The sequence below is a fragment of the Lathamus discolor genome, chromosome 5 (genome assembly GCF_037157495.1).
Source record: "Lathamus discolor isolate bLatDis1 chromosome 5, bLatDis1.hap1, whole genome shotgun sequence".
NCBI lineage: Eukaryota > Metazoa > Chordata > Aves > Psittaciformes > Psittacidae > Lathamus > Lathamus discolor.
In genome coordinates, this window is record NC_088888.1 from 48,902,199 (window position 1) to 49,024,094 (window position 121,896).

The following is a 121,896-nucleotide window of genomic DNA, read 5'->3' on the forward strand; positions in this document are numbered from 1 at the left end:
ATAAGAATTCACATGTTTCTGTGGAAGTCCCTGTAATCTGTACAGTTATCATCTTGCCAACTTCTTTCCATTTAATACCTGTTGTCCAAACACAGAGAACAACTCAAATCAGCAGTTTCGGCTTTTGCTTAGGGTGTACAGACCCCACCTGCATAGGAGAAATCTTGCCCTGGTTTGTGATGTAATACCCTCAATCCAACTGAAAATATCACCAGTTCACCATACCAAAGAGAACAGGCCTGAGCCTCTACCTGTTTCAGCGCCAGTACAACTAATGCCAATGCACTCCTTATACTCCCATGTGAATTCTGAATTGTCTTAACCAGGTCAGGCAACAATTGGTCCTCCGTGCCACAAGTCATCATGCCTGGGTCAGAAAGACTTCTCACACTCTTCAGCATAGGGTGGATTTTTCTGGTGGCTTTTATCATGGTCAATGCAGAGACTGTCTCCAGACTAGTGGGCATCTACATGTTTTGAACAGTGACTGTTGCTTTGTCTGCACATGAATCATCCTTACAGAAAAGCATTTCACCATTAACTTCTCTCACTGTAGCTTTCCAATAGATTTTAATACCTTGAAACATTACAGAAAAGTAACTCTGGTGCGTTGAGAAACAGACAGCCAAATGCTAAAGCAGACTCTTAATGCACCTGTCCTAGCAAGTTTTTAGTGGCAAATACTAACTCATGCTGGGAATAAAGAGATAACCATGGCAAGCAGTAGATGGCCCAATACCAAGCACAGATGTAAACACCACAGGCTGGATTTGCCCAGAGTGAGAGCCAGCTAGCCACAAGACCCAGCACAAAAGCACAAGTAGGGAAGAGCAAAAGGAGAAAAGGTTGAATAAGTGATATCACCATCCATTTTAGTTTCACATCTAGTGATGCTTGAGCTATCGATCTATCCTCTCCAAGTTTCAGTATGACAGTATTTTTATTTCCCATGCTTAAAGCCTAAAGGAGCTGTTAGAAACTCAGTAGGAATCAGGAGATGCAGTAACCCTAGCTGCAGTACTCAGCATCTCTGCAAGACAGCAGCTCCGGCATGTGGAGCTGTCGGTTCCAAAAGACACCTCCCTCATGATGCCGTGCTGGCTTCCAGCCCTGCCCGTGTGCCATCTTTGGCGTCTGTGCAGTTCTTAGAGACCTCGGCTGTACGCTGCTCCTAAAACGGGTATCAGTACCACAGAAATGGAGACTGGGAGTGCTGGGAACACTCAGTAGCCAGGCTCTGATTGAAGCTACCTCCAAGACAGGAACAACAGCAATATCCCTCTCAAGCCTGGGAAGGAGGGCTGACAGGCTCTACCACTGCAGGAGAAACAAAGAGATAGAGATTAAAGTGAATGCTCTCAAGATAAACGTCACTAACCCTACTGGGAAATGCCGGTACTCCACTTAAAATCTCACAAGCGTTCATATGGAATTACCCACTCTGGTGACTAGATTACTGCTTCAAAAGGCCTCTCCAAAATTATTTGAATTTCCACCAAAACTGTTTAAAGAAAGCTCATGCTCCACTTATGCTGTTGTAATTTAGACACCTTGGAGATTAGCTGGAGTATTTTAGCCTGACCTGGATGCAAGGTTTATCTCTATTTTTTTCCCCTCACATACACTGCAGGAAGAAAAGCAGAGAAAAATGGACATCTGCCAGTCATCACAGTACTTTAATACCAAAGGATGTCTCAATAAGCAAGGCTGTAAGCGAGGCTGACAAAAACTTACAAGTATTTCCAAGAACTAGAAATCGTTTTGTCACTACTTGTTAGATCACTGGGAGGAAGATATAGGATGAGTACAAAGCAAAGTAAAGCAATCAGTTCAAAAACTATGTTTCTTAATATAAGACCTAACAAATATCAAGCCTAACCCTTATTCATGTAAGCACTACACTTGAGCAAATGACTAACCACATGAACACAGAATCCTGTCGGAGCACCAATAACCATATTGATAGCAAATAACTGTCAAAAAAAATTGGTGTGCACTTGCTTGCATGAAAGGATAGAATTTACTGTATTCAGTAATATCACAGCCATGATCCAATTTGTAAAGACTTGCAGTACACAAATTACATTTGCTACAAAAGCATGTAATTGAATAGTTTTAAAAATCCTAAAACTAACGTGAAAGTCCTTTCGAACCCAATTTGCATTGATAGAGACAGTGAAATCCGCATTCAGCTGATTTCTGCAGTTAGAAGAACTCAACGGAATTATGAAGCAAAATGGTTTCCCTTCAGAAAATTAATAGGTATTAAATTTTGTACTCACTGCAACAGAACAGAAACTTAATTTTCCAGGTGGTCTCACTGATATCAACAGGACTCCCTCAAGCTAAGCAATAAGAAGGTGTCAATATTGAACATCACTAGAGTGCCAAACTGGAACTGGTTGCTATACACAGCAGGGAACATTTGATAGCAAATATTAATCCATGCCTAAATACTACAGCAATTTGTGCTCTAAAAATACATTTTTAAATAGTGCACTGAGAAATTTTTTGACCTTCTTTAACAATCCCACCCCCACGATAGCATCTTTTTCTTTTTAGTAAATCTTAATTGTTGGCCAGTCACAGTTTTCAACACATTAGTCACTGTTGCACTGACTGATTTTCTTCTTCATACACTTGTCCCACATTAGCATTTTCATCTGAAAGTAACCCGGTTTTACAAATCTGTGAAGATCAGGTGAGGAGCGTGCAAAAGCACTGCTGGCCATTTTTCTCTCAGCTAACTACAGATAAGTTGAGAGCCCAGCCAGCACAGCAGGCACTGCTCACACAACCCCTCAGCTGCCGCGCCAGGAATTCCACTCCTGGGAAACTGCACCCCAATGAGACCTGCAGCAACCACCTCCACTGGCTCCCCCCCAGTCTTTTTCTCCCCCAGAGACCCTCATGCCCAGGGATCCTGTACAAATCTGACCTCTGGCCACTCCACCTGACAACCTACCAACCCACCAGCTCTGCCATGTCTGCAGTTTAAGGGCTCACTTCTGCTGGAGGGAAAAAAGTATAGTCTTAAAACAGGGGGCAGTGCACTGTAGGACAGTGATTTAGAGAAAGCTATGCCATATTTTTTATATTTAACTTAGCTGGCTCTAATGAACCCCATGTTTAAGGGGAAAAGCACAGATAAGGGGAGCCAGCTCCTCTTTTTTGCTCATCTTACAGCACCAAAGCTGGAGTTACAAGGACAAGGGATGAAGCAAGATGCTAAGACAGCAACCATCAAGAAGAGGAAGAAGACTGGGGTTTCCTGGACACAATGAGGCCAAAAATGGAAATAAGGCAAAGAAAATGGATGGAAGAAAGAATTTTAGGGTCAGAAACAACTATACGTGGAAAACAGTGCAAGGAGTTTATACGATAAAGAAATAAAGCAGTTGTAGCCAACTGTTTAAAAGTGCCCAGCCTCAGCAAGGCAGAAGCAGAAAAGGAATTTGCCACTCAGAGCCCCTCAGATCTGAAGTAAGCCTTTTGGATTTTTCTCTTCTGCTGCTCAGAGTAAAGTATCACAAAATGTCTTGCCTTCTTACACTCACTTATGACTGCAGATGAAGATAACCTACTATTGCCACTGGGAATGCTGGCAGTCCACAACACTGGAGTCAGGGGCAAGTGCTCAATCCCATGGAGCTGCTGGTATAATTTTAGATGATGACAGGTCAGATTTTCCAGTTTGGTTACGGAAAGTAAACCAGAAAATCAGCTAGAAGACTGAAAATTTATTAGGAGCATCCTTCAGCCATTCTGAAGGCAGGGCTTCTAAGAAATGAGGCTGTCTGTGACACTGCATTTTAGTTTCCCTCTGCACTGTGATACTGTTAAACTAGTCCACACACCTCCCCCTCCATGACTTGTACCCTCATTCTTTGGTCAAGAAAGATTAATCTATCATACACAGAATTCCTGCTTGGTCTGATGGTAAGGTAGGAAACAAAGACACAGCTAGAGAACGCGAATCCTCCTTGTGAGCATCATCACAATAGCTCCAGTGCAAGACGGAGATAAGCTGCCACATCTGGTCACTGGTTATGCTCTCCACCTTCCCGATTCCCATGTGGGAGTCTAGGGACATTCAGCTGCAGTTTGAGCTCGGAACATGCGAAAATTAAAACACCTCCAAAAAACCAGCATAAGCAGACGCCCTCTTGGGGCAGGGGAGAAATCAGCTCACATCTCTCAATTATCATGCCAAAACCTGACAGACACCTGAAGGGAAAATTGTGCGGGGACTGAAACTAAACTTATCTAAATGTAAAAGGGAACATTTTCCCCCTGTAAACCTGTCCTGTAACAGCGGTTCCATATTACATGGCACCGCTAGTCAGAGCTGCGTGGAGAAGCCCAGAGGAAATGAAAAATTCTGTTTCATGACGGCAAATGGATGAGGGCAGAAACAATACCCGGACCACATAACGAACTGTGAAGACTTCAAAAAATTATCTGAACCACCATCCCTTCCCTGAGTGAAGCAGGGTCCTGATGGGACTGCATAATTAGCCTGTCTTACCGAAACCATGATGCAAAGCCAAGGTTTGAACAGACAGTCTTAATTTTGCAATTATTAAATCTGCTGCTTTCATCTCTGCGTACTTCTGTCTTGTCACACTCATGAAAGAAAACAGGCTATGTTATTATGATCATCTACCACTTTTCCAGGATAGAGTAGGAGAGCGGTAACATCAGACACATGCAAATTACTCTAGAACAACATATGGTGACGATGCAGGAGAGAAGAGTGAGCCCAGAGACGAGGGACCCACAGGACCTGTGATCCTGGGCAGCCTAAGTCACAGCATGCAGCTTAATAGTCCAAAAGCAGCAGTGAAGAACTTCCCTGTGCCCAGCACACTTAATCCACAACCCAGAGAGGCTCCCACGAATAGGACTGACTGTGTACAGCAGAACTCTATTAACCTCACAACTCACTGCAGCAGGCACCTCCTCCATAAACTGCTTGGTGAACAAGTAGCCAACCGTAAGTGCATAGACTCTTACCAACCTCTCGAGTCTAGTAATGGGATACTTGCCCCCAAGGCCCTGGCTTTACTACATAGCTTCATTTCAGATTCATCAGTTTTGAAGACTTGGGGGAATCCATTATCATTATCTAACCTTTTCCTTGCACACAAGAGTGAGACCCCCAGCTCTGCAGCACGACAGCAGCAGTTTCTCCTTTCATCTCCTGAACCGAAACTGTTGAAAGCTTTGGACTTATCAGTGAGAAAACAATTTACGAAACATCCAGCTCAGGATGATCTGATGGGCAGTAGTCGACATAAAATAAAGCTAGCAACCACATCCACTCCTCCAGCCTTTATGATTATCTAAATGAAAGATACGACTAGATGCAATGATCCTGTCACAGCAAAGATGGAAGTGTGCTGACCAGGCACTTCCAGCAAATGCTGAATCCAGTGTTGTACCTCTGTTGTGAGAGGAGCAGGGAAGGGAAGGGGGGAAAATCTGAGAAGAGCCGAGGATGTTTCTGACCACTGAAGTCATATGGAAGCAGAGAGGAAGGATGCATAAGGCACCTGGGGGACACAGCTTGACAGCTGAAGACCGAGCCTGTCCAGCTAGCAAGCTGGACTGCTACCAGTGTTCACTGGCATCACGTCCAACGGCATCTGTGCAACGAACACCAACGACCCCATTGTCCCCAGGGGAACAGTTGCACCATAAGCACACCTCTGCTTTCACTTGTGCATGAGCAAAAAAACCTAGAAACACTGTTTCTCCCCACCTCAAGAACTAAACAACAGCCAAGCGTCTGTGTGAGACACCACCTGCAAGTGGATGTCGCACATATTACATCACCAGACTGAAGTCGTAACAAAAATGCTCTAGAAATTCCCTAACTCTGGCTAGTTGGTTTGGTTTTTTTCCCCTTGTTCACTCACTTGGAGCAAATAGTGAAAAAATAAAAAAAACCCCAACAATCAACCAAAAAGGAAATTCTAAGCATTCTCCACGATTCTCTGGAGTAATACTCATATAAAAGCAGTCTGGCAAAGGCTTTGCGAGCTAAAGTGATTCGTAATTAATTGCTAATATTTCTAAGGAAAACGTTCCATTAAATAATACACGGGAATCAAGACATTTTGAAACCCAAAGCGAGATTCTTGGGACTACCTCTAGCCGACAGCAGCCACGCAAAACAACCGCCACAAAGTATAAAACCAGTTGTAGCCACCCTCCCACTTTTTCCAAAGCTCCGGGCGTAAAATGCTGAAGACCGACCTGAGAGGGGGAAAAAGTCAAGAGGAGGGACTCTGCACCTCGGTTTGTAAACCTAGCAGCTGACCGAAGATTTGGGGGAGGTGGTGGTGGGGTCGGTGGAGGCGCGGGCTGAGCAAAACAACTGCTATAAAATTCTCACCTACCTTTACCTTTACTTTTAGACCGAAATACCGTTTTGCAAGAATGCCTTCAAATATGGACAGCAATGCAAGCTTCTGCGAGAAAACACCTTACCGAAATTACTCCGAACCCACAACCAGCCCGCCGATCAAAGTCAGCATAAAATGGTTGGTAAAAAGTGAGTGCATCACCCTGCCGAGCCCAACCGCTGTAAAACGGCACAAACAGACCCAAGAATAGGGCTCCATTTTTAATCGTGCTGAAACACAGTCGGGATTTTGCCCCCGAGCACCGAGCTCGCCGAGGCGCTGCCGCGGATGCTCTCCGGCCCCCGGCAGCGCACCCTGGGCCGCTCCCCGCCTGCCCGCAGCTACGGAGGAGGCCCCCGCCCTGCGGCGGGTCAGCGGGCGGGGACGCCCCCGCGAGCAGCCCCCCGCCCCGCCGCGCACTCCGGGGACACCCCGGCGCCCGCAGCAGCGCCGCAGGGCCCCGGGCGGCGCCCGCCCGTCCCGTCCCACCCCCTTCGGCCCCGCCACGGCTTCCCCCTGCATATGCCCGCGCGTCCCCGCTCTCCGGGCGCCCCGCCGCCGACTGCGCCACGGCTGGCCCCGGGAAGCCGCGGGGCCCGGGCCGCCGCTCACCGCTCCTGACGTCTCCGGGCGCCGCGCCGCCCGCGGCCGCCGGGCCGCCCGCTCCGCCGCCCGCCCCGCTGCCGCCGCCCGCCGCCGCCGCTCCAGCTCCGCCGCCAGCCGCGGCACCGCTGCCTGCTGCCGCCGCGGCTCCGCCGCCCGCCGCCGCCCCGTTCTCCTGCTCGTCGCCGCTGCTGTTGGCGCGCTTGTTCTTCTTGCCCTTGCCGCCCTTCTGGTTCGGCATCGCGGGCCCGGCGGCCGCCGCCGCGGCGAGGGGGGCGGCGGCGGCTGCGGAAAGCGCCGCCGCCGCTACCTCCGGCTCATGGCGGGGCCGTCGCGGCCGCGCTGCGCCGCGCCGCGCCCGCGGTGGGCGGCAGGGCCCGGGGGGCCGGGACGGGGAGGGCGAAAGGCGGGTCCCGCTCGGCCGGCCGCCGCCGCCCCGATTCCTCCCCGAGCAGGCGCGGGCGCTGGCGGCAGCGGGAAGCGGAGCGCGCTGGGGAGGGCCGGGGCTGAGCCAGGCGGCGGCAGCGGGAGGGGCTTATCGGGAGGGGGAGAGCCCCGCTCCCGCCGGCACGGGGAAGGGGTCGCTGCCAGTGTCACGGGGCGGGAGGCGCAGCCCCCCCCCCCCCCCCGGGAGCCAGAGCTGGAACCGGGCTCCCCCGCGGGCGGGGCGGGTCGCGCCGGGAAGCGCTGCCGCGGGACGTAGCGCGGTGGGTTTGGAGCGCGGGCGAGCGGGACCCGCGGATGCCGCGGTGCCTGTGCGCGCTTCTCGCGGGGGTCCCGGTGCCGGCCCGAGCGGCTCGGCATCCCTGGCGGTGTGGATGTCCCAGGCGGGGAACAGTTGGGAAACGTCACCTGTCGGTGCGGGCATAAAAGGGTGGGAGGGTGTGTGTCAAAAAAAGTAGTCTCGTGTTTGGGGTCGGGTTAGGAAGCACAAAGCCTTACGGTATTGCAGCCCGGAGCGGAGAGTTTTCATCTCGGGTCGTTACTGGTAGGGGTAGCTCCGTGGGTGATGGGGAGCAGGGATGAACCTTTAGAATATATAGGAGTTAGATGGAGGCTGTCAAACTGGGCTGAAGCGGAGCTGGAAGCCACTCTGCCTCGAGGGAGGCGTTGTGGAAGGGCAGCAGCCTCAGCTTCTGCCGGGGTCCGGGCTCGGTGAGAGGCACTGCGGAACACCGATAACGAATACTCACAGGATTCCTGCACCCGTGGAGGCGAGATGCTGCCAACCAGCTGCTAAACTGGTGGTCGCATTGGTACCTACCAGTTTATCCAACTTGAGAATAGAAAGTACAACCTGTTACAAGAACAGTGCACCAGCTCCCAGACTGAGAAGCTACTCCAAGCCTGGCAACCTTTTCCTTGCACATAAATTAACTTTTTTTTCCTTATGGCCCAGACCCTGCAGATTAGATTTCCATGATTCCCTTACAGAAGAAGTACACAGGCGTGCAAGAATGCGCCTTCACAGAGCAGTTATAGTTAGTGGTCTGTGACTGATCCAGGCCGCAAGGATAAGTAGCTTGCATGGTTTGGGCTTTAGAGGTAAAGTCAAAGTGGATAGGTCAAAACCTATAATAAGTGAGGTCTGAGTGATGGGAAGGTGCCACATTTTGTGAGTTTCAATTTATCTGCAGTGGCTGGCCTGCAGATACTGATTTCCTGGAACAGTTCCCAGATTTCTTTGTATTAGAAGCTGAATGTACATCCTGGATCGTCTTGTACCCATAGCCAGGGCCTCGGTTTTCCAAGAAAATTAGCCACTGTATTTTCAAATGCTCTTGAAGCAACTGTTACAAGTTTTGAGTCACATGGCCTAGTTTCTGTGCCTGCAGGCATCAACATTTTAGATTTTAAGGCATTTTCTTGTGTTGGTGGAAACCCTCTGAAATGATGTGTTTTTCAGTATCTTGCATTCCTGTAGCTGAATGTCCTGCCTACCTTACTTCACAGCTTTGAAGCTTCTAAATTGCATTTCTGTCTAGAAACCAGAGGGAGAAAGTGTGGGCAATTTCTAAGGCCGCAAGTTTGGGCAAATCCTGGTCCCAGCCATCTCCCAGTCCACCAGCTGCAGAAGTTCAGTTTATTTTGGCAAAAGCAAATCTCGCCCCTAGTTCTTAAGGTTTACAAGACCAAAACGAATGGACCCCTTCCCTACCACACTTGCAGGCTCATAAACATGCTGCCTGCAGTAACAGGGGATCAAACCTTCAAGGAAATCTTTTCAAGTCTTCATGTGCCTGTAAAACAGTGAAAACCCCATGGGTGTGCAAGAGGGTCCTGATTCTCATGTCCAGAGCGTTGGACTAAATGGCTCAGTTTGAGACAAGCAAGCAGCTCCTTACTGTGAATTGGAGCAGCTGGAGGAGTAACTGCTTGAATGCTGTGGATGGGTACAAATGTGTAACATCTCAAGCTTCAGTTTTGCAAAATTTAAGCTTCCTGGCTTGCAAGGTGAAATCTTGGTGATGTCCGGGCAGCCTTTACGCTTTGCAAGGGTTGTACCATGTGTAGGTGAGACTTTCTCAGGGTGAAATCATAGAAGTACATGCAGAGATCAAGTGATTCATGACACTTTTGGTAGCCATGGAGATCTGCTGTAATGTTCTGGGGGTGAAGAGAAGCCTTCCACAAGTGTGGCGAGTACCCGCTGGCTCATGCAGAGGAGCTGTCTGCCTCTCAGGCTTTTCTTGTTCAGATCTACTTAAAAAGGTAGTGAAAAGCCCTCTATGGGTACAGAGCACCATAACTAAATGCATATCCAAATGAAAGGCCTCTTGTTAACAATGCTGAGGACAGATTTGTAGCTGTGTGGCAAAATGTCCTGAACCAAACACCTGTGTCAGTTAACAAAGAACAGAAGGGTTGTGAGTATCAGCAGGATGTCCTAGGTAATCACAGCAAGGTGGAATTTCCTCTCTGAAGTGGGATGATGCCACTAAGATGACTTGTAAAGACAAACTGGGCATCATTAAGGGTGTGTCTGTGGTCAGCACCAAAACACCTCTATGGCATCAGATCTGTTACGGCATCAGAAAGGGAGTAGCCTTTATCTAGGAGATTCAGGGATTCCCATGGCCTTGAGCTAGTCATGAACTAGTGATGTACCCTAGGACAAGTTTTTGGCAGAGCATCAAGTAGGAGCAGGCATGCTAGGCAGGAGAAGGCTCAAGGTACATATGAGTTTTGGACAGGGAAACTCATCGCAGCATGATGCTACCATGTATGCTGCTTAATTTCCTTTGCCTGGTTTGGCAGGGGAACTACACTGCCACAGCCTCCTGGTACATGCATTTTCCTATTTAGCCCTGCAGTTGTTTGCAGGGTAATAAGCAAACTGCAAAAATGCAGTTGATACATTGGAGGGGAGGAATGCCATCCAGAGGGACCTTGACGTGTCTGTAAGGTGGGCTGATGCCAACCTTATGAAGTTTAGCCACAACAAGCGCAAGGTCCTACACCTGGGTCGGAGCAATCTCAGGCACAGCTACAGGTTGGGCAAAGAAGAGATTCAGAGCAGCCCTGCAGAGAAGGACTTGGGGATGTTGGTCGATGAGAAAATGAACATGAGCCAGCAGCGTGTGCTCGCAGCCCAGAAAGCCAACCGTATCCTGGGCTGCATCAAAAGGAGCGTGACCAGCAGGTTGAAGGAGGTGATCCTGCCCCTCTACTCTGCTCTTGTGAGACCTCACCTGGAGTATTGTGTGCAGTTCTGGTGTCCTCAACATAAAAAGGACATGGAACTGCTGGAACAAGTCCAGAGGAGGGCCACGAGGATGATCAGGGGACTGGAGCACCTCCCGTATGAAGACAGGCTGAGGAAGTTGGGGCCGTTCAGCCTGGAGAAGAGAAGGCTGCATGGAGACCTCATAGCAGCCTTCCAGTATCGGAAGGGGGCCTATAGGGATACTGGGGAGGGACTCTTCATTAGGGACTGTAGTGACAGGACAAGGGGTAACGGGTTAAAACTTAAACAGGGGAAGTTTATATTGGATATAAGGAGGAAATTCTTTCCTGTTAGGGTGGTGAGGCACTGGAATGGGCTGCCCAGGGAAGCTGTGAGTGCTCCATCCCTGGCGGTGTTCAAGGCCAGGTTGGACAAAGCCTTGGGTGGGATAGTTTAGTGTGAGGTGTCCCTGCCCATGGCAGAGGGGTTGGAATTGAATGATCTTAAGGTCCTTTCCAACCCTAACTATTCTATGATTCTATGATTCCCCATCCCATGGGGCTTAGGTGGCTTTGCATTGGTATGGAGGTCCTTACTGCATATCATCAGCCAAGACTTGTCCTGGAGATGCATCTTTCTGATGAGTGCAGTTAGGCCACACCAACCAGTACTGCAGATTTTCTCTCCCCAGTCCAGTCCTTTGCAGAAGCCTTGTCAGAAATAAGCATCTCTTTCTGTATATAGTTCACAGGGCTGTTGTGACCATTTCACTCTGAAATAAGTTATTTTAAAAGCCAGGTCAAGTAGTTACATTAGTCACACAAATTTTGAAGAGCTTAACCGGATTTCTGTTCACACTTGGAACTTTTCCATTTATCATACGTTCTCAGGAGTTCCTTTATCGGAACAGATATTATTTCCTTTAATAATTAAACAAGGAATATGTTAGGACAGCAAGCCACCCTTCACAGCCATGTGGAATTCCCTCATTCTCATTTATACGTATTTTTTAATATTTTATTTCTTTCCCTATTCAAAGGGCTAGCCGCAGTCCCAGAAAGATGACCTTAGCTTGCTTGATTTGCAGACATTCACAGACTGTTAAATCTCACTGAATTTTGATTTAGAACATAAAAGACACCTTGAAACCCAGTTGTAGGAGTGTGAACACCATCACATTTGTCTACTTCAAAAGAGATGCATATAGAAAAGATCAAGAGACTTTGAGAAAATGTACTGTTTTCTACAGGAAAGGAAAATTCCCATAAGCAATATATTCTGGGTTTAAAAAATGAGCTTGAAAACATTAATAATAGAAAGTGGTCTTTCTCCTCCCATTCCCTGTTATTAAAGCCCCTAGCTGGGTGCCCAGGAACATCTGCACTGCAGCTCCACTCTCCTCAGTGGCTTTGGCTGAGACTCAGAAAGTGAGAGATGAAGAGACATTGGTCCTTCAGCCCACCCTCTAAGTAGTTTTGGTCCTACAAGTCACTTACAATTTTTCCTAAGTAGTGTTATATGAATCTTCCAATTCTTTAAAAGAATAAAGTCTGGGTTTCCCAAAGCATCTTTCTCTGTCCTTGTCTATGTGGAATAATGGCAAGCAGGCTGTTCTTGTCACAGCTGGTCAGTGAAGTTTGCCAGGGAAAAGTGGTTTAATCAGAAAATGTGAGCTTCTCAGCTCAGGAATCGTTTGTGGCAGCTGGCTGAAAGCAGGCCCTTGTGAAGCCCCAAGTATTTTTCAAGCCGTGTGAGCTTTAGTTCCAGAGGAGAGCATTTGAAGCTTTTGGAAGTACTGAGTGAAAATTGGTGGCATTTGTTACCTTCACTGCTGCTATCAGAAGTGGGTAGGTGATGAAGTTAATGGAAATTGTATCTAGTTCACATAGTTATTGCTGAGATGACAGGCAGTGCACAGATTTTCCAAGGGAATATCCTGCATCTCTGAAAAATACCCATTTTGTGGGAAGTTGCAAAACACAAAATTATCCACAACCTGGAAATTTTTCCAGTTCTCCATGAAGAAGAAAGAAGTCATTAGCATTTCTTCCAAGCATTTGTCAGCAGAAAAAGGAAACACAAGATGTAATCTGTGAGCTGTTACTCACTCTTTGAATAATGGATGCTATTCTTTGCAAAGGCCCCAAGCAATGATGGGCAAGTTTTCTCAGCATCTGTAGGAAGGTGGTATAGCAACAGTTTTTGAAAGAGAAGGGATGAATAAGTCTTCATATCGCTTTTGTGGTTTTTACTTTTGAAAAACTGGATTGAGTTTCCAAACATCCAGTGGGGAAGCATTTGCGATCCCTAGGATATGTCTCCTGCATTGAGGGGAGCGATAGGCAGGTGGCTGGTCTCCCACTGTTGCTAACCATGTGTAAATGTCTGGGGTTTGGGGCTTTATAATGAGGTCTCAGGAGATGGGTTCTGCTATTACTAATTGCTATTACTCATTTGAACAGGAAGATTGGTTTAGACATCTGTGGTAGGGAAATTGCAAAGCACTGCAGAGCTGTATGTGAGGTTAAGGAAAGTGGTGTTGTATGCAGTCCCTTGTGCTCAAGTGAGTTTGGGCACTGATGATCAAAGGTGAAGGCCCTGACTCCAGCAAAGCATTAGTGTGTTCACCTTGTGCTGAAACAAATTCCCATAGCCCCAGACCTTATTTCATGGTACTGGGACCAGGGTGGCTGCAGCTACAGGAACAGGGTTTCCCCAGCCTCCTGAGCACAGCCAGTGCAGTAGGCTTACCTGTCCGCTCCCAGTCACAAGGTAAATCCCTGCATGGTGGTAACTGTCAGTTATTCCATATTCCATGTCAGAAGACATTGCCGGTGTTTGTAAGGACTGCGTAAGCCCTCCACTGTAAGCATCAGGGCAGGCTGAGTTCAGCACTTGCTTTTCTCCCACCATCCTCACTCTTGAACAGATAGGCCTCATGTACAAGTCATGTCTCAGTTGCATTCAGCTAAAAATCAAAATCACCACTGCGTCCACAAAGAATAATGAGGATTAGAGTCTCGTCCAGTGTGCTGGGAGGCTCATTTGCATTCCCTGATCTGTCTATTCCCCATTTTTCCATTTCATGAAAGGACCACCACCCCCCCACACACACCCTCCCCCAATGTCTTTCTGTCCCTAAGACAAGAGAGCTAAAAAGCTTTTGTTGATGGAGGGGAGTAGAAGATCACGTACATCACATCTCCTTTATACATAATTCTTACACATCATACACTCCTGCCACAATTACCGTTTAATTTATGCCTTTCCAGCAAATACACCAGTCATCTCCGTGGTCGCCCTGTTTATCATCTCTGGCTGCGGGAGCCGGTACCGGCCAGGTGCAAGGACAATGGCTGGCTATTCATTTCTCTGCACCAGCTGTTCCCCTCAGCATGCACTGAGTCTGGGTCCTGCTGGTGACAAACCCTGTTATGTCTGCTGCTGCTGCGAGCTTCATTTTATTTTAAGAGCTAATCCAGACTGATCATTCTGAGAACGTGCCTAAGTATAGCGAGGGGTGAGTATATTTTACAGAAAGGCATATTCCGGGCTTCAAATCTGTCATAGAACATCTTATAGGTCTGTGTGAATTTCTTTCCCCAGACTCATGGGAGATGTGGACTGATACAAATAGATAATGCCAGGTAGTGAATCACTGCCCTGCTATTGGCATCTACCATATTCTGTGTTCCAGCATATGGGTCAAATTGTGGCTTAAACCAGCAGCGATACTAGTCATGAGTCCGGTGCCTGACAAAAAATGTGTGGATGCCAAAGAAGAGCCTGCAGTATGTGTCAGCCCTATGAAGACCCTGGAGCCAGCAGGGAGTCTGTCTCCTTGTGACCACAGGACTTGATCTGCCCCAGGCAGCTTAGAGGTCATAGGACAATGCTACTTCTGGCCTTTTTCATCAGGGACCTCTGAATGAAAGAAGAGGAGAAAAGAGGAAAGGAAATGAAAAGAGAGGAGAGTTAAGGAGTTCATAATGAATTGATAGGAAACAAAAGAAGATTTGCATACTAAATGTCACAAGGTTTCTGAAGGACTCAAGGTCCCAGTCATTTGCTTTCAGAGGCATGAAATCCATCGTTTCCCATTTTAAAAGCACATAAGACTATCTGGGATTTCAGGGAATTTCTGGTTCTGTTTTCAAGTTCTGCTGTTCACCACAACATTATCTGCAAGGTTTTGAAAAATTGCTTTGAACAAGAAAAAGGGGGAGCTATAATTTGCAGCTATGTGAAAATAATGCAAAAAACCAAAGAAAAATTAAACTCAAAAAATCTTTTCTTAGCCTTGATGATGTCAGTCACAGATCTCTTCCAAATACTTTTTTAAATTATTTTTTCAACTAATTGTTTTACTTCCAGACCTTTCACATTACTATGAAATGGAGACAAACCCTACTGTTTTACAGCCATGGCAGTTACATTTAACTTAAAACAATGGAGATTTTATTTCCCCTCTTTCTCAGCTCAGTCTATTATATTATCAGTCAAAATTCCCTATCAAGGAATGTACTTCTGCTTCTGAGATTTCTGCTCACTTCCCTCCAGCTGAGAGAAGGAATTTGCCAGTACTTTGACCTTTCTCTCTCTACTAATCTAACTTGAGTTACTAGATGCCAAAGGTAGCTTAGCTATTTCATATTTTTCCAGTTTTATCTGCTGATAGCCTGTCATTCTTTGTATAGACTAGGTTCTGCAGAACAGTACATTCTGTTCTTCCACATGCCAACAAAACAAGATAAATGGGGTGCTGTAAATACAGTAATAAAACCCCCAAATAAGTGAAACTGCAGGCTTTGAGAGAGGTCATTCGGAAACAGATTCAGTTCCAATAGACCTTGTACTAGTGAATCAAAATCGTCTACATAGCCAATTAAACTGACGGTTCATGCTGAGATACAGAGATGGGGACCACTGGCTATTTTTTGTGAATAATTTTCCTTTCAGGAGATCTGCTTTCTCTTCCCAGAAGTTCCACATCTTTATGGTGTGATGTTGAGCAAACCATCCTCTCTCTTTAGTTTAAAATCTCCCATTCAATAATAGAATAAGGACTATGATATGGCTGTCCTTTTCCTTGAAAGCCATGAATGAAATCAAGCCTTACACTGAAAAATGAAAAGCAGTATGCGTTTACAGAAGAGTCTCAGAATGCTACCCTGAAATTATACAAAAGTGCGTACATTGATCAAGGTGTGTTCTAGTCAGATAAAGCTGTCTGAAAAGGCTGTATTCCTAGTTCATGGACAATTAGCTTATTTATTTTTTCCCATTTTCAGTTTTGGCCCAAATCGTATCAAACTCAGAAGTTATTAATATTTCCCACAAATGGAAAGTTCCAAGAGGAAAAAAAGTAAATCAGAAATACCAAAGAATGATGGCTTCCAAAAGAAATCACATTCCTGAGTGAATCTTGCATTATAGACAATGAGTTGCTTCAGGCTGGGGGGTAAGGAGGAAAAGAAAATCAGTCTTGAATGATGCCAGAAGAGAAGTAGACACAGCTTGTGTATTTAAATTACTGTTCCTCTTCTTTTTGTGTTTTAACCCTAACACTTAACCAAAATTCATGGTTCTGTAGTCATTTTCTGTTAGGAAGAGTTGTGATAAGAGAGATGGGTGCTCCACTTGTTTACAAACACTGTACAAAACCTTGCTTCCTTGAACAAGGCAGAAACCAGCAAACTGGAGACATCTTCTCAGAAGAGGGTCCGACATGGCCAGCCGCCAGATCTCAGCGCAAAAAGTTCCCAGGATATATTCCCAGCACTGTCTTCTCTGTGCTTATTCTCACCATAACTTATGCTTGGCTTTACCTCCTCCTTCCTGGGTATGCAGGTCTCTCTGGGCTGCTTGCATGGAGGCACCATCTAGGCAGTGAGTGTTGCACCTTGAAGTCTCCCAAACCTCTGCTGCTAGCACAGTATGAAATTAATGGAGTCTGCCCCAGATAATTTCAGATAAAAGTTGAAAATAAAAGCTCTCAGGGCAATCTGAAAGCTCAAGGAGAAGGGAACACCGATGTACTTTCTTCACCATAACAAAACACCATTAATGTGAGGGCATTTGTTAGTCTGGGCCTGGCTGCTGCTTTGAACATTGAGACTGGTGATTTTCAGGAGCAGACTCCACTAGGTAACAATTCAGTACACTTCTGCCACAATAAATATTTGGGGAGATGTGGACAGGATGGGCATGGGTAAAGGTGATAAGGAACACAAAGGTGGTACATGGATGCCAACAGCATCTTCAGTTGGCACAGCCATTACTGCCACATTCAACCTCCAAGCTATTCCTGTCACAGGCTGAAAGGTCTCTTCTGCTGTAAGAAGTCTCTTTTTCAACTCCCAGAGGAAAAGTAAAATGTGTATCACAGACTCTCGCACCAGGAAACATCATGAAATCAGGGTAAATGATAATAAAAAAAATTGTACAGTAAAATTGTAGCATGCATGTCATTTCTAGCAGCAAAAAGTCTGCTACTGGTCAGGAAGGAGGATCTAGGAAGGAAATGACAGGTCTTTTTCATTCTCTAATTTGCCATCATTCCTTGATTTCTCCCAGTGAGGCTGTGGGCTCTGGGGTAGATCATTAAGGCTCCTTCCCTCTTTTCTGTAGTACAGACTTCTGCAGTACAGAAAAGAGAATCTGGCATTATAACCTGTAGGGCTGCCATGAGCTCTAGCAATTCTAGTGAATCCATAGAGAATTCATGGAGGATAGCCCCAGGCACATGATCAAAAGAGCAGAGAGAGTGAAGGTGGTTTCAGTCTTTGGAAACACTGAGAGTAGCTGAAGTTTCTTGGAAAAGCTGAGCCTTTTTTTCCTAAGCTCCCTCATCTCTAATGACAAGAGTACTTCTGCCAGCTATTGAGTTTAGATTTAGATCGCAGTGTTGTTCACTACTCTGCTACAAAAGTCAGATAGATTTAACATCCAGACCTGTAAATCCTTTGCAGTGAAAGAGGGAAAAAAAATGAAGTTACAGAATGAAGACGAGTTAATGGCAGTGTACACATGAATGGCCCATAGGGTTTTCTCATTAACTGCTGCACTGATTTATATTGTCATCACAATATTTTTGTATTATATTTCATTATATTTAAAGAATATTGTTACAATTAGATTGAAATTGTCTTCATGGGAGGCATTGCCCCCACTGAAGAATGAGCATGATATTCCTGGGCAACCTGTAATGCAATTTGCCACCTACAGCTGCCAGCTCATGTCCACTGGATCTTTATCACCACGCACAGGGCCAGCCTAGAATCTGGAGAATGGTTAACAAAGTGACTTCAAAACACCCATATCTGCACTGAGCCTTCAGGTAAAAGACAAACAACCACCATTGTGTGGGACTGAGGAAGGGAAAACCCAGGCACCTCCCTCCCTGGTTCAGGAGGAGTTGAAAGCAGCCGCTTCTGCTGGGGTTCATGGTCACACTGACGAGAGCAGCCTGAAGATGGCCTGCCTGGCAGGATGTGCGCATGCATTGCAACGAATCACACTCTGTGCATCAGACTGCAGAAACAAAGACCAATTAATCATCATTTCACCTTGCCAAGTAACTAAATGCTACTACCCTCGTCTTACATACAGGAAAAATGAGTCATCGGGTTGTCACAAAAAGAGCTGGGACAATGACAGGACCGACCAGGAAACAGGTATCCAGACTCTACAGTGCACTGGCTTTCATCATACTCAGGCAACAAAACTGATCTCCTGCAGAGTCAGACATCAGCTAGCTGCTCTGGAACAGGGCAAGGTAGCAGCCAATCTGTCCTGATATCCTGTGGGCTGTCTGGGGCAGCCAGACCTGGTTCTTTGCCAGGAGAACGTTGTGCTTCCTAACTTTTGGCTTCTTGTAACTTCTTCTTTGCTTGGTGAAAGAAACTTGGGGCTCAAGGAGCCCCAGGCAGTAGTTCTAGGGGCTTCTGGTCAGGTCCGTAGTAGCAAAACAGGAGGCACAAAAAATAACAGTGACAAGCTTTGAAGACCAACTAGTGTTTCATTTACATTTAATTTTCAACATTTCGTATGTGTGCATACAAACACAGGTGCTTTTCATTTAACAATAAAAAAAACAGCAGTCTGGACTTGCCTAAAACTTGGAGACATCACAGTAGATGCTTCACAGGTCCCATAGCTGATTCTGTCCTTTTCAAAGACATACCAATATAAACTACTTGCTCCTGTTGTTATAACTCAGTTCATCTTACTTATTCACTGCTTGTGGGCCCAGGAGACTGCCTGTCTTAAAATAAGCATGCAGGTATTGTTGCGCTTGCAGCTCTTTCCATGGTACAACAGAACAAAGAAAGAAAATACAACAAATAAATAATTAATTGAAAAAACCCCAACATCAAACTTAGCAGAGAAAACAAGATGCTTAGACAAACCTAGTTCTCGGGGGGAGCTGACAGTTGATTTACCGTACTAACACATCAGTAATTCTCTGTGCTACAAAAGAATTGTAAAAGGTTTTGCTCTTTGCACCAATATTACCCTTCCGTTACAGCCTTGAATGGGTATATATGTATTTTAATGTACTCATGTGGCAGTGATATGCTGACAGCAGAATTTAGTCCCAGTTTGATGGGATAAGTCAAACCACACAGATTTGGGCATTTATATTCAGGGTGGCTAATATTAAGGAGTAGGTCTCTGTGGACTTTACTAACTCAGTGGCAAAGCTGCTGATCCAAATTCACAAGACTAGTCTCATGGACATTATATTAGTATGCTGGGAGAAAAGAAGGGTTCAGAGGCTGAAGTCACTGGCCCAGCAGCAACAATTAGAGCTCACTATAGTTCTGAGGTTAGATATACCAGCAGGGACTCCAGCTGTACAGGGAAACAAAAGTGCAGTAGAGCAAAAGGAATACAATGAAGAGACAAGGATTTGAAGCTGTCTGGAGGAGTCCATCTCCAGACAGACCCAGCATGTGTGAAGGTGGTGTTTACATGCACAAGGGTAGAGGGGAAATATTGTGCTTGCAGCTAGTAAGGGAAGGGAATAAGCTCTGCCTTTTTCTTTCTGGAAAGTCAAAGGCTGTTCTGCATTTAAAAATAAAAGGAGAATTTACACACTGGACTGTTCCTACTCCACCTGTGCAAATGTCTTTGTATCCACTGGCAAACAAATCTGGAAGATCAGTCTGTGCCCAACTGACCCACCAAGACCCAGTGATCCAATCTCACGTGCTCTCACTCTATGTCCCCTCATTTTACCAGATCATAGAAATGAGGAGGAGAGAGAATCCAGCGGATTTACTCTAATCCCTGAATGCAGCTTTGGATCTGCTTTGTATGGTCTCAGAGCCACCCCCTTGTCTACATAAACAGTGACCTTGTTGAAAAGATGATTTTGTGCAGCCCATGGAGAAGAGAAAGGAGAGAAGAAAGGGTAATGAGAAACAGAGACAGTATATAGTGTAGGGAAGCAGAATATTATAGTGGCAGAGTTTGCATTTTATGAAAAAAAAAAAAAATCCCACCAGTTTTCTTGGGGTTTTTTTACTAGAACTTGCTGAAGTGAAGAGGCAGAGAGTAATTTTACAGATTCTGACATGTTTGGCTGACTTATACAGCAAAGAGCTTGGGAAATACCTTTCACATTCAAATGTACAGAATAATACATTTGTGGTTTGTATCAGCCTGGCTTTCTACATGCCTAGGATTTAAATGTAAATCTTTGCAAAGCATAAGGAGTTTTTAAGGGTGTTAATCACATAGCCCTTTTTACAGTGTGTGAAAGTGATTTGAAATCACCAGGGAGCATTAATACCTTGAGGGGAGAGTTCCAGTCTGGAAGACTGCAGTTTGCAGCACTGCAAAGACATATAAATCACTTCATCTAGGGTGGAATACGATGATTTGAAACCATCGGGTTTGGAAATGGAAAAAAGGCATGATCTCGAAAGATTCAAACAGCTTTGACTATACTGAGCCCAGTCCTGATTGAGACATATTCAACAAACATCAAAGTACAAGCTGCAAGATCAAATACTTCCTGCTGGAAAACTTCCAGTAAAACTTACGCTTTCTAGCTCTGTTAGAAACACTGGTTTCTAATGTACACCAGGTACCTAATGTACACCAGTTTGCATTGGGTGTAATCACTTGCTGTTGCGCAAACTGAGCACAAACACCTTTTCTGATCTATAATAATTGTACATAATTTTGCCATCTTTGTGAGGTGCAAAGCCACAGTGAACAAATGATTTCTACAAGCAGAAAGAAGTTGGAGAAGCAATTTTCTTGCTTCAGCAAGGGTGCCAAGCTATAATAAGCAGATGGAAAGATGAAGAACACCCACAGAATTGTGGAAGTTACATGAAATGGAAGTAGAAAAACAATGGAAGCACATTAGCTTCATTCCTATGATCAACATCAGCCAGGTAGTAGGAAAACATTATCATGTTTGCCATCTTGTCATCTAACCTTGCTCATAGGCAGTCTTGAGGACTGGAGGGAAAACACAGCTTGTATCCAGTTTATGTATTATTTATGCTGGACCTGTACTGCCTGAGACCTAGTATTGTGCTAATAGGAAATGTTGAGAAAGAAGAGCTCTGAAAAGGATTTAAGAACAAAGAGTTGTTGATTGGTGATGCTCAGTAAGATGTAATTAGTGACACTAACGGGATGTGTTTTAACACATCCTATAGGATGTGTTTTAAACATATAGGATGTGTAAAAGCCATTGTCTATCCACAGAGAAAAGAATAAACACATTTCTAAGTTTACCAAATTTCTAAGCTTGCCAAATTCATTCTTCTTCTGAAGTTTCCCTGCCTTTGGGAACTTGACTTAGTTCAGCAGTAAGGATGATATGAGAGAGCAAACTGGACTTGTATGTTCAGGTTGTGAGGAGTTACGTATTTAGCTTGATAAATATTTGCTATTGCAAAAGATATCTGACCTTTTTTGGAAGTTGCTACCTCTGCCTCGTAGCAAGCCTTTGCAAGTCTAGAGAGGAGTGGTGACAAGTGCTCTGCTGCCTTCCATGGAGCTCCATTCAAGCTTGGATGACAAACAGCTTGCTTTCTTCACGTTCCTGCGGTCCTTCTGCCATCTGTATTTGCGCTGCCAAGATCCTGACAATATAATTGAGCATGAGCCCTTCCGAAGGGGGAGGACAGAGTGCGCTACAGGAATAACTCGTACACAGATCCAGAGCAAGACCCTCCTTATCTATCTTCCTCACAGAGGACTTGTGTGTATACACACTTATCAGTATGGAGATAATGCTTATCAATATGTATATATGCTTGTACACACAGCCCTTATACAATATGCTCTAGATTGAGGTTAAAGACTCTAGAATTATAAATGGCACTTTCCATGCAGCTTTAATTTGGTTCCTTGTGTATGTGCAATGGAAGATAACCTTTACTTAAATGTTGATCTTCCCTACTTTTTTTTTTCTTTCCCATGGGGAGCTTGTCACATGGTGAGAACAGTGAAAAGAAAAAGAAGCAAGACTGGGTATTAATGAGGCTACTTGCTTCATTTGCTCCACCATGTAGGAAATGAAACTTCTGCAAAGAGCAAATGCAGAACACTGCAGGAGAGAGCATGTCTTTTGGAACAAAGCAAGTGAATATTACAAACTAAAGTAAAACTTGGTTGTGTCACTGCTGCTGCTAAAAACTTCCTGCTTGGCCGTAACCACATTTGCCTCAGTCTGCTTCACAGACTATGAATCAGCAGCTTAGGCACGACAGGGTGAAAAACAAGTGTGTGGGTCAGTATAACACGGGCTGACATTAGATTGCCTGGCAGCTTTGAAAATCAAAAAAGTCTGAGTCTTTGTAAGAATAGGAAGGCATAGAAACAGGACGTGACACCCAGCAGGATTAGGTACCTATTACTATCCTAACTCTATGTGAGATGATATAGTCCTTCCATAACAGAAAATTTGCATTTGGCAGATTTTTGCAGATTTCCACTCCAACTTGTGAAACACCCAAGCTTTCTGAAAGACCAGTACTCCACTTGAAAACAGCAACAGAAAGTACTTCCCCGATTCCTCTTCCCGTTAGCACTACTACAATAAATGCATTTTGAAGGTGAGCCAGGGGGTAGCTTAGCAGCTTGTTAGAAGGAGTAAACTGAAGGTTTGAAAGCATCTGTGTAGTGATCCTGACCAGGAGACCTGCTGTACAGACCCCTTGGCCATGGGGCAAACTCAGCTACCTCATTGTAAAAGAGGAGCCTGCAGGCAGCTCCTGCTTGGTGCCAGCAATTGCACCACCCGCCTGGCCTTGTCCTTATCTAGAAGTGCAGTGAGATGATCTCACGCAAACATCCTTTAGGAATAGAGTTGTTTTCTCATAAGGAAAATATTTAATAGCTTGAAGGACCAAAAAGTAGGAACCACTCCTTGGAGGGATCTTTTATGGGAAAATCCACCTGAGGCTTGTCTGATGTGGTGTGCCCAGTGCCTGATGGGACATAAGAATTCCTCATTGTGTTCCTCTCTTTATTCTATGTTATTAAAATGGTTATTTTATTAATCTATCTGTTGTTGGGCTGTTCTTACTGACATCCATAAAGACCCCTGCACCGTCCTTCTCTTTCTCCACCTCTTTCTCACCTCACCACCAGCCATGGCACAAAGCAGAGTCTTATATGGATGTCTTAAAAAACATTTTGCTGTATTTGTGGGAAACAAATGCTGATGTGAAAGAATTATTTGAAAACTACTTATTAAATATAAGTTCAGTTGATACTATCATTTGCTCCATTACATCAGTAAAGCAGGCGTTCCAGTCAGAAGCAGGTTAGCGGTGCATAACATGCATGGACAAATTCAAATAAATAATACTTACTCTGGAGACTTTCTGCCAAAAAGCTGAAAGGCTCTGGGCAGCCACAGGGATGGGCTCTGTGCTCAGATGCCTTTACAAGAGCTTTGTCCAGAATGTATGGACTAAGACCTCTCAAAAGGTTGTCTACCATTTGTTATGGTAAGATTGAGATATTTTGCAAGTATAACAAGTAGGATTATGCCGCCTGGGCTTTAGGGGATGGAAGAGATCAAGGAGAGATGTAACTCTGTTTAATTCTTTACCCTAGAGATACAAACTAAAAAAGAGACCTGTAAAATGCACTGCTGTTGTTACAGTGTATTGGGTTTGTGCCCCAAGGTTTTAGTAGCGAGGGTGGGGGGCACAGGGATGGTTTCTGTGAGAAGCTGCTAGAAGCTTCCCCTGTGTCTGATGGAGCTAATGCCGGCCGGCTACAAGGTGGACTCACTACCGGCCAAGCCTGAGCCCATCGGCAGCAGTGGTAGTGCCTCTGGGATAACGTTCAAAGAAGAGGAAAAAGCCCTGCAGCCAAAGAGAGGAGTAAGAATATGTGAGAGCAACAGCTCTGCAGGCAAGGTCAGTGAGGAAGGAGAGGAGCAGGCGCTCCAGGCACCAGAGCAGAGATTCGCCTGCAGCCCGTGGTGCAGACCGTGGTGAGGCAGGCTGCCCCCTGAACCCCGTGGAGGCCCATGGTGGAGCAGATACCCACCTTCAGCCCGTACTGGAGCAGTCTGTTCCTGAAGGACTGCACCCAATGGAAGGGACCCACCCTGGGGCAGAAGAATAGTGTGAGGAGTCCTCCCCCGAAGAGGAAGGAGTGTCAGAGACAGTGTGTGGTGAACTGACTGAAACCCCCATTTCCCATCCCACTGCGCTGCTGGCAGGGAGGATATAGAGAATGCAGAAGTTAAGCGAGGAAAGAAGGGAGGGGTGGGAGGGAAGGTGTTTTAAGATCTGGTTTTATTTCTCATTATCCTACTCTGATCTGATTGGTAATAAATTAAATTAATTTTCCCAAGTCGACTCTGTTCTGCCCATGGCAGTAACTTCTGAGCGATCTCTCCCTGACCTTATCCCAACCCACAGGCCTTTTCTTGTATTTTCTCTCCCTTGTCCAGCTGAGGAGGTGAGTGACAGAGGAGCTTTGCTGGGCACCTGGCAGACAAACAGAGTCAACCCACTACAAAGAGAGAGACAAACTCACACTTTACTTTCTCCAAGAGACAGTCACCCTTTCAGATAGCCACCCACAAAGCCACATCTCAGAGTGGTAGGAGGCCCACTCCTCACATTGTGGACTGCCAAGTGAGGAGGAGCTATATGGATGTTTCCCGGGTACAGGCAGCAGTGTCACCATAGCAGAGCCCCATCCTGCAACCATGGACAGCACTGGGCTGAACACCCAGCGAGACCTCAGGCTCACTCAGGAGCTTCAGCCTTGGCCTCTCCCCCAGGATTGCTGCCTTCCTAAGCTGGAGAACCAGGTCACCCAGAAGTCTTCACACCTGTACTACCCCAATGAGACACATCTCATGCCACGTGTATTTTTATAAAAAGGTAACGTTAGTGGGTTAAAATGCTAGTACAAACCTCTCTCGTAAGAGAAAAGTACCTAGAATCTGACTGTATGTCCAAGCTGTAGCCTTAGTATCATCTGGTCAATGGCATGGTATCATTGGCTACTAAACATTTACAGAAATAAAGGTCCTATGCAGAATCATTCTTAGAAATTTGATGCAAAAGAATTCTTTTCTCTTGTGGCCTCAGCTTAACCATAGAGTACCCTCAGATTTTATATTTAATAAAAACCTTGCCCTTGGGCTGCAGACAGTGGCTTGGAAATATGACCCATTCACAGCCAGAATAAAAGGAAGGCAAAGAAAAGCACTTCAAGCAGTCTTGACTTTCCAAAACCTCATCTTTGCATCAGCCTCTCGCTATTTTCACAGCGTGACTCACAAAATGCTGAGTGTGTGTGGGAGAGTAGAGTGGGAGTGAAGGGATGGCACTTCCATTTTAAAGATTATTATAAATAGATAAAATGCCAACTGTCTGCATTTTACCCTCAAGACATCACTAACTGGCCAAGATTATTGTTGTCATCTATAACTAATAATGCAAAGATTATTAGTTTTGTTTCCTAAATTTAAAGGAGAGTGTCATAAGACTTGACAGCAACACATTCAGCTTGCAAGCGCAGCTCGAGTCACGGTTTTTCTGGACTGTTTCAGTGGTGTTTCTGTTTTTGTTTAAAGGGGAGGTTATCAACACAGCGATTTAAAATGTGCCTGTATGATCACTAGCAGTTGCAATCAAACAAAAATCTGCAGTATCATTTACTTTGCACTGTTTATACCATTTACTTCCTCTTGCTTCTGCCAGCATGAACTGGTTTCGTTTTCCTGCACAAGTGCAGGGTGTGTTTCACCCCTGGCTGTCACCCACCACTACATCCTGCCAGCACTCGGGCGGCAGACCACAGAGTGGAAGGTTTGACTTTCACATCCAAAAGCAAAGCCTGCTGTCTTTGGCTGTCTAAAAAATGTAAGCGAAGCATGCTGGGTAAAAGCCTAAACTTGGTGATGACAGTGGCACTGGGGTATTGCCGTTTATTGCACCCTTCACTCTCTGGGCCACTGTTACACTTCTAAGACAAGATGAATCCAGTAATGTCAACAAAGCTGTCAAGATCTTTATGATGGTGCACATCTATGAATGGGCTTCCAAGCGTGCTTGGGAGCTCTTTCTTATCTGAGAGGGAACCAAGCTGATGTGTGCTTCAAACTTAGGGTTTCCTTCCAACTTGAGATATAACATGATTCTATAAAGTGCCAAATGTGTTTGTAGAGAGGAAAACAAATCCCACTACAGCAGTTCACCACTATCAAACCAGCCGGCTGGGCTCGCTTGAGTGTAATACAATACAAATGTAAGCACACAGGGTGGTATTGTTTTCCACAACACAAAGTAAGACACGAGTTAAGGAATCTTACTCTTGGCTCTGAGCAAACTGTTCATCCTCGGTGCTGCTAACACAGAAGCACAGACCAACTTCCCAAGGAGCCCGAGGCAGTTTTTTGCACAGTGATTTCATCTGCTAACATGGTTTTCAGCACGCCATGTTCCATGTAGGGCGTAAGCACACAGGGCCTAGGAGCAACTAGTGCCCACACGCTGCAGATGCTCCCACCCCCTTCAAGCCAGAACCATTTGCCAAGATAACAAAAGGTCTCTTAGTGAGGTCTTAAGAAGAAAATTAAGAGACATTTCTGCACAGGGCTGAGGACTAATCAGTGTCTATGCTTCCCAGCACAAAGCCTGGGGGAGTTCAGGCATCAGTGTGTACTGATCCCCTGTGGACATAAGTCTGAGATGAGCATTTTGGCGCTCAGTGCACACAAGGTGGCAATGCTTCTGGGCATATGGAGGCTTGCTTTTAGGTTCCCAGAAAAGCTTCGCAGTCAAACCTTAGATGCCTGTGGACTTTGAGCTGCCAGAGTACCTTGGAGATGTCACATACTTGAATTTAAGTACTCCAATGCCACTAAAGGTACCTATAATACAACTATTTCCATGTCTTGATCTTGACTCCGTGTCAACTTCTAAATAGTGCTGAATGCCTGCTGAATGCTGGCAAGCGTCTACAACTGCTGTTGCCTTTACGTCATTTTTATTTTTCTAAGAAAACTAAAAGCAGATTTCCAGGAAAATCATACTGTGCTCCAAAATATGATTTTATAAAGGAAACTTTTTAGAACATTAGCTGCAGAGACAGACCAAAGCCCCTTGACTAATAAAGACCTGGCAATAATAAGTCTTCTACGACCAAAGCTTCATAAAGGACCTAATTCTGCAAGATACAAACTCTCTATTAATGTTTGTGATCTTCTATTTAGCAGATTTAGCAAAGACCAGAAAATGCAGCTTACTATATTCCCATTCAAACATAATTGTCATTTACTTAGTATTTCCCAACTGGGAAAAAATAGTCATGTTTTGACTACCTGTTGTACTATTATATATGCACAATATGCATATGCAAATAGACAGTACATACTATTATGTGTTCTGGTGATCAGCTTTAAGCATGACAAGGTGGCTGTAAAAAGTGTCACTCAGCTTACAGTGGTTGTGCAGGCATAAGCTCCAAAAAGGAGCAAGGTCATAGACATCATGCTGCTGTATTTGTGAAAATGCTCAGGTCTGACACTAAGCATTTCTCTGAAATGAGGTTTGATCTAGATCTGATCTGACAAGACTCAGGAGTGTGTAGAGTGCACTACTCCCTCCCCAGGTTACCAGCCTGGTATTCAACCTCCCCAAGTCTCTCAGGTGCTCTGGCAGAGATAAGCATAATCTGCGATGACATCTAGGCTACACTGCAAGATAATGCTTCTAGTGCGCTTTTCAAAATACCTGCCATGAGACTAGCTTCAGCTACTTAAACGTGCATCTACAGTGCATTTGAGGCTAAAGCTGTACCCAGAGTGGCAAAACTAAACCGAACTGCCACCCTCAGGAAAACAATTTCACACTAAGCAGTTTATGTAACTAGTTCTTAAATACACTGGCTTTCTAGAAACACTGTCAAACACTTAACCTTAGCTAACCCCTTCAGGTTTGGTTGTTGTTGGGGTTTTTTTTAGGAGTACCTGGAAATATTGACCATAGGGATTCCTTGAAATCATTGCACTGGAGGAACATTTCAACCAGCTACTGTTTTTTTTTGAGAATGCCATTTCAGATCAAAAGAATGAAGAACTCTTGCCTTGAAAATCAGACCTTAAGAGATCTGAGTTGGTATGGGTGCTGGACCTTTGAGCAAAGGTAGACTGCTGGTTTTAGTGTCACCTGTAACATGAACAGTCTTGGCATATAATCTGCCTGCTTGTATTGGAGAGCACTAAGCAGTCCTTTTGTCCTTGTCTTTTTCTCTTGTCCGTAATAAACGCAGCAAAGGGCCGATTCGGGTCTTTTCCAAACTGTTGGGACAGTTTCCAGAGTAAAAACTGATTGGTCTGTAGGAAAGCAGGAAAAGAAAGCAAGCATTTTGGCACCTACCATCACCTTTCGGGTTGCAAAACAAAGCATGTCATACTGACTTTCGTTCTGAAAGGTATTCAGGCTTAAAAATATGTCACTGGGTCACCAAACTCATATTCTTCAACCCAGCCTGTTCCAAATAGCTGCCAGAGCACTGAAACAGTGCTCTGTGTGTATATATATATATATGTATATATACTGTTATATATATACTGCTATACAAATATATATACTTACATATATATATTTGTATAGCAGTTCATTTTCCTTCAAATTGCTTTGTTTATGTGTAGTTCTACCATTTGCAAATCGCTTTCTTAGATATCAGAAAAAAAGATTCTGTTACAGACTGAATGTTTGCTTGAGGTGGAGGTGATACAAAGGTATCATTAATGGTTAGTGTTTTGATATGGAACCATAAGGCCAGTCCTGTGACACTCATCTGTTCATGCGCTGTAATCTTAGCAAAGGCTCTGCAACTGTTTAAACACACTTAATACTCACTGTGTGCTTCTGAGAATATCAGCCTATTTCTGAAACATCCAACTATCTTTAAATAAAACTGCTAAGTATCAGTGGAAATATGATCAGTTTTCATCATGTAAGAACGTCCTGCTCCTCTTATATTTGTTCTTTCCTTCAAGTGTTTTTTTTTGTGACAAAGAAACTAAGTAAAGACAACCAACATTACACAGATATGAATGGCAAAAGTGACATCACCATCACTGAGAGAAGTCCTTTGAAGTGCAAGGAATGCCTCCAGCAAAGCTTTGAAGGGAAGAGGAGAAACAAGCAAAACACAACATGCGTTTTCAAAATTCATTCCAACATGAGAGGTACATAAAAGATACAGCATATACTTCAACCCTTCCTTTGCTCAAGTTCACAGAGCAAACCTATGCTCACAAGACAAATGGCTGCAAAGTTTAAGATGTTAATACCCCTCACTGGAGGTTACGCAAACCTGCACCTCAGCACCTTCACAGCTTAGTAAAAATCACTTTGAAAAGCACCTTCATCTCCAGTCACTGGATTTTGCATGGAAATAGCTGAGGTGAGGTGAGTGCATACACTCCACTCCACTGGTTACTCTAACAGTCCCTGCTGAAGACATACAATGGTAACATCTTAAATTGAACCAGCTAGGTTTGCTTGGAGCTCAAGTAACCTCCCTTTGAGGCTCCACGATGCTCTCAGGTATTATGTAGATGGAGACCGAATTAGCTAAGCTACTTTTTCACTAATTTCCCAGCACTATTGCAGGCAGGTAACAACCCTTTCAAGCTTTTGTCAAAGATCACTGTATTGTCCTACTTCCCAGGAGTCAGGAAATTGACTTGCTGTTTTGGAACTACTGGTGCTCCTGGCTGACCTACAAACTTCCTCCAGACTCATGGCTGGCAAGGTCATGAACCCATTACAGGGGCTGCTGATTGTTCTACCGCTTATAGGTAATGCCTTCCCCATAGTTAGCTTTTCTACTATTGTGTCAAGCACGCCAAGAACTACATCTTCTGTCCAGCCCATTTGCTGTAGTCATTACTTCCTTAACAGAGGTGTGGTCCCATGCATGTGAAGTAATGTTAGTACAGTATTTGACTTCCTCTGAAAAAAAAAAATAACAATTAGAAACAAAGTCAACAGTGCTTGTATGTAACCTGAAGTGAAGAAGCCTACACAGTTCTGGAGCCGGTAGATGCATAAATCATTGTGCTGGGGGCAAGGATACATCCTTATTCGTGTTCCTCTTCTGCTTTCAGAAACAGAGAGAAAACGAATCTCAGCTCCCCTGGGCAGTACACAGCCACATTCTCCTCTCGTTGTTACAGATTTTAGTGTCAAATTTCTCTGTCGCTTTTTATGTGATGTTCCCAGAAACCCCAAACACATTTATTAGCATTATTAAGAGGATAAATCCAAAATGAGAGAGACGTAAAGATCTCTTCATAGTCATGTCTTGGCTCCAACTCAGCACTGAGCCTGAAATTTACTGGTTTGGGTTTTGTTTTGTTTTGTTTTGTTTTGTTTTTTGAGGGGGTTTCACTACATTTTTGAGACCAAGTCCCCTTCAGAGCTTAAAGAGCTGTTGTGAACATGCAGAGACAATTATATCCTGGCTTGCGCATGCTGGTGCCCTCCCATACCAAACTCAGCATCTCAGACAATCACAAAGCACTCCACATCTGTCAGCATACTCAGGCTATCCTGTGAACCCAGACAATGACTCAGGCTTTCAGCAAAATAGAGGCAGAGGAAAAAAAACAACTGTGGCTATCTGGCAATGCAGAGCTGTCTGATCTTACCTCTAATGCAGAGGGCATAGTCTTGGTCCCCTTTCTCTCCACCTGTGGAGTGCAGAGGTACAAACACTTGTCAGCTCAGGTCTGGAAACAGAATAGGTGCACTGGAGAAACAGGACACTGAAGCCAGTAAGCTGTGCTGAGCTCCTGCTCTGCTTCTCTGCTCCAGCTGGCTTGGACCCAAGACAGCTCAAGTTTCTCTGTGTATCACTTCCCTGCTCTCAAGATTCTCGGGCCAGCACAGGCAGAGGCAGCCCAGATCTGTTTGCACACAGGATTTAAGTTGTTTTCCTGTTGTGTGAAACAGAGCAAACAAAGATGAAAGGGGCAGCAGCTGGAATTACACAGCTTTGTGGAGATTCTATAACCATGTGTGCATTTCCTGTATCTGGGAATAAGGAGACTTTTCAAGCATTCAGCACTTGTAAAAGGCTGCTAAGTAGAGGGAAATTCACCCATTCTGCAACTTTAAGAGCTGCAGCTGCAAAGTGCAAGCACAGATCAGCAAGCAGTTTGCTTACCCACTGCTGGTTTCCTCATGCAGCAACCCTTACTCCATACTGGAGGGAGCAATTTTATATGCTAAGACGAATTAGCAGTAAGCTAGAAAACAATCAAAATGGCTTTTCTTTCCTCCCCTCCCACTTTCTGCTTTGAGTGACTTAGAGAAAATATGACTCCTGTGAGTAAAATAATCAAAATCTGAGCCTGCTGTACCATCTTCTGGTTAACACTGCATGAAAGCATTCAGTGAGTTCCTCACAGGCCTCCTTCAAAAGTCTACGGGACAGAAAAACAAATGCATATTATGCTGCCAGAGATGAATGAGGTACAGCTACCATTCGTGGCTTTTTGTGCACAACCCGGTCACTCCAAAAGATGGTCATTCTTCAACTGAATTGTGCCACAATTGTTATTTCTATCCCACTGTTATACTTTCTGTATAGTTACTTAACTATGTTCCTTACAAGAATTCATCGAATTACAGAATCATAGAATAGTTAGGGTTGGAAAGGACTTTAAGATCATCAGGTTCCAATCCCTTTGCCATGGGCAGGGACACCTCACACTAAACCATGTCACTCAAGGCTCTGTCCAACCTGGCCTTGAACACTGCCAGGGATGGAGCATTCACAACTTCCCTGGGCAACCCATTCCAGTGCCTCACCACCCTTACAGTAAAGAACTTCTTCCTTATATCCAATCCCATTTAAGTTTTAACCCATTACCCCTTGTCCTGTCACTACAGTCCCTAGTGAAGAGTCCCTCCCCCGCATCCCTATAGGCCCCCTTCAGGTACTGGAAGGCTGCTATGAGGTCTCCACACAGCCTTCTCCAGGCTGAACAGCCCCAACTTTCTCAGCCTATCTTCATATGGGAGGTGCTCCAGTCCCCTGATCATCCTCATGGCCCTCCTCTGGACTTGTTCCAGCAGTTCCATGTCCTTTTTATGTTGAGGACACCAGAACTGCACACAATACTCCAGGTGAGGTCTCACAAGAGCAGAGTAGAGGGGCAGAATCACTTGCTTCGACCTGCTGGTCACGCTCCTTTGGATGCAGCCCAGGATACGGTTGGCTTTCTGGGCTGTGAGCGCACACTGCAGTCGCCTCATGTTCATTTTCTCATCGACCAGCACCCCCAAGTCCTTCTCCGCAGGGCCGCTCTGAATCTCTTCTTTGCCCAGTCTGTAGCCGTGCCTGGGATTGCTCTAACCCAGGTGTAGGACCTTGCACTTGTCATGGTTAAACTTCATGAGGTTGGCATCAGCCCACCTCACAAGTCTGTCAAGGTCCCTCTGGATGGCATTCCTTCCCTCCAGTGTATCAACCGAAGCACACAATTCAGTTTGGTTTCTTTCCAGATTGCAAATAAAAAGAGAAACAACAGCAATATGAATTACATAAATTTAAGTATGTGCTTTTATTTTACGTTTTCATGGCACGCTTTGATTTGTAAACATTTAATTACTGGTCCTCTTCTTCATATGTTGAAAAATAACCATCAGACATTTGAGAGCTTTACCTGAGATTTGGAAAAAAAAAAAAGGAGAGATATGCCATCTTTTACCTTACTCACATACAGTACAATTTTAGGAAGAATTACAAAAGGGAATGTTTTCCAAAATAGGACAGTTTTCTTTTGACTATAAAGATGTAGAAAATGCATCAAAACACCTTAGAATGATCAGCCTTATTCAAAGGACGTTGCAAGTCATCATCTCAAACAATTCCATTAATACATAGCTGAAACACTGCATCAGTCCTGCAGCAGCATGATATCAACGTCGTCATGAACGCCTTGTAAAAGTAACTCCCCTTGATAAGTGATAATCTTCCGTCGTTTTGCAGCCTTAAGAGTTCCCACTAGGGCTTCAAAGAGGTTGGCACACTTTTCATCAGCGAAGAGCACACCAAATTTCACGCTGACTTGTCCATCAGCATCTAAATCAAAGATACAACATGAAAACACATACAGATTTTCTTTCAGTTAGGAGATTACTGGGGAAACAAAGTGACATGCCATCAGAACATTGAAAGTAAACCCCATGGTGTTTCCCAAGGTACTGGGGAACATACTATGAATGCTGATGATAAAAAGTAGGCAGAACTTCTGCCCGGTATGACTTTCCCTTTCTTCCAGAGGCTCATATCAAGGACCATATATCTGCTATATTTATTTTTACTGATGACTTTCTGAAACTTATTACCACCACAGGCTATTCCTCCTCAAAGCATAAGGAGGAAATAAATTTTAAATGAAAAAAATGGAGCGTTTTCCCCATTTTTTTCCACTTTTTAATATTCAAGGTTCACATTGAAAAAGCAGCAATGTGAATTTATTTCTCATGCAAAGCAAGAATTTTAAAATATACGTTAAGGTTGGCTAGGTTATTCCTAAAAGGCAGATGCAGTCACACAAAATGCAAGACATACATAGAATCATAGAATAGTAGAATCATAGAATAGTTAGGGTTGGAGAGGACCTTAAGATGGCCTAGTTCCAACCCCCCTGCCATGGGCAGGGACAACTCACACTAAACCATGTCACTAAACCATACATACTTGCTTAGGTTTTCAAAACTCAAATAGAACCAAAGGCAACTGCATCAGAACTGAGATATACAAGCAGGTAACACATCCTCTCTGGAGAAGGGCATGTAGTGACAGGACAAAGGGGAATGGCTTTAAAGCTGATAGAAAGGAGACTTAGGGTAGATGTTACGAAAAAAATACTTCACTCTGAGGGTGGTGAGGCACTGGCACAGGTTGCCCAGAGAAGCTGTGGCTGCCCCATCCTTGGCAGTGTTCAAGGCCAGGTTGGACGGGGCTTTGAGTAACCTGATCGAGTGGAAGGTGTCCTTGCCCATGGCAGGGGTTGGAACTACATAATCTTTAAGGTCCCTTCCAACCCAAACCATTCTATGTCTCTATGATCCACAAATTGCACAAATATTTCTAAAGAAAGAGGAGTTTAAACACTGAAAATGAATCTTAAGAGAAAAAGCTACCTCCTAAGCAAATTTAAGGAAGGTTGGCACTATACCTGTAACTCCTAGATCAGTTCTAGGCATACAGATCAATTCCAAACACCGTGATGAATAGAACTTAAGTGTATGAATTCTGAAGTACAGAAGTTACTGGACAGAGATGGAAGGAAAAGGAGATGCAAGGAAAAAGTGTAGCTTTCTTCTTTGATGGCTGTTTCAAGTGTTGGAAACCTAAAGGAAAGGGTCACTTTGCAGTTTTATTTTTGTGGGAGCTGGATTTCAGGCCAACATTCTCTGTGCTGCAGAGGCTTAAACATTTAACTTCATAACAGAAACACATTACAGGATGGGACACAGGGAGCACCATAGAGTCCAACATTAAGTGTATATGCATGTTTTCAAGTTATCTGAGCCTGCTTAATTAGATTTGTCAAGTTCACACCTTGATATGACTACATCTGTTTGACATGTATGTATAACTTAACTACATCTGTCTGTATGGTCAAGAGAAATTACAGTACTTACTTCTGGTTCCCAGCCGCCGAATCTCCTCAACTAAGAGGCTAACTTCATGTTCCACATTCATTGTGGTCTAAAAAGTAAAATAAATTTTGATAAAATTATTAGGAGACCTATAAACCCTTTGTGCTGTCCTGGCCTATTCTCAATTCATCAGGAATGTCACAGCAGTTTGTAAATCCCAGTAGCCTAGAGACAGATGGCTCTAGGATAACTGAAATTTCAGCCTTGAATGGATAAGAGTGCCTCCACACCTCCATATTGGAGGGGAAGTGACCAGAAACTATGACCTAAGTACATTCTAAACATAAATGTAAGGAGCTAATCTCAAAATGTGAGACATGTGGAAAGGCTGGGAGGGTGGGGGGGTGGGGGGGCAGGAAGTTGTTTTAAAGCAAGAGCGTAGGCTGCCACAGAATCAGAGAATCCTGTTAACGTCATAAGTCTTCAGAGGCCTTGAAACTTTGCATCAGTGCCCTCAATAAAAATGGAACATCTTCTATTTTAACACCTCACTGGCATATGTGGTAGATTTGCTTTTTTAAACCACACCACAGCTTTCCAGTTATCCTGGCAAGACATTTCTGTCATACATCTGGTAACAGCAAGTAGATGCACGCAGTGCCTGAAAGGACAGCAGCTATCACATACCTGCTACCAAGAGCAGAACTGAACCAGAGACAAACTATACAAGTGTCCCACGCCGGCCAACATTTATTCCCATTCATAGTAATCCCAAGGAACTACTACACTACCAAACATCCTGTGCACTCCCTTGCTGTGAAACACAGCTATTTTCATCAACCTGCATCAATGCCTCACAACAGTTTGCCTATATGAAACTTGGTAGATGGCAACAATACAGTCACACAAAACACTATTTGGCTACAAAGCACCCAGAGTTGTTAACTGGAGGCACCTGAAAGGTGTTTTGAGATTTATGCTGTGCAAAGCCAAGTAAGCACAATGAAACTGTTACATGTAGAACTCCTTAGGCAAAATCTGGTGTCAAGATAAGCACAAGGAACTGGGCCCCCCAAAGTAAGGCATCAAATGCAGCTTCCACAGGTGCTAAGGATGCAGCCGGGAACAAAGGTGGTAGAGATTCTGCACTGAGTGCCTGACAGGCCTCAGTGAGCACCGAGACCCTCACTGTGGTTCAAGAAACCAGGATTTCTGCACAGATCTGGTAAAGAAGCAGTTAAAAAACTGACATCTGGATGCACCACAAACTCTTCCTCTCGTTTCTTTTTTGATTGAGTTAAAACTAAGTGACATAGTTCCACCTCCTGACCCCTGACCTATCCAAAAGGTAAAAAACCTTTGTAAAAGAGTCTGACTTTCAGATCCCAAATTCACTAGCAAAAAATACGTCTTTTTAACATGCAACACTGAGCAAGCTTAGTATCAACACGGGTTTGTAGGCAAAGCCCAATTCAAACTGCGGTTTCATCCTTCACACACAGTAACAACGAGGCGGGTATCAACAGACTAGCAGGAAACATTGCAACAGGATGCACTGCCGTGGTACTCTGCAAGGCTGCCTTGGGAGGTCACAGCAGCAGAGCTTCTCAGCTTCAACTGCCTTGCATGAATTCTATAAAGTTCCAGGTTTTGCTTAAGTGATCACTAAACTTGCCATTTCAAGTTACTGCGGAAAATACAACCCATCTACCAGAAAGCTTACACTATCGTTATTCATTTGTCAAACTGCCAATTCTAATATTGGCCATTACAATAGCATAATTAGCTTGTCATTAAAGATGTTCTTTTAATTCTAAAGGCTTTTTTTTAACTTTCTAAGTTCACATCAATTTAAAATTATTTCACCTCATCTACATACACTGACAATTTAGACAGCAATATTTAGAATTAAAAAAAATAATTCCACATTATTACGCCAGACTTTTGCGATCGGAGAGCCACAGCTGTGTAAGGAGTAAAGAAGAAGGAATTCTCGGTATTTGAAGAACACTGAAATATTTACCTTATACCGTCATATACTGGACACGCCAACTATCAAAGAGTGCACGCCAGCTACTAAACTAGTATTTCTGATGTCACTACGCTGCTGGAAGCCAGCACGGTTTTTCAGCACACCCAAACTTCTCGTCACCCGCTGGCAATTCACCTCACGGTGATCTAGCACCAGCACAGCTCCGCAGCCCCGCACCGAGCTCTCCCGCTGCAGAGCCTGCCCACACGGCCGAAGATGGCTCCTCGGCCGGACGGACCGCGTTTGCAGGCAGAGCGCGGGCCCCTTCCACCGAGGCACCCCCAACCCCCCGGGCTTTGCGGGGCACGGGAGGCCCGGGGCTCCCACCGCGAAACGGGTCCGCCCGGGCGAGGACCTGCCGCACCCGCTCCCGCCCGCCGCCGCCCGGGCAGCGCCTTGCCCCCGGGGCGGAGGGAGGGAAGGCCGGCTCACCGCAGTCCGGCCGGCCCGCTCCCTCTGCCCGCCGCCACTCACCCGCTGCCGCCGCCGCTGCCGCCGGGAGAGGCCGCCGCCAGGCAGCGGCGGGGCGGGCGGCGGAAGGCGGAGGCAGGGCGAAGGGGCGGGCGGCGGTTACTCGCACTGCGGCGGGGCCTCGCCTCACGCGGCCGCCAGGGACGCCAGGCCGCTTGCCGGTGCGGCGGCCTCGGCCGGTTTGGGTTGTGCTGTTGCTGGCTGCGGGAGGGGTGCCCCGCCGGGACCGTTCTGCCCGCGGCAGGGGGGGCTGCTGGGCGGCAATGTGCGCCGGGCTCCCCGGCCCTGGCGCCAGGCCTGGCTCCCCCTCGGCCCCTGCGTTCCCGCTTGAAGGACTGTGTCGTTCGCCGCCGTAAGGACTTCACTGTTTGCCACATCAGCGACTTCCAACTTTGTCACATCTGCGGATTTCACCAGCACACCGCGTTCTTTTCATGGCAAAGGATTAGTGAGTTTGTTAGGTAAAATGCTTTCCAAGGCCAGCCCTTCAGAAACTCTCTTAAGTTAGCTCTCAACATAATACGCAGCCTTGGTTCAGTCACCTTATGTTACTGTACCATGCCTCATATGGTCCATCTCCACTGGCTTCCCCGGGTGACACCATGACACATTCCCTTCTTAGAATCATAGAATCACAGAACAGTTTGGGTTGGAAAAGACCTTAAGATCATCCAGTTCCAAGCCCCTGCCGTGGGCAGGGACACCTCACCTTAGACCAGGTTGCTCAAAGCCCCGTCCAGCCTGGCCTTGAACACTGCCAGGGGTGGGGCAGCCACAGCTTCCTTGGACTGCCTGTTCCAGTGCCTCACCACCCTCACAGGGAAGAACTTCCTTATGTGTAACCTAAATTTCCCCTCTTCAAGTTTGAACCCATTGCCCCCTGTCCTATCATGTCCCTTGCCCTATCACTGCAGTCCCTGATGAAGAGTCCCTGTCCAGCATCCTGGTAGGCCCACTTCAGTTACTGGAAGGCTGCCCACATTTGTTTTCTCCTAGGAAAGCAGTAGTCTTTCCGGAGAAAGTGAAGGAGCTAGGTTAATATGTACCTTTGCCAAAGTCACATTGCAGTGTATCTAATTTCTCATTCAGTGCCACATCCTTGCACTCTACATTGTGGAGAGAATGCAAATTTTTTTTTCTGTCTTGTATCTTAGTATTTGCTACTTCTCTTGTCTTGCTTCCTCTTCACCTCACAGACATGTTTACATCTTCTCTCAAGGACACAGGCATTAAAAGCAAGAGCTGCATTAACTCCTACAAAGCAGTGAGGCTGCCGCCAACCCGCTAGTCAGAGGCAAGGCTCACACCACATGTCTCTGGAAAATTCTCACTGGCATAGCTCAAGGCATTGCCGTTCCCATCTGTCTCTCCCACCTCCTTATCAGGCATGACTGCCCCTCAAGCAGAGTTGGTATGAGAAGCTATTTCCAGCCCTTGCAATTCACATTTTCATGCACTAGCTTCTGAAGGTGAGGCAGAGATATTTTCTCAGGCTGTGAGCTGTGCCACTCAGGTCTGGTCCCTTACTGTATTCTCCCACCCCTGGTGTAAGGATGAAAATATAGCTAACAGCACCTTAAACCACTACAACAAGCTCTGCTATGGCTTGTTCGGCAGAACCTGCAGCTAGATAAATTGATTTGCACAGTGGAAATGATGCCAAGAAGATCACACTTTTTACCACTCTAGGGATGTGTAACTGGAATCCAAAGCCTTTTGCTTTTCCAAGGGATTCTTTTGATGTTGGTGTTTTTATTAAAAGATTATCTTTTCCTTAGAATAAACACCATTTATCAGTAACAGAACCTTTGGTTATAAAAAAAAAATCCCATGCTGCTTTCTGCTTGAGGAGCTATATATTGAGCAGCTGACAGCGTATCAAAACATTTTCCTGAACAGAGGAACTGTATGTAACATCACTAAGGGGTCCTCTTTTCAAAAAACAAACCCTGATAGGAAAACAAGTTAAGATTGAAAGGGCTATGTTCCTGAGTCAATAATGAAATTAATGAAATTTAAATCTATCTGAATTCAATCAAAAGACAATGGAGAATTCTCAGAAAAATGTATCTGAAAAGCACCGATGCTCTGTGCATATGATGGCATACTTGCTTACATTAAGGCATAATGCTTTTCCTAAGATCGTCATTTTGTCGGCCACACGATGGTAAATACTACAGTAATAAGGACAGACTTTTAAAGAAAATCTGAGATAAACCTTTCAAAAGAGTATCTTGTTAGTGTGTTAGCAAATATGGCAAATATTCCAGTTATTTAGCAGCATAGAAATGCTTACCTTCTGTTTTTATTGTTAACAACATGCTTTCAGTTGTATCATGCACATACTCTAGCTTTTTTAATCATCAGAACACCATTACATTTGCACAAATAATGTAGACCTTTGCTTTATTGTTATTATGGATATATGGGTTTATGTTTGAGTAATAGATTGGAACTTTTCAGACCCAATGATGATGAAATCGATGTTAGAAATTCTTTTCTGTTTTGAATTGTAGCCCATAATTTAAAAGAAGCAAATCAGCTATACATCTGAGAAAAATGAACAGCAGTCTGTAATTCATAGAATCGTAGAATCATAGAATAGTTAGGGTTGGAAAGGACCTTAAGATCATCAAGTTCCAATCCCCCCGCCATGGGCAGGGACATCTCATACTAAACCATGTCACTCAAAGCTCTGTCCAACCTGGCCTTGAACACCGACAGGGATGGAGCATTCACAACTTCCCTGGGCAACCCATTCCAGTGCCTCACTGTCCTCACAGTAAAGAACTTCTTCCTTATATCCAATCGAAATTTCCCCTGTTTAAGTTTTAAACTGTTACCCCTTGTCCTGTCACTACAGTCCCTAGTGAAGAGTCCCTCCCCCGCATCCCTATAGGCCCCCTTCAGGTACTGGAAGGCTGCTATGAGGTCTCCATGCAGCCTTCTCTTCTCCAGGCTGAACAGCCCCAACTTCCTCAGCCTGTCTTCATACAGGAGGTGCTCCAGTCCCCTGATCATCCTCGTGGCCCTCCTCTGCACTTGTTCCAGCAGTTCCATGTCCTTTTTATGTTGAGGACACCAGAACTGCACACAATACTCCAGGTGAGGTCTCACAAGAGCAGAGTAGAGGGGTAGGATCACCTCCTTCGACCTGCTGGTCACGCTCCTTTTGATGCAGCCCAGGATACGGTTGGCTTTCTGGGCTGCGAGCGCACACTGCTGGTTCATGTTAAGTTTCTCATCAACCAACACCCCCAAGTCTTTCTCCGATAATTCTTTATCTTATTTTCTTTTAATCCTTTTTTAGAGGAAGTGCATTTTTTCTGTCTTCTGAAAAGAAAGTGGGATGCACCCAAGTACTGGTCCCCAGGAACACATCAGGAGATTATTGACATGTGGTATGCTTTCATTACTACTTACGTCATGGCCCTTCTTTGTCAGGTAATGTTCAAATAATTCTAGGTAAATAAGTAATCAAAGCCATCTGTTACCATAACAATTAAGGGAACAGTGATGCTGCCGAAGTATGAAAATGAGCTGGTCAGCACCGGGACTATGTGACTATGTCCTTATAGGGGCAGCAGCAGAGAGCAGGAAATGTGAAAATTATGGAGATGGTGATTTTCAGTTGTTCTGCTTCCACAAAATGATAATCAACCAAAAAAAAATAAAAGAAAAAAGTGCAAAATTGTCCTTTACAAGTCCACAGGACAGACATGGAACTATTGCTCATACATATTTCGTATCACTAGTTAAGGTCATCACCGGACTCATAATTCATTGTGCATTTTAGCTGCATTTACTAAGACAGCTCACCAAAAGTCATGAGATAATGCCTTAAAACAGACTATTCTAATTTGACCTTTCGTGGTGTCACACTGTACTGTTACTGTCCCCCAGGTGCACAGTTTTACATGAAGGCAGCCAAACAGAGGAATTGTGCAACACAAGATTTAAAAAACATAGCTTGAGAACACCACAGGGTATGTACTGGATCTGATCAAACAGTCAATTTAAGCCAACATTTTGCCTCGAGCAGTGACCAGGAGCAGACATTTGGAAAACATTATAATCAACAAAATCTATCGGTTGATCCCCTGGTTACTTTCCTGGCTCCTGGCACTTACTGGAGCAAGTGATGACTCCATCTTCTCTTTCTCCACCCTGTTTGTGCCTATAGCTCTCCCATCACTCATCTTATTTTCAAGCTGAAGAGCCCTAGTTTTTTTAATCTCATGTGAGATGAATGCCTTTCCATGTTTCTGATTCTTCTTGTTCTTTATAATTTTTCAAATAGTTCCATGCTATTTTCTGGGATAGCATGCGGGTATACAAAGACATAATGATGTTTTCTGCTTTGTTCTCATTCCCAGCATTTTACTTGCCATTTTGAAAAGTGTTGAGTGCTATCCACAGAGGTTCAAAAACTATTTCCAAAGTTGTAGTAATTAATTGTTCTGTTACAGACAATTAGGATTATTTCTCCCGCCCCCCACTACTACTTTGCATTTTTCAGTACTATCAGCTATTTTACTGTGTGATTTGACATAGGATCATATAAGCTTCATCAGCTCTTTTCCTATGGCATCAAGAACAGCCTTGAAGATCACAGGCCCAGAGATGGTGCTAAGAACACACTAGTAACCTCTCTCTGTCATGAAACTTCACCATCAGCTCTACCTCTTTGTCTCCTCCTGCCTTTATTTGTTTATTGATTCTGAATGGAGCCTGTCCTCTCACCCCATGAGAAATTAGTTTTGTAAAAGTATTTAATGTTTACAGTAAACATGTTGTAAACATATCTGTTGTAACAGGTTTCTCCAGAGACAGGCATGTAGCAGCACTGACCAAGCCTGAAAAATATAGGAGAATGTTACAAGGTCATCTGCTAGGTAATGGCCATTCTTTTTCTGGTTGCCAGCATATGTTGGCTGAATATTCTTACTTGACTAATATAAGTTGATAACCCCTGTTGTTCTGTACAATACTTGTTCTGTACAATACTTGTTCTGTACAACTCTGCTCTCTTGAATTCTTGTTGCATTATATGTGCTTGTGGATAGGCAGACATATGCACCACATGTGCATACAAAGTTTTCTGTTGAGATCCTCCCCAGCTAAAAACCACTAGAACTGCCACTGTGATTTCAGATTTCACTGCCAGAAGAGATCATCTTATACGTCTTCTTGCACAGTCCAGGTCTTACTTTGTTATTTCAACATATTTTCGTATGACTTGTTGATTTAGCAGAGACACGAGTTCCTGCTGGACATGCCTGTGTCCCATCCCTTTGCTTTAACAGCAGCACCTCATACCTGTGCAAAGTGCCAGAGATTCTCCTTGTGGTCTCCAAAGCTGGACAGAAACTACAATGCTGTGATTCAACCAGGAGTGTCCATATGTGCCTTGCCTTAGCCCAGCCCCATCAGGTATCTGTGCTGTTGGCCTGCAGTGAGTCACTTCTCAACATGGGTGTGCCGTTTTATGCAAACCACTGTAGGGTTGTGACTCAACATGAAGCTGTAAAGCCACTTCAGCCCAGGCTGAAACAGGTCTTTAAAAATATGTCTTTGCATGAGTTAAAGATTTCAAGTAGTAGACTTGAAACCCACAGTGACTGCTGACAGTCTTGACTCTGGAATGAACACTTCCATTGAGGTAAATGGAACTCATACAGTGACTCACACTGTTAATTACTCACCTGTGTCTGCCTAGGAGGGGACTTATTTCAGAGGGCATCATACCCTTATCCACTAGGTACCTCCAACAGTGTAATACTGCTTCTTCCTAAAATAAGCCTGTAAATCTTTACTACAGTTGAATATAAAAGAGAAGGAATACTTAAAGTCTTGATGTGAATCACCAAAATCACTTGCTTTACATCTAACCAAAGAATAAACCTTTGCATGGAATGATGCTGTATCAGTGCAGGTTAAAAGACTGCCCATAATGTTAGTTACACATATATATATAGCACACACTGTAAGAACTATGGGGTGGCCCTAATCATGTGTCTGAAAGTACTTACTTGAAAACTGTAAGACTGAACTCAAACCCTCCCTAAATATGCACAAAATCAGAATTAGCAGGGGGTTTATTTTGAGCTTGGGTGATGCTTTTCTGCACAAAAGGATGTGAAGTGAAGAGGATGTGAAGTGAAGAGGATGTGCAGTTATGTCTTGAGGGAGCAGAGTATCAGAAAGTGTTTGGAGACAGTTTACAAAGAGAAAAAGAAATATATAAATAGCTGATTGTATTTAGTGTGTTTTATAGTGTTCTTTGCTATAACAGCTGAACATTTGAGAGAGAGGAACATGAAGACTAATTACTTCCTCAGATTCCTGGTATCAAAAAATCTCTTGTAGCAAGGAAACTCCAGTACATCTCCTGATTTCCAGCCAGCATGGTAACAGCTGAATCATTTAGTCCCTCTGTCCACTTGTTTGGTATTCATCGTGGAAATAAAATCACCACCCCTTCTCCCATTCCCTCTACACACATACATACATATTGACATTTTGGGGACTTTTCAAAAAAACAAAAAATACTGTCATTGCATAAAGATGTCAAAAAACAGTAGCAGAGATGACAGTTTCAGTAATATAGAATTACTATTCACATCCACATCAAATATAGCTGTAGGTGTAATATCTTTATTTATTAGTTTCATATAAATTTCCTTCCTAAATCTCAGGCATTTGTAATGACTCATGACAGAAGTACATCACATCTTGTCCTGAAGGAAATTTTATTGAAATGGACCTGTAGATTGACATTTGTCAGAATGCATTTACTTAACATGCGAAATATTATCATGGCAAAAGTCATTACATTGAAATATTTTTTAGTGAAATGTCAAGACCTCCTGCTGGCCATGCACGCATGGTTCACAGAAGTTTATAGTTGGCTAAAAACATAAGAAAAACTTCCTTAATCACTAGATTAATGACAGTTAATAACAATTTAATATAAAAAAACCCTGTTTATAAGCAGTTTTTAGGGATAAACCTGTAATTTTGCTAGCCTGCATTTCGGGTTCTTGGCTCATAAACCATGTTTAAGGTGCACATTGAATCATTTGAATCTGATAATTTTCACAATTACACTGAATTTATACTGTATTTTGAGGTCAAGTAGAGGAGCACTTTATTGGTTCCTGTATATGGGTATGTGTATTTTGGGGGTCAAATTTACATATAAAATGTCTTTTAAGAATTCTTTTCTGGTTTCAAGATAAAATGCCAGCTCTGAAATCCAAATGAGGTTCAAATTTGTAACTGATGAAACTTTATTAATTTCACTGGAAATGCAGCCACAAGTCTTTTGATTCTAAATAATTTTATTCAAAACTGAAACTGCAACACAGAACAATGATGAGACTCTTGACACATCTTCCCATAGTGCACTGCTAATGTTCTCACCTATTGACCTAATAGCCTATGAGGGGATTTCTGTCATAGTGTAGGTCAAACTGTATCCTGATATCAAAGAGCAGACAAATGTCTACCAGGGAAGTATTACAAGAACATCAAATTAATTTACACTTTTAAACACACCATATGGTTTGATTACAAATGATGTGCTGGTTTCCTCCATATAACACCTAAGATTTATGAATTTTCATGCAATTTTCATCTGCAAAGTTAACTCTAATTGTGAATCCCAAGCTTCTGGGAAAAATGTTACCCTTTTTTTTTTTCCTCAAGGAAATTTTGTCCAAGCATCTCTGACACGTTGGAGAAGCTTAGATTTAAAAACATAATTAAGAAAATTAAGTACAACCATCTTCCTGTTTGGTTCCTAGCTAACTTGTGTAATTGTGTTACACATATATAAATAATATTTGCTTCTCAAAGCTTTGTGACATCATATTTTGAAGCAAAATATTATTTGTTCTCTGTCACACAAATAGCACAAATGAATCTCACTTCCCTTATGTTTACTGAAGGAAGCACAAAAGCTGTCTTGCACACATACAAGTGCTTTCTTTGTGAACTGTTACAGAAACTTCCCAATGCACTTCCTCTGAATCCAAACCTTCCTTATGTAAGTTTAGATCAGCTTCAACTTCCTTCCGCTATTAGGATCCAGCATATTACTCCATTCTAAAAAAATTCATCTCCATTTTGAATTTAATAGAAGCTTATAAAATATTAGATGACAGGGAAGTATGCTTCTGATGGTCTGCAAATTTGGCAGAAACAAACATGGGGGGAGGTGCTAATGATTCCAGAACTTACATATGTATTTCTGCTCTAAAAATATAAATAACTGTATTACAGTGCTAACAGGAAATAGACATGGGAGGTGTAATTTTATTGTTTTCTTTAGACAATCAGTTGCATCATACACTAAGCAAAGTAAGTCAGTGTAAGATGAGGAACTTCCCAGCTACATAACCAAGGTACACATGTCCGTCAGAAAGCAAATGTACATGTGGGCACAGGTACAGTATTTGGGATAAGGTACAGAGGAAATATTAGCCATTTTTCTCAAGAGTACATTCAGGAGAGGTGGGTCTTAAAATGGAAATAAAAAAACAGAACAAGGACTTTTTCTCAGTTATTTTATAGTCACACAGCTGAAGCCATAAGAGGACACTTGACAGAAGTCCTTTGTGTGGAGAAAAACTGGAGAAACAGTCTAAATCAAAAGCAACTGATCATTAGACTGACCAGTGGCTCAGTTGTGGGTCAGTTCTGTGTAGTACTAAGGGACACATGCAAAACCAAGTTTTCCCTTTTCGTCCTATTGAATTATTTCACACGCCAGTGGAAGCAAAGGGGAAGAGAGATCTGATGGAAAAATGTAGTCAGAGCCTAACCTCTTGATTTTATTTAAAAGGGTAGGTTGTGACCTTTCATGTTCTAACCCTTTAGAAGACTTCCCTTGACCTCAGCTAACACCTTCTCAGTGCACCTTTCAGAAGAAAGACTGACAATGATGCACACTGTTTAAAATGGCTGGTGTTGCACTAGGATGTACATTAGCCATGGGAAACTGTTTATCCGCAGATGCTAGCAAAATAGGACTGCTGTGAGCTGCATAAAGAACAATTAACAATTTCCCTGAAAAGCTAGGAGGCATTTAATAAATCACTGGGTAAAGTGCAGTGGCTAAAATTTTGGGTAGGAGTTGAAAGATCCCTAATTTTCAGGAAGATTTTTAAACTGTATTACCTGTGCATACACTTTACATTGGTATTCATCTCACCAGAATTTAGCTACCTGAAAATAAGGTGTCTCTTTCAAGTTAGTTACTTTACTAACTCTCTGCATGTATACATAGTTATGTCTCTACAGTAAAGAAGACGGATAAATACCTCACCTTCCAAAAAGCACCACTGTAGAGAGAGCTTCAATAAGTAGGTCAGAGATGGCAACTAACTTCTAGATAGCTAAAGACACATGGCAAAATAGTAGTTCGTCACAGCTGTACGCTAAGAGACATACAAACTAAAGTACCAAGTCTGTATTGTTGACCCCATTCTATCAATTAACCAAAGATTCTCTAAGCAAAAACAGAAATTATCCTCAGTATTAATAGCTTCTCACAATAGCAAGCAGTCATCAATAAAGACTTGGTACATCAGTTAATTGGTTACTGCAGATCAGAATGTTTCCATCACAGAGGCAAACAGAAGGTAGAAAATCTAATATCTCACGCCAGAAGAAATGCAGGCAGTTTTTCATTCACTTACTTTCTAAGGAATACACATCCTTTATTTTGTTACTGGGAAGTAGAGTTTGTATGTGTTCCCAAGCTAAAAACTGACTGCACCGCCTATTTTTCTCACAGGTCAGATGTGAGGAAACAGAGCCATTTCACTTCCTTCAAAATCTCTGTATAAAGAGAGGAGGAAAATGGGACCAGGCCTATTGTTCTTACAGTTTCCTTCCTCCTTTTCACTATGCCTCATTCAAAAAAGCAAGGGTCTGCCACTTTGAGTACATCATCTCTGTTTAGTGTATTTGGGTGTTTAATAATATATAAATTGCTGTTGCAGTATACAGACAATATCAGAAAAGCCTGTATTCAGAAAAAAAGGTTGTATGTCAAAGGTAGCTGCTGCCTCTGTTTTTCTTTCATATAAAATACAGTAGTTCTTCATTCAAAGCGTCCTCTCTCTTCCAAGATCAAAAGATCAAACTACACAAGTAAATTAATTAGCTGCCTGCAAAATCTCAGTAAACTATTTTGGGATTTCTTTTTCTCAGCTGTTTTTCCTAAGTCTTCAGTCATTTGAATGGCTGAAGTATGATGATCAAATACAAGCAAGTGAAGTCTGAAGTACATTCGGCCCACTCTTGGCTGTCCTAGTCCAAGGCATTTTGCCAGGGTTGCAGTAATTCTCATTGTAATGAACTGAAAGTGGTATGAGAAGTTTCTGTTCTTACTCAGTGATGAGCTGTAACTGGAGAAGCAAGCATGAGCATGCTGTATGCTCCCAGCAAGCCCTGCTGTGCTGTCCAGTGCTATTTCCTCTATCTGTAGGAGAACCTCCTCGAAAGAATTGCAGGGATTGTGGCTGAGGCTTGTCCTCTCCATCTCTCAGCCACCTATAAAAACAAGCACTACCCAGACATTTCCCAAAGCAGGCCACGAAGAAACTACTAGTACATACCTCTCTGGGTGGGGAGAAGGAGGATGAGATAGCCTGCTACTTTCTAGCACCTGTTCAAGCTAGGAGTTCAAGGCTGCCACTTTAGCCAGGTAACAGCAGTACATGGACTTCTGCAAAGAATCAGCATTGCTTTTTATTGCAACCGTTGTTTGATCTAATGGGGAGTACAAAGGAGATACCAATTCAGGACACATCCTTTCAAGTCAGAGGGGCAGCTATACTTTCTAATCCCTCTTAGCCTGAAAGAAAAGGAGCATGGGAAGAGTAATGATACAAAGAGCTGCTTTTATTTCACTCTCCAGAAAAAGAGAGATACACACTTCATGCACTCCGAGTATTCTCTTCACTCTGTCACAGACACAAATCCTGGCAAAGGAAGGGCTTTGGTGGGAAGCACATAAAAGGGCACATACAAGTTAGCAGTTACATGAAAAAGAGTGTGGATAGCAAAAGATGCAACTGTCTCTGTATTTATGCATGCATATTCATTCCATCCTGCCAGTTTCTAATAAGCTTATTTTATGATTAATTTAAAGAACTATAAGATCTGAACCTTTTTCTAGAAGGAACAGGGACAAATAAAGTACTTGGCAATGATTCCGCCTCAGAGAGCTGTAGTACTATATAGGCTTAGCCCCAGTTCTACCAAATATAGTCCCTCTAAAATGACTGGAACAGAACATGATGTTTTGAAACCAAAGAAATGTAATTTCTTTAGAACATTTGAATGTGTGCTAATTAAGTATATTTCCACTCTGCTCAAATAATAGGCTTAGTTCAAATAACAGTTATTGATTTTACATTATAGGACTGTTATTAGCATTTGCTAACTGAGTCAAGTTTAGCAGGAAGTTATAATGGTAAGAGCTTTGCTTCAGGAATTATTTATACACTAACAGGAAAACTACATCTTTCTTCTCTGACATCTTGAGTCTCTTAATGCAAGCAGAAGAACTTCCAATTCTGTGTATGTTGTATATGTGAATATATGTGAATAGGAATGGTAGTGCATTGAAAATACTACTGTATTTCAAAATAGTTAATGCTCCCCAAAACACTAATATAGATGCAAAATTATACTCCTCAGCTATTATTCTAGATTTTACAACAATATATGTAAGCTGGGGACACAGAAGTGAGATCAGTGACCTAAAGGTAAGCATGGGTTTGGCTGTGGGGGTCAGAGGCAGCTGCCAGAGGGGCAGATACAGCCAGGGCCAACCTTGTCCCATAGGAGCTGCCTTCATCTGGGGCTGTGCCATGGGGCCTGGCCAGAGCTGAAGCGCCACCACATTGCAGCCCTGCCTGTCCCTGGCCATGGGCCGCTGGTCCAGACCTCCTAGCCCTGCCTGGTGCTCTGCCCGGGGTGGGGTGGGATGGGACTTTCATGGGCACATATGGCTACTGCATGTCCTTTCATCATGCTTGGTTCCCAGCTTCCCTGAAAATGTGTGGATAAAGAGATGTAATTGGGAATAGATCTTCAAAATAAGTCAAGATGTTCAGAAGAAAAAAAACATAACAGACACCCCCCCCCCGCACATAAAGATTAGAAAGTGTGAAGAAATGAGAGTGTAAAACATATTAAAGCAAAGCTATATATATATATATATAGAAAGAGACCTTATTTATCAGACTCCTTCCTACAGCCACCACAGATGGAGCATACAGCATTCTTAATATCCCTCCTATACCTCAAACATCAAAGAAATGTCATAACAGTGTTTCTTTTAACAAAATATGATTTGAAAGCACACCGGGGTGTTTTTGATCTAGAGGACTTTAAGAAATAAGCTAGATTATTGCTATTTTAAACAAATAGAGTGAGTTTTACATTTTATGTATCTTAACATATCAAGAGTAGCCCACATCACCATGGACAAAAAGGAAGGGACTCAAATCCTTGGGAAACTGATCTTAATGGAAAACAGCTAAAAGAATGGGCTAAGTCAAATTCTGACCAAGAGGCAGAATCACACTTTGAAATAACAAACCCATGAATCCAGAACAGAAAAGGTACCAAAGCACAGGAAAAGTCTAGTTAGAGTATCAGTCCCAAGAACATCAATATTGTGGAGGATTGTATTGCTAGTGTGAGGAAGACATATGCGGAAAGAAAGGTTAAAGGGAGAAATTAAAATCCTTAAGTAACAGATTATAATGGAAAACTTAAGGAAAAAATAGTAACAAGGAAACTAAAATTTAAGTAAATGGAAAAGAAAAGATACATTTATAGATACAGCTAAAAACAGAGAATAGGAAAAGGAAGGAGTATGTGTGAGAGATGTGAAATTTTGCTTTCAGCACCTCTTCCCATCTTGTAACCAATTTCTGACAAATTCATTAATGTGCCAGAAGTTTCCTGAAGTGGCCATTAACAACCTTTCCCAGACAGCAATCATTATTCAGTGGAATAATGATCCCTTAGGAAGGGATAACATCCTCTTCCATCAGCAAGTTACAGTGTACTTCCACATTCAGGGAGCAAGAGGAAAGAGTGAGAGGTACCAGAACAATAAGAACTGATCAAGGTTTCAGGCAGACAGGAGCTAAGTAAATAAAGGTAGTGAAGAAGGCGTAAGATTGTTTTCAGACTAGCTGGGGCTTCCGTAATTTAAATTTTAGGGCTTCAAACCAAACAAAGATATTGAGGAACTACAATAGTAACCCAAATCATTAAGAAAAAGAGAAAAAGTAATTTGAATATAACCTTATCATACTTCAAAGAAGTTGTTATCAATATGTAAATAATTTTATAAAGACTTTTGTATGTGAGATAGTGCCAAAAAGCACAAAGAAAAGTTAAACTCTCTCACTCCTCCTGTCTCTGTGAAACTGTAGAGAATGTATTTATAAAAGAGGATGCACACACTGTCATGAATAATCTGTAAATAAATATGGCAGCAAGACCAGAGGGATTTATAGTTACATGTTGAAAGACTCTAAAAGGAACTTTAATTTCTGTAAGAAGAGATTAAGTTTATAGTATTATGCAAGCAGGAGACATCCCCTCCCTTTGGAAGAAACAAAGATAGTTTTAAAATTTAAAGAGAGAGTGGGATTTGAACAGCTGCTCAGGTTTTTGAAGTGCTGAGGTACATATGAAAAGTCACCGTCCCTGCAATCCATTAGCTTCTCTGGAACCTACCAAATACCTATAGCTGTTCTGTGGTGACAGTAGGTGCCCCCTCCCCATTTTGAGATGCGGAGATAAAATCTCATGCAGAAGTCTGCCAAAATCATACATGAGCAAAAGGTTTCTCCTTTACAATACCTTCCACTTTGATTGTTTTAATTGAAAAAGTTTTCCTTTAGAGACTTTCATTTGACTATGTACTCCTTTCAATCATTTGATGTATTTGGATGAAAGAGAAAACGGGTCAATTTTAAAAATGTGCAACTTTTACAGGGACTATGAGAGGTATATACAAATTAAAAGCTTAAAGGAGAAACCAGGGAAAACTGAGCAGGCACAATGGTGAATGATATGGGAAAGGTATTATTCATTCTCCACTGCAGAAATTTACAGAGAGAAATATTATTAAATACTCCACAGATATTGGATGTCTCCAGCCAGGATCTCATACATATTTCAGTGGTGATACAACACACTTTGGGAGGTTGCTGAGAAAGCTATTTTCCCTTACGGAATGTGCCTGCACAGAGGTGCAGGAGGGGCCAGAATGACCACACTGAGGTGACTAACATTACTTTAGATCCGCTGTTTGCTTGCTGAATACTCCTTGCAAAGGTGCTCTCCTCGTATAGAAGGAAGAAAATACCTCCCCCTCATTGTTATGGTCTGCTGCATGGCTCAATGGAGAAAGGATTTAACGCTATGGAAAATCTCACAGCCTTAAATGTGGGATGCCCTTTTGATGGAGAAACAATCCCAGCAGGACTTGTAGAATAGAGAATCACAGATTCACAGAATCATAGAATCATCATAGAATTGTTTGGGTTGGAAGGGACCTTAAAGATATCTGGTTCCAAGATGGCACAGGCAGGGAGGTTAGTTCTTTGAAACTGACGCCATTTCATGGTAGGTAAAATCAGCAGCAGGTGAAACCTGATCATAAGACAAAATTGGTGTTTTTCAAAATTGCAAGAATGTAAACATCAAGGTTGGAAAGAGGTTGTAAACTCCTAACATACAGAACATACATGCAGAAACTTACATAAGTTTTGGAACAAGCATCTGTAAAGTGGTTAGATTTGCATTAAAATGTTGCTTCTACACAAAGTAAAGATGCTTTTACAAAAACAGAACCGGAACTTCTTTCTTTTGCAAGTGTTTACACCATTCTCAAAATATTCTCTGCCTGGGAATAAAGTACCCTGTACCCTGCCTCCAATGGATTCTTCATTTTGGGGTTGGTTTTGTTGGGTTTTTTTTAAAGATCAGGCAGTAACAATAAAACGCTCTAAAGCCTGAGAAAGCAGGGGTTTTTTAAACATCTCCCATTCGTTTCTCGCCTTAATCTGCTTATCTTTCCACTAAAGACTCGGGACAGAACAAGTTCCCATAACTCCTGATGAGCTGCAATTAAAGGAGTATATTGACAGAGGTTGCAAAACCTGCTCCACAGCATTATGTATGTGAAAGAATTTAGAAAGGCAATGATAAATAACCTCAGGGTCATTTTTCTGAACTTGGGGAACCAAGTAACAGATCAAAAGTGGACCCAAATACATATAAAGTACATATTGGGACAAGTGGACCCAAATACATAATAAAGTACATATAAAGTACGTATTTGGGTCCATTTTCCATCAGTTACCTGGTTGAAAGTTATTTGAAGATATTCTAATAAAACAAATAAACATCTGAGCATGTAACTTGCTTCAGTCCAAATAAGGTAGTACACGAGACCCACTAACTGTAATAAGAACTCAGAAATTCAGAGGCCCACCATAAGCAGGTAGACCCTAGGCATGGGGCTCCCACGATGCTTGATAAAGACGAGACCCTAAATATTGTGTAATTTATGTCTGTTTTTATAAATTAGTTTCATCACGTGTAACAAACAGCTTTTAGGAACCAATAGTAATTTCACAGCTGATTCAGAACATACTGAAACCTGATTGGTGTTTTAACTGGCATTTCCCTTAAATGAATAAAACATTACTTTTTTTTCATTTTAGTAGAAATGGACATACATATTTCCGGTCACACATCAAATTGTAAAAATATTACTTTTCTACAAACATAGTGTTTTATTGATGTAGAGTTTGGCTCTGATTTGAAGAGTTGTTATGGGCAGCAAAATAACCTTGCACTTCCTTCCATCTGGGTCATCAGACTTGGCATTCCTATGACGATGATGATTTTCTCTGACTTTGATCTCTTAAAAGGATGGCTGTTTTGATATCAATATCTGTCATCTCATAGTTGCTTCACAGAAAATAAAATACAGTAAGATTAGGCAGCGGGTGGAGAATAGCTTAACTCTTAGCTGTTCAGAGCTCTGAGCCTAAAAAAGCACATTAAAAAGATGGAATAAAAGGTACACTACCTAAAAAGCCCAGAAAAGTTCATCTTCTTGCTCTGCTTAAATCATCATTCAAGGCAGTTAAATCAAGTTTTTAATGTACCAAAAGCTGAATCTACTATAGCTAAGTGTATCACTAACAACACATTTTGGTGGGTATTTTGCCATTAACCTTATTCTTCGCACATCTAGTATGAGCTCTGGAAAATGCTGTAATACAGACCGTTCAAAACTGAAGTAACTCAAAATTTAAATATGATGCCATTGTTTGGGTCAGTTGCACTGAAAAGTGTGCATACAGAGAAGTTAATATAGCTTACAAACATGCAGGAACACTATTTTTCTCAGTTCATCCTGTAGCAAACAGCATATTCTCCAGCCAAACAAAATGAATCCTCATTGGAAATCCACTTAAAAGATTTTAGTCCATTTTTTTAATCTCAGTAGATGCTAAATCTTCCCTGATGGGAACAGGTAATGTTCTGAACAGCTGATCCCTCCTTGGCCTGGAAGTTTGCAAAGGGCTAAGAGAAGAGAGATCTCACAGCCAAACACAGAAACATTGTACTGGGACTCCCTGAGGCAAAGATGATTCTCCCATATGTAGACCTTGTGAATTAGAAATGAGTTTGCTACATGTCCTGTCACTCTTATTCTATCTGCTCAGTCGCTGAACTAGCACAAAGCAAAAAGGTAAGTTTATGGTATGGGCTTGGAAACCAGCCTCAACAACCTGTTTTCCAAAACAGCTACCTATTCCAGAGCTGTTTGGCATTTGGACAAGTGGGAACAGTCCACACTAGGGAGCCTCTTCCCTGTATTATTTTTCGTGTCTTATACAGATTGTTGAAGCCAAATAATCCCCATTAATGTTGAAAGAGTGCTCCTGCTGCAAAAAAGCAAATAATAAAATAGCAACTCAACTAAATTAACAAGTTCAGCGGAAGTTTAGATTGGATATAAGGAGGAAATTCTTTCCTGTTAGGGTGGTGAGGCACTGGAATCGGTTGCCCAGGGAGGTTGTGAGTGCTCCATCCCTGGCGGTGTTCAAGGCCAGGTTGGACAGAGCCTTGGGTGGCATGGTTTAGTGTGAGGTGTCCCTGCCCATGGCAGGGGGGTTGGAACTAGATGATCTTGAGGTCCTTTCCAACCCTAACTATTCTATGATTCTATGTCAAAATTATTGTGACAATAAAAGTGTTTTGGGTCCTTACACTAACTTACAAAGAACTTTATAATTACAGCCATATACATACATTAATCTTTCAAATGCCAATGTCCTAAGTATAATACAATCACTCAATCTTTAAGAAGCAAAGGCACTTGAACCCAATCATCTGCTAGTAAGTGATTTAAAAAGCTTTTCTATAAATGGCTTTGTAAAGCTAATAGAACTGCAGTGTGCAGTTTAGCTGTGGAGGAAAGGCTACATCCATTTTACTTGCAGAGATACTGATGTTACAGTGGCTCCAATTAAGTGGCCTATGATGCTTAGTTTGCCTTATCTAAGTCTGTAAAAGCATAATTAGATATTATACAAAAAAAGTTAATTATTTTTTCTGTATAGCTTATTTTGAGGAATCTTAACTGAGAAATGTGATCAATCTATATGGTTTAATCATTTGGGATTCTAAAAGCTTGTTAATGGTACATTTCTGGGAAGATCCTTTTGTCTGTTATTTTAACTATAAAGCTAACATATCAGTGGTTTTCAGGAACTTTAGTTAGCAGCAAAAGGATATGCTGTGTATTTCAAATAGCAAAGAAGATGAATCTCTGTTTGCAGTTCAGAGTATAGCTATCTTAGAAGGCAGAAAGGCTGAGGTGCTTAAGGGAGGTAGAGCAGTTGGCAACAGGAACCTGGGAAGAGAAACGTTGGAATAGTTGTGAAGGAAGGTGGAAAGTGGAGTAAGGGAAGAAGGATAAACGAAGCATCAAGTACTGGACTGCCACCTCAGCAGGATTTCAACCAGATCAGATGGTCAAAAGGATCTAGAAGACAATTGCATTCTTCATAGGCACTTTACTGTGTCAGGGATGTCAGACTCTCTGCAGAAGCCAAACTAGCTTGGAGGGAATTTCGTTAGTGTAACTGCAGTGACAGCATGGATTTACACAGGGGAACAGCAAGTCCAGGAAAACACAGCCAAGAGAGCCATGCAGAGCCAGAGCTCCGGCTGAAGGGACAAGTGAGCTCTGGCCTGTTCTTTCTTGTACAGAGTTAACCGGGCCCCTTCTTACTGTGCGTTACGTGGTGTTGCATCAGGTCCGGACGGTGGCAGGAGAACACTTGCTGAGTTAGGCTGCCACAGCAGGGCCGACGCAGCACAACGGGCCGCTCTCCACAAGCCTCCGGGAGAGCCCGTCCTGCCGGAACCTCCCGCCGTGCGCCCGGATCCCACGCTGCCACGCCGGCTCAGGCACGGCTCGCCACTGCCGCAGTCGAGCCTCGCGGCGTCGGGCCGGCTGCGTGCCCGGGACTGCCGCCTGAGTTACCGGGGCGCAGCCACGGCCAAGCCAGTGAGCGAGAGGCGCGGCCGCTGTGCCGAGGACGGCCGAGTGCCTGCGCCCCGAAAGGAGCTCGGTACGGCCCCGGAGTGAAGAGAGCGGCCCAGCCCGCGGCCCCAACCCGCCGCGCCCATAGGGGGCGCTGCCGTGCACAGGCGCACACCACATCCGGGCCCCGGGAAGGCGGGCGGTGCTGCCGCCACACCCGCTCACGGCCCGCCCGGGGGCGCGGCACCGCGGCGCGGGGCGGGGCGGGGCGGGGCGGGCTGCCGGCGGCGTGGCACGCCGTTGGCCTCTTTCCCCGCTGACTCCGCCCCCCTCCGCCGGGCCCGCCGCTTCCGCCGCCGCCGCCGCTCGCGCGGAGGGGGCAGGCTCCCCGCGGCGCGGCGCCGCTCTCCCGCGCCCGCCTTTCCGGGGCGCGCTCTCGCCGGGCGGTCGGCGCAGGCGCGGGGGGAGGCGCGCCGCCGTGTGGGCGGTTGGCGGCGCTGGGGGAAAGGTGCGAGCAGCCGCTCGCGAGCGGCGGTTGGCGGCGTGTGCCCTCCCCGCAGCGGCCCCGCGCGCTCCCCCCTCCCCTCCGCCGGCTGGGCCGCCGCCGTTGTTGGATGCGGGGCGGCGGTAGTAGCAGCAGCAGCGCCGCGCGGAGCCGGGGCGTAAGATGGAGGGCCTGACGCTGAGCGAGGCGGAGCAGCGCTACTACTGCGACCTCTTCTCCTACTGCGACACCGAGAGCACCAAGAAGGTGGCGTCCAACGGGCGCGTCCTGGAGCTCTTCCGCGCCGCGCAGCTGCCCAACGACGTGGTCATGCAGGTAAACCTTGCGGGCCCCCCGCGGGAGCGCTGGGCCCGGGCACCGCCCCGCCGATACTGCCCGAGGGCAGGCAGACCCGGTCGGGGCTGCCGCAGCTCTGCTCTGCCGCGCCCGGCTCGGCCCTTCGGCGGGGCGGGGGTCGTCCCGCCGGCGGTGGCGGGCCGGGGCCGGGAGAGTCGGGAGCTATTGTCCGGCACAGGAGCCCGTACACCTGAGCCCGTGCAGCGGGGGGAAGGCTGAGCTTCCCCGGCCGAGAGGAAAGGGCGGCGGGTGCAGCTGGTCGCCGCGCCGAGCACGCTTGTAGCAGCCCCCGGTTATGGGCTTGTGGGGCCTCAGGGTACAGGGCTAGGAAGGGGCTGTCGGTTATCGCTGCTGGCCAAGTCCAGCAACTGGTAGGAAAGTGTCTTGTTTGTTTCGTGTCAGCAGAGGCCATCCGAAGCATGAGAACTCAAAAGCATTTTGGGGATGCGGGGGAGATTCATTCCTCAGTCTGCTGATGAAGAGTAACAGCACAGAAGGAAATCTGGGTTTGTATTGTCGGGTGCCACTGACGCGGATCCACTTGATCTTAGCCATGCAGTCTTTTATGGACATCAGTTCCCGGCAGGTATTGCCTTACCTTTAGTCATCGAAACATTTCTAACAATGAAAAACGGAGTGTTAAGAGCGACATGGGCCTATGCTTGCAGTATATATGTGCACAGTTTCAGCATTTACTTCCTTGGCCGGGTTACGTCTAAAAGTTGTAGCAGTATTGCAGAGCTGCCGACATAGAAGAGGGAAAATTGCTTAAATGTGACTTGTGTAATTATATGGGGAAAGTATTCCCAATGAACTCTTCTTATGAACAGCTATTTGTAATAAATTCCTGCTTGTGTAGTTCTGTCTGGCCTTGTTCGGTACTTCAAAGTTTATGTCATGTTTTGAGCTGCTATGGGTAAAACTATATCTATGAAGCCATGCTGCCTTTTATGCAGTTTCATCCTCAGCCTAGCGAGATAAGCAGCCCTTTTAACAAAGCGTTAAAGTTGCTATAGCCAGAAGTGTTGTACACATATTTTGGCATTCTGCAGTTTAGTACCAGGTTCCAGGAGAATATTTAGGCTTACCTGTAGTGTGTTTTGGTCTCGTAAGAGTAAGTAGTTATTTAAAATGAGTTTAAGATGCAAAAAAGTGGAAGAGGGCTGAATAAGAACTGCTTCTTCTTAACTGGTAAAACTAGTAATCTCTTATTTGATGCCTTGCTAGACTGGACTTAATGGTGAGTGTCTGCATACTCAGTATGATGAGTGAGATTTCTCAAGGGCCACCCACTGATTCTTTTTGTGTGTAGCCAACCAGTTTCAGAAAAATCATCCCAGGAAGGTGAATGCTTACATGTTTGTTGTACTTAAAATCTATTTTCCATAGAACTTGTCTGTATCACTGTAGAGATGAAGGAGCATAGTGCTAGAGAGTTTGTTATATATGCACAGATATAGTGTTAAGAATTTCGAAAGAGTTAGAAGTACTTGGAATTTTGAATACAAGTGGCCACAGATTATATCCTTATCTGTTGCAGATGAGGTTAGATATTTCCTTCCAAATTAGATCACATCTGAAGAAAAGAAACTACTTGGGCATCATTCCATGGGTTTTAAATAAATTAACTTGAGAAGCAGACCTGCTTTATCACTGTAGTGATCTCAAGCAAAACCTTGAGTTAAAACAGCAAACAAGATATTAGATTGCCTGAGGAATGAGACTGTAAGTAGCACAAAGAAAGTCAAAATGCCCGTAGCAGCTTGACCCATTACAAATATCATGTGCAGTTGCTGGTAGTCACCTGTAAAGTACCTTGTCCTTGTGAGGGAGAGAATTGTAGTTGTCTGGTTTTTATGTTCTCCTCGAATTGTGGCTGTGCATCAGGTTAATGCAGACATGAATGTAATGGAAGGGGGTTCTTTGAAGGGAAGTTGCATTTGATGATGCTTTGGAAGTTGTGACTGTAAAACCTCAAGATGATATGGGCTAAGAAATAAGGAAACCTTGTGAAAGACATGGAATTTTCCTTTGATCACGTGCTGCTGTGTTCTTCCCTGTTCATTTGAAGCACCTGATGCTTGTGCAGAAAGGAACTTGATTCAGTTACCCAATTCTTGTATAATCATGGAATGCAAGTGTAGTACCAGTCACGTGAATGCTAAGTACCTTTGTAAGTGTGTAAAACGTAGCACAAAATCATTGCTCTCCAAACTCACGAGGACGAAGTATTCTTGAGGAACGCTCAAAGCTTTTCCTCTTTAGTAGTACAGGCCTGTAGATACCTTTAGATAATTCAGAGCTGATTCTGTTGGAAATGAAAATTGGTGACAGTTGCATTTTTAGACCCATAACTTATTCTGCTTGCAAATGTGTTGTTTGAAGGCTGGATAGATGTACAACCTTTCCTGCAAATAGTTCTGTTTATGTGCGATCTGTCTTGCAGCAGGAAAGGTTAATACATGCATCTAATTGTTGCTAATCATACTCATTTCTGCCTCTAAGGGACAATGTCAGCTGCCTGTTAAATGGGAATAAATAGACATATGGAAGACTGAAACAGATATGGTTGCTGTATCCAAATCACACGCTCACAAAGCAACAAAACCCTGGAAAAGAAAAGCTCTATGTCCACTTAGTACACATCTACAAAAGGACAGCCTTACTACCAAACAAAAATACCACACCGAAGGTCTAACAACATTAACTGCACATGTGAAAACACCAGCCTTTATTAACCCATATTTCTGCCATTTTGTGCGCGTCATGGAAATCAGCATTAAGGTAGAAGATTTGCATAAAATAGCGAATAGAAATACCTGTGTTGGGATAACAAGTCAAGCTACTTCACAACAGTTACGTGAGTCTTTAAATTGCTCTCAGGGTGTGGTTTCACATTGCAGCTAAACCAATGTAATTGTGAGTTGCCACTGTAGCAGGAGGTTCAATCTGCCCACATCCATGTGCTCCTGCTGCTGCTTCTCTTTGCGAAGAGTCTAGTGCCTCTCCAATGCTGTTGTATGCTGGCATCGGGGGCTGTGCGGAAAGAAAATTAATAAAAATTTTTTGTTGATTTAACTCTGTATCAGCTAACACTGGGGTTGAATGAATGTCAGTGCTGGTGCTTTTTCTAGAGCAATTGGGCATTTCAGTTGTGATCTAGCATGGGTTTCATGGTAGCTTAAACCGGTAGAAACTGGAGCTGGTTGGTGCTGGCACTGGCATTTGTTTGAACAGACAGTGAGCTGTTACAGGAAGCTTGTTCAGCCAAGAGTTAGGGGGTTTTGTGAAGTTATTTTTCACTTGACTCAGCTGCCTGAGCTCATGGCTGAGTTGCACGTGCATTAGTGTTTGTATTAACAAGTAGTATGACACAACACAAGTGATGCTGAGGAGCTGCCATCCATCCAGTATATGTATTTCAGAAGCTTTCCTTTGCCGAATTCTGGCCTGGTTAGCTGCAATTTATTAGGTGTATTGCAAGAGTGTATCTTCTAGGTTAGCTTCATACAAAAGTAATCTAGTTACCTCTTCTGGAGTGGCTGCACCGTGTGAACCAGAACAGTGAGGGTGATCAGGAAATTGGCTTCATAAGCACATTCCACATCTGACCTAAAACCCTAATGTAGTTATGCTATTGAAGTCAGTTCTTGGTACCTCTTTCCTGGTGGTGAAGTTGTTTGAAAAGCTACAGTAAGACAAAAAAATGGATTGTAACGGTTACTACTTGTCCGTGGGATTAATATAATAGCTGTTCCATTTGTTCAATTTGTAGGATTCTTTCTTGGGTGATTTAATCACAGAACATTTTATGAACTTGCACTCTTTGGTTGTGAATCATAGAAACTTCAAGAAGCAATCAGTTGTGCATATGATACTCATCTGAAGTTTAGTCAAGGCATCTGGCTTTAAAATGCAATATTATTATAAAACAACAAATACAAGAATATTTACATGTACTCTCTCTAGAACGAATGAAATGTCATTTTTGGTTTTGGCCTTGTGTAGCAGTGTTACCTGACTTCTAACTTAGTGTTAGAAAGTCTTTGAAATGACAGATGAATTGGGTGATTATGCCCAGTTTCATCAATTACAGTAAAGCCTATTTTTGGCTCATTAGCCAGCCTCAAGCCTTTTTTTTTTTTTTTTTTTTCTCCATTTCTGAGGAGTCTTTACAGACAGATTATTTTTGATTGTTTTGTGTCACTGATGGAAAAAAATGGTCTCTGGTTATCTACCTCAGTTCTGTCTGAGTTTGCTGTCTTCACATCAAAAGTTGTAAGAAAGTGCATGCCTGTGATGCAGCTGCTTCATTGTGAAGTCCAGACGCTTGGTGTAGAGCCTTGCTTATTAGCTGCAATTTCTGCGCTGTGCAGAAAACCAGCTAAGGTGCAAGCATGTGCTGCCTTCTGTTGTTCTTGGGGTGATAGCTTTTGGTAAACAAATGGAACAGATAACATAGAGCAGTAGTTTCCTCAGGTGCCAGAGTTTGTCTGCTGCCATGCGGTGCAATTGTACTTGGAATTATAATCCATAGTCAGAACATGGCAAAACAAAATTCAGGGTTCTTGATTTAAAATGCTGGCCTCTTTGTTGAAGAATGGGTGCCAAGAGAAAGGGATCTAGGAAAACAAAGTTGTTCACAAAGATTTTATTGTTGCAGTTAGTGTTTCAGTGAATTTTCCTACATAAAGACTACCTGTTTATCAAATCAGTTGAGTTTACTAAATGCTAACTGCAAATGGAAGCTGAACCAGGGCATATGTAGGATTACCTGTGTGGTGGAGACATGCAGAAAACTCAGCCTGGTTCTTGTTCATTTGCTGAATTTATTATCTTTTCAGAACCGGTGGGATAAGAAGTTAGAATCCCTGTAGGAGGCCTTTGCCTTCCTTTCAGTGTTTTGGAGTATATTTAAAAATACATGGCATTTTCAGATTATATATATAAAAAAAAAAAAGTCTGTAGACTAAAAAGGTTTCCTCTTGTAATACTGACCTTTACCTAATCTGCAAATAAGCACAGATCTTAAAAAGAAATCACTTTATTGAACAGAGCCCATATATTTGGGGTTTGTGTTTTTTATTTTTGAATTTACAGCTTTTGTACATGACTTTTCAAAATAAAATTAGTTTAGACTTCTGAGGCAATATTCACAACAGGTCATTGTTAAGGCATTCTTGCAGTGTAGAAGTATGTAACTGTACCCCTACAGTCTGGGGCTTTTTATGATTGTAATATTATGTGATTTATATAAAATTTTTATATATTTAAAACATGTTTGTACATACATTATGCTGTATCTCAGATCTTGTTTAGGAAATAAAGGGTTGTTAGAAAGCTGTTGTAAATGCAAACAGTGCCTGGGTCTGCAATTAAGAATATCTAGTTTGTGAAGTATATATTTTTTTCCCTTCAGAGGTTACTGTAATAGAATATTTTCCTTTCCTCTCAGTTGAGAAATAATTTAGTTTTATTTTTCTGTAATGATGAGATGTATAAGTAGTCTGCTTTCTGCTAGTGCCAGAAATGGCTTTTGGTCTACTTTGTATACTGTGAATTGTACTTTTGAGTTTTCTGGTGAAAAAGTTTAGTTTAATGATGTTACTGTTCACAGAGACTATAGTGGGCTGCAAATTGTTTTCTCTTTGCAGTTAATTTGAGTAGTCTCATATCTCTACAGCATTTAGTCACAGAACAATCACTGTTGTTGAAACTAAAGGGAAAAGTTAATGGCAAAACTTCAGGACTGTAAATTAAGTCTGTTAGACTTACATTTGTTTTCATCTGATTTCTCAGTGTAATTGGTTTTGAGCTTTTGAAATTGACTGGCATTCATTGTGTATAGTCACTTATATAGTAAATAATTCCTTTATAATTCCCACAGCACTTAGCTAATTTCAGGTATTACAGCTCAGCTTTGTTTGAAAACAGTTTTGTTTTTTTTTTTTTTAAATGTGCCTTCAGATGACAGCAGGGATGATTAATATCCATTCTGACATGACTGGATAGAATTCTAATATCTATTCAGAAATATCAGGGCCTTTGGCAAATACACCTTAGAATCAAGTTAGCTGTACAAAATTATGAATTGCAAACTTGATCTTTTTTTTTTTTTTTTTTTTTTGGTGAAGATGATTCTGTTGTATTAGAAGTTTTGAGCACATTACCCACTGCCTGTGAAAAATGGCAAACGTGCTTTCATGTTAGTCTTATCTTCCGTAAATATTATGGCAGATGCTGTAATATTGTAGGACTTTGCTGGCAGTCTCTATTACTTTTCAGTTATAGTTGCTTTCAAAATACTAGTTCTTACAGACAAGTTTCACACCTGTTAGGTCATAAATATTTGCTGTTTAGATTAGTCCTGCTTGTAGAATTCCTAGACTTAAAATTGGAGTTTTGCTCTTGCTTCTGTCTTCAAATTCACTTAAGCAGAGTGTGAGAGCAATATTATGACTATCAGATTTTTCTTGCTGGTGCTCGAGCAATGATTAGTGTAAGAATATATTTCCCTTTTTTTATTTTTTCTTTACTATTTCTTTAAATAATAAGATCTTTAGAGCATTAAGCCAGCAATGTAATTCTTTATAAGCTAAAATGTTGGATTGATGATCATGTTTGTGACTTGCTTGTTTTTTCCAGCTGTTGTTGGTGTCTAAAGAGGTAAATTATGTCCTGCACTTGTTATACAAAAACCTCCACATTATAGCTTAGGCATGCCTGTCTGGGATGTATAGGAGCTGTGTTTTGCTAGGTTAAAGGACTTAGGAAAGATGACAGTCTGACCTGAAATTCTGGAATGGTTGACTTCTGACATCTAAAATGCTCCTGAAGTATGGTAACAGAACAATGAGTAGACTCAGTTGCAGATTTATCTTCAGTGGGTGACCAGGACTGAGCTATGTAACATGGAGCATTAAGTGCCAATTTACTACTGCTTCAGACTATCAGTTGTTAATTTTGTCAAAATGTTCTTACTGTGGTAGTGTGTACAGCTTGGTTTGGGTGTGTTTTTTTTCTGAATTAGGATGTCTTAAATCGTTTAAGACCTAGTGGTAGCAGCTCTATTCCGAGTCTCAGATGTACCCCTTCAAACAAGCACTTCTTAGAACTTTAACTGACCTTTGTTTAAACTTTGATAGACACATTGTTAAGAATTGTAGGCCTTACTGGGAGGAGAGCAGTGCAAAGCTAAGTAACTAATTAACCCTGGTCACATTGATGCTCAGAGGAAAACAGATTGAGATGGGAAAGTAGCCTCAAGTAGTGGGCACAGTAGCTTCAGGTAAGCTTGTACGGAAGTGCTCAGGAATAACAAGACCAGATCTGAGCAGTCCTATTTAGCTAAGCTACAGCACATTCACTAATTCTGGGACCAGATAATGCCTTAATCTTCATATTACATTAGCAAAGAGAAGCACATGTTCATTTCTTACGTTTGTTCTGGCGTATTGGTGAGAGGTCATGTGTGTAGAAAATATCAAGAAAAGTAAGAAAATAATTACAAGCAAGGAATATCAACTACTGGAATACTTTGGCTATAAAGAGGTCTCAAAGGAATCAGAATGTCTGTATGAATGCTGTTCTCTTCAGCATTTAGTGCTTAAGTAGGAATTTTGCAGGAAAAATATTCAACCTAATGCTGCATGGCAGGAGCTTTGACAATTAGAATGTCCCTGTGACCTCCCTTGTACTATTTGTTACTGGAGTAATGATTTGAAATACTAAATATATTATTGCTGCGAAATACCCCTCCAGTTCCTGCTGCAGCTAGATGCTTGGTGCTTATACAGATACTTTGGCTGCTACTGTTTGGTTTTTTCTTTGTTTCCAGAAGATACAATGACTTGAGTGTTACAGAATAGCACTGGAGTCTCAAATTGTCACAGACTGGCTCAGGCATTCTTGCTCAAGCGTGTTTCTTCATCTCCTATTCCTTGAACTCTTCATGGCACCACCATGAAAAAGACACCTTTGTTTAGAGGGCAGTTCTTAGCACCCTGATACGTGACTCTGTCGTTTGCTAAGGAGAGCTTCTTTGGGCAAGGTAAAGAAATCAGTTGGAGTTGTAAGTGCTCTTGATGTTATGTTCTGTTCAGTTACCTCTTTTCTGCCTTTTCTGCCCCTCCTAAATGCAAAGAACACAACTTTCTTGAGGCTGCAGTCTTGTAAGAATTTTTTAGTCAAATGAACAAACTGTTAATACGAGCCACATGTTCCCATGTGCCTTCTAGCTCCTGAGGTAGGTGTTGGTTGTGCAGTAGACAGATTCAGCTTAATCACAGTAACTTTTTGCTGGCTTACTGAGAAGAATCATACTGTGTGATCAGATAGATGAGCAACAGTTAGTGCTTAGGAATTAGGGAACTGGGAAACTGAGAGCAGAGGAGGAAGGAGCTGTTTAGGTTAAGCAGTAATGTAAAATTGCATAGGAAGAGGAGACAGGTATGTGGAATATCTCCTTTTTTAAAAAAGAACCTTTCTTTATGCATCAGGAATTAGAAATCATTCTTGTAAGTCCCCAGGCTGTCTTTGGTGCTTCAGGTTTTTTTATTCCAGTTCTTCTTGCTGCTTTATTACCATTACTGCTTGTAAGGTACTTTCTCATGAGCACCTACTCTGCTGGAAAAACAGCAGTAGAGAAAATCTTAATGCAAGCAAAGAACGACTCTGCCTTGAGGTCTTCCAGCTATGACTTTTTATCTGGGGGAATAGTAGTTGTTTTCTAGGTGAGCATTCATCTGGCTGCGTGGTTTTTCCTTCATTGGTGCTATGTAAAAAAGGAATATGCTTCTTTATTCTGTCTTCTTTTTGAGGTTATTTGGCAATAATTTGTTTATGAATTCTAGTCAAGTAGAATGGCCTGTGGCTCTAGATCTTTGGAGAAATACCCCCTCTAAATCAGTATCTTGGACTTTTTTGTAGTTGCATGTAGTGTGCATCTGCCTCATCTTGATTGATGGTGGTTACCATGTACTACCAAATCACGAAGGGAACCACTGACCTCAGAGAGCTGTGGTGCTCTGTGTAAGAGGCTCTGCAGGTAAGATGCATGTGTGTTTGTTGTGACGGCTTTTGCAGGAACTGTTATCAAGACCACAGACTTTGATTGCAAATGAAAAGATCAAAGCTGCTGCATTAGGAAGTGTCTGTTAAGTGAGGCTAATCTACCATGAACATATATGCTACCAGGAAAAACAGGAGATGCTGCAGACCACTTTGGGAATGTGTTGACATCAGAAATTACCTAAAATACAGCTGGTTCAAAAAGCACTACAGCAGATGAAAATTCAGTGTGGTTGGGTGTTTTCTGGTGGTGGTGGTTTTGTGTGGAGGTGCTGGTTTTGTTTGTTTGGGGTTTTTGGTGTTTGGTTTCTTTAATTTGTTTTTTTTTGTGTGTGTGTGGCGTTCAACATTCATTTGTTAAGACATGTATTTTTCATGCGCATGTGTCGTAAATCAGAGTTTTAAGTTTTCAGTGCTTTTTGCTGCTTCATTAACAAAGTGAAAACATGACTTCAGATCTGACAACCCTTACTTGGGAAGTGAACACTCTTGTAAAACTGAGCCCAAAGTACAGCGGCAGAGTCATTTCTATGAGGCTTAAATATTGGGTCATTTTTTGAACAGCTAATTCTTTATGTGATTAATGTGTGACTAATTCTGAAATTTCATTTGATTGAAACACATGTGTGCTTGAACCTGAAATGACCTGTCAAATTGGAAAGTTTAGTCCTGGGCACCTAGAAGAGAATTAGTTGTCAGAGCTGATAAGTAGCTTTTTCCTTCTGGTGGTATTTCAGTAGTTTTCTTCCACTGTGGATATGTGCGGTGTGAAAATCAAGGGCGGAGAAGTATTAGGAGAGGCTCAGACAGTAGGGGACTCTAAGTAGTTCATTGCCAGAGAGCATGTGTCATCTTGGAAGTCCTCCAATACTATTGGGTTTATTTCTTTAAAGGCCTGTGTTCTGAAGCCAGGTTTATGGCATTGACCGAGATCCATCTTCGTGGAACTGTCAGTAAAACTTAAGAGGAAGACCTTACTATTCCGTGCGTACTATGGTTATGCAACAAAGTGCAACAGTGTCCAAATATAACCTGTGCCTGGGAATTCTTAGTATCAATTAAGTAACTGTATTTACTACTACGCTCCTGAAGTACCTAGTAAGATAAATGTATACATTATAGGTAATGTTATACTTGCAGTTCAGCACATGAGCATTTCCTACTTCACACTTAGTGCATTAAATATAGCAGTTCTTGATATCCTCCATAAATAGATTTTGCAAATGATCTTCAGATGGGGTTAGACTGTTTAAATGTTTGTCATATGCTGCTGTTAGTGCTGAAACATAGAATTCAGAGCAATACTCGGGCTGTTTCTTTTAGTGGCATTTTTTGTCCTGTCTCTAATTTTTTTCCTTTGTGTGCAACATGTTTGTGGAGCCATGTGGAGAACTGGGTCAGAGACTTGACTTGGTTAAAAATAACTCATCAAAAGAAAGATCTTTGTCAGTTCTCTGTCTTGCTCCTGCTATGGAGTGCTGTCAACAGCTGTTGCATCTGAGAAGCTACCTGTCAAATGAGGTTTTCCTGAAGAAAACTGTAAAAATCTTGAATAACTAATAAGTGTTGCTTTGACCAGTTGATGATAGGTGAGAGATTGTAGTTAGAAAACTATGTCAGGCTGTGTGGTCTCCAACTGGTGCGATAGATTGAGATAAATGAAGTGACAAGAACTGACCTATTGAACAGTGGTTTCAGAGTAGCAAGATTAGAAGGTGACATTGTGAGGAAAGAAATGTATTCAACCTGTAAAAAAAAGCACGGAGCTTTTTGTAGGTCTTCAACATGTAGTAATGGTCAGGGATTTTTTTTTCTGCTACAGTAGCAATGATTAGGAAGTATTTTTTTTTCAACTTCCCTTGTATACCCCCAGATTATATTAAACCGTACAGATATGGTTAATTTGTGTTGTATGTTTATGTGTGGCTTATGTGACTTCAGGAGAGCTGCTTTGTTGGAGAGCGTATTCTAGTACCCACTTTGAGATTGTATTCCAATAAACTTGATTTGGAAAACATCCTCTCATATCTCTTTAATGCTTAAGTTTGCAAAGAGCTTTAGAATTCTCATAGATGAATTGCTGCATATGGAATGCAGAATGATGTTGTTGACATGATAGTGTGTTTAGGTTTAAACTGTGAATCAAAATCAATCTGTAATCGGTCACAATTTTATTAAATAACCTAAAACTCAATGCAGATGGTTATTTTAAATTTTTTAGCTTTTTTTTAATCTGAAGTAAAACATTACCTTTTTTCAATGCATTTCTTGGTTTTCATTAAAAGGTTGTTGGCAGTATGCATGGTAAAACTCGAAAATTATGTAGAGTACTAAAGCACAAGTATGCTCATAGTTTGGTTTAACTTCAGTTTGTGTCAAGTACTGTAAGAGTGATGTGAAAACTTGTTTTGCACCTCTGGTACATGGTTTATTTTTTTGTATTATATTTTTATCTTTACTAGGTAGGTAGTGTGCATGTTGCTTTATTTATTGTTTTACATTGAAGTCATCCCTGCTTAAATACTGTTGTACTTTTGCATGAATAATGTTTGCAGATAATGGACTTGATTTGCCTTGTGGAAAAACCTGGGGGCATGGGGACTTTGATGTTCTGGAACACTCTCCCAGAGAGGTTTTCTCAGTTCTGGAAAGGGCATTTCACAACGCTTGATAAAGATGTGATTTGTTCCACTTCATCTGGAATTTTTAAGGGTTCTCAAGTCTAAGTTTTTTTGGTTCATAGACCTTTCCAAGTTCAAGGACCTCTTATTTGAAACTCTGTAAGAGTTCTAAAAGGCATGTGCTTGAAATGATGCCTGTCGTCAACATACTGCTTCCTGTGCATGTCTGATCTGTGCCAACTCCTGGTACTGGTGGTGATGCTGTTACTTCTTTGCAGTATGATGACTGCAATCTCATAATTTACTGCACTGAGGTTTGTTTAGTTTGTGTTTTGCAGTGGGGTTTTCTTGAAGGGGGAGTTGAACAGGAGGGGTTATTGGTTTTTTTTCGTTTGGGGTTTTTTATCAACAGCTTCTAGCAATTCTGGAGCTTCACAGAATTGTTGGCCTTAGTCCAGTTAATTGCAGTAGTGTGATACCAGGATCCTTATATCTAAGGAGATGAAAACAGTCATGGAACATTTTGTTTGGAAGGTAGGTCTGCATTACTTGAAGAGTTTAAGGAAACTCCTTATCCTCTCTCTTCCTAAGGAGATGAAATCCCTAAACAGAAATCTTAGTGAAGCAATCCCTTGACTTTTTTTTTCTTTTTATCTCTTCTCCTCCCCTCCCCCATCAGTATAGCTGACTACCTGTTGAATGTTTAAATCCTCCTTCAAGGAGATTATAGGTAGATACTGGTTTGAGTATGCTCAAGCATGCTGTCAGTCAGCAGGGAAGTCTCTACAAGCTGTTTGCCTTTAATAATTTTGCTCAACCTTCACTCATGTTTCTGACTGGGTTATATTCTGTGTTGGAAATAGAGGACTCCTTTAGCTGTCTGTGGGTGGATCTGACAGCTACTTCTTCAGTAGCAGAAGGACATTATTTTTTGTTGGTTAGTGGGCTTTTTTTGTATTCTTAGCTTTTTTTCTTTTCTTGATACTTACATCTGGTGTATTTTCTACATTTACATCTATTTACTTTGAATCCATGCTTGTCTTTCCTTTCTAATGCTGGTCTACTGTGCTAGCTTAATTATTGATTCAGTTTTTAACTGAAGTTTTTGTCAATCTGGCAATACTGACTAGCTCCAAAACAGATAATTTCTAGTCTAGCACTGGCTTTGAAATTACCCAAAGCCATTACTGCCTAATGATTCCGTAGGTTATAAATACCTATGTCATTGCTTGCTTTCATAAGAAGCTTTCCCTGAATCTGCTCAGTTATTCATCTGTCAGTGCTAGGTTGCTGGATCCACAGGCTTTTTCTGTGTTGGGTGTAGTCAAGTATGTGGACGTTCATTAATCTTCCAGGATACAATGCTTTAAAAAATGAATTGTTTTTCCTGTCACACCGGTTTACATTACTAGGTGTCTCTTGAATCTTCACTGCTTTAGTTCTGTAAGTTATTTAAACTTAGCATTATTATTTTTGGCATTAGGAAGGGTGCAGGCAGTTTATTTCAGACATTGATGCCTCAAAGTTTTTGACTGTTTGAATTGTCACCTGTCAGGTTACACTGTCACTCCTTTCTTCATGGCACTTCTTGTAGTCCAACCAACCTGTTGAAACTAGCATACTGTATTCAACTATACTGAATTATTTTCTTTTAGTTAATGAACATTAGAAAATGCTCTGTTATCCCCTGACTTCTGTCCAGATATCATGCTACAGAAATACTGTAGTGGGAAAATACAAGTAAGACAGGTGCTGTAGGACATTGTGGGAAGTATAATGAAGACATAGCCAAATGATTTAACTCGCCTAGCTTCTGTCCTGCAGGATTTGAGCTCCACGTAGCCCTAGACTGGCTGATCCTCTTGGGAATTCTGTAGGACGAAGTGTTTGTCAACTTCCCACACCTTCCTGTGATAGCTTATACAACAGTTTATGTTCATGAGGTCCTAGAGTCCTGGTGCATGGTAAGGAAACATGCAAGCAGCTTTCTGTTGAGCCATATCTAGCTCAGCTATAGTCAATAAACCCATCTGTTTGATTGTATGGAGTTACTGAAGCCTATTTCCTGTTTCAGCAGTGCTGAAGCATACAGACTAACTTCTCGTGGATCATGTGGTTCAGTTGCTGCTACATGAACATGCAGTTGGCTTTTTCAGTTGAAACATGTCTGCAAGCAGGGCTCTTCTGCCCTTCAGAACTGTGTCCTTTGAAAGCTGGGAAGTCTTTCAGGACAGCTTTCTCTAAACCCAGTAACATTACATCCCAGTAGTTAGGAAAATAAGCAGGTGTATCAAGAGACCAGGTTTGTCAAACAGGAAACTTATGACCTAGCTCTGGTGGGAAGGGTAGGGAGAGAAATTAGTGTCTATGAATGTAGATAAGGCTGAGATTCTCAGTGCCCTCTGTGCATTGATCTTCACAGACAAGGTCTCATGGGCCTTTGTGCCTGGAGATGGGTTGAAGGAGGAGACAAACTAGTAGTACTACAAGAAAATTATGGATCTCTTGAGGAATATCAAGTTCATGGGATTAGATGGGATGTTTCTGAGGGCAGAGAGAGCTAGCTAATGTCATTGCAAGCCAGCTTTCTCTGTGAATAGTTGTGGAGATCAGGGGTGGACCTCAGAGACTGGAGAAAGACATGCTGCAGCTGTCTTCCAGAAGGGCAGGAAAGCTGATCTGGGGAACTACAGGCTGGTCAGCTGCACTTTGATCCCTGACAAATTGTAGAACAAGTGCTTGGCAGCCATTTCTAGTCATATAATGGGCAAAACAGTAATAAGGGTTAGCAAGCACGGATTTACCGAGGGTACTTGTCAGACATTGTCAGATGTGCTGGAAAGAGTTGAACTGTGGTTGAGGAGAGAAAATCAGTGGTATTGTCTTCCTTGACTTCAACAAGCCTTTCGCCATGATTGTCCAAGAGCATCCTTGTGTCCCATTTGGAACATTACAGTCTAAATCAAACTGCTGGATAGGTAAAAAGAGAATCATTTCACTTAGAGAGTCTAATGTAGGATGTGTCATGCTTAGTATCTTATTGGTGACCTGGCACATGCAAGAATGCACCCTCAGCAAGTTTGCAGGTCTATATTATGGAGGGAGGGGCAGGCGATATGTTAGAATACATAGCTGCTCTCTGCATGGACCAGAATTTTTCACAACTCACCACAGAAGACTGAACCACGTTTCTGTTATCTAGAACACCGGGGAAGAAAAGAGGAATAATACACCACTGCTTCTTTGTTGCATTTCTTAAATGAAATGGTGTCTGTAGCATTGTTTGTAGAACCTGAAGTTCTGCATTCTCCTCCAGTGCTTAATTCCATGCATGTATACATGGATACTTCTTTCTGTTTTTATGAATTCTTTATAGGTTTGTTTTATAAGTTTGAAGTTGAGCTATACCAAGCCTTCATCAGAAATGGCTAGAAGGTATCATTCACTATTGTCTAACTTTTTAATTTGTTATAAATTCTGATCTCATTATTGAAATATTTGGGAGAAATTTGGAGGCAGACCATTTCTCTGACTTGGGCACTAACAAACTGTTCAATTTTGTCTTAGAGTTATTTAGAAGTCTTAATTTTGTGTTTTTTCAGTCCCATCTGACAATGTAATAGTAAAAATGTTGAGTGCTGTTCCTTTGTTGTTGCAGTTGCTGAAGACAGGCAATATAGATGCTATTGCCTAGCTAATTACTAGCTAACTAGCTAATAGAGACTTAAGATGTTGGTTTTGCGTTCTTGGTGATTTGAGGTTCTTATTGCTTGGGTGATTTAGTTATGTTGTTTGGGTTTTATTTTTTAAGGAACATGACTCCAGTTATTCTCTTTCTGTCTCTCCAACTCTGCAAAACGTCTAAAGCCTAGGTGAAAAAAAAAAGTAGATAATTGGGAAAAATCTAAGTTTTAGCCTTGGTACTTCTGGTTGTGAGGAATTGTGTACTCTGACTCATGTGACATGTTTAAAGATTGCTTGTGAAGTTGTTACTGAAAGATTAGGAAGCTGTTACAAGCATTTAATGCAGGGCATGCTGGTCTTCAGTGTATGAAATCACCTCTGTAGAGCACTTTGTGTTTTAAGTTTCTTTGTACAAGTAACTGTGTTTTATTTCAGATCATGGAGCAATGTGGTGCAACAAGACTTGGCTATTTTGGAAGAAGTCAATTTTACATTGCTTTGAAACTTGTTGCTGTGGCCCAGTCTGGTCTCCCTCTAAGAGTGGAAAGCTTAAATACAGGTAAATCACAGGACTGAGGGGAAATGGAGTTGCTGAGCAGCATTATTATACTTGGCTCACAGATTCTTGTAGAGTGACCTTGTAAATTAGTGGGGTATATCTTTTTATACACATTTCTTACTTAAAAAGATACTGTGGAGAGACTGTGAGCGAGTGTATTCTTACTGTGCAAAAAATTATGTGAAATACCTTACTCTTATTCAGTAAAAGTGGTGTTCATCATGGGGTAAGTGAGCAGCTACTACTGACCATTGTGTAGATACAAGTTCATTCTGTAGGTTACTAATGTGAGAACTTGTATGCTGTGTCTTCTGAATAAAGTACTAATGGGACTAATGTGTATTGGAAGGAAAAGAATGATGTGGCGTTTGCAGGTTTTTGCAGTTGCTGAGCTTAATGAAGCCTTGATTGCGACAAATGAAAGGTCGTTTTTCTGAAGTCATCTTCCTTCACTCTTGGTTTGACAGTTTTCTCCTTTCTTAGCACAGATATGAAGACTGGTGGTTTAAGATTATTTTTTTTCTATTGAAAAACCTGACCTGTATGAGATCTTTGAAGTCTGTTATCAGCCAAAACACCTGTTATCCTGCTTTTCAAAGGTCAGCTGTGGTTGGGGTAGAGAAATAGGAACAGGAGAAAGGTTTTAGGAAGATGGTTCAGAACAGCAGAAAGAGCTTTGATATGAGGCTTTACTGTAGCCTTCAGAGTGACATAAGCAGATCCATGTCAGTGCTGCTCTGTAAGATGAAAAGAGACTTGGGAAGATGAAGTACTAAGTTTTAAGCCACTGTAGCTTTGTGCAGCATAGTACACGACTCAGAGCTGAAAAATATCTTGGGAGCACAGCTTTGCATTGAGGTGACTTCCCTCGTAGATTTTATGTCTGTAGAAAACATGTTATGATAGAATTGATATATGGTAGTAATTAAAAGAAAGCTTAGGAGTTTTTTGTCTGAAGCATCTGAATTAAACAGTAGTTAAGGATTGTTAAAAGCAATCCAATAGGGCTGAAGTATTTGACAAAACTATAAAAAACCGAGGAGAATCATCATGTATACTTTTGCAGTTATGTTTATTTGAGGATTGTACAAACAGTATGTGCTGCTTTTGTGAGTGGTTTTGTATTTTTTTGGAGAAGTGCATGGTTTCAGTCAATGTTTTGCTAGTATTCAAGTTCCTTTCCGTTCATAACCCACCCCGTGTTTATGAACCTTTTTTCTGACGAGTGTTCCCTCATTTTTCAGCAAGTTGTAGCAGAATGCCCTCAAATCAGAAAGTTGGAAAGGGTCCTTTGACTCTTAATATCTGATAGAATTGGGACTTTATATAGTAAGTGTGGGATTTCTCATCAAATGCCCATTGGAGAAAGCAAAGACTAAAATCTGTGTATGTAGCTTTTTCCAGAGTTTTTATATGGTTTATTTTAATACAAGATACTTTAACTGGAAAGAGCTTTTGTATTACCAAAAAAAAAAAAAATCAGAAGAAACTTGAAGGAAAGAATTAATTCTAAACTATAAAATATGTTGCTGTAAAATTAGCAGCCATTGGAACATTTATGATTTAATATGTTTTCTTGATTCACAATAATACTAGAAATAGTTGTAATGGTTTCTGGACTTCTAGGAATAATTCTCTGTAACTGGATCTAAACCTACTAAATACATCAAGTACAATTGTCAGAACATTTATTTTTGCCTTAACTGTTTTTAGCTTTGGTTGTCTGTTGCCTTGGTTGCAGTGGTTCCAGTCCTGTCTATGAAGTTCCTGCTTCTAGGATGATTCACGTGTTGTGGCAGCTACTAAATAGCTAAAATAGAGCAGGCTGAAGAGTTGTAAAATGATTCTAAGCTTGTATTACCTTCCTTTGGAAAAAGAAGGAATGTACGATTTAGCTTGGGATGGCTCTAACAGTTCCTCTTCCAGACTTTGTGGAGATGGACTGTGGGCAAAACCCAGCTGGCCAGCCTGCTGAGCCAGTTTTCAAAGTAAACCAGTTACAATTAGTTAAAGCTTATATTTTGGGACATCTACTTTTTAACTCTGCATTCTATGCATGTTTTATTCCATGATTATTTTTTTTAACTGTTATTCCCTCTGTCATCTTGGTATTTTCTCTCCCTTTCTCTTCTTTCTCTTGCTCTTTCATTCACCATGTGTCTCTTCAGTACACAGGAATGTGAGTTACTGAATGCAGACTGCAGTCAAATTTTGAGTACTAAGTCCATCCAACACGTGTCATCCAGTTGATTCTTGGTTAACTAAGTACTTTTTTGATTACTCAGATGTGCAGTGTAGTAAGAATACTAGTTTAATTATTCTGCTGCAAGCCTCTAAATCTGTTCTTCCTTTGCTGTCCCAGAAAATTTTCCTTCCGGGAAGTTGAGAAATTAGTGAGCCAGTGTCTACTTCAAATTAATGTTTATTTTCTAAGTATGGAGTGCAGTTTTTGGTGGAGGAAGTTAACAAGGATGTGAGCATAAAAAGTACAGAGAACTGTCTAATTTATTCAGTATCAATATTCTGTTCATAACAGTATCAGTCATTCTGTTGCATTTATAATTGGGGGATTTCTGAATGGTAACAGATGTGGTGTTGAAATGAGGTTTTTCTGCTGTACAGGGAAAAGACAGTAGAGGTAAAAATGGCAAATTTCAGTTGGTGATGTAGAAACTTAGTACAGCAAGACAAACCTGTCTATCTAGTTTTGTCTTTACCTAGTCTTGTTTTTAAAGAAGGCTGTACAGTAATTCGTGTTCCTTCTGAGCCTTCTGTATTATTTTATGAATTAATGCTAGATAACTTATGCCAAAGCCTTGTGTTAGAACCACTGGTTGCATAGATTTGCATGGAATTGCATAGATTGCCAGTTGGATGTTCTAGTGTCTATGTTTTATCCCATTCTGTGAGCATACAGATTTTCACTTTTGTATGCAATGAATTTTTCACTGTTTGGCTGGCTGTATCTCACCGTTTAGCTAAGCGAATAACTTCCCTAGCGTAATACAGGGTACAATGCTGATCTGAAAATTGGCATCTAGGAATGAGGAAGGCATCAGGAATTGCTTTAAGTGTTTCCACACGATGGGTAGCCACAAACTTAGCAAAGAGGCTGTGTTGCATGCTCCTTCCCTGTTTAGCATGTTGAATTGTGCTTAGTGACAGAGGCTTAAATCAAGAATTTATGTTCTTACTGGAGCGTTGTTTTTTAATACTGCATACAGAAAGATGTTTATGGATACATAGTTGTTGAATGGTATGGATTCAAATTACGCTCTTCAAATACAAATCAGTTTAATGTTTAATTTTGATGTAATAAACTGGATGCAATTTCATCTCAAATCTGAATAGAGTTGGTATTTTTTGACTTGACTCATTTTGAATACCAGAAGTAATTGATGTAATCAGTCAGCAGGAGAAATAAAGCTTTGCTTGTAAATTTGTTTTGTGTTGGAAAAATGATTTCCAAGTAAGCTGTGCAGCAAATTTTCAATTTACTTTTTATTCATGGTGGACCAGTAAGAAAATTGTGGCAGGGATTCATAGAAATCATAGGCATCTTACAGTGAAAAATTGAAGACTTATATAGACTCTTTTTTATATCAGGCTACTCTGAGCCATGGTACATAAAGCTAAGGACCTCCTAATAGTTTTTAGAAAATTTGCTTCATAGGTGTTTGTGACAAAGTATCCCAGTAAAAAACCTAACTTAACTTCTATTGTAGAAAGATGTACACTGGTATGTTTAAGCAACACAGAGCAAAGTTGCAGTGTTTGCAATAAGATGATATCTGTTGTGAATATAAACGTGGTATCAGATCATTAAAAGATGTTGAATATACTGTAGTATTTTAGCATTTGTTTTGCTGTATGAAGACTCTCTAATTTTATATATGTGCTAGAAATGGTAGATAAATCTTGAAAATAACACTTCAATAATTAAATGTTGCAAAACTAAGAAAAAATGAACTAAATGCAAATTATTTGATTACTACTGCATTTAATGCAGAGTTATATTGCTACACTTACAGAACTATGTGAAGTCCTCTGTATACCAAAACCAGAACTTGAGTAGCAGAATCATGGAACATAATGCAGAAAGAATATTTGTTTTTTTCCAGCTGGCAGATGTTGGCGCAGGTATAGCAGCAGTCGCAGTGTTTTAAGTAATCAAGGCATGTATGAAATTTTAACTACAAAGCAGAACTGCATTTTTATTTTTAAGCATCATACTTCTGCATAGTAAATGGCCTGCTTTATTCTTATCTTTTTTTTTTTTTTTTAACAGTAAAGGACCTTCCTCTTCCCAGATTTGTTATGACAAAGAATGAACAAGAATCAAGGCATGCAGCCTTGTATCCTTCAGATGCTGATAACTCAGCTTCATACTCAGGTGTGATTCCTCCTCCACCTGGCAGGATACAAGTCAAAAAAGGCTCTGTGAGCCATGATGCAGTTCAGCAACGTACATCAACCGATCAACAGGTAAGTTAACTTAAACGATTAAATAGGACTCTTAATCACTATTTTGCTGCATAGGTGTAAAATTTGATAGGGTTTCTAAGCTTTGTTGCTTTCAAAGTAGTTTCTCAAATCGTACTGATACATATTACATGTGAAGACCACATGCTTCTGAAATACTTGCATGTAGGAGACTTTTTTTTTTTCCACGAAGTTGTATAATCTATGATTAAAGTACTGGTGGTAAGGGATAGAATTGAGACAGAAAAGAAAAATATCTAGATATAGCAAATGTCAAATTGTAATCATTAAGATACCGATTTCTTGTTTATTAGATCACATTGGCTTCCTGGTGATTGGAACAGCAGTACTGAATGCCTTTGAAGACTGGTTTTCTAGTCCTTCAACATGCTCCAGTACTTTTAAATCTGAAATACTTTATTTAGAGATTTAAAAAAAAAAACAACTCAGTTACTTTTCTCTGCTGTATATTTTGTTGTTCAGCTATTTAATTATTAAGTAGAGACAATGAGAATCAGAAATAACAGACAAGTTTTCCCATAGCTCTATACTGTGTTTTAGTGATGAGAAAACTGATTGCCTTTTGCTCGCTGGTTCTTTCATCTTCAGCTGAGTAAATGAAAACTAAAGGCTTACAGCTCTGTGCCTCCTCATAATTCCTTGGGGTTTATAGTCTTTACACTCTCTCTGTGGGTAAATCTTATTGTCTTTTCTACAAGCTAGAACACTGAATACAAATATTAAATATTGCTTAGTGTATGTGTCTGTGTGCGTAACTGAATGACTTTTCTTCCCCATGGTATACTGTCTTTTGAGCTTATTTTGTAAAGAATTGAGGAACTTGCAAACATACCTTAATCTCTCTGGGACTCAAGGAATAGCTCATAGATGTTTATTAATCTCTCTGGGAATAGCCCAAGACTGATCCACTATAAAGAAAATGCAAATTAGCAGAGGCAATCCATAGTTAGTGTTTGGCTGCTACTTCCTTTCTCAGAAGCTGGAGGTGGGGACTGTAACAAAAGGAGAGCTGGCAGTATTTCTGAAAATAACGTGTCATCTGGTTTTGGGTAGGTGTGTTTGAGAGACCTCCTAAGTGCTTCAGGAAGAATCAACAATTACAGATCTTCTTGATCTGTTGATGGGTTTTTACTGTGGTTGAAATAGTGTTTTGTATGCTTCCCTCATGGTGCTGAGTTTGTTTAGTGAACAGCTACAATTTGGTACAGGAATCTGTATCAAATTGGTTTAACTTTAAAGTAAAAAACAAACAAACAAAACCCAAAAAAACCCCAAACCTATGGTGTTTGAGGTCTTCAGTTTGTGGATAAAGAAGACACATATTCACAAAGATATATAAGCATCCAAATTTCATTTCTCCATCTTGTCTGACAGAAGCGGTGTGGTCTCTCTTTCACACAAGTCTCTATAGGATCATCAGAAAAAAAACCCTCTGTAAGTTCTGGCCCAGAAAACAGACTTGAATCAAACATAACAGACAACACAGCATTGGGTCTCGCAGTTTTAAGTTATATTCATGGTCTAGAACATCAGGGATGTATTGTCTGATTTTGCACCCTATTGTAAGCTGCATTTTGTGTGGCTGATTCTACATTTCTAACCATATAATGAATCCATCCAGTCTAATATTTATAGATTTTGGACACTGTCTTACAAACAAGCTGAGAAAGGGCCTGAATCAGGTTTCTTCCTTAACCACATAAATACCACTAGTTGGGTTATTTTCCAAAAGATGGATACAGCTTTTATACATGCTTTTGTTTAAATTGCTGATCCAGTTGTCTTTACCTGGAGGTATCACTGAAATTTATAAAATCTAGAGAGAAGTTAAGACAGCGAATTCTCATTATATGCCACCTCTCTCAGTGATGAGGATGAGCAGAGCCAAAGTCTAAGTAAATTACTGCATGTCATTTTCCTAGGGATGACTGTTCTTTCTGCAGGAATTCCAGTGTCAAAATTAAGCTTGGATATGTCAAGTAGCTTGTTAAATATTCCATTAGTGAATTTGTGTTCGGTTTTGCTTTTGCTTTTCTTAAACTGTTTACTGGCTTTGATAATATTTCTGCACTTCAGAATACATGGATTTCATAAAATACTCTGATTGACATGTTGTTTGTATGAAATCATAAGATATCTTTGTCTTTAAAAACTTTCATTCATATGCAACTTCTGTATTAGTGAGATGTCATGCATATGTTAGTATCTTATAATTACAAATTATTTATGTAAAAGAATTGCACTTAGAGTATTGTCTACTGAAATGTCCTAGCTAATACCGTTTCTTCATCAATGCATTATTTTGGCAGCTTCCCTCAGTGAGCTTCAGTTGGAGGCAGTTTGTTGGAAAATGTCAATCAGGTTGTGTTTCCAAAGAGTAGCTAGCTATAAATGAGGTCATCTTTAAAAGTAAGCATGGGCTAAGTTCCTTTTTCTGTCCATTTCTGTGGAGGCATTTTTAGTTCATAATGGCTATGTACTATGTAAATATAGTACTGGCCAGAAGTTTGTCTTTTTAATATTGTTAATATTAATAGAAGATGACTGAAGTCATGCCCAGGTGTCATGTCTGGAAGCTGCAGAACTGATTTTAGGAGTCAAGCCAAATAATGAAAGATGCTTTCACTTAGCAGGTGACATGGTGACTACGTGTCCCAGTGAGATAAAATGCTAAGAGAAAATCCTTTTTTTTTTTTTTTTTTTTTTTTCTTCCTGCTGACATAATTTCTTTCTCCCAAATAATAGAGACTAAGTAGATTTGAACACTTTGCTGACTATGTGACATGTTGGCATAGATATATTAACCATAGTGTATATAAATACTTCTATACTTTGGTAGTAGCAGCTATGCTAATTTAGGCCAGTCTTAAGAATCTAGATTCTGTTGAGTTCTTGTGCTTTTTAGGAAGAAATCCTCTAATAGAATTAGGACCTCTTATTGTAGGTGGAAGCTTTTTTGGCTTCTGGTGGGTTTTTTTGGTGTTTTTGTTCTGTTTGTTTTGGGTGTTTTTTGAAGGCATAAGACAAATGTATTGAAAACAGTTTCTTAGCAGAAGCAGTAATATTGAGATTTGAAAGTATTTTCTGTTTTACAAGATACTTTCAAAAGCAATAACCAGTCTCAGTATCTGTCTGTTAGATACTGCCTTTGGATGGTTTTTGTTGTGTTGTCAGAGCCAAAACGCAAATACTTCTTCCAGTGTCTTTGAGTGTGATCTAGGTGTTGATTAGGTACTGCTTTAGAATACTTACTGGCTTGCCTCCATTTTCCAGGAAAAGTGGATAGCTAGTTTCAATAGATGTTGAGGCTGTAACAGCTGAAAAATGTGTATTGGCAGATAGTTGTAGGCTGAACTGTGCTACATCCAGGTGAACATAAAAAGTAAAGCTGAAGTTACTCATCTACCTATGTGTGCAACACATGTAATAGTGGCACTCTATATTAATTTATTGTCGTATCAGTGCAGCCTTAGGGGGGGACATTTCAAATTTGGCACCTGTAGCAGTCAAAATTTGACCATTTCACCTTTTTTAATTATGTGAATTGTGTGACTTTAAGATTTTGCCAGTAGTCCATTTCTGTTCAATTCTGTTTTGCAGATGGAACAGGTAATTCCAGGCAGAAGATACCTGGCATTAAATTAATTGTTTAGGACCACAGAACTGGAAAAGACCTCTTGTTTTATTGAGTCTAACCCTCTATTATCATGATAAATTGTGTTAGATAATGAGTTTTTAAAAAATCAGGGCTTTGTCTTGAAATCACAACCTTTTATCCACACTGGCTATGTTGGGGAGAAGTGTTGCAGAGCGTTAGTAGGAATGTGGTGGGAATTCCCACTTGACTTTACTCAGATGAGGTAAAATGTATTCTTTTAACAACTTCGTACTTAGTATTTGCTGCAGAACACTATTAATATTTAGTAGAAAGCCATTATATTACCCCTTAGCTTTGTTTTGCTTGACAAAACAATTCAGCATCTCAGTTTTGTTTCATAAAGTAGTTACCAGTAATCCCTATAATAGTTCTGTGCCTTTGATCCAATTTGAATTTGTTCTCACTGAAAATATTTTACTGGATTTGTATTTATTGTTCCAAATGAGATGTCACCAGTATTAGTACTCTACAAAATAGTATTTCTGTACTTCTGCTTGACATCTTACCACATATACCTTAGCAGCTGTGAGTAAAGCAAATCTGCTATATATGATGTAGTGGCTTGATAGTTGACCTATGCATCCAGTCTTCTGTTTTCAGCTGCTTGAGTCTTATTATTCATGTTGGTATTAACTTCAACTATGCAAGAAACTGTATTTTATATTTTAAACTCAATAGTTTACTGTTACCTATGTCCTGAAAGGAACCCATCCATTTGCCTCCTTACAGTTGTCAAAATTCATCAGTGTGCTATTTAGTGTGTCTAATCAGTTACCTAAAGTACCAAATTAGGTCATTCCCCAAATCAGTCATTCAGGAGCATTATTAGAAACTTCCTTTCAGACCCGTAGTTCCCACTCTAATACAATTCTATTTTCCTCCTTCTGTAATCAGTTCTTTTGCACCTTAGATTCTTGTATTAATCTCCACATTGTTGGAATTACCTTGTATGGCACCCCACTGAAGTATGCCGAGGTACAGGTTAAATGTAGCGCAAATACTTTGCCTAGAAAAATCACAAAAATATCAGCAAATCTAAGTAAAATTTCCCATTCTGTGATTGATCCCTTTTCCATTTGTTGCTGGTTTTAATTATTTTCTTCCAAATGTAGTCTAAAACCTTCAAACTGTTGAGGTCAGACTAAGAAGTTTGTAATTGCACCCCTCTCTAAAAATGTGTAGTGCTGCATGTGGAGAAGTTCACATTGAACCTTGGACTATTTTGTTCTTCAGTGTGAATGCTAGTTGATTGCGAAAACATGGGTTCTGCAATGCAGTTACCAGCTCTAGCATAATGTTTCTTCATGATGGATCTGTTCCCTGACTCTTATGCAGGCTGTGTGGTATCAGGACCTGGATCACAACACCATTAGAGCTACCCTTCGGATACCATGTCTGGCTACATTGTCTCTGGAATTCTCCTTAGGAGGCTTTCTTCTGGCCTGAGGTGTGAGATCCAGGAAAAGGTTTATAATCTCATTTCACTCATGTATGCTTGCAATGCCCTTTTGAGGTTGAGATCCCTCCAGAGTTGCTTTAGCACAGTATTGTGTTGCCTTACATCAGTTTGTTTGACTTACCTTCACTAAGGTGATACTTTTAAAGCCATGTATTATGTCACCTTTTTTAATTAAAAGCTATTTTTTTTTTTTGTAACTGCTTGTCAGTCCAAAAAAGTCCAACTTCCAAGTCCTTCATAGTGTCTGGGTTTGGTAATTCCAGTTTGACAAAGCCCATGCTTTTTTGCAACTTTTTTAAACCATGATTTTTTAAAAATTAAGATGGATTACTTTATTTTTGCCTGTTGCAACTCTTTTTTTTCTGAGTTAGTGAGAAGAATGTTCTCAGTTTGATTTAACATGAAAATTATAAGTACTTATTAACTATTTATGTCAACATGCTTTTGTTTAGATCTGTTTTCAAGAATAATTTAAAGAGGAGGAATGAATGACTTAAGATAGTAAAAACCAGAATATTGTAATTGCTATGAATTCTATTGAGATTGGCTTGGAGAGAAAAAATAAGTGTTTCAAATTTAAAGTGCTAAAACACTTTATCAAAATAAGATTTTAATAAAGGCCAATCTAATTAATTATACATCAACTGCAGTATGCAGATGGTGAGTAAAATTGTCAAAGTTCCCAAAGAGATTAGGTGAGTAACTTCTGTTAAAATTGGTGAAATTCGAAGTCATTGCATTATCAGTAGCACAAATTAGGCAGACTGTTGTAGTTTTTGCATGTTAAGATTTTGGAGAGCAATTAAGTTAGGTTCTGAACCTAATACTCTCAGAAAAATCTGATCCTGAGTATTTCAGGCTTTCATAATTAGTCTCTTTTATTAATAGATTGGACAGATGAAAGTGAACAACCCTACTTCCTCAGCTGCAACATGTGCTCTCAAAGCACTCAGTTCATGACTGTGTGTTGCAGCTGAACAGAAGTGGTTCTAATGAACATACTGCCTCTGTTTACTGAAGTGTGAAGCTGAGTGGAAAATTGAAGTGGAAACTTTGTACAACAAACCATGTTTTCTAGGCATGAGTATATGAAAATGACAGCTTCTTACCCCTGCAAAGGCAGATGCTTAGTTGGTCACCTATGGAAAAGGGGTAAATGACCCTGTGTGTAATTGCAGTTTCAATAAATCTTTACCCATTGTGTTTTTCCATGACTGCTTTTGAGTGAGAGTTAATGTTTCTACAGTCCTGCCTCCTCCCCAGTCTTTTCAGTTTTCACAGACACATATATTTGGGGGTGTATATATAAATACGTATAGATGTACTTAAAAAACAAAACAAAACCAAAACAAAAGAAAAACTTAGCTCTCCTTAGCTTCCAGTAAGCTAGATCAGTGAATGCCATGAGTGGTTTGTAGGAGTGACCAGGATTGCACAATGAAAAGACAGTGCCGCAGTAATGCTATCTAAATTTGATTTAAACTGTTTCGTGAATGTGGGGTGCCAGTGATGGTAAAGCTGAAGATATGGTTTGGCCCTCTTCCAGAAGCTTTTGGTGTCAGAGTTGGTGGTATGCTTTTGCTGTATAGTGGAGTCTAAGCTGAAGCTCCAAATCAATTGTGGGAAATCTGTAAAGGTTTAGGATTCTGATAAAATGTTGACTGGAACACTGAAAACAAACTTATTTATTTATTTTGCCTGTACTTCTCATGATCTGATTATCATTATTGTATGCTTTACAGAATCACATGAATGACATGTAAAGTAAATATTTAGAAGAATTCAAGTTGAAGATCATGCAGTTTCTTCCTATTTCTTCCTATGCCTTAGGTATAAGGCCAAATGGTGGAGGTTTACTAATAGATGCAGTTGTCAGCTTCATTAGGGCAAGGCTGCTTCATGAGGACTATGTGTCAAGAGTTTTAATGTTCATGTGCAGTTACTAGAAGTAGCGAGTGGTGTCCTTTAGATAGACTATTGTTTGCTTATCTGCCCCAGGTGTTCTTCTGTGTCTTTCTGGACTTTTGACTTACCAGAGGAAGTATACTGGAGTAAATGGATAGTGTCAGTGACTGAGTATAGTTTTCCCTAGGTTTACTCACAGTATTTTGTCTAAAAATTCAAACATCTTTCAAATCTTGTTTGATAAAAATGGTTTGTATAAAAGCCAGAAGAGGAAGCTTGTAATTGATTTCAGTGATGCATCATCAAGTTGTTCTAGCACCTGTTGTACTGTGCTAGATGGAGTAACAATCCAGCCTCGGTTTTAGCTGCCAGCCTGCAAGTGGCACTCTGGACACCCTGACTCCTTCCCTTCCTGCCCCCATGTACCTGTAATGGTAAGAATATACTGACATCTACAATAAATATCTTGTCAAGTAAGATTCTAAGGGGAGGAATCTTCAGGCAAGCTTCAGAAAGGCATGTAACTGCAACAAAACCATCTTGAACTGGTGAGGTACTATGAAAAAAGTGACTTTGGGCATTCAGTTGGTCCATAAATTAACAGTTGAAGTGAGTTAGTACTGCTCCCAGCCACTTTGTAATACTCTGTGCCAATACATATGGGCATCATTTAAGTGCTTTGAATGGAAAGTTCAGAATCTTGTGGCCTAGGTACTTATTTAAGGAAATAAGACTCAATGATCAGAACTTTCAAAAAATACCTGTTGCCGAATCAACCAGGCTGGCCATCTGTCCCAGGAAACACGAAAATCAGAGGGGATTGAAGGTGGAAGTTCACGTCAAAATGTTCGGAAGTAACCACTCATCATGGCCTTAAAACTTTTTTTTATTAGGATGTGTGTAGTTTTAGTATGTACCCTGCTTGGAGAAAAGCTTGTTTAGGACACTTTCTCATTGGCTTTTAGAGTTTTGCAGATGTAATATTGATTGAAAAGCAAAATGGCCTTTGAATATTCGGCAGAGAAAACCAGTTCAGTTTTGGTAATCATGTGGAAGCCTGCACTCAATCTGGCTGTTAGTACTTGATCATACATTAACAGTTGCTAACATAGACTACCTTTTTTTTTTTTTGTCTGCTGCTGAAACAGATGTTGAGATTTTTAGCTTTGTTTTTACTTTTCAGGAAACTAGGAGTTTTAAGTTTTGCTTTTTTTCTTGTGCTTTTTTTTCCACGAATACAGTTAAATTCAGATTAGGAGATCTGGCAAGACAGACAGTAATTTCAAAACATCTAGATATAGGGAGGAAATGATTTTCTACTATTTAAATATTTTACTTTGTGAAACACATGTGATTTTTACTTTGTATTTTATTTGAAATGGAATAATCTGGTAACCTGAATGTCTCATGAGAACTGATTCCATGTAGAAATTGCATGTGTAATTCTTTGTTTTCCTGCCTCTTCAGGGAGAATATAGTACAATATGGGATTAAAGAGAAGCTTGAGCCTTTACACCAAGGCAAAGTTACCTTGTAATTTGTACAGCAGAGAAGTATATCCTAGATATACTTTGAAAAGTATATCATTCTTTAAGAAAAAGAATTACATAGTTTTCAAAAGGCATCATTCTTTGAAAAAATTACATCTGTGTTTTTGCATATTAAAAAAAAATGTGGCCTGTCTAGTGATATTTTTATTTTTCCTAATGTTTAATTCTGGTTCATTTTTTTAAATGAAAGTAACTGATTGTGAATCATTTGATAATAATTAGGTATGATAGTAAGTTGTACAGTGACTTACAGTAACTCTTCTGAGACCTGGTTTCAAATGTAACTTTTATCACAAGTGAAAGGGAGCCTTATAATCTAGTTTGCTTTGTAGCTAAGTAATTTAACTCAGCATTGCTATTGTCTTAAGGATGCCAAGTTTAAAAATATAGTAGGTATTTTTAAAAATATATTAAATGGTGTTTGAAGTGGACATGTCCAGTCATACTGTTCCTGACTTCTCCTTTTCGCTCATCTTAATAAGTACCAAAATTTACACTTTATAAAATGAGGCTTTAACTGAAATAAAGGTTTTAGATAGGCTTTTATGTATTTAGTTGTTTAGTAAAAAACTTAAAAGGTTCCTTTGTTTTATTAGGAGTCCACATCTCCAGTTGTTTCACCACAGCAATCCCCACCAACCTCTCCACATACATGGAGGAAGCACAACCGCCATCCCAGCGGAGGGAATAATGAACGACCTCTTGCTGGACCTGGGCCTTTTTGGGCTCCATTTAGTGAAGCACAACCAGGTATAAATGTCTTCTGTTATGCTTCAGCTGTAACCCAAAGTCAAAGATTTTCTTGCAAAAGTGTATTAAATGAGTTTAGAGCAGTTAATCTTTGTATTTTCCAATCCTGGAGAGTTTCGTGCACATTCAAATGTTAACGTTGACAGCAACACTGTGGAATCTGAGCTTGTGTATGTGGTGGATCTATTTCTTAGTGTAATTTGGGAAATGCTTGGAGTTGGAAGTGGGGGAAGAGAGTATGAAAGCTTCCAAGTGGAAAGTTTTCCAATACAGAACTAACATCCTATTGAGATTGTGCAGGAACTGTCAGTACAGCTGAAAACATGGGAAGCTCAAGGGAAAGCAGCAGATAATGCATTGTTTGTTTGGATTAATGTTTCTCGTAGATTAGATGAATTGTCAGAACAACTAATTCTTGTAACTTTATTTGCTTTCTTTAAAGTTTATGTAAACATAACTGAAGCTACTGTATCTCCTGTCTGTCAAGGTAGACCCACTTATTTCAGTAAAACCTTTCATCCTTTATTGGTTCTTCATTTAACATGGAAGACCCTCCCTATTATATTGCTGTGCTCAGATTTAAAAAGCTTTCCCCCTTAATATCTTATATTTCAATAAGTTCTGTTGTTTTTTCTGGTATCTGATAGAGTATTAATAAATTTAGCAGAGCAGTTCTAATTCATGTGCTGTGTTTAATACTGCTGAATAATATGATGCATTTTATAGAATGTAGTTTTGGATTAAACTGTGGTTGATTGGTTTATTTCAGTTATGATATTTCAAAGTTGGTCTGTTACCTTTCAATTTATTCTGTAGTCATTCTGTAGTTATAAACATCTATGGAGAACCAGGGATTCTGTTCTTAGAGTCGGTTGGATAAGGAAATATAACACTATTTTAGAAGTGGGCGGTATGCAGAGATTTATGTCAGTGTCCCAGATGTTGTTTACTAGTAAGTGCCAGTCAGTTTAGACAAAAGCAATTAGTCTGCTTATTGTATATATAATCACTTCTAAAGGTTCAGTACAGGCACTGTGATTTTTGCGTCAGTTTCTTGACTCTCTTCTTGCAGGGCTTAGTTGTTTTGCTTTTCTTGTAAGCTGAAATACAAGTTTGTCTGGTAGCTGATTTCTACTTGTGAAGCTTTTCTAACTTCTGAAGTCAAGGACTCCAGGAAAGTATGCAAACTATTCCTAGTGTTGAAGAGTTCAATATTGTACTCTTAAAAATAAAGTTGTGATGCCATATTCATACTTCAGTTTGGCAGTGGTTTCCCTGTGATGTCTAATGGATAAATTTTTCAGGAGCAGTCTGAAAATATTTCTGAACTAGCTCAGTATTCTCCAATTTAATATTCTGTGCTGAAACACATGCATAGTGTGTTTAAAGCAATTTGGAGATACTATTGTAGAAGGATTGTCTGTTCTGCCAATGTGAAGGATAGAATGGATTTTCGTACATTAATTTCACAAAAAAATAGTCATCCTGATTCATCCTGATTTTTTTTGCACTGCAGAGGGTTAATTATTCCTTTGAATTTCGGTTTGTGTAGGTAGTTTGTCATTCTTTTTCCCTCTCTTGAGACTACTTTTTAAGGACAGTATTTTGTAGAAAAATATCTGACATTCAGGTAGAACCAGGTAGCCTTTTGGTTAGTATTATTAAAATCAACACCGCAAGCTCATCTTGATTCCAGTGCAAGATGGTCTTGAAAAATTGGATAATTTGCAAGTACATGATTTTATTTCAGTAGGATTTTAAGGCAGGACTATGCCATTTCACTTGTGATCCAAGAAAAATAAGAATCCAGGTCTCAGCTTTTATATCGTGTTATGTGAAACATTGTTTGAGGGTATTGGGGTTGTCAACTGAAAGCACGGAATCTCAAGTGTTAAAATGTTTGATGGGTCTAATAATGAGTAGCATGTTGCCTTAAACCAGAAAGATAAATTTCAAAACTTGTAGGGGGAAGATCTTGTTTAAACGGGAAGATTCTGACTTAGCTGTAGTAAAGACACTCCACTGTATCATCATACTCCCATCATGAACAAAATTAAATAGTGCTTTCTGTATAAAATTGAGCTGTAATTATTAAATAATGGCCTAATTGTTGTTTTTAAAAGTCTTGCATCTGAAGTCTTAAGCGTAACTTACAGCTGTAGCCCTCAATTGCCTGGGGAAGAAAACTCTGTTCTTATTTCAACAGAGCAAAAGAATTTGGATTTTACAAATTTTTTTTAACACTGTGTTGTGCAGTAGTTCAGTTAGGATAATGTTAGTGATGCTTCATAAGTAGATGTCCCAGTTCTGGCTTGCATCTCTGATCTGGATCAGTCTTCAGAGAAAAATACAATGGATGACTTAACCTCTTGTAGAAAACAGAACTGTATATGAGATGAGAGCTTCCTGTTCAAGTTACAAGAGAGGAAAAATGTACTTTTACCTTTCCAGCTCATTTTGCAGTCCAGCTTCAGCTGCTTAGAAGGATGCTGATGGTGACAAATTTGAGAGAACGAACCCCTTCCGTGCTTCAAATGATAGTTGAATGGTGTGTCTGAATAGGGACTAGAAGATATTTTTTTATTACCTTGTGGTCTGTTTGTACTGGAAGCAGAGCAGAATGTTTATGTTGGTAGTACCCAAATAATTATTTAAAACTAGTAAAAAAATCTGATGTCTTCTCTCCATTCAAAGTGCTGTTGATGGTATTCTTACTGATGAAAGTGCATGGAGAGTGTTGGAGGTGTTTCTTCATTGGGTTACAAATCATAAAATAAGAATACACAGATTGTTCCAAGTCTTCTCTGAGACCCAGTATTATTCCACCTTCACTTCTACCTTAGTGTGCCAGTCTGGTTTTCTAGTTTGTGAAGAAAATGAGGTTTTGAGCAGGGGAGAAAGGAAACAGTTCTTGTAATACTTGTATTTTGAAGGTATGACAGTTGGTTGCTACTGCATTTGTTACTGTCAAAGTACCATTTTGGAAGAGGTGCTGTGCTAAGTGGGGTACAAATTGAACTGTTCTAAGACAAGTTGCTAGGGGAAGTAAAGATCTATAAGCTTAGTGAATCATAGAATCATAGAACAGTTAGAATTGGAAAGGACCTTAAGATCATCTTGTTCCAGCCCCCCTGCCATGGGCAGGGAAACCTCACACTAAACCATCTCACCCAAGGCTTTGTTTAGCCTGGCCTTGAACACCACCAGGGATGGAGCATTCACAACCTCCCTGGGCCACCCATTCCAGTGCCTCTCCACCCTAACAAGAAAGAATTTCCTCCTTATATCCAATCTAAACTTCCCCTGTTTATGTTTTAACCCGTTACCCCTTGTCCTGTCACTACAGTCCCTAATGAAGAGTCCCTCCCCAGCATCCCTATAGGCCCCCTTCAGATACTGGAAGGCTGCTATGAGGTCTCCACGCAGCCTTCTCTTCTCCAGGCTGAACAGCCCCAACTTCCTCAGCCTGTCTTCATATGGGAGGTGCTCCAGTCCCCTGATCGTCCTCATGGCCCTCCTCTGGACTTGTTCCAGCAGTTCCATGTCCTTTTTATGTTGAGGACAGCAGAACTGCACACAATACTCCAGGTGAGGTCTCACAAGAGCAGAGTAGAGGGGTAGGATCACCTCCTTCGACCTGCTGGTCACGCTCCTTTTGATGCAGCCCAGGATACGGTTGGCTTTCTGGGTTGCAAGCGCACACTGCAGCCGTCTCATGTTCATTTTCTCATTGACCAACACCCCCAAGTCCTTCTCCGCAGGGCTGCTCTGAATCTCTTCTCTGCCCAACCTGTAGCTGTGCCTGGGATTGCTCTGACCCAGGTGTAGGACCTTGCACTTGTCATGGTTAAACTTCATAAGGTTGGCATCAGCCCACCTCACAAGCGTGTCAAGGTCCCTCTGGATGGCATTCCTTCCCTCCAGTGTATCAACCGGACCACACAGCTTGGTGTCATCGGCAGACTTGCTAAGGGTGCACTCAATCCCACTGTCCATGTCAGCAACAAAGATGTTGAACAAGACCGATCCCAACACCAGTCCCTGAGGGACACCACTCATTACTGGTCTCCAGCCAGACATTCAGCCATTGACCACAACTCTTTGTGTGCGGCCATCCAGCCAGTTCTTTATCCACCGAGTGGTCCATCCATCAAATTGATGTCTCTCCAATTTAGAGACAAGGATGTTGTGTGGGACAGTGTCAGACACTTCACACAAGTCCAGGTAGATGGCATCGACCTCTGCCCCTGTCCATCAGTTCTGTAGCCCCATCATAGAAGACCACCAAATTGGTCAGGCAGGATTTCCCCTTAGTGAAGCCATGCTGGCTGTCACCAAGCACCTTGTTGTTTTTCAAGTGCCTTAGCATGCCTTCCAGGAGAATGTGCTCCAAGATTTTGCCAGGCACAGAGGTGAGACTGACTGGTCTGTAATTCCCCGGGTCTTCCATTTTCCCCTTCTTGAAAATGGGGGTTATATTTCCCTTTCTCTAGTCGTTGGGATCTTCACCTGACTGCCATGATTTTTCAAATATGATGGCCAGTGGCTTAGCAACTTCATTCGCCAGCTTCTTCAGGACCCACGGATGGATTCCATCAGGTCCCATGGACTTGTGCGCGTTCAGATTTTGAAGATGGTCTCGAACTAGATCCTCTCCTACAGTGGGCCCAAGGTCTTCATTCTCACAGTCCCTGCGTCTGCCTTCCAAGACTTGGATGGTGCGGTCAGAGCTTTTGCCAGTGAAGACCGAGGCAAAGAAGTCATTCAGAACCTCAGCCTTCTCTAAATCCTGTGTAGCCAGTTCTCCCGAAAGCTTCCTCAGGGAACCTATGTTGTCCCTAGTCTGTTTTTTATTTGCTACGTACCTGTAGAATCCCTTCCTGTTATTCTTAACATCCCTAGCCAAGTTTAATTCTAACTGGGCCTTAGCTTTCCTAATGTGTTCCCTAGCTTCCCGGACAACATCCCTGTATTCTTCCCAGGCTGCCTGTCCTTGCTTCCACTTCTTATAAACTTCTTTTTTCCTTTGAATTTTCCTCAGCAGCTCCTTATCCATCCAAGGAGGTCTCCTGGCCCTCCTGCTGCACTTCCTTCTAGTTGGGATGCAGCACTCCTGAGCTTGTAGCAGGTGATCCTTGAATATCAACCAAGAGTCTTGGGCCCCCCTGCCCTCTAGGGCTATATCCCATGGAACCTTACTAAGCAGGCTCCTGAAGAGGCCGAAGTCTGCTCTCTTGAAGTCCAGGGCAGTGGGCTTGCTGCAAGCTCTTCTCACTGTCCTGAGGATCTCGAATTTGACCATCTTGTGATCGCTGCGTCCAAGGCTGCCCTGGAGCGTCACATTTCCAATGAGCCCTTCCCTGTTGATGAGCATGAGGTCAAGCATGGCACCTCTCGTTGTCAGCTCCTCTATTACTTGCAGAAGGAAGTTGTCTTCCACACAATCGAGGAACCTCCTGGATTGCTTGTGCTGGGCCATACCGTCACTCCAACAGATGTCAGGGTGGTTGAAGTCCCCCATGAGAACAAGGGTCTGTGAGTGTGAGGCTTTTCCTGTCTGTCTATAAAGTGCTTCATCCGCAGGTTCTCCTTGATCAGGAGGTCTGTAACAGATCCCCACAGTAATGTCTCCCACGGCTGTTTTCCCTTTAACCCTGACCCACAAACTCGCTGTTAACTGCTCACATGTCCCCAGACAGAGTTCCATACTCTCCGGCCTATCCCTAACATAAAGGGCAACTCCCCCGTCCTGCCTGCCTGGCCTGTCTTTTCTAAAGAGCCTGTAACCTTCCACTCCAACACTATGGTCATAGGAGCCATCCCACCATGTTTCTGTGATGCCTATTATATCATACCCCTGTAGATGTGCACACATCTCTAATCCCTCGTTTGTTCCCCATGCTATGGGCGTTTGTATAGAGGCATCTGAGCCGAGCTCCAAGTGAGAATAATGTCAGTGTCTGAGGGACAGAGAAGGGGAGAGCCATTGTATCAAAAGTAAAATTTGTGTGGCATGTCTGTAGGAGAGATGGGAAGGACATGTTTGAATCTTACTGTGTGTTAGTTCTGTGCAGAAGGAGACCAGGCAGAGACTCTGAGCTTTTCTGCATGTTTCTTTCTAGCGCTTTGGAGTTGGGTAAGCTACTGAACCTTGAGGTAAAAAGCATTGTCAAACTCATTGCCTTTATTCTTGGCAATTTTGGATAAAGTCGCTGGAAGCTTCAGGCCACGTCAGGAACTTGCGGAAGTGAAAGATGAGTTTGGGAACAAAGTATTTAATAGTGGCTAGTAAAGTCATTAAAAAAACAAACCAAACCACCAAAACCCCATGCTTTATTAATCTTACATTTTTATGAAATTCAGAAATAGCATAACCTCTCAATTTTGTACATTTTACTTACCTCCTCCTTCAAAAAGTGGTTCCCCCCTGGAAATCTCAATTTTTACTCCCTGTAATGCAAGATAAATGTGTTATGCACAATTATGGCTATTGTGTGTAGAAGAGCAAAGATAAACCAGTACTAAGCATTTCTCACATTACTCTCTTGTTACTTTTTCCTAGGAAAAAGGTCATTTATGGAATGAAGGAGTAATTGCATACTTCAATATCATACTGATATTAAATAGCAATTTTGGATGCTAACAATGTTGCTCTCCCTTTAGATGTTAACCCTCAGTGTGCTTCACTGATTTCCTTCACTCTGGTTACTGCAGGTTGTGTGCTAGTAGTGCACAACCTGAAATCGTTGATATTCATCAGCTTCATAAATAGATTATCTATATCTAGATGGACATCTCATAGCTATTTATTTTGTCAGTATCTTGACAATAAATTTTTCATATTTATTGCTTCAATTTAGATCGTAGTAGCAGTATTAAAATTACGTTGTTAATGTAATATTTTTTGTCTGTGGGTTGTGTGAAGGGCTTAAAGAAACTCACAGGAAGTTGCCTGCCTTTTAAAAGGAAATCTGCTTCTACGTATGAGGCAGAAATTCTTATCTAAGTATGACTTTATTTAACAAATTCCTAGAGAAAGCATTTAATTGTGCGAAAAGGGTAAAGTGATCAGTTGCACAGCTGCTGTTTAGATGTAAGGAATTCAGCATTTAAGAGTCATGGAACAGAATGGTGTCCTGGGATTCTTCTAAACTTGTTCTAGATGCTTAGTTTTCCCTCTGATCCAGATTCCTTAAAATTTTAATTTGCAACTGCAAGAGAATTTTGAGAGCTTTCTACATAAAGCAGTGGGTGGCCAAATCTTTCTGTAGTTGCTTCATGGTTATTTTAATATTAAGACATTGAACATAGGCAGTATTTCAGAAGTAGATTATGAGGCACTGGGTGAATCTCAGTTATTGTGTTCCAGATAGTTAATGCAGAGCAGATGTCAGCACTCTCTGTGGATGCCTTTTATTATTTTTGGCCTGTTTTCAAGCAACTGAGTTAAGTTAGTCTAGAGATCATTTACGAAAAAAGTTGCATGCTAATATCCTGTGCCACTTTTAAATAGATCTTTGTCCATACAAGTGTTGCTCACATTTCAGCTAAGTGAAAATGTTTAGTATTAACTTATTCGAAACCTATTAAGTGAGTAAAAATCCATTCGCATTTTACACATGTTGCTATAAGCTTATTCCTCACTTCTGTCTTTTTAGTGAAGATTCAAGCTGATAATGTAAAAAATCTACAGAAGTGACTTGTCAGGAGGTGAACCTTGCTTCATTGGTGCAATTTGCATTTCATTTCTTTCATGATTTTACAAGCGTATATTTCCCTGACAGGAGCGTGTGTTTCAGGATTTGATTTTTTTTTTTTTTTTTTTTTTTTTTTACTGCTTTCTGTATCCATAATTCTTTTTCAAAAGACAGTCTTGAAAACTGAGTAAGAAATGTTTCTTCTACTTTCAGGCTCATCTACTTCTAGTGATCCCATATGGTCTGGCCATTCACCACCACCCCATCAAGAAAACTGGGTCAGTTTTGCAGATACCCCACCAACCAGTGCTCTTTTAGCCATGCATCCTGCTTCTGTCCAGGTGTGACACTTTATTGGTATTTGATTTGCTTCATTCAGATTGATGTTGCAATTTATTTATTTTTTTTTTTTTAAATAATCTTCATTGCAGATGTTTACTGTGTATCTGTGCTGTAGTCTGTTCAGTGCTGTTTACCCAACAGATAACTCATTGAGTTGACTCAATTTGGAATGGTTAACTGAAAGCTCATTAAAAAGCCATCAGCAATTATGACTTTAAAACATTTGTGTTTAGCTTTTTTGCATATGTGCCATACTTTCTTTTTTTCTGCTTTCATACCTGCAGTCATTCCTATTCATATGTATCAGTGTGCAAAATACCCTGTCATTATCCTGTAGACACAATCTGTGGATGGTTTCCTGCAGTTTTTAAACTACCGTGAGATTTAACTATGCTTTATTTTTTGAAGGCAAGAAGTTGAGAATTCATAGAAGCATTTTAGGTAGATAATACTGAGGAAAAATATTTCATTTCAGGACCAGACAACAGTACGAACTGTAGCATCAGCTACAACAGCAAATGAAATTCGTAGGCAATCAAGTAGTTATGATGACCCCTGGAAAATAACTGATGAACAAAGGCAGTATTATGTTAATCAGTTTAAAACCATTCAACCTGATCTAAATGGATTTATACCAGGTAAGTTACTCTTTAAAAAATATAATTGTGGGTGCAGCAGTTCTGTTACAAAGACTTTGTTGTGTACTTAGGTTTGCATACCATTTTGAACAAAGCTCTTCATTTTACGTATAATGTTCTAGTGAACTCCAGTGTAACTCAGGAAGGGACTTGAAACTAATTTTTTTCCTTCATTTAACCTTAGTAATTAGTGCCATTTTTCCAAAACCTTTGCTAAATAGCTCATCTCCTTTACCATAACTCTTACTCTTCTAATGATTTAACTTGCTTTAAATATTGAAAGTGGTTGTTGTAATTTTTCAGGGTCTGCAGCTAAAGAATTTTTCACTAAGTCAAAACTACCTATTCTTGAACTTTCTCATATTTGGTAAGTGTGATGTGTCTTTATTCAGGATAATTTAGAAAGATGGCATCTATCTGGCAGTCATTTAATAATCTACTTACTTGAAGATGTTAAGTGAAATTTCATTAGTCATACTTTGAGTGTGTACTACAGTATGTTCAGTCCTACTCACGTTTATGCTACCATTACTTTAGTGGGCTTTAAAAGGTCTAGGCTGGCATTATTTACAAAGCATTTTGAGCTTTTGAAGAAATTTCAAACATTTGAGCGTTTTATTGCTAAAGATGCATTCTAAGTAATTCCTTACCTGTATTTATTCAAGTCTAAGTTTAAATGAAATGTGCAGATGCAAATATTTTTAAATGCACTTAAGTAGGCCTTGATGACAAATTTAGCTTTGACTTGGTGCAAAGCTTATATTTTGCTGTATTCTGTAATTTGTACTGCATTACTGCATGCTATCATTAAATGGCTTACCTTGGCAGATTTCATCTTTGTGTGTTCTGATTTGTAATTCAACTGTTTTCCCATTTAAAATAAACATCGCCTCAGCATTTTTGCCAAAAATGAGGCCAATAATACTATGTAGTACTGTCTTTAATGAGTTAAAAACCTGGAGAGATAAAAGTGGATTTAAATTATCTTTTAGCAGTAAGAAATGTTATTAATGAAAGCTCATCTTTGAAGCGTAAAGCATGTAGCACTAATATGAATTATTTAATAGGGTAAAATGAACTATAAACTGCATTCTTTGATCTTCTAAGTAGCAAAACAGAAGTATGTAATTTGAAATAACATAACCCTAAGAAATTTTATTCATACTAAGGTTTTCCTTTTTAGGGAACTGTCAGATTTTGATAAAGATGGTGCACTGACATTGGATGAGTTCTGTGCTGCATTTCATCTGGTAGTTGCTAGGAAGAATGGGTATGATTTGCCACAAAAGTTACCTGAAAGTTTAATGCCCAAACTGATTGATTTGGAAGACTCAACAGGTAAGACATGAATCAAGTTTAAATTTCACTATTTTCAAGTGATGGGATAGTTGTTACAGTGTATCAGCAGATACTCATAGATTTGTATGAATATAATCCATTAGTCAGTATGAAATATAGCAATGTGTAATTTTTAGAAATCTTAATCAGTGCTCACAGCTAATCTAAGCACGTACGTATTTCTGTACAGGGATATGTTATTTAGGAAAGGTACACATTGTTACATTTGGAAATACTGCCTGTGGCTTTTAAAGGTTAAGGAAAACAAAACTGTCACAGTATGGATTTTATTCCTGTATTCCAAATTCCCAATCCAGCTCTACTTCAGTTTTGATTTCAAATGAATATAGAATCATAGAATCATTTCTGAAAATGTGGCATGAGCTTCTAAGTAATTAAGGTACTTCGAAAATGCTACGAGGTTCAATGCTAGAGATAGGACTGTAGTTTAAAAGTACAGAATCTTCCGTATATAAAATATACAGATTTTTTTTATTTATTCTGTTCCTGACCTGACAGCTGGATTTATCTTCCGTTGCTTTGGCACCTAGTCTTTCTGTGCATAGTCCTTTATCTTTGGATGTTTCCAGATAAACCATTGAATGTATGGGTTTGCTTGTGCCAGAAACTCTCCCATAACTGAAAAGCAAACTACTGTTCTGTGTAAAAGTGGTGTTTAAAAATAGGTGTTACATATATAATGTTTTTATATATATACATGCACATATATGTGTGTGGTGTGTGTGTGTGTATGTGTGGGTATGGAAGATGGCCACAAACATCCTGTTTAAAACACCACTTTTACATGGAATGATGTTTTTATATAGATTTTTAAAACAAAGGAAGCAGAGTATTTTATGCCTTAGATTACTTTTTATCAAGCAATCTTGGCTTGGGAAGTCAGGTTATACTATAGGTGCACAGGTGCTACAATTTCCTAGAATTTTGTCTTTTTAGTAAATACTTCAAAGGGGGAGGGGGGTGTCTCTTCAATACTGTGTTTGTATGTCAGAGACCTTCATCTGACAGTTACTGATGAGTTTTTAAACTAGATACTGTAGCTCTTACTACCTTTGCTTAATAATTAAACCATTTTTTTTGTGGGAGTAGCTTTGTGGTTCCTCAAAGAACCTTTGCAACAGCAACAACTGAACTGTTTCCAGGATGAGTAAACATCTTGCTATGACAAGTACATGAGAAATAACTACAATTAATTGGGTGAATAATTAGCAAGTGTCTAAAAACTACTCATCTGTCTATTTCTGTATTTAAGGTGATTGCCAAGCAAAAGCCTATATAGGAAATGGAGTAATGTTTATTTGTATAAACCACTGGGGTTGTTTTTTAAAAAAACAACAAAAAAACAAACCACCCAAAAACTGTTGTTGTACAATACAGCTGTACAATATCTGTACCTGATATTCTACTGCCTTTACTGGTAATAGATTTCAAGGCTTTTACCATTTAACTGAAGTTGTCTGGAAACTTTATAAATTGGACACTAACCCAGAAGTTATTATATATGTGTTTATCGGTTTTGTATTGCAGGCAATGTGGTTAATATAAAACTTTGATATATTACCATGAGGTACAAATCAGTCTTTTTCCCTCTGGTATTAAATAAAAGTTACCCTGTTCTAGTGAATATTAAAAAGTTACAAGAATGTGTAAGCTCTGCTTAAAAGGAAACGTTTTCTGATTTCTATTTGAATCTGCTGTTATAGCTACAGTGAAAAGTGACAGTTCTTGCAAACTTGTTGAATTTTATCTAACTAGATTTTTTTTTTTTTAAATTTGGGCCCCCAGTGTTGGAAATAGTTTTTCTAGCATCTAACATGATTGATCACCAGAACTTCTATATTGAATAGAAAACTTCAGAAGAAGTGATTATTGATATGGCTGTAGTTTTACTTGTAGGTACAACAGTCAAAATCTCCTGAATACATTTACTATTTTAATCTAAATTAAAAATTACTCATAGGTGTATGTGCATACCAATGCACATGTTAAATTGCAAGAGTTCAACTTAAAAATCAGCCTGGAAAGATCTACTGGTTAAACTTCTGTAACTTTTTAGTTCTCATAAGAAGTGTATTTCAATTAAGCTTGCTTCCAATAGCCTTCTCAGAACTGTGAAGTGTGACACTGGAGTATCTTTTCGAGTGCACTTGTTTCATGGGATAACAATTTCTCGAAAGCAGTTATTAATGATCTTCTGCTGTCTAAAGTCTCAGTGTGAATAACATGATTTCAGACTGCTCAAGAAGGTGAATTACTTGATGTCTTTTTAAACCAATGTGCAAGACGATAAATTTTATTTCGGAAGGGTTAACAATACCATATTAATTCTGTCCTTTTTGTTAGGAACTTTCCCCTTGATATTCCTTCCATACTTCTGCTTGGTGCTTTAAACTTGCTGTCTGTTTCCATTTTGCCTATTGAACTAGTGGCCAGCAGAAAGAAGAGTAGCAGGGGGCTCCCTACCCTCTATGTCTCTGTTCAAACAGAGGAAGGGAAGAATGTTCCTTGTCTACTCTGGTAGCCTCTCCCTCATCAGCCCCTGTGCATCTATTATGTGACCAACTGCAGGTGTTCCAAACCTGTTAATGTACGGTCTTGTCTTGCATCTGGTGTCATGGCCAGGGATACGTATTTCTCTCACATGACGCAGACCTACTGTATAATAAAGCATTTATATTGGTAATTTTTCTGGTATAGCACTATGCCTTTAAAGAAATGTAATAGGAAAAAAGTTAAATGAGGTGCTATATCTTTCTACTGACTAGAGAGAGGAATGAGGTGTTTACGTCCTTAGAATAATGTGGTAATTCCACAATACATTTGAATGGGCTTAGTATTTTGAATTGTATTATATACTTCAAAATTATTTCTATTGCAGCTGCTCCACTTAAGATTTGACATTATGCTGTGGTATGCTCTTCAGAGTGAGGGAGATCTGTCTGCATAAGAACAGCCAGAACTGCACTGAATGAAAATGGGAGCATGAAGTCAGGCAGTTTTATAAATACTTCTCTGAGTGCTTATGTATTTATTTTATTAACTGATGGCTTAGTACATTTTGTATACCATGACCAGCATGTCATCTTGACTACTTGAAGACATGGTAGCGTCTGTAAATACCATCTTGATGTAGCCTGGTTCATGTTTTTATTGCCAGATGCTTTTTTCCTGAAGCAGGTATTAGGTGCAGTTTCTGTCTGGAATAATTTGTGAAGCCATTTTCCCTAAAAGACAGTAGTACTTGATGCTAGATGCTGGGCATAATTTTGGGAACATTGCATCTCAACCTGTTGTCTGGCTATTTACAGGAAGCTTAAAGACCTGTGAAATTTTGAGTTACTGTTTCCTCTGTGCCTTTCTTGATGTCAGCAGCACTCCGTCTCCCCTGGCCTCAAGATGGGACAATTTCTTTCTGGATTTCAGTGTTTTGCCTATTCTTTTTAGGCAATGCCTCTTGGTGTCCCGGTAGCACTTTGGAGACTATAAATAATGAGCTGTTAGTTTTCATGGGTGCAGTTGTCACCATTGACAAAGGTGTTTCCAGTTCAATTTGATGTTGGATTAATTACAAGTTTGTTCTGAATGGAAGACAGCAGACAGAATATTGAGCTGTCACAGCAGAAGAGCACACTTCAGAGTTCAGCTCTTCAGCAGCATAAACCTTTTTATAAATTTTAATCAATTTTTAGTACCATGTATCACACATTCTTGTGGCAGTCATCTTCAATCTCATATCTATCAAGCAGTTCTTCTAAATGATAACTTAATAAAGCTATCTTTCCTCTTTTGCAATATTTTCTCTTGTCCAGATTTTTAATTCTTTGGACTACAAACATCTTGTTAATATGTCTAGCTACTTATCAGTAATTTTTTCAGTTGTTCCTGTTGTTACATTATACGGTTATAATCTGAACTTCAGGATTTTGAGGCTTTCAGTGTGTTGCTTTAGCTTGGATAGTGGTATCTAGCAGAATTGAAGAGCATGTAAATAGGATTTTACTGTGTTAGGCAGAATGTCTAAAGCTGCTGGTCAGATTTACTTTACCCAATTCTCTTACAGTTTGAACAGAATAAAAATAATTGCTCTGCATCATGAAAATTTGTACAACTCTGAAGGACTATTTCTGCAAGGAACTGTACTTGTTGAAAGCTCAGATAAAGCTGAAATAACAGCAACAATGCGCGGTTGCAGTATGACAGCTGCTGCACTTGTTCAATTTGCAAAACGTAGCGAATGGAAATGTTATTGTTTTAATAAGGAGGCTTAAAAACTTAGAATATTTTTTGGAAATAACTTGTGAGTATGGTTTTCTTCATCTCTTCTATTTCTGGTCGGTGTTTGCATTGATATACTGGTTTTGCTTTAACCTTTCATATAAGGAAGTATTTTATTCTGTAAGATAAACTCAGTGCTGGATTTAATGCAATAAACATTAGTGTAAAATTTCTCAATGTAAGAATGAAATACATTCATTTCAATATGTAAGCAACATCTAAAAACGCTATTTAAAAGTCAAAGCACAGGGGGATAGTATGGTACAGAGTAATCTTCAAAGTCCAGTTTTCAGAAAGATCCTCAAAATAAGAGTAGCACCAGATAAATAGAATGCTTTACTTGAATGAGTGTGTTTTGTCTAGTGCTCAGTATTTACTTGGAAAAGATGAAACCAAAGGGTACTTTGCACTTTCCATGAGATGCGAGCAGCTTTTTTGAGTACAAACTGAATGCAGTTCATGATTTTGGTTTATAATGATTCCTCTCATTTCAGAAGTTGGGGAACAGACGGGTGAGGTAGGTTACTCCAGCTCTCCAGCAGAAGCACCTCCAAGCAAGTCTCCATCAATGCCATCGCTAAACCAGACCTGGCCAGAACTGAATCAGAGCAGTGAGGTTAGCACTTTTATTTAAGAGTTATTTAATTGCTAGTCAGTAACTAATTATGTATGTATATGTAATTCCTCATAAGTAGATTTCTGATCACAAATTGTGAAAAAGCAGGACAACTGGACACAGGAAGGTTCTACATGTGTTAAATTGTAAAAAAGTTAGTATGTTCCTTCTAATTTTTCTGTCTCATGAAATGAGCTACTGTTTAAAATGTTGTCATTGATAGTAATTAAGCTTTATATCGGTGACAGAATGAACTCACAGCACTTACTGGCTAAGTTGAATTCATTACCAATTTTTTTTATTTAAGGTGAGTTTTGGGGGCTTTTTTATTACTTTTGAAGGACTTTTATAGTCAACACTTGCGAAACGTCAAAATAAATTTCTGATGGAACTGAACATTGAGACTTATTTCTGCAGATGGTTTTACCCTGAAATATAAGTTACCTCGCCAGTAATGTAGATAAGTCATAGCTCTGGGTTTGTGTCAGAAGCAAAGAGTCAAAGTTGACTCTGTTGGCTAAATTTATTTAAATATTAAATTTATACTGTTACGTACTGCTGCTTTATCATTCTTTACTGTACATATTTGCTATATAAGCAGTCTTATATACTAAAGCTCTATCTTGTCAGAATTTGAAACCGAAGTTACTAAACAGGATTTTTTGTTTTGTGGTTTCTCCTCTCCTCCTTCCCCCCCAAAATGTCCATTGTTAAAGCCTGTAAGGAACTGATTCCTAGAGTCAGTCTTTTTGTTCTGGTTTACATTTTTGCCTTTGGCTTAGAATAAACCAGTGTTTTTACTCCAAGAGCTACTTCAGAGACTCAAATGAGTTCCTTACTGTAGGCCTACTAAAAAGATGGCATAGGCTTACAGGGAGTAGGGGGAAACTACTGAAATAGTGTTTTGAAAACTGTCAAGAAGAATCTAAAACTAACATCTGAGATAGTTCTGTCATTAGCTGAGTATTATCCTACCCCGCTCCTCTTATTGAAAAAGGTTTTTGTGGTTTTCTTCTTCAGACCTCAAGTGAATGGAAGATTGATAGCCAAAGTTTTAGACGAATCAGAGGACAGGCAATGTGAAACAGAAAATAAGCAAATTTTTAGGATTAAAGTTAGGAGCAACAGAAATTTTCTTCTCAGGAGGAAGGTCTTTGTAAAGTCTGCTGTTTCTCTTAAGGGTAAATGCTAGCCTCACAGTGATATTCTTGCCAAATAAAAAATGTAGAAAATTATTTAGTGGTTCTTAGTTGTTCTGTTTGATGGAATGACCCTTAGACTGCCTGTAGGATAAGCTTTAGGAGGGAGGTGAGCAGAGAGGTTGTTGCTAAAAAGCTGTAAATGTATGCAACTGTATTAAAATTTGCATTGATACACTCCATCATGTTTGCAATAAAGATTTAATAAACTAATAATTTGGTAATCTGCATTGTAATTAAAAAGATTCCTTCAATGTCCAGTGCAACTCAAAGCAATTGAATAGGGTAATTGCACTAATGGAACAAATTTAATGACAATTCTGTCAGCCACAGTCATGTCTTACGAAACTGACTTTGTCCATTCAGATAGATAATGTGGTATTTTCTTTATAAAAATCTACTAAAACTTTAAGAAGCTTGGAAAAGTTCTCATACTAAATATTACCAGATACTAACTATACTAAAATAATACTTGAACACTTGTTAAACGTTAAGAGCTTTTTGTTCTAACACAAAGGAATTTCTGATTTTCCAACTATATCGCTGTGCATGCTTCTTGCTCCTCTGTATTTTCTTTTCAGCATGAGTCAGGTCAAAGTCCATGAGGTTTTAATGCCATGAAAAAATTCCTAGTATTACTGCAGGCACCAGTCTAACTGTTTCCTCTTTGAACCTCATAACTGTCATCAACACATTGCTTGAAAAAGCCATCCGTCTTTGGATCATCTGCGTTTTCAGGCAGTTTCATCTCCATTAGTTTCAAAATTGTTGGTTACTTTGTGCTTACTAGCTCATACTTCATTTTTAGACTCTAGTTGCCAGGCTCAGTAAGGTCACAAGTATGGACCAAGGCAATCTCAAACTCAGAATAAAAAGCACTATGAAAATCCACCTAGCTCTGGATACTTCATTCTTCACATTCTCGCCTCTTCATTCATCACTTCTTCCTCACTTCAGGCATCTTTTCTGTTCAGTCTCAAGGCTGAGCAATTAGTTCTGGGAGCTTTAGAAAAACAAAAAAACCCACAACAAAACAAATATCCCACTGAATTTTTGTTGGAAACAGTCTAGTATCATATGGTCATAGTAGCTTTGACACAGATACAGAGATTTGCTTTTGAGTTCGCACCCTTTACACCTTGTTTCAACTGTCTTAATGTTCTTGTAGTAATGGTTCAGGTTGCTGTGAGTTTTAGTTTCTAGTAATTAACCTTTTGAAAGTACTTTTGAAACATTTTTGCAAGTCTAGAAGACAAGTATTTTAGTTCAGCTAGTAGGAATTTAAACATAGCAAATCAATTGTATTGTCAATGCTCTTAAACCTTGCATAGAGTTTGAGACAAAGTCTAGTAGATTCTTAATATATGTAGCTTCCTGTTAACCAGGGAATTAGCAGTAATAAGCTTCTGGTAGTATTTCAGGATGGAGCACAATAGCATATTCCCCGAAGCAGTCAGGAGGTGTTGGTGTTCATTTGTCTGTGCCCATCTAGGGAGCCTGGGAACAAGTAATAAATGTACCTGCAGTTTCTCTTCAGAGGAGTAGAATAAGAGGTAAATTCAGCATCCATCTCCAAGACATACTATTTTATTGTTGATCTTAATTATGACATCGATGCTGTATGCCTTTGTGGAAGTTTTGAAAAATCAAGAAACAATATTTCTGTAGTGGTATGGTTGCCAGTCTTACTAATAATAAATACTAATACTGATTTCATAAAAATTAGAAGCTGCGTAAATACAAGAGGAAAGTTGGGGAAATGCTGGCATAACTTTGCAGTTAAGTTTCTGACTTATAAAAACCTCTTGAGTGAGCCAGTTTTTACTAGCTCCAGACTACTTGCAATGCTGCCTTTTCATGAAGGGGTGGAGCAACACAGAGACAAACTGTTCAGTACAGACAGCATGACAGAGCAGTTAGGAAGGAAACCTTACATCCTTGCTAAAAACGTTTCATTAGCTTCTGTCCGTGAAGGGGGTATTTTTGTGAGTTAAATAAAATGAAAATTCCATTCCAACCAAAACAAAACAAAAACACCAACGTAGGAAAAAAGCCATCCCCCCAAAATATATGAACAGCATCCCATAATCTTTGCCTTAATTTAAAGTTTAAGATGAGATAAAGCTCTGTCTGTACAAGGAGTGACATCACACATGAAAACACACATTTAGTTTTGGGTTTTTTTTTTTCTGAATTTAATTTCAGCTGATTAAAAGCAGTTAGGAACTTCTATAAGGAGTTATTTCTGAAATAACTGGTTTAGACTAGTTTCACATGCAGGCTGTTCATTGAATATATTTTGGTGTAGAGGAGCACATGAGATAAGGTTGACTAACACCATATAGTTTGTCCTGTATCTTCTGGAATCATTTATGTTGATTTGCCTATGGAGATGAGACAAAAATATTGGTTTGTTCTCACAACTATATTAACATAATTTTTTTGTTGAATTTTCTGAGTATTGAAAGTTTTGAATTTTTAATTTTTGTTGTAGTGTTTGAGACTTGTTTAATATTTACCAATATATTACAAGCTTAGCATTCCTATTGTGATTTGTAATCTGTGTTCTGGATCACAGACTAATTTTATGTACTTTGGTACTTTGTTGATCCAGTTGTGGCTGTAGCTTGACAAGCATGTGGACTCCTGACAGCCATGTATTGGTACAGCATGCCTATATCTTACAAAATTGTTCGCAGATTGACTTATTTGCTTTTAGCAATCAATAGTGTGTTTGAGTTTAATTCTTTGCCTTGTCAGTGATTTAGACTTGTAAAAATGCTCTTTTAAAGCATAGAATCACTTTCTGAGGGGTTGCACTGGCAAGCTGAACTGGTGTAATTGGAGTACTCTGCTCAGTGTTCATTCATCTGGGATTTTATAAGAAAATCAGCATTTGCAAAATACATTGAAAACTTGGCAGCTACAAAGCCGAAGAACCTTTTTGTGTGTTTTATAATTACAAATACACATGTATTGCTGATTTTTATCTGTACAGTGTTTGAATGGCTTAACGATATTTTTTCCTTGTATGATTTTCATTGGCAAACATGAACTTTGAAGGTACTTCTGTTGGCTGTGCACCTGTATCTTCATTGTGAAATGAGAATGTAAAGATAAATATTGACAGGTAACAAACTTGGTTGCACAACAAGCTCAGACTGAAATAGAAATACTTAATGTGTATTGTTGTGCTTTCCAAGTCAGTTACTGCCCAGTGCAAATGTAGTACTTTCCAGTGCAACCCCTGAACTACTATGCTATATCTCCTCAGTGATCTTTTACTCCCATCTTTCTCATCATGCTGACTTCTCTCCTCTGTCTGTTCAGCAGTGGGAGACATTTAGCGAACGCTCTTCAAGCTCACAAACTCTGACCCAATTTGATTCTAACATTGCACCAGCTGATCCTGTAAGTCAATCACTTAGCTTGCTTGTTTGAAATTAATTTTATTAACACTGAATTTCCATTCATTGTATTTACCTGTTATGCATGATTCCATGAACTGCTTTTTGGGGAATGGTGGCAGGCTTCTCCAGATTTTTACTCATTTTAGAAATACGAGTTTTCTAGTGCTACTCATGTTCAATACCAGAGTGCAAAGAATGCTTTTCCCTTGATTTTGAGGTAGTACAACACTGCTATCAAAACCTGTATTATGCAAAGTATTTAAATGTGTAATGGTTTTTTTTTTTTAATATTTATAAGTTGATGCAAGGGCCACTCCCAGTGATAAACCAGTCCTGTTTTAGTTTTTGTCTTAAATGTTGTTTTGGTGTTTTCAAGTTGCAGAGCCTGATTTGTACAAAATTTTAGGAGTTGACAATGCTAATTCGCTGAAAAACTACTGGGCTTTAATCAGTGTGGTATTTCATATTCCTATGTTTTTGCCAAGTTACTTTCAATAATAAGGCTGTTAGTATTCTTTCAGCTAAACTTCTGCTGTTCTAATGCTTTACTCAGTGAGGAGTGCTCTGAAGAATTATGTAGTTAAATAGCTTGTGAAGTTTGGGAGCCAGAAATTCACTATGGCATTTCCAGTTCTGCTGGTTTTAAACTTCATAGCATGTGACATTGTAGTGCTTCTGAGATGCATTAAAATTACTTCAGTAATTAGCTGCTGCTTTCATCCTGCTTTTCTTACAGGTTTAATTACCACAGTTAGTATCCAGTTTAATTTAATTACGGTGTTGATGTCCATTTGATTCTGTAACAAAATTATAGGTGTGCTTAATATGCATTTAACTGCTTTTACTATTAAAAACATCACTTCTGAAAAGAGGTAATATGTAAATGTACATATATTTTTAAGTACATCAGTACTTCATTCTCAGAGCTAGCCTTGATATTTATGTGGAAATAGCACTTCTAGATGCTGGAAAGTATAAATCAAACTGCGTTGCTCCCTATGCTCAGAATTACCCTTAGTTAACATTCAAAACACATGAAATTGTCATACTTGAAGTGAAAACCAGCCCTTTTCCATCTGAGAGACTTTTTTGGTTTAAATGTGCTATTTTTATGCTTTAATGAAGTAAACATGATGGAAATCAATTTATAGTTGTTTCTTCTATGTATAATTGCTCGGCAATAAAGAGCTATCACTGTCTTGTTTCCACAGTAAGATAGTAGTTTATTTTACACATAATTAATAAATGACAGAAATCTGATGTTTGAACTTTTTCACATACATTAATAATCTAAAAAGTAGAAAGTGATGATATATGGAAAATTCATATATAGCTGTTTGTGTGTATATGACTGAATGCATGTCTGTCTAAATAGAAATTCAATAGAAATACAGAAAATATACTGGGAGATCACACTTTTGCGTTGTTTTCTTACAATGTTTGTAGTTAAGAAAAAATTTAGAGTGGTGAGCATCTTTAAAGCTTACTAAGGTAGTTGACGGTGGGAATAGATACTTCAGAGTCTTTTCATATGAAAATAAAAACAAATGGCACCAAATTTTCAGTAGCAGTATGCAGACTTCTGAGTTTAGCAGGCTCAACCATGATGCTTAGGACTGATTTATTGAACAGCTCTGGCCTTCCCAAAGGAGAGAATAGGCTTTTTCAAGCAGTTGTTAATAACTAACTAAAGAGTATATTCACAGACCAGTTCTTCTGTCTTTTTGTTGGAAAAGCAGCTGCTTTGGAGGTAAAAGATAAGTGAAAAGATTAAAACGGTACATTCATCTCCCTGTATGGGAACATAATTTGCCTACTGTAAGTGAAAGTTGGTAACATGATGTTTTGTGTAAAATTTGATTAATGATCTGAATTAATACATTATGTAACAATCCATTTCACCATGAGACATGATTTTTATAGTAGCTGAAGTAGGTACAGCAAGAGTGATTTTTGCATGGTAATCCCATTGGGGCGGGGTGGGGAACCCAATATATTCCTAGAAGCTGGATGCAACAAGAGTGTTTGAGCTGTGACTAGAAAGTGGTCTTGAAAGTTATTATTTGCAGCAAGAATAGTGTAAGATCAAACTGCTTTAGAAAATATTAATGTAAATATATTAAGCATGGTAGAATTGATCAGCTTGGGTAGTCAGAACAGATTAAATTTGTGTAGTTCTGAAAGTTCTTGTCATTTCTAGGGACAGGATATAACTAGGATTTTTTTGTGTGCTGTCACTGTACCACCCATTCATATATTCTGAATTGAGGTGACAACCTCACACCACTATGTCCATATTTTTAGGTTAACTTGAGAACAAACATAAAAGTTTTAAGTGTCTTTTTTTAAGCTATCTACTTATCTACTCAGTCTCCAAACCAATTGAAAAGGGCTGTCTATAAAGCACATTAAAATGGAGTCAATTATCTGAACTACAAAGAAAATGCCTCGGTCTGATGTCAGTGCCTATCTAGAGCATAGAGGTATATTCCATAGAGCTTATTATCCTCAAGTTTAGAAGATTCTGTTTTAAAGACTGCTAAAACAATTTGTCTTTAGCTACTACAAATTACCTATTTTATAGACAATTACTCATACAATTTAAAGAGGCCATAACTTCCTGAGGCATCATAAGTAAACCTCAGTGGTGGGATTCTGAAATTGCAAGATTTTGTTGGGTAGTTTTGGGATTTGGTTTTTTGTTTGTGGTGGGGTTTGGGGTTGTTTTTTTGGGTTGTTTTTGGTTGGTTGGTTTTGGTTTTTTTTGGGGGGGGGTTGGTTTGTTTGGTTTTTTCCTTTTCTTGATTGACTGGGTTTTTTTGAAGGTTCACTTCTGGTATGGCAAAAGTTGTGGAAAGCCGGTAGATCTCAGCTGTTGTCCTAGTTGCAACTTGATTATCTATAGAAACATTTCTAGTGCCCTTTTAAAGTAGTATGCTAGGTTACACCTCATACATCACTGTAGTATGCTAGGTTACACCTTAAAAATCATTAGAGAAACTTCAGCTTATAGAGCTTTGGTTTTGTGGGTATATTCAAGTCTCTGGAACTTGTGTAAAAAATCAGATTTATGAAATTTTGTTTAGAGATGACATTTTGCATGGTGTCAGACACTCTTAATAGAACTGTTTAAACATAGATTAACATAACTTAACTCTGGTTTCCTCCACAGGACACTGCAATTGTGCACCCAGTTCCTATAAGAATGACTCCAAGCAAAATCCACATGCAGGAAATGGAGCTTAAAAGAACCGGAAGTGGTAATATGTTTTCTCTTGCTAATGCGAAAGTATTTGTACAATTACACTTGGCCTTGCTTCCTTAAACATGCTTTTTTCTTCTCCATGGGCAAATATATCTGGAGTTACAACCAGGATAATTAATGAGATTCTGTTAGTTAAGGATCGGAGTACTGTTCAGATAGGTTTTGAATTGGCCATTTGCAGCAGTACAAATTCCACCATCTACAGGAGATCACTGCTCGAAGTAGTTTCAGGAGCATGATGATATGGATATGGGCCTCCGGGAGGATGTCTAGGTTTCTTGCTTCTTGAAGGAGACTTTGAAGAGTGAGAACATAACCTGCATTGATAAAGCTTGTTCTGCTGTAGTCAGAAACACTGAGTTTATTATTTTGAAACCTGACAGCATTTGGGAGGATTGGCAAGCCTTTTGTTTTCGGTAGAGTTTTTTGTTGGTTTGGGTTGGTTGTTTTTGGGTTGTTGATTTGGGGTTATTTTGTTCAGGGTGGTGTTTGGTTTGGGGGTTTTTTTGTTTGTTTTTGTTTGTTTGATTTGGTTGGTTTGGGGTTTTTTTTTAATAAGAATAATAAGCAAGGAGGTTTCATAATTTCTTTTTGAGGAACAGTAGAGTCTTAATTTGTAGGTGTGTGCCATGCCAGTATTTCCTAAGGTCACATAACTCATGCAGAATATGAGAATAAACAACACATTTCTTTCAGAATATCCTTAGCCTTGTAAATGGGTAAAGATTCCAAACTATTGACACTATAGAAATAGAAATAACACTATTATACAATGTAAAATCATACACCAATTTTAGTCTTGAATGCAGCCCTTTAGATAAGGGTAGAAAACTAATATAAAGCCTTGGCTTCAGAAGTAAAGGCTAGTTTGAATATATTAATTTATTTAGACTTATTTTTCAATATAGATCATGCTAACCCTACTAGCCCACTACTTGTGAAACCACCTGATCTCCCAGAAGAAAACAAAATGAGTTCATCTGTAAAATTTACACCTGGAAACACAGTTAGTAAGTATCACGGTATATTTCCTCATCTAACTTTTTATATTATACAAAATAGAGATCTGATATATTCCTCTGTGAGTGAAAACTTACTAGATAGGAGAAGCTCTAAAGTGAGATAAACATATCCAAAGAACAGAGACAAAGTATATATTAGAAGTAGTAATTAAGAAAGTTCTAGATGTCACTGGAGATGTTTTCCTGCCATGTGTAGAAAAAAGTTCATATTTTCAGCTCTTTTCCATCTTCCTATTTTCTCTTCTAATCTTAGGATGAGAAATTGAAATGTATGGAAAGTGGAATTGACTAAGTATTTGAATCTACTTCAGAACTGTGTAACAATGCTTTCTGAAGGGTGAAAACCTGTTCACCACAACTTTCAGGCAATTTACATATAGTTTAGCTACTAAGAAAATGCAATAGACATCTAGATTTCTTTTTTAGCTACAGCTTTTCAACTGTTTATTTGCTTCTAATAGCATTTTTGATTTTTCAGTAACTCCTATGTCCAAAATTTTACAATCTTTTGATTTGATCAGTCCACTTGTCTAATATTGAAAGAGGTCCCAGATTATATGTAGCCTGAATGAGTCTTTGGGATCTGTTTCTGAGATTTGTCTTCTTTAAACTGGGAACTTCAGTAAAAATAAGATTTGAAGAGCTCATTACTTTGAGTCCTTTGCATTATTAAGACAGTAGTATTTTGGTTGGTTTGTAATACAGAAGTAATTTAGAAAGTGCCAGGTAAGAATGTGTCTTACTAAACAGGAAAGTCATGTCTGCAGGATTCTCATCTCTGGGTCGTGGCTGATGTGTCTTAACACTTTTGAAAACTTTAGTGTCCTACGAGGTTAAAATAATATTTTGAGGCTAGGCAATTGAGAAAAATCTTGATGTTCTTGATTAGAATTTTCTTCTTTACTGATAACTACCAGGTAAGTCTCATTGCTCTGGTGATTTTCCACCTTGAACTGTGCTTTACAGGGTGCTCTGGAATCATCCCTTGTGATAACTTACTCTCAGATCCATTTTTCTGTCCATATTCATTCCACAAAAATGTTGTGACTTTTGTTGAGACTCCTCATTCGTGGGGGAAAAGACCTCATGCTTTGCATCCCTTTTAAGGGTAAGGGTGTCCTTAAGGTGTTAAGGAAACTGTATGTGATGCTGTAATAGCATCTTTCTTTTATAGAGGTTGCCTTAAACAGAAGCTTTTTGAAAAGATTTAGTCCAAAACAGAGCTGACTACTAGCCTTGAAGGTACAGAAGTTGCAGTAGTAGTAAAGCTACTGAGTTTGTCTCTGTACTGTACATATATTTTCCTTTTTCTGACTTCTAAAGTTGGTGACAGCCTTTCAGCACTTCTAAAATAAAGCATGTCCTACTTCTTGCCTTTTATTTTTACTTGGATGTCTCTTACACTTGTTGGCTAGATTGTCGAATTGATAGAATGTCAAATGTTTAAAAAATCAGTGCTTACGAAACTTATATTTTGTATTTTAATTACAACATTGCTGTCATTGCTTATTCTTCCGTACATCCCAGTAGTAACCAAGAGCTCAGTCAGAAGTATTGGGTGAGGGGAGTTGGTTTGTATTGAATCCTTCAATTATTCAGATTCCAGGATTTTGAACCCTGCCCAAAGGATACCTTTCAGGGAAAAAAAATATGTAAACCTTTTTTAAAAATAAAAATTGAGTATTTGAAATTATCTGTTACCTGTATCTGTTAGAGTATATTAGTGGTGCATAACAAATAATGAAACTTTTTACTTTTCTCTTACCAGCAGATGGTTATAGCAGTTCGGACTCGTATACTTCAGATCCAGAGCAAATTGGAAGCACTGTAACGCGGCAACGGTCAGTAGAGTAGCAAGGGGAAAAAAGAAATAAAAGCTGGTTAAAGAAGCCTGTTCTGAGCTTCTGTTGTTTGATAACGAGCTTGTAAAATGAGGGCTGAATAGATTCTTAACTTTAACACTCAGGAAACCGGAGGCAGTCTCTTTTCTAATGCATTAATAATGTGTGCTCTTCCTGTTCATGTGTAAAGTAACAGTTACAAAAAGAAACGTAGTCTAAGAAGTTATTTGGGATTGGCCAATCAAATGAAACTCTACTTTCAGTCGAGAATCTTGGTAAAGGCTCTCCCTAAACACAACGGAATATAAACACAGTGTTCATGGTGTTACTTGAAACCAATTTTTTGTGTTTTTTAAATCATGTGAGGCATTAATGGAGAAGGACCTTGTGACTTTGCAGTATACAAGGAGAATAAAACATAAATAAGAAATATCACAGCAGTAACTGAATCTCTTTTAATAATGGACTTTTATTACATGAAGGGCAGTCACAGGCCCAACATAAATTAAGGGATTGGAGGAAGCTATGCAAGCGCATAACCAACAACTTCATCATTTGACATAAGAGAATGTGCTGTACTAGCTGGTGCTAATTGTTCCCATTAAATCTGCCTGAATAGGATTAAAAACCAGCCATGCCATTAACCATCTTACAATCAGTTTCAGAGGTAAGTTTCAAAACAAAAATAATTAGGGAGACTTCAGTAGCAAAGAAAGACTTGCAGTTGCCTGTCAGCACAGCAGCTTAAAAACTTCTTTCCTCCATTATATTTAATGGCAAATTTGATTCTGTCCTGCTTCTACGTATGTTTTTGCACTATCAACATGATGGTTTCAACATGTTCTTTTCACCTCTGATTTTTGTGTTAGGTTCTCTTGCTGAACTTGTGTAGATGAATGAAGCTTTATGATGAGTTGCTGCTTAATGCCACAGGCAGCTTCTGTCCAGATCAGGCAGTTCTGGCAGTGTCCACCCAGGAAATTTTTCTCCCACGTCATCTTTTACTTCCTACCACTGATATCTCATCAACCGATTGCAGCTTTATCTATAGAGATTGCATTGTCCTTAACCCTACCATTAGTCCAGAGTACTTTTTTGAATTTTCAAAGAGCAAAAACTGGCAAGACTATGTCAGATAATAACACTTCAGGAGTGTCTTTCAACCACTTTCTCCCTTCTTTAATCCTACTTGTGCCTTACTAGACTAGCTAGATGGATGACCCTAGGACTCAGTGTAATTAGATTTTCATTTCATCAGCTGGATATATATACATTTCATCAGTGTTACATGTAGAAGAATTGTCCGCGAGATTATATTAAGAGAGTAAATTTTTCTCCTGTGATAACTCACATTTTTCTCTGGACCTATACATTCAGGAATTTCAAGTTCTGTGTGGAACTTTGGTACCTCTTACCTTTCCTAGTTTTGTTTTATGATAGTTTCAGAAGAAAATTGCAGAAGTCAGTTGTAGAAAAGAACTTATCAGTTATTTATGAGTTGAATAAAAGAGTAGTTGTATTCCTGTCAGTGATAAAGTAAATCTGTCTTGCTCATGTTTGAATAGTTAGGAAGCTTCTGCAAGATGCTTTTAAATGGAAGGTGTATACAGTAAATCCCACTCAAAGGTACTTGGGCACTATTTCACCCTTCTATCCTTTTTGCACGTGTGCTCGATGAATTTACAACAGGTATCCACTAGATGGTGATCCGACCTAAGAAATGAGTAGCAACACTGCTACCGAGTATATGGATTTGGAAAATTTCAGGCAGAGAATTAAATAGCTATTTGAGATAGTTCAATATGCATTGAGGCAGGTCCAACAGAAACTTCATATTCTTCAGTGACATTAAACTTAACCTGTTTAAAACCTAATCAGGATGTTGAGTACATCTTCCATACTTTGCAAATTATAGTGACTGCTATCTGGGTGGAATTTCCGTATTTAGGATTCTGTGTTCCTGAACTATTATTGTTTAGGATGTGTGTCGAGCTATTGGTTTTCCAAAGACAAATTTCTTGTGATAATATAAGAATAGTTAGGATAACAGATTTAAGTAAACGGAAATATAAAAACAATCGTGAAATCAAAGAATATCAGAAATTTAAAACTGATTTTGTAATCTGCAAAGCTCACTGGCAATAAGGCTCTTTTCCATCTGTCAAACTTTATTTTATTAATTGCATACTTTGAAAAGCTCTTGAATTTTAGTTCTGTTATAGCTGCCTAAAATCTCCACGTAAACTTTTGTTTTGCAGGTCGCATTCAGGAACTTCTCCAGATAACACTGCACCACCACCACCCCCTCCAAGGCCTCATCCTTCTCATTCTCGATCATCATCTTTAGATATGAACAGATCCTTTTCAGTTACCCCAGGTAGATATACCCTGTTCCTCTTGTATGTTATGTTATTTTTCAGCATATATATTCCTGAAGCATACTTTTTTTTTTTCTCTGAAGAAAGATTTTGTCTTCTGAAATCATTGCTTCTGAATGAAAAAGCTGGAAATGTTGTTACTCTGTTTGTATAAAAATGTGTGGTCCACTTTGCTTAAACAGATAATTTATAAGTAAATTCTGAATGCTGGCATTGTAGTCCTTTGGGTGAATGTGGGGAGCAAAGTCAGGCAGTAACATTTTGGTGGCGCACCTACGTGGAATGAATTGCATCTGCCAGAATATTCTCAAGTGAAGATCTTTTGGTATCAAATGTATTAGAGAGGGGTATTAAGTATTTCGCCTCAGAGGAAATTGTTAATGGTCACTTCTGATTCTACTCAAGGGTTTTTATTGTACTTCTGACTTGTCAGTACTTTTCAATCCAGGATCACAGAGTATGAGAAAGTGTTAAGGTGGTCTATAATGAGAGTAAAGCAAAAAAAGAAAGGACTAAGTTCAGCAGAGTATGACCGTGTCTGTACTTTGAGCTGGAACAAAGGACAAGATCCATGTTCTGATTCCTTGTTTTGTCTGTTGCAAATTTGAAAGGAGATGCCATTACAGTTATGGTCAACGTGACAGGCTAATACATAGGCAAAATGCAGAATTTCTTCATGTTGACAAGTCAAAAAAATTAGATAGTACTGTAGCATGAAGAGTAACAATCTTGGCCAAATGTGATGCCTCTTTTACAGGACAGCAACAGGCTGGAGTTGTTGCCTATCCCCCTGCAGTGCCTCCAAGACCACAGCCTTCACAGGTGATGATGTCACTTTTGAAAAATCATACTCTTAGTGCATCATTTTTATCTAACTGAATTTTAACTTATCTCTAACATGAGTAGCATTGCTTAGTATTTTTGAAACCAGCAATTTGTGAATGATGGCAAAACCTATACTAGCCAAATGTTAGCCTCTCCTGAATAAAGAACTGCTTCTGACAGAACCATGGAAAGGGATTAAATTAGTGAAAAGGAATGAGTGGCTCTGGAGCTCTGAGTTGTAGGAAACAGAGTCACACTTTCACATTTCTTTACCTGTCCATGTTTAGCTAGTAGGCCTTAACACAGGGAGCAATCTTTAAAAGTTGCAAAATAAGTGTTTTTCTTCCTTGGGTCTGGCATAGGATATAGTTTTTTCATAATACAACTGCTCCCTAACGGAGATATCCCACTTCCCCACTTCTTCCTTTGTCAGAGACTTGGTAATCTTGCAGTCCTGGTTGTTTCAGTTGCAACCTGAGTTGTTTCAGTTGGCTGATTTGGTAGAAAACAAATCTTGCATAAGTTTGGGTTTGGGTTTTTTTTTTTTTCCTCCTTTGTCTCAACCAGCTGAATCCTTCAACTGCTCTGCAGATCTGGCATGGGACAGATAAAGTTGTTTTTCAGTTGCTTTGCAGCAGCAGCTACTTCCTAGAATCTGAGTTACCATCAACTGAAGTCAGTCAATGGGCTTCACTTCCTTTTCTCTTAAAGTTTTCCCTATGTTTATAAACACAGAATGGTCTCTGTGTCTTGGATGAGATGTGCTTTGTCCTACTGACAATGTCACTAAATACTTTTGTCTTTCTGGTGCAGGGTGCAGGTCCTCATGTGCATCGCCCAGTGGATGCTGAAGGCCTAATAGCTCATACCAGTACCTCACCTCAACAAATACCAGAACAGCCAAATTTTGCAGACTTCAGCCAGTTTGAGGCATTTGCTGTTTCAGGTGTAAACAAAGAAGAAGATGATGAAATTGAAACACACTCAGAAGTCTTGCAGGTGAGCAGAAGTGAAGATCATGTCAATTGCTTAACAGCACCAGCAGTTATGAGAATTTCTTAAAACCTACTTCTGCTGTTTGAACTTACTAGTTTAGTGTTTTTGACAGTGTCCCAATCCATTGCTAGAAAGCAATTATGTTACACATTGCTACATTTATTTAGTAATTGCCAAATACCTAGACAGAAGTTTTTTCAGTTCTTAACTACAAAATCGAATTACAGTTATTAGCATATATGTGCACAAACATCATTGTATCGGTGCATTTAAGATTTTGCAGAGGCAAAACTTTTCTTCTGCTCATTCTTGTCAGCCTTTCAAATGACTTCTAAGTCATAAACTAGTCTGTCTTAATAAATGAGATGACAGTCACATATTGTTAACTTCTGCTATAATTCCATTAATTTGTTTTTGTTCAGCGCCATTGGAGAGACAGCTAACCTGAATAAAAGTCTAGCATCCTTCTATAGTAGGTCATCAGAAATGTTTACAAAACCTTGTTTCCTACTATGGACACAGGACTTAAAAGTTTGGAAGCCTTGGGGTTTATTTCTATTAATGTCGTAACACCAAACTACTATTACACAAGTTACTTCATATTTTCCTGTCATAATTTGTAGCCTTCACCCAGACTGTAAATTCTCTGGTGCACTTCGACATCCTCAGTTGCAAAAGTACCTGTGGTGCTTTAAAGTTCTCCCAACTATCAGCAGCATGTTCTTGCTTCCCATAATTGGGAAGGTCAGTGATGTAGAACCGTTTGAGGGCTCTCCATGTACCTCCTTGCAAAATCAGCTGCATTAGCTTCAGCTGCCACTGAAAACTGCTGAAGTTAAGCTTGCTGATTGTTTTGCACTGGCGTGGACAGGGAACAGTGGCATTGTGCTCCACTGGAGGGATTAACCTTTGTCGGAAGAGATGAATAATGGTAATGTAGTAGCAGAAACAGCTGTAGCATTTTATCATCAGGCCACAGCCTCTTGTACTCTACAGTGCCTCATAACATTGGGGGTTTGGCTTTATTTAGAGTAAAATGCTTGAGAGCAGAGTACTTTCAAATAACCACTGTGTCTCTTCTTCATGACAATTTTATATTCTGTATTGAATCTTAACTTCTGTGTCAAAAGATGGGTCTGACAGGAAGTACAGCATTTCACTTGTGCCTATTTCTGTAAGCTGCTTCCAGGCCAAACCAGTGTTTGTGACCAAGATAGTTTTAGATGGTTTTACTCCAAAGCATGTGTTGTTGTTGTATTCCAGCTTGTCCTTCTAAAGAAGACTTGAATTTTAGGTGTTAACTATATTTATGTATCAGAACACAGGAAACTGACTGTTGCTGAATGAAATATTTGTTGAGAAGTAGTTTTCTAAATATAGTGTATATCCCTCTAGGTTGAAAAGCCCTCTGATTCTGCAAGTTCCCTTAGAGTTGCCAAAGCAGATGGAAGAGTTGAAGACAAAGCACCTGCTAATGTCCCCACTAGTGCGGTACGCAAAGTACACTTGGAAGGAGAGCGTAGTTGTTGGATGCATTTGAAATTGTCTGTTTTGATTTGTGACAGCAACTCTGCATGCTTCCACTCGAACCCAGTTTTCTTAGGTCCAGTGTGTGCTTGAAATAGGCATGTGTGTGATGAATTTTTGCATGAGATGTTCATGATTGCCTTTATTCTTGAGATAGCAAAAAATGAAGATCCTTAAGTGTTCAGATTTTTGAAACAGCGAAACTTTTAGTGCAGAAATCGGTTAACAGAAGTTTTTTGTTGTTACCTAATTACTGGGGGGAAGGCCTGTTCTGAGATGTGTATTTACAATTGACTGCTTGCACAGTTTTTTCAGACCATATGAGAATGCAGCTAGATGTCCATCAGAGAATATCAGATGGGCTGTAAATTCAGTTAGCTCAGTAACTGGTTTTAAAAATATGTAATATAAACAAGCTCTCAGGTTATAATCCAAGTCTAGTGCAGCTTGTGAGAATTAATAGGGTGTGATTTTTCTCTCTAGGGTAAAGGCACTACCCCACTTGCTCCACCACCAAAGCCTATTCGCAGAAGATTAAAATCAGAGGATGAGCTAAGACCTGAAGCTGAGGAACATACACAGAAAACAGGTGTCATAGCTGCTGTTCTTGCTTCACAGCCATCTATTCCTAGGTAACCCAAGAAGTGTATAAATACATCTGTTACTGGAAACTTTACATTAAAACAGCATACACACTTTCTGTTCCAGGAGCTGGAAACACCTTCAGTGTGTTTGAATTAGATTAATTTAACAGTTTAAAAGTTTTTTGCTTTTAAACAAGATCATCCTAAAGCCCTTATTACTGGGAAACCGTTTAGTGGTCTTGAATTTTGGAGTGTCAACTTTTCAACTTCCGCAAGTATGTTGGAAATAAGTGGCAGAAGTATTAAGATGTAGTGTTGAATTTCAAATAACTGTTACTATGAACAGTCCAAAATGTGCAGTCTTTGTGTCCTAGCTTGAAAGTGGGACTGTTGTGTTAGTCACTTTGAGGTAAATGAATGTTGTACAGTGTGTGTGTGGCTTTGGAAAATTGATTCTGATAAGTTTTTTTAAATCTGCTGCTTGTTCTTTCATTGAAACTAAATGTGTGTGGTTTCCATGCAGATAAACAATCAAGCCAAGCAGAAAGGGGAAAATAACAGTGTAACAAATAAAAAAAAAAATTAAAAGAGGAGTTTGCTCATTTAAAAAGGAGATTATGATAAATCACATGTTCAGCTAAGCTATGAAATTACTTATTACAAAACTTCTATATATTCTCAGATCAGTGGGGAAAGACAAGAAGGCAATTCAGGCATCAATCAGACGTAACAAGGAAACCAACACTGTTTTGGCCAGATTGAATAGTGAACTACAGCAGCAACTAAAGGTAATTTCATAATCTTTGTCTCTTTAAGAGAAGAGCCTGAGAAGGCAAGATGTTAGTGATGCATAATAATGGGCATTTCTGCAAACCAATGATGTACATAGTAGAGGATATCACTATAGAATATTTAGATGGTTTTGTAGATCATGGAATATACCTGTAAAATTACAAAGGACGCTTTTACTACTACAAAACACATTTTTCAATGTCCTGATTTGCCTTCAGCTACACTAAAAATAAAAAAGCAGAAATGTTAACTTAGTATTAATAATTGAAGGTAGCTGTTGTGGTCATCCGATACTCTAACAGCAGTATTGAGAAGAACAGCTTTCCTTCCTTTGTTTCTGAAGGAAAAGCAAACCTTAAGTGTTGGTTATTTTTAAACAAATACAATAATCTGGAATACAAAACTTGCAGCCTAATAACAACAACAGTCATCTGTTTATCTAGGTCAGCTATTATCATTTTGGATTTATCTGTAGGCACCATCTCAACATCTTACTATCATACAATATCCAATATTAGTTATGAAATCAATTAAAAACCTTAAATGTATACATGAATAAATACAATACTGCCTAGTCTGAAAGATAAGCCATTTTAAAAATTATCCAGCCTGAATTTCACTTGTTGCTTTTTATGAGAGACAAAGGATGTAAAATATACATAGCAGGAAAAACTGGGTGGAAATGGCAAGTTTCCAGTCCTTTAACTAAGATAAGGGCTTGCCCCTTAACATTTTAAACTTTATTTGAAAATGCTATACGTGGTTTTGTATCTGGTTACAACTTCATGGGTTTGGGTTGTTTGAAATAAATTAAAGAATACTAAATGGTTTCTCCCTTTGAGCCAAGTATTCACTTTCATGTAAGAGTAAGTACCAGCTATCCAATCTTCTATTCAGATCATGGGAAGAGTTCTTCGGATTCTAGAAAATGTTAGTTCTCAGAAGTGAAGCTGACATTTACCAGTTTTGTTTGTATGAGGAAATTTTTGAATGTTCATTCACTGTGGACAATCAGTAGAAAATCTTTCTTTTGTAGGATGTTCTTGAAGAGAGAATCTCCCTGGAAGTCCAACTGGAACAACTTCGACCCTTCTCTCACCTCTAAGCCTACTGCCGTTAACTGTGAATTTACTAATTTTGAAAGGGTATTGGTTTCAAAGCCTATTTAAACATCCATGCATCTAGCTCAGTGCACTCTATTCTACATTAAATGTTGTGGTTCTGTTTTGCCAATTTGTCCACTTTTGTATTTAAGTATTTTAATTTCAGTACAGAGAGAAAAGAAACTTTTTTCCTTGAATGTGACACTGCCTCTCACATCATTTTCTGTGGGTATCCGTGGTCTCTGTTGGGCTTGAGTTTGCAAAGTTTGTCGCCAAAATTTCCAACTGGAATTTTTTAGTGGTTTCTTTTTTCCTGTTGAAACATCTTTGCAGAAGAGGACTGCTAATCAGTTGACTTTAAACTTTAAGCACATGAAGTTTTCTTTCACTATGGCATTGATCTTATTGTGCCAGTAAAGAGAGAAACTGTCATTGGCCAATGTTACTTCTCAAGCTGCCTTTCACAATTGGAAAGTTGTTCACAATTCTAGAAAGCCTGCCTCTTTGCAATAAACCAGCTTTTTCAGGTTGAGAGGGTTCTTGCAGGCTGTTTGCCACATCATCTGGGTTTTATTTTGTTTGTTTTGTTGCATACACTATAAAGTATGTAACCACAGATTGCCAGGTGTTCACATTTTATCCATTCATGATCCTGACTCAGCTGCATGCATATGAAGATTTATGGTACAATTGGTAATCTGTCAAACAGACCTTTTTCAGCCCTCCCTTTTGTGAAAAGAGTTGGGTGTAAATCCCCAACATATTAATTACACATTACCTAAGCACCACCTGTAATTGCATGTTTCACACATTACCTTTTAATAACAGATCACATCCACCAGTCTTCACTATAACAAATACTGTCAAGTAATGTGTAAGTACCTCTATGAACTTCTAATTCCCAGCAAAAAATAAACCAATAAAACAAAAAATGAACAGTTTGCTTCTTAGGAATTCTGGGGTACCTTCTGTCATCTTGTTTCCAGGCCTTATTTCTCTGGCGTATAGACAGGCTTCACTATTAACAGAGTTCCCTGAGTGTATCCTGCTATTCAGGTTGATGTACTGTATTAGGATTTGTTGTATATTGTACGATACACACCTTTTGATCTCATATGTAAATTTGCATTAATTGCTGACTAACAGCAGATATTCTATTTAATGGCTTCTTCTGGCTGTGGGATCATAGATGTTTAACTGCATGGATGTATCTCTGCAGAATCAGAACTAGCAATTGTGTGATTTTTACACCAATAAAACAGCACAATATTTTAATTTTGTTGATTCATCTTTACCTGGGAATTGCAACTCATTCAAATAGGGGGGAGGGGTTTATTGCAGGTCTAAAGGGAATTTTTTTGTAGTTTTGTGGCCTGTACTAGAAACAATTGATCCATAATCCCTTGATCATTCTCTTCCCTCATTTTTTAGCTGTTGATCAGAAGTGATTGAATTCTCTTGGTAATCTGTGGCTATACTCCTTTTG

The 121,896-nt window shown here is 40.3% G+C and overlaps 3 protein-coding genes across 12 annotated transcripts in view; 1 reads left to right on the forward strand and 2 right to left on the reverse strand.

Annotated features, from left to right (window-relative positions):
• The window catches only part of HECA (hdc homolog, cell cycle regulator), a 25,882-nt gene extending 18,540 nt beyond the window's left edge, over positions 1–7,342 (reverse strand). Inside the window, exon 1 of the mRNA XM_065680717.1 lies at positions 7,023–7,342. Within this exon, the coding sequence (XP_065536789.1) occupies positions 7,023–7,254 (232 nt within the window). The 5' untranslated portion in view covers positions 7,255–7,342. The remainder of the gene's footprint in view (positions 1–7,022) is intronic.
• Positions 7,343–32,745: 25,403 nt separating this feature from the next.
• Positions 32,746–56,006, reverse strand: ABRACL (ABRA C-terminal like). 2 transcript variants are annotated; one of them, XM_065680719.1, is made up of 3 exons: positions 55,688–56,006; positions 34,866–34,932; positions 32,746–33,294 (listed from the first exon to the last, which is right to left on the reverse strand). In XM_065680719.1, the coding sequence occupies exons 2-3, from the start codon at positions 34,924–34,926 to the stop codon at positions 33,110–33,112; spliced, it is 246 nt and encodes an 81-aa protein (XP_065536791.1). In that variant the 5' UTR covers positions 34,927–34,932; positions 55,688–56,006; the 3' UTR covers positions 32,746–33,109. The 2 variants fall into 2 exon arrangements, with proteins under 2 accessions (XP_065536791.1, XP_065536790.1); XM_065680718.1 differs by lacking the exon at positions 55,688–56,006 and adding an exon at positions 37,330–37,498.
• Positions 56,007–56,385: 379 nt separating this feature from the next.
• On the forward strand, positions 56,386–121,685 carry REPS1 (RALBP1 associated Eps domain containing 1). 9 transcript variants are annotated; one of them, XM_065680727.1, is made up of 20 exons: positions 56,386–56,762; positions 72,593–72,716; positions 77,005–77,201; positions 86,388–86,541; positions 94,452–94,579; positions 95,056–95,218; positions 95,522–95,585; positions 96,402–96,556; positions 101,347–101,468; positions 105,998–106,078; positions 109,250–109,337; positions 110,251–110,352; positions 112,133–112,205; positions 114,464–114,582; positions 115,341–115,405; positions 116,222–116,407; positions 117,800–117,895; positions 118,415–118,520; positions 119,198–119,303; positions 120,344–120,430. In XM_065680727.1, exons 1-19 carry the CDS (start codon positions 56,610–56,612, stop codon positions 119,275–119,277), a joined length of 2,256 nt encoding a protein of 751 aa, XP_065536799.1. In that variant the 5' UTR covers positions 56,386–56,609; the 3' UTR covers positions 119,278–119,303; positions 120,344–120,430. The 9 variants fall into 9 exon arrangements, with proteins under 9 accessions (XP_065536799.1, XP_065536792.1, XP_065536795.1 ...); XM_065680720.1 differs by having other exon boundaries at positions 56,387–56,762; positions 118,415–118,563; positions 120,344–121,685; XM_065680723.1 differs by having other exon boundaries at positions 56,387–56,762; positions 112,136–112,205; positions 118,415–118,563; positions 120,344–121,685.
• Positions 121,686–121,896: the final 211 nt, after the last annotated feature.

Excerpts from the sequence above, each read along its gene's own strand:
- ABRACL (XM_065680719.1), bottom strand. The coding sequence starts at position 34,926 with ATGAATGTGGAACATGAAGTTAGCCTCTTAGTTGAGGAGATTCGGCGG. Across the intron at positions 33,295-34,865 it reads TCGGCGGCTGGGAACCAGAA|ATGCTGATGGACAAGTCAGC; the intron begins GTAAGTACTGTA and ends TCTTTGATTTAG.
- REPS1 (XM_065680720.1), top strand. The coding sequence starts at position 56,610 with ATGGAGGGCCTGACGCTGAGCGAGGCGGAGCAGCGCTACTACTGCGAC. Across the intron at positions 96,557-101,346 it reads TGATTTGGAAGACTCAACAG|AAGTTGGGGAACAGACGGGT; the intron begins GTAAGACATGAA and ends CTCTCATTTCAG. Across the intron at positions 116,408-117,799 it reads CACACTCAGAAGTCTTGCAG|GTTGAAAAGCCCTCTGATTC; the intron begins GTGAGCAGAAGT and ends ATATCCCTCTAG.